Here is a 144,179-nt window from a genome sequence, read left to right on the forward strand (position 1 = left end):
TCGCTAACATCGAAGCACGCGGGCCGTTACGCACAACTACAGCAGCTCTGACCTGTCACAGAAATTGCAAGTCTCGTCGCACGCAGCAGGCTCTCAAGCTGCGTAGGCAATCACAGTGGCTAATTTATGCATGCCCATCCAACAGAGGGCCTGATTCAGACCTGCTCGCGAGAGCTGAGCGCTCGCAAGCGGGTCGATGGTGCCCTAGTGCATGTGCGAGACCCGCATAGCGACGGCCAGCCGTCGCTATGGGTCTCGCACCAAAGGGGGCGTGCTGTCGATGGTGAGTGACAGCACGCCCCCTTTGGGGGGCGTGCCGGGGGCATTGCTGCCCAGACGGAGGCGTTCCCATGGGAACGCCTACCATCTGGGTCCGGCCCCACTGACATCAATAGTGATGTCAGTGGGAGTGCTTTTAGCTCTGAAAGAGCCAAAAGCACTCCTGGGCTTGTGGCAGTGAGACCCTACCGCAGGGTCTCATCGCAAGCCCGATGGTCGCGATGGTCTTGACCATCGCGACCATCTTTTTGGCCGCTCGCATAAGCTGTGGGTGGTCACCCACAGCTATGCGAGTGGCCCGGAGGCCGCTCCAATTTTAGGTAGGAGGGACCTGATTCAGAGCGAGCGCTCTTGTCAGAGCGTCTGGCTCTGAATCAGGCCCAGAGTTCAAACGGACAGACACGCCTGCATTTCTCCAAGCACTTCCCTGTCACCACCCCCAAACGCTCACAGCCTGTCACTCACTCTGCAATGGATTCCTATCTGCGTTCATAATCGCACTGCAATTGCCAAGAACACGCAGTGTGGTGCATACGCATGCGCAATGGCTAGCAATCGCTCGCTCTGCATACGTAGTTGCAACAATTGTGATCACTGCTGAATCAGACCCCAGTTCTTTATCCTAGAGTAAAGACTCCTATTTCATAGACAAAGGTACAATTACCTGCATGTCATTCATATAAGAAAGATTTAAAAGAAACAATGTCATGTCTTGGGGAAATAATAACTCCTAGTAGCAGACATACAAAATAAGACGTCTTACTTTCTGATTATGCTGTAACAATAAAATTCTGAAAAGGAATCTAATATTATATAATGTCATGTAAAAACAAGTGAGACCACTCCAGTAAACATAACATACAGACTTTTAAAACACTTTAAAAACAGACATCAACTTAAAAATAGAAAGAAAAAAAAAGAAATCATAATGAAAGGTAAATACACAGGCAGAAGATCTTATTTATTTATATATAAACTAGCTGATGTACCCGTTTCACTCAGGTAGACCTTAAATATTTACTGTTTCCATTTCCATCTCTCCAGTAGCACATTAATCCTTCACCGCTATAATAACGCATCCTCTCCATCACTGCTATAGTAAGACATTACCCTCCCTCACCTCTGTGGTAACACATTATCCTCACTCACCTCTGTAGTAACACATTTCCCTCCCTCGCCTGTGTTGCAACACATTCAACATTCCCCTCCCTCACTCACACCTGTAGCAACTTATTCTCCTTCCTCACCTCTGGAGTAACACATCCATCTTACTCACCTTTGTAGTAAGACATTACCCCCGCTTACCCCTGTAGTAACACATTCCTCTTCCTTACCTCTGTAGTAACATATTACCCCACTCATCCCTGTAGTAACAAATTCCCCTCCCTTGTGCCTATTGTAACAAATTCCCTTCCCTCATCCTGTAGTAACACATTTGACATTCCCCTCCCTCACCTGTGTAGGGAGGGTAATGTGTAGCAACACATTACCCTCCCTTACCTCTGTAGTAACACATTCCCTTCACATACCTTTGTAGTAACACATTACCCTCCCTCACCTGTGTAGCAATACATTCACCTCTCATACCTGTGTAGTAACACATTCCCTTTCCTTGCTATTCACATAGGGGAGCTACACCAACTGCCAGTGATGTTTGGCAACACTTGGGTTGACAGTTGGTGTCTGAATAGATCTGTGTTGAAGCCACAATGAGACAATCATTCAGGACATTGCACAGGGGGAGGAAACATTTTGGCCCTTTTCACCCCCTTAGGAGTTGAAGTTTGGGCTGAGTGTTGATGAGTCATTGAGTCAGTCAAGACATATGATTTTATATATATATGTATATATTGTGATAGGATCACTGGTAAAGTGGTCTGTGGCAGGTACATTTGTCCCAGATTCCTGTCTTATGTGTTTTAAATCCCCAGGAGAAAGTCTGCAGTGTAGCAGGCTTGAGTCTCGGCTTTTTGAAAAGCAGGTTTGGGACCTGGGGGTTGTGGGTTAGAGGAGAGGGAGGGCTCCACCCACGGCCACTCCAGGTTTTGGTTCTCGCAGCCTGGTAACAGGCTTGTTAGGGTTTCCACCTGAGAGTGGCCAATATAAGCCTAGTGTGTTTAGGGCTGAGTGTCTCACCTGGGAGAGCAGACAGGGAGTTTGCTCAGAGACACTTGAAAACCTAACTGTAAGTGTTGTGCTGTGCTTTTGTTGCTGGTGAGGGCATTAGGCCCTGCCAGGTTCTGGTAGTGAGGGAACTACCTGTGAAGTTAGTGCCCCGACAGGGCTAGGATTTACGTTTATGTTTTCTTTGTGTTATTTCTGATATTGCACAATAAAGACTGGCGCCGACCAGCTTGTACTTGCATCCAGTCTGGCGTACTGTTTCCCAGCTGCTGTGTGTGAAAGGAAGGAGTCCTCTACCCAGGAGAGGGACCCCCTAACCTAACTGTGTCACAATATGGTGGAGAATGCGGGCAACCACACACACTGAAGTTGCAGCGAGAGGAAAACTTTCCGTTTAAAAATTAAAGGGACAGACACCCAATTTGTGAGTGTGGAAATAACACTGTGTCCTTCAAGTCCCATAGAGGAGGCGTCAGCCAATGCTCAGAGAGGCAAGGTTCAGCTTCCAACCTACACCCCAGAACAAAATGGAGGAAATTATTAAGGCCTTGCTCCAAGCTACAGGAGCTCAGCAGGAGACGAACAAACTTCAGCAGGAGACGAACCAACTTCAGCAGGAATCTACCAGAGCTCAGCAGGAAGCTACCAGAGCTCAACAGGAAACTAACAGACTTCAACAGGTCGCCATTGAGGAAACCCGCCAGGCCTTAGCGGAAAACAGCCAGGCCATAAGAGAGGTGGTACAGCACCTGGTCGCCCGGCCCAGAGATGTTAATACTGGTCCTCCCACCACCACTCACTCCGCACGAGCCAGTCACTTCCTCCAAAAGATGACTTTGGCCGATGATGTGGAGGCCTATCTCGCCGCATTTGAAAGAACGGCTGAAAGGGAGAGTTGGCCCCAGGAGCAGTGGGCAAGTCTGGTGGCACCTTTTTTGTCTGGGGAGCCACAAAAAGCATATTTCGACTTATGCCTGGCTGATGCCAAGGACTATAAAAAATTAAAACAGGAGATCCTAACTCGCTTGGGAGTCACCACCTTTGTTCGTGCCCAACGGGTCCACCGCTGGGAGTTCCATATGGACAAGCCTCCACGTTCACAGATGCATGACCTCGTCCATCTGTCCTCAAAATGGCTACAGCCCGAGATGCTGACGGGACCACAGATCGTGGAAAGGGTCGTGATGGACCGGTACCTGCGATCATTACCCGCGACTCTGCGCAAGTGGGTGAGCCAGGCAGACCCTAAGACCGTGGACCAGTTGGTTGAGCTAGTGGAGAGGTACATGGCGGCTGAGGAGCTGAGGAGTATGCCCCACCAAGCCCCGATGGCGCACCGGCGAACTCCCACAGACACTGGTAAGACTGTTCCAGGGGAGAAGGGTGCTGGGCGGTGGGATGTACCTAAGACTGATGGTGTAGAACCTGGAGACAGGCCTGCCAGGCCAGGAAGGTTCTTGCCCCGTAAACGACTAGACATTAATATGATTCAGTGTTTCCGGTGTGGTGACTTCGGCCATATTTCCGCTAATTGTTCACTTACAACTGAACCTATGCAATGTGATACTGCTCATGTCTACCGCAGGGGGTCTTTCTTTGCACAGACAGCCTGTATGGCTGACCGGCAGGCTGAGACTGATAAGCACATGTGTGTACCTACTGTAGATTGGCAACCGAGTAGAGGCACTGTTAGACTCTGGTAGCTTGGTGACACTTATAAAAGCTGAGCTGGTGAACCCCTTGAGGCATAAGGGGAAAACTGTTGATGTGACCTGCATACATGGGGATAATCGATATTATGTTACTGCCGAGGTGAACATCGAGACACCATGTGGCTCTGCTATAGTTTCTGTGGGTTTGGTGCCTGGTCTGATGTACGATGCAATATTGGGGAGAGACTATTATTGAAGAATCACATAGTGAATGGTCAAGTCCCATTGTGTTGATTCCAAAGCCCGACGGGAGTGTGCGTTTCTGCAATGACTTCCAAAAGTTGAACAGTGTTTCAAAATTCAATACCTACCCGATGCCACAGTGGAGAAGGAGGCGTTGGCCATAAAGTGGGCGTTAGAGGCTCTCAGGTACTACTTGGTTGGAAGAAAGTTCAAATTGATCACTGACCATGCCCCTTTGAAGTGGATGTCTGAAAATAAGGACAGTAGTGCGAGAATTACGAGATGGTTCTTGGCGTTACAAACTTTTAAATTTTCAGTCGAACACCGTCCAGGGGGCCTGTTGTCTAAAGAAGACGCGTTGTCATGCGTTCATTGTTTGGGGGCTTCAGTTGTTCCACCCCATAGGTCGAAACAAAGGGGGGGGATATGTGATAGGATCACTGGTAAAGTGGTCTGTGGCAGGTACATTTGTCCCAGATTCCTGTCTTATGTGTTTTAAATCCCCAGGAGAAAGTCTGCAGTGTAGCAGGCTTGAGTCTCGACTTTTTGAAAAGCCGTTTGGGACCTGGGGGTTGTGGGTGAGAGAAGAGGGAGGGCTCCACCCATGGCCACACCAGGTTTTGGTACTCGCAGCCTGGTAACAGGCTTGTTAGGGTTTCCACCTGAGAGTGGCCAATATAAGCCTAGTGTGTTTAGGGCTGAGTGTCTCACCTGGGAGAGCAGACAGGGAGTTTGCTCAGAGACACTTGAAAACCTAACTGTAAGTGTTGTGCTGTGCTTTTGTTGCTGGTGAGAGCATTAGGCCCTGCCAGGTTCTGGTAGTGAGGGAACTACCTGTGAAGTTAGTGCCCCGACAGGGCTAGGATTTACGTTTATGTTTTCTTTGTGTTATTTCTGATATTGCACAATAAAGACTGGCGCCGACCAGCTTGTACTTGCATCCAGTCTGGCGTACTGTTTCCCAGCTGCTGTGTGTGAAAGGAAGGAGTCCTCTACCCTGGAGAGGGACCCCCTAACCTAACTGTGTCACAATATATATATATACAGGTTGAGTCTCCCATATCCAAAATGCTCGGGACCAGGGGTATTTTGGATATCGGATTATTTCATATTTTGGAATATTTGCATACTATAATGAAATATCTTGGGTATAGGACCCAAAACTAAACACAGAATGCATTTATGTTCTATATACACCGTATACACACAGCCTGCAGCTAATTTTATACAATATTTTTTATAATTTTGAGCATCAAAAAAAGTTTGTGTACATTCATGAAATTCATTTATGTTTCATATACACCTTAAACACACAGCCTGAAGGTTATTGTATACTGTATTTTAATGAAATTGTGCTTTAAAACAAGTTTGTGTATATTGAACCATCAGAAAGCAAAGGTTTCACATTCTCAGTCATACCAAAAATATTCCGTAATTTGGAATATTCCGTATTTCTGAATATTTGGATATGGGAGACTCAACCTGTATATATATATATATATATATATATATATATATTGTATAGATATAGTTATAAAGATTATATATAAAATGAGTTATGAATTCTGATTATTTGTTGAATGTATGTGACTGCATCAAAACCATATGATTTATTACCACCCATACTTTAATTTATATGTAAACTACATCTTTAGCAGGAGAGAAATTTGGAATACATGTATTGATTAAACACTTTTTAGTGAGATCCAATAAACGGGTCTGGAATGTAGAGAGAAATGTTGGCTGGAGCAGAGAGCTACAGAGCTACAGTAGGGTTTCTGAAACTGAGTGTTTTTGCACATCTTAAATGTTTTTCCTTTAACAATGAGCAGTTTTATGCTTGTAGTATTTATTTTTCAAACACCTCGATGACTAGCGAGGGATGAAGCACAGCTGGTAGTAACGGGGAATATTCCCAAACCCACTCATTTGTGGGGTTAAATCTATTTCTTCTGTGTCCACTGTAGATTTGAGAGTGAAGTTCTGTAAAATATTGGTGAAGAACAGGAAGAGCTCCATTCTGGCCAGTCCTTCCCCAAGACAGATCCTCTTCCCTGTAGGACAAAAGAAAGAGAATGGGAAATTAGCATCTAATTGGTTACAGTCCCAGCAGGTGTAACAATAATGTGATGGCTGATTAGATGAAACTGGGCAGAGTAATGATGTAATGAACATAAGCAGGGTCATGCCAGAAATATGTGCATTTGTTGATAGAGGTCAATATTTAAATGAAGGTATAGGGGCTTCATGGCATTCACACATTATAGGTACAGTCAGGTGCATAAATATTGGGACATTGACAGAATTTTCATATTTTGGCCTCTATTCACCACCACAATGGCTTTGAAATGAAACAAACAAGATGTGCTTTAACTGCAGACTTTCAGATTTAATTTGAGGGTAATTACATCCAAATCAGGTGAACGGTGTAGGAATTACAACGGTTTCTATATTTGCCTCACACTTTTTAAGGGGCCAAAAGTAATGGGACTATCAACTCAAAAGCTATTTCATGGACAGGTGTGGGCTATTCCCTCATTATTTCATTATCAATTAAGTAGATAAAAGGTCTGGAGTTGATTCTAGGTGTGACATTTGCATTAGAAATCAGTCGCTCTCAATATGAGATCCAAAGAGCTGTCACTATCAGTGAAGCAAGCCATCATTAGGCTGAGAAATCAAAACAAACCCATCAGAGAGATAGCAGAAACATTAGGTGTGGCCAAATCAACTGTTTGGAACATTCTTAAAAAGAAAGAACGCATCAGAGAGCTCAGCAACACCACGAAAAACAACTGTGGTGGATGACAGAAAAATTTTTTCCCTGGTGAAGAAAAACCCCTTCACAACAGATGGCCAAATCAAGAACACTCTCCAGGAGGTAGGTGTATATGTGTCAAAGTCAACAATCAAGAGAAAACTTCACAAGAGTGAATATAGAGGGTTCACCACAAGATGTAAACCATTGGTGAGCCACAAAAACAGGAAGACCAGATTACAGTTTGCCAAACAACATCTAGAAAAGCCATTACAGTTCTGGAACAACATCCTATGGACAGATGAGACAAAGATCAACTTGTACCAGAGTGATGGGAAGAGAAGAGTATGGAGAAGGAAAGGAACTGCTCATGATCCAAAACATACCACCTCATCAGTGAAGCATGGTGGTGGTAGTGTCATGGCGTGGGCATGTATGGCTGCCAGTGGAACTGGTTCCCTTGTATTTATTGATGATGTGACTGCTGACAAAAGCAGCAGAATGAATTCTGAAGTGTTTCGGGCAATATTATATGCTCATATTCAGTCAAATGCTTCAGAACTCATTGGACGGCGCTTCACAGTGCAGATGGACAATGACCCGAAGCATACTGCAAAAGCAACCAAAGAGTTTTTTAAGGCTAAAAAGTGGAATGTTATGCAATGGCTATGTCAATCCCCTGACCTGAATCTGATTGAGCATGCATTTCACTTGATGAAGACAAAACTGAAGGGAAAATGCCCCAAGAACAAGCAGGAACTGAAGACATTTGCAGTAGATGCCTGGCAGAGCATCACCAGGGATGAAACACAGCGTCTGGTGATGTCTATGTGTTCCAGATTTCAGGCTGTAATTGCCTGCAAAGGATTTTCAACAAAGTATTAAAAAGTGAAAGTTAGATTTAGGATTGTTTAGTTTGTCCCATTACTTTTGGTCCCTTAAAACGTGGGAGGCACATATAGAAACTGTTATAATTCCTACACCGTTCACCTGATTTGAATGTAATTACTCTCAAATTAAATCTGAAAGTCTGCAGTTAAAACACATCTTGTTTGTTTCATTTCAAAGCCATTGTTGTGGAGAATAGAGGTCAAAATATGAAAATTCTGTCAATGTCCCAATATTTATGCACCTGACTGTATATTATAGTGTGTCGTTTTGTATTACATTTACCTGTAGTTTTTACTTTTGGATGAAACAGGACTCATATGTTTGTGATATAGACATTTTTATGACAACATTTAAAATTGATGTTGATAGTTCTACTTTTTACAAATAATTTTACACATACAGTAGTATATTACAAGTGTTTTTGTCGTATGACAGAAGACTGTCTTGTGCTCTGTTTATCAAATTCTATGGAACAGAACTACAGAAATGCCCAGTGGTAAAGTAAGTTTTGTACATTCATAAGTGTGGGTGATGATGCACTTCAGTGTGAGTACAATCTGCCCAAGCAACGTTTAGTTTTGTGGGACACAATGTTGAGTAAAGCTAAGAGAGGTGGAGATTTTTTTTTTTTTAAAAGTGAGATTTTGGGCTTGATGTAGTTGATCATGTATAGGGCAGATGTTTCCCCAATATGTTTAAATCAGTGATGGGATGGCCCCAAATGTGTGGTGTGATCTGAGGTAACATTTTCATGCAAAACATGGTTTAAGGAATCCCATCTTCTAAATCAAAATGGTCATAAGGATACACATGCTCTACCAGTATATGTTCTTTTGTGGTTACTGGTGGGAATGTTCATACAAGTACACTTTCCTAGTAAGTGTAATGACAGGGACAAAATGCAACCCATTGTAACGGGTACATTTACTAAAGTGAGAGTCTTTAGAAGTGAGTTTTAGAAGAGATGTTGCCCATAGCAACCAACCAGATTCTAGCTATTATCTTCTAGAAGGTGCTAGTTAAATGTTAAGTAGAATCTGATTGGTTGCTATGGGCAACATCTCTTTTAAAACTAACTTCTAAAAACTCTCACTTTAGTAAATTTACCCCTCGGTCTACAATTATATCTGATATCTTAGAGGTGGAGGAAGAATAAAATCCTCTTTTAGAGAATATGGTACCTTCTTTCTTTATGTAAAAGTTTACAGATTAATATTTTGCCTTCATACTGATATGATATTCTACAACAATGATCATATTGCCTTAATACTGTCATTAGTTACACAGTGTTTGCTACTGATTGCCATTGGTGAAGTTTTATATGATTATACTGTAACTTTGTCATTGTTACTTGAGGTTGTCACAAAATATACATACCTGCTGAGAAAGGCATGAATGCATCATTCCGACAGAACTTCCCTTTGTTATCCAAAAAATGTCCAGGGTTGAACTGATTGGGGTGTTTAAACTGCTTGGGATCACATAGAGCAGAACCCAGCATTGGAAAGACAGTGGTGTCCTGGGAACACAGTCAAAGAGAGATGTATATAACAAGGTCACCCATTTCCTCACCAATTATTTGTTTTGCAAGCTAATGGTGATTTTGGTGTAGCATGAAAGTGTGATGTTGTTTATTCCATTACATTTGTTTATTTCTTTATAATATTATTTGGACTCACATCTGATCTGGTTTAATTTTAATTTCTGTTCTTGTTCTTAGTAAAACTACTTAAATATGTCCTACAATATTTACAGCATTTAAGTGAATCTATATGTATGAATACCTTTACACTGGAAAATGATAAACTGGTCAGATTCTTACCTGTCTCCTTTACTGCAGGAGCTTTTCCCAGTTGCCAACCATTAACATACTTCCCAGGCACACTGTGAAACTAAGCTGGTGGAACTTAGCACATCACATTTGGTGATAGTGTCTGGCATATCCTTGATATACTATAATCTTCATGAAGGCTCAGTATACTATGTCAACATGTATTGAATCATGTCAGCATTGACCATGTCAACATTCAGCATGCCAATACCGATGAAATTGAAAACAGGAGAGTATGTCTGGCACTGAGTAGGGTACTTTATATATCAAAACTTCATTGTGACACTTCGGCTATGCAAAACTAGTCTCTTGAATTATTCATTCAACACTGCCTGAGGAAGTGGCTAGGTGCCATGAAACGCGTTGCAATTTTAAGTGAGTATTGCATTTTCCTTTTATGCTTTATTTTTTAAGCCAGATTTTTAACTAGTGATACTGTTTTTCATACATTTTTAAATGATATAAATTTTTAAGTATTCCTTTAACTATTGTTGCATACAATGGTAAAAAGGATTTTGTTATTCTTAAATCTCATTTATCAATGACAATAGGCAGTTGTAATATGATACCATTAAACTAACTAATACATCATTTGACTATTGTTTATCAATTTTTTGTTGGGTCATCCGTATTTGCCAATTGCAGCCCATATTTCATATTTGGGTAAGAGGCTGTTTGACCACTTATATCTTATGTGTTGACACTACCTTTAACAGTCCTATTGCTTGGCTATCATTTATGGAGAGTAAGGGACTAGACAATACTGATGAAATGTTTACAAGTCAGACTGTTGACAATGTGGTTTAAAGTAACTCTGGGCCTGATTCAGAGCCGGATGCTCTGACAGAGTTGTAGGGTCTTGTTCCCACAAGCCCTAGAGTGCTTTCGGCTCTAAAAGAGCCGAAAGCACTCCCACTGACATCACTTGTGATGTCAGTGGGGCCGGCTCCAGACGGTAGGCATTCCCATGGGAACGCCTCCATCTGGGCAGCCACGCCCCTTGGCCCACCCACCAAAGGGGGCGTGCTGTCACTCAACATCGACAGCATGCCCGGAGCGATGGATTGCCCGTCGCTATCCGGTTCTCGCGCATGCGCATGACGGAGCCGGCTCCATCGTGCGCATATGCACTGGGCCACCATCGACCCGCTTGTGAGTGCATAGCACTCACGAGCGGGTCTGAATCAGGCCCTCTGTCTCTAACCTTAATACTAAACCTAACCCTAACTCTATCTTTAACACCTAATCCACAACCCCTAAACCTAACATTAACCCTAATTTTGACAGTGGGCCAGATACAGAGATGGACGCTGTAGCATAGCTGTTGCATTTTTGTACACAATATGCAAAAGCTGCATGATAAATATAAAGACACCCATTGCCGGCTTATCTTATCTGATGCTGCACCTGAAGACACAGACATCGGTTCAATTGCATTACCATCGGACATCGGAGTAGTCATCAGGTCACTCAGTATGTTCCGGTAAATCATGCCACCGGGGCCAGTGAAACTGCATTGAAGGACACAGCCACTGGCTTCGACACACCCAGATCATGTGGCTGACAAGCCCCCATTTTCTGGAACACACCCAAATGCCAGTAGCATGGCGATCATGCTGTGGCTTTGGGGCATTGCATTCGATGTTACTGAAGCATATCTGTACATAAATATCAGATTTACGTATATCACTGAATTAGGCCCAATGACGTTTCATATGTTGACAATCTGTACAAGTCAACATTTTCAGGTGTGAACATTATGATGTCAACATTTTAACCTAGTCAAAATCATAATTGTCGACATTCTGGTGTCGACATTATTAATATCAGAATCGTTAGCGTCGTCAATCAGACTGCATAGCCTCCATTATGCCATACTTTCTTACTTTCATTACAAAATACCATTTGACATTTTAAAATACTCTCCTCCAAAAAATATCTGTGTATTAATCCATAAAAAAATGAATAGATGGTAAGAATATAATGTAAGGGGCAGTTGGACAAACCTCCATGTTCAATAAAGATGAGTCACACCTGAAACATTCCATGTAAATTAGGTATATTTGGCAACTATATCCTCCTTATAATTTCAAACTGCCATAGGCGATGTATTGGTATACTGGGATGTGGTTATGAGATCAGCGGCAACTCAATCCCAATAGGGGAAGCCCGACAAGGGATTTAAGATAGGCATTGAAATACCGACACCTATCTTAATCGTGACACCAGAACACAGAACGACGGCTGCCCGAATGAGGTAAGATCGGGGCGCCCTTATAGCTAGCTGCGGGGGGGAGGGTTAGGTTTAGGCAGCGTAGCAGAGTTAGCGTTAGGTTTTGGGGGGGGAGGCAAGGGTTATGCACCACTGAAGAGGGGTTAGGTTTAGGCACGAAGGGTGGAGGGTTAGGTTTAGGTACGAAGGGGGGAGGGTTAGGTTTAGGCACTCAAGGGGAGGGTTAGGCTACAAGAAGGAAGGGTTAGGGGGAAAAGGGGGAGGGTAAGTGTACTTACCTGACCCCTTTCGGGATACCAACCATCGGGATGCCGCTGTCTGTATTCTGACAGGAGGCATTCCGACAGCCGGCTTTACATACCGATTCCAGTATACTGTTATTGAACTACATGTACACTCAGTTTTCAGCCTGACTCAGAGATGGACGCTGGCCGATGTTCCCAAAGTTTAGCGATGTGTGAAGATTCCCAAAACCCTTCCTGCACACACATCAAACTAAAAGTCCTATGACATTCGCAATTGCATACAGCATCACTAACACTTAAGAAAGCGGTTTTCGATTCCTGGGTGTAACAGGGTGGAGCATGGTAGGTGACCTCAAGTGACCGCAAAAAGGGGCCATTTTTTGGCCATGTCTGGGAACGCTGCCACATTCCCAATTGCAAATCTACGGTTTCAGAGGCCATGTGTAGTTGAATTTGAGGAGAGTAGCTAGAGTAGTCCCTAGGCTACCACAATTGTCGATGGTGTGACCAGTGTCGCGTTGATGTGGGATTTACAATCTCCATTGCAAAGAGCACGGAGACTGAAAGTGGGCGCCTTACCACTACTACACTCCATTGCACTGTTGAGCACATAGAGAAGGCTGAGATTAGCATTTGCATATTTCTGCCACCGCTATTGTGAGAGTGGCTGCATCATGGCTGCAAACATGGCTGAATTACCAACCATCTCTTAATCAGGCCCTTTGTTAGGATGCTGACATGGGAGACGTGTTACAGTTAATTTACAGTTCAAGTTAAAACAGTATGTTTCTTCTTTCTCTTCTCTTTTTGCCTAAACACAATGTAATGTACCAATGTCACATACTGTAGTATGATTTGTGATACCCTGCAGGTGCGTGGTATCACCTATAGACCTGTCCCAGCCACAGATAATACCCAGCCATTATAGACTATTATTTTACAGGTGTTTCTGACAACGGCCATCTCATAAGAGATGAAATTTCATTGGCCATTTTGGAAACCTGTGACATTTTTAATAAAGTTGATTTAAAAAGAAAAACAACAGTTGGAGAGAGCAGAGTGATGGGCAGCAGGCTGAAATGGCAGTTGGAGGAGGAACTGGGAGAGGCGGCCATTACACATGAGGGGGCGTGTGCTCAGAGTGTGGCTCCTGCACGGAAGCAGAGAAAACAAGCTATAGAAAAAGAGTGGCTGGGACTTGTAGTGCCACAGTCTGTTTTTCGTGTTATTAACACAAAGCAAACATGTTCCAGTAATCTGTGCATACCTTCCGGAGGGGAAGCTGCATCCTAAGATCCTGCCTCAGATTTTGTGACAGAAATACATTTAGTACATATACAAGCAGTCATTTTGTGGCATGGATTTATCTCATCAACAGCGCTGCAACGATACTGTTTAAGTAAAAACTAATTTTTTGCATGCATGGAATTACGGGCCCCAAGGTCCACACACAGGAACTCAAATGTGACCTAGAACTGCAGGTATTATAGTCAGTGTTAGTTGAGTCTGTAGTAATTAGGGGTGTGCACCGGCCACTTTTCGTGTTTTGTGTTTTGGTTTTGGATCTTTCTTCGTGTTTTGGATCTGGATTGGTTTTGCCAAAACCACCCTTCCGTGTTTTGGGTTCTGGGTTTTGTGTTTTGGATCTGTATTTTTTTTTAAAAAAGCATAAAAACTGCTAAAATCACAGAATTTGTGTGTTTTTCTGCTCCTATGCTATTATTAACCTCAATAACCTTAATTTCCACTCATTTCCAGTCTATTCTGAACACCTCACACCTCACAATAGTGTTTTTATATCCAAAAGGTTGCACCGAGGTAGCTGGATGACTATGCTAAGAGATACGAGTGGGCGGCACAAACACGTGGTCCATCTAGGAGTGACACTGCAGTGGCAGACAGGATGGCAGTTTGAAAAACTAGGCCCCAAACAGTACATAATTCAAAGAAAAAAAAGAGGTGCAAGATGGAATTGTCCTTGGGCCCTCCCACCCACCCTTATGTTGTATAAACAGGACATGCACACTTTAACAAACCAAACATTTCAGCGCCAGGGTCTGCCACATGACTGTGGCTGAAATGATTGGTTCGTTTGGGCCCCCACAAAACAAGCTGGCAATTAATCTGTCCCTGCACAAACTGACTCTACGGAGGCAAGATGTCGTCATCCTCCTCATCCACCGATTCCTCACCCTCTTCAGTGTTGTGTACATCCTCATCCTCACAGAATATTAATTCGTCCCCGCTGGAATCCACAACCACAGGTCCCTCTGTACGTTCTGGAGGCTGGTCTCCCTGGAAGAGTTGATAATTCATTTTATGAACATCATCTTCTCCACATTTTGTGGAAGCAACCTCCTACGCCTTTCGCTGACAAGGTTCCCGGCTGCACTAAACACTCTTTCGGAGTACACACTGGAGGGGGGGCAACTCAGGTAAAACAGAGCCAGTTTGTACAGGGACCTCCAAATTGCTTCTTTTTCCTGCCAGTACAGGTACGGACTGTCTGACATGCCTACTTGGATGCGGTCACCGATGTAATCCTTTAACAGACAGACACACGCTTGTCGCTGCTGCTTTAAGGATGCAGGTGCGGCTACAGCCCACACATTTCACAAAGACAGAAAAAAAAAGAAGAATTTTTTTATTGTTTGTGGAGCGCACTTTGAGGGTTACATCACCCTTTAATAGACAGACGCACGCTTGTCGCTGCTGCTTTGAGGATGCAAGTGCGGCTACAGCCCACACAATTCACAAAGACAGAAAAAAAAAAGAATTTTTTTATTGTTTGTGAAGCGCACTTTGAGGGTGTCACCACCCTTTAACAGACAGATGCACGCTTGTCGCTGCTGCTGTAAGGATGCAGGTGCGGCTACAGCCCACACATTTCACAAAGACAGAAAAAAAAAGAAGACATTTTTTATTGTTTGTGGAGCGCACTTTGAGGGTTACACCACCCTTTAACAGACAGACGCACACTTGTCGCTGCTGCTTTAAGGATGCAGGTGCGGCTACAGCCCACACATTTCACAAAGACAGAAAAAAAAAGAAGAATATTTTTATTGTTTGTGGAGCACACTTTGAGGGTTACACCACCCTTTAACAGACAGACGCACGCTTGTCGCTGCTGCTTTGAGGATGCAGGTGGAATCTAGATGGGATTTGGAACCGGGGACACACTACCTCCATCAATTGTCTAAATCCCACTGCACTAATGGCGGATACCGGACGCACGTCTAACACCAACAGTCAAGGCCTCAGTTATACGTTTTGCTTCAGGATGACTGCTGTCGTACTTCATCCTCATCGCTAGGGACTGTTGGAGGGTCAATTGTTTAGTAAAAGTAGTGGTGTTCCTACTTCCTCTCTGGGATGATGAACAACTCCCAGCAGCAGCAACAGCACTAGGAGGAAGTGGTTCTTGATCTTTCCCTATTTTATTTTTATCAGAGAAAGTTTGGTCCTCCATTTATGTTATATTGATATATACGTGCGGCTAAGGCGCACACAAACACAGAAAATATTTTTTTATTTTTGCTGGAGAGTTGTGCACTTTGTGGGTTTTACCACCCTTTAAGAAATGAGCCAGCCGGCTGTTTACTTATGGGACACAGGCGCACGCTTGGCGCTGCTCCTTTGTTGATGCACGTGCAGCCACAGTGCACACAATTCACAAACACAGAAAATATTTTTTTATTTGGTTTGGAGTGTACTTTGGGGGTTACAGCACCCTTTAACGGTCAAGCCAGCCGGCCCTTTACTTATGACACAGGCGCACGCTTAGCACTACTTTGTTGATGCACGTGCGGCTACTGCGCACACAATTCACAAACACAGAAAAAAATTTTTTATTTGGTTTGGAGTGTACTTTGGGGGTTACAGCACCCTTTAACGGTCAAGCCAGCCGGCCCTTTACTTATGACACAGGCGCACGCTTGGCACTACTTTGTTGATGCACGTGCGGCTACTGCGCACACAATTCACAAACACAGAATTTTTTTTTTTTTTTAGCACTTGGGGGGAGCACCCCTGACGGACAGAGCACCCCCTGGACAACACTACAGCACCCCTTTAGGACTGGGACACTGCACAGGACTTTGGAGTGGACACAGCCCCTAAGGACAACTGACTGCACAACACAGTCCAGCCAGCCCCTATGGACTTTGAAGTAGTGGACACAGCCCCTATTGACAACAGCAGCACAGCACAACACAGCCAGCCCCTATGGACTTTGAAGTAGTGGACACAGCCCCTATGGACAACAGCAGCACAGCGCAGCACAGCACAACACTACTCTGCACTACACTACACTACACAGCCCAGCCAGCCCTAACTCCCACCCTCCCTCTTCACTGTCCACAGCCGAGTGAGAAAATGGCGCCGACGCGGGTACCTTATATAGGATCCAAAACCCGCGAGACCCGGAAGGCGGGATGATGACGTTTTGCCTCGATTTCATATCCGAGTCAGGCGGGAAAAGTCGAGCGTGACTCGGATCGGCCTCGGATCGGGGGGGGTTCGGATTTCAGAAATCCAAACCCGCTCACCCCTAGTAGTAATATTGTTATTTTAGACTCATTGTGCAAAACCAGATAATTCATTATTAAAGTGAGGTTGTGCGTATTGATACTTGTATTGAACGTTATGTGGGGACTACTTCATTGATTAATTTAAGTCAAACTGACCCATTCCAGTCACCGTTTGGTGTTGTTATTAATAAATGCAAGAATTATTAGAATACATTTTTGCTGCAATTCTGTTTGTGTCTGTGATATGAGTTGAGAGTTGCACCAAAGGAATAACTAAGAAGACTGATCCACCACTGAGGTAACTCCAGCTTTCTCCCGCACTTTAATATTTCTCTTTTGTAAAAAATTATAAGATAAGTGTTCTCACCTTTGGTATGAAAAAATCTCTGAAATGCAGATCCCGAGTCACTTTGTGTGGCAGGCTCATTGGGAAGAGGTTGATGAATCTTTGAATCTCATGGATAACAGCGTCCATATACGGCATATGAGAGCGATCTTCAATACATGGGGCCCGGTTTCTACCAATGACTTGGTCGATCTCTTTATGGATGCATTCTGCAGAGATGTAAAACAGGTAAAGATTCATGAATCTTTAGAAATTGAAATGGAACGTCATTTTTGTTTACTGTTAATTAAGAAACATGAGACAGATATACTGTAAATGGAAGGGAAGGATTTGCAGTATCACTGATATATTTAGTCCATGGCCATAGTGCACACCTGGAATTTATACTATGACAAATACCGCAAGCAAACAGCATTCAAAAAGTCCAAAAAGAAATTATATGTATTCTTCTACTACAGTGTGAAATGAGGGCCTGATTCAGAGCCGCTCGCTAGATGCGATCGCTCACACAATGTGTATGCAAATTGTGTAGGCAGTGCTACCGCACAGCAATGCATTAGCAACCCCTGTATTTCTTAGAGCGCGATCAAATAGTGTATGCAGACACCCACCAGCCTGTCTTAAGACGCCCACTTGTGCACGTCATGTCCAGGAAGTGTATGCAGCCATCGGTACATCGGATGCTATCGCAGCCCTTGAGGTTCACCACACCCTGCCGCAAGCACTTCAGTGTAAAAACAAGCCAGGTGACATGTACTATGATGCTGTCTTTTAATTATGCACACCTCTAAAACGCCGTTGAGATGCTCAGGCATGCCTGCATTTGCACCTCCAATCCCCTGTTTTTAATGGCCAGCCCGTTACCACCTATGCATGCATACACACAACGCATACACACTGCATACCATTGGCAGCAGCGAGAGTCTGCATCTTAGCGAGCAGGTCTGAATTAGGCCCTGAGTCTATTACTTAAAGATATAGGCCCTCATTCAGAGCCGTACGCTCTGAGCAGAGCGCACGCTCTGAGCAGAGCGCACGCTCTGAATGAGGGCCGGGCTCCATTTTCATGGAGCGTCCTCCTGGACGCTCGTATAGCTGTGGGTCACCACCCACAGGCTATACGAGCGTGCATTTTGATGGCCGCGATGGTCATGACCATCGCGACCATCGAAATTGCGAGCCGGAGCCTGCGGTTGAGGTTTTCAACCGCAAACTCCGGAGTGATTTTGGCTCTATCAGAGCCAAAATCACTCCCACTGACATCACTAGTGATGTCAGTGATGTCCCGTGGGAACGCCCCCGTCAGGGAGGCACGCCCCCGGCACGCCCACCAAAGGGGGCGTGCTGTCAATCAACATTGACAGCACGCCCCCTTTGATCGGACACAACGAGCGAAGGAAAGTCCTTCGCTCGTCGTGTCTGGCGCATGCGCACGACGGAGCTCCCTCCGTCGTGCGCATGCTCAGTGCAGACCATCAACCCACTTGCGAGCGGACAGCCGCTCGCGAGTGGGTCTGAATCAGGCCCATAATTTGGTAAGTACAGTAATGCTGCTGGTGGTCCTGTCCTTGGAATGATGTCCTCCTACCACTCTCATGGATCTTTAATCATCCTGGTGATGCTGCATTATGACACTTTCACAGCTTTAGCTCCCTTGTTGTGGTATAATGGAGCTTCATATTTGGTTTCTCATTAGATACAGGACCAATGCATTTCACTCATCTTGCTTGTTTTGTCAGGGATACCCTAAAGATAGCACTGCACTCTATATAATATTAATATTTTTGAGCCTTTTTGTTCCCCTTTTTTGCAGGTTGCTGAAGAGGTCAGTACTGGAATGGTCATTAAAGTATTTTCCCCAATCTTACTCTCCTTTGGATTTCCCCACTTGTACAGTATGTATCTACTTGTATGTCTTATACATGAGGTGTGTTTAACTGTAATTCATACTTGCCATTAGACCTGATTCCCCTGAGAAAAAGCAAGACACATTCTATTAGGCTCAATTCCTTTAGATCCATTGTGTAAATAGAGTATGTTATCTACAGACATCATGGAACTGGCACAAGGTATCAGATGGAGATGGGCAGTGTCTGTGTCATGATCCAGGACAAGGAGACAAAAATCTATGCAGAACAGGAAAAAGCTACACTTAAGAAAGGTGACCAAAGACTAAAATTCTGTCCAGAGACCCCAGGGAGATATTGAAGAACTGGTGTCTACACTGCCATTGAAGGGGTGTTATGGCTGATAGAAGCATTATAGGCAACAGTGATGAACTCAGAGCATACACTAATGTGCATTTAATACAGGGCCAGCTTTTCTTACATATTGGTTGAATATGATTGAACAGTGAGGAACTGCATTGTAGTAATCTATCTTCCCCTGGATTTACAGTAGGTTTGGTAGATTTATGGGCCCACTGAAAGCAGGATGACAGTTCTAGTTTGGCTGCATCAGGAGAGAAGTCTCTGCAGCATTGAAGCAAGCCTGTAGCAGAGATCCCCAGGTAGCTACTACATGACCAGTATTGTTATTCTTCTGACCCTTGAATGTTATATGGAATCCACTGTAGTGTCAATGTTTTTATCCATTCTTAAAAGTGCTCTAGTTTTTGAATATGTGATGATATATTCCATGCATACATTTAACCAAATATTTGCCTGTAAAATCTGACCATGCTTCCACGGTACTGCCTATTTGATGCAGTAGCCTTTACTGGAGTAATGCCTGCAGCACTCTCATGAATGCCAAGGCTAATAGACTTAGGTCCTGATTCAGACCTGCTCACTGCCGCTGGCGACTCGCTGGGTTTGTGGGCGTTTTTTTAATTTTATTTTTTTTCTCTGGCCACTCACAAAGCAAGACCACCCACAGCTTGTGCGAGCGGCCAGGAGACCATCACGATAATCGCGACCATCGGCCTTGTGACGAGACCCTACAGCAGGGTCTAGGCTGCCGCAAGGCCGAGTGGACTTCCTGCTCTAACAGAGCAGGAAGTCCACTGCTGACATCAGTAGTGATGTCAGTAATACCTCTCTACAAATGGCAGGCGTTCCTAAGGGAATGCCTGCGTTTGTCCAGCCACCCGCTCTACCCGCCCACAAAACGGGGTGAGCTGTCACTCTCATCGACAGCCGCCCCGTCTTGTTGCGAGCCCCGTAGTGGCAGAACTTCAGTCGTAGTGGCAGAACTTCAGTCACACCGGACGTGGTGCATACGCTGTCAATAAACACTTGGGCTGCTTGCGAGCTCTGTGTTCTCGCAAACAGCTCTGGATCAGGGCCTTAGTGTGTCTTGATATTGTGAAAGGCACTGATTCCTGGATTTTAATTTTTTTGCCTCCCCTCATATTCATGTTATTGTCTTTTCATCTCTATACTAACCCATTTTCATTAAACTAATTGAAATAAATAAAGCTAACCCTTTTTACTCGCCAATACTTGTCTGTGTCATCATTTAAAAAAAGTTATGTTTTGTTAACTGTCTGGGAAGAATGACAGCCAATAAGTAGTTTAGAATGTTTTAATATACTGAGTCTAACCGAAAAATCCATTAAAATCCTTAAATCAAAAGAAAGCAAACAATGTGTCTGTCGACTCTCTAAGCTTGGATACAGTATATGTGTCTACTGACCTTCTACATCGGGATGTTTGAGGAGAATCAGCAGCCCATAACGTAATGTTGTGCTCACAGTTTCAGTACCAGCAGCAAACATATCAAACGTGGTACTGACAATTGCCTCCTTGTGAAACTCAGTCTGTGGTATATCTTCTTCCTGTGAAATTAGGATACAAGACTATATTTGTCAGTTTATGCAGAAATAGCAAAGTGTAGGGGGGCAAGATATGTGATCAAAGATTAAATTAGCTGGGATATTGGGAACAGCTATTACCTGAGGAGTCAAGCCTCAAATACGTCCGTAGATACATGTATATGGAGAGGATTGTGAGAGCATTGCAGCTATGTGTCTGGTGACTGACTTGTGTCTGTGTCTCTGGTGCTGGACCTCAGGATTGTAATTGTGTAGGATCAAAGTTTGATCTGAATATGACAAAATGTGGGAAAAATGTGAACAAATATAAACAGACAGTTATGTTTCCAAATAACTTTGTTAGGAGCTACGATGGCCATTGCAGAATTTCAGTACCTCCTTCGGTGTCACTGGTTGTTAGGAGAGATTAAAGACTTCAAATACTTAATTAAGTTTGAGGAAAAATAAGCATCCCTGTTTTGTTATAGGTTTTGCTGGATCCTGTTAGTTAGGGGGTTAAGGATTTAGAGGGCGTAGCTAAGGTCTGTCAGTCAAGAATAAACCAATGATAGCACAGCAAGGGGCGAGGCATCTCCCAATTCATATAAAAGGCCAAACTGGTGCAGCCATCTTCCTCTTGGCAGTTTTGATTTCAAGGCTGGCTAAGTACCACACCAATCTAAATACACTACTTTCTTTAACTTTCTATTTTCTTCTTTCAATTTTCTTTCTCTAATTCTCCCATTCTACCAGCAGCGCTCCTATCCCTCATTATCCCCTCCTAGCAGGTTTCCTTGCTACCTTTACTTTACCCTAATTGTATCCAAACCCCCCTCCTCCTTCCTTCCCAATTCTACCTCTATTCATTGCCGCTTATTCACTGCTCCATAATGCCCTGTCCCCGCAGAGCTGCACCCCCCCGCCGCTTGATTGAGGCGTCTAGGCCTCTCTCAACTGCCGCCCCAGTGCCATCCAGGTGCGGCTCGCGGCAGCACGATGTCACGCCCGGGACATCATGTGCACGCGCCAGTGGCCCCGGCACTAGTGCTCCTTCGCCCGCACCCTCAGCACTAACTGCGTGGTTGGCTGGGGGCGCCACCGGCGGACAAGCTTCCTCCCACTCGGCCGCTACACAGGCATCAGCGGCAGCGCTGCTGCACGCTGGTCCCTCCCACCAGGCCCCGGCGGCCATTTCACAGACCGGGCAGCACGCCAGCGTTACTGGCACAATGCGCAGCAGCCCATCCCCAGCACTTCAGGTCTTAGGAGCAGGGGGAATCAGTTCCCCCCTGCTTTTTAGCAACAGGGGGTCACCTTCCCCAGTACATTTTAGGGCACCCAGTACACCCATAGCAGTATATGCTGCCCCTCCCTCTCCAGCCAATTCACAGGTGGGCTCTTTTTACCCGCACAGCGCAATTGCCCAGGGGCTCCAGAACCCACCCCCTTTACTACAGACTGGATGGTCCCCTTATTTTGCCAGCACAGGGCAACACTACAATTTCCCCGTAATGGCTTCCCCTTACGCCCCCGCTCCATTGATGTTCCAGCAAGCACCCCTGCAGTATGTTTTAAATGCCAGTTTGCCAGCACATGACCCCAGGGTGCAGTGGGCTGCAGGAATTTTGCAGCCCTATCAACAATTCCCCCACACCCCTGCGGTTTTACCGACTATGGTCTCACCTATGCCAGCGGGCCCAGCACCAACACCACCCCCTCCATCACCCCCCCTCCGCCTCCGCCCAGCGCACAGTTGTCCCAACCCCCACCCATTACTTCTGGCCCACACCCGGCGGTCGACGCACCTCCACCTCCTTCTCACACTGCTGTTTTGAGCCCTCAGATTTCAGTTCCAGTGATTTCTGTGTCTCAGCAAGTCGAGGCGGTACCAGTCAGCATGGAAGTAACGTCGAGTCAAGCCGTGGTGGCCGCACCGCGCAACGAGGGACAGGTCTTATCCGGGCAATTGGCAGAGGCGGGACCGTCTTCAGCTGGAACTGGTGAGCAGGCTGTTCTCCCACGGCGCAGCGCCCCCTCCACATTTTCTGATTCTTCCAATAGTTCTTCTAGTTCAGCGGGCAGGCTGCGTAAATTTATGAAATATTTAGCTCAGAAGTTTAAAGGGAAAAAGGGTAGCCCAAAGAGAGCTAAGGTGGTGTCCGCCTCTAAAGTGTCATACGCAGCTGGGGACATGGTCCATTGAGCAAATTCGGCTATTCTTAGAGGCCTGCGGTCAAAGGTACAGGAAAGTATTAAAAGAGGCAAGTTTGTGGACATGTTTGCCATTACGGCAGAAGATTAAAAGGCGTTGGATCAGGCGAAGTCAGCAGGGGCAGGGGCCGATGAGGCTAGAAGATCTTATACGAACTGGTTAACGGGCATGTACATTTTTGCGGCATGTTATTTAGAAACCAGGCCAGGCGAGTACATGAACGTATTAAAGTACATGCAGTTAGTACATGCAATGAATAACTCAGCTAAAGGAAACGCATGGCGGCACTATGACGAGAGCTTTAGGAAAAAGCAGGAAGGTCAGGATGTATTTCAATTTGGATTCAAAGATGTTGAAGTCTGGCTGGAAGTTACCTAGCAAAATAAAGTCCCCACGGATACAAACACAGCCAGGAAGCATCCTTTTCCAGGGCCTTCTGTCTCGGCAGGGGTCGGTCGCAGAAAATGCTATGCATTCAATAATGCGTAATGCAGCAGAGGCGCAGGGTGTAAACATAGGCACATCTGCTTGCTGTGCGGTAGTGGTCACCCGGCCAAGGATTGTCACCGCATTGGAAGTACCGGGGCAGGTAGGGGCGAACAGCGCGAGGAACCACGCGGGGGTCCTAAGTAAGGCATTATCAAATATCAATTTAGTTGAGTTGGAGAAGTGGTTAGGCAGCTATCTTCTCACGGTACAGGTGGTTTTCTTGAGCGATGGGTTTAGGAGCGGTTTTCGCCTGCAGTTAACTCGCAAAGTCTGTGTGGTTTCCAAGAGAAACTTGCGGTCCGTACGGGAGCACCTGGACGTAGCCTTGAGTAAAGTGACTGCTGAGGTACAGTTGGGCCGCATGTGTGGGCCCTTTCCCTCTCCACCTATGACGGAGCTATCCATATCACCATTAGGGGTGGTTCCAAAGAAAGAGCAAGGCAAATTTTGTTTAATCCAACATCTTTCTTACACGAAGGTTAACGATGCTTTAGATGCGGAAGATTGCAGCGTGAGTTATCAGTCATTCGAACAAGCCCGAGATAGTGCAAGGTTTTGGCAGGCGGACACTTCTGGCAAAGGTAGATATTGAATCTGCCTTCAGACTGCTGCCCCTTCACCCCGATTCCTTTCAATATATGGGTTTTAAACTGGAGGGACAGTATTACATCGACAAATGTCTCCCAATGGGCTGTTCTATTCCATGTGCTTTTTTCAAGCGTTTTAGTTCCTTTTTGCAATGGTGCGTTCAGACGGGTATGGGTCAAGGAGGTGTCGCCCATTACCTGGATGATTTTTTGTTAGTAGGCCCGGAACGTAGTTCGGTTTGTGAGGAATTACTATTTTCATTGCAGGCATTGTTTACTGTAATAGGGGTTCCTATAGCTAAGGATAAAACAGAGAGCCCAACCACTCGTTTATCTTACCTCGGGATTGAGATCGATACAGCACGGGGTCTCTGCAGGTTGCTATTAGAGAAGGTTAGGAAGTTAGGAGGGCTTTTACAGGTTTTTGTGCTGGCGAAAAAGGTTTTGCTCAAGCAGATGCAATCTCTTCTGGGCCTTTTGAATTTCACTTGCAGGGTAATACCTACGGGCAGGGTTTTTTGTCGTCATTTGGAGCGTTCCATAGCGGGGGTTACAAAATCTCACCACTTGGTGCGCATTTCACAAGACAAGCGAGAGGACCTTCGAGTATGGCTTATTTTCCTGTGGGAATTTAACGGGGTGAGAATATGGCTACCAGCGATGGTGGATAATTACGATCTACAGTTATTTACTGATGCGTCGAGTTCGTTAGGATTTGGTGCATTCTTAGAGGGGGAATGGTATGCAGAGCCTTGGCCAGAATCGTGGATAAGACTTGGTTTAACCACGAGCATGCTGCTATTGGAAATTTTTCCAATCATGGTCTCTGTCGAGCTATGGTGCAGGAAACTTACGAATAGAAGTATTGTTTTCTGGTGCAACAACTTAGGAGTGGTACATGCCATCAATAATCAGAGATCAGAATCGCCTCTTGTGTTGTGTTTGTTGAGACATTTGACCCTCTTGTGTTTGTGCAAGAATATCGAATTCCGAGCTCGCCATGTATCAGGCGTGGAAAACAACTTTGCAGACACTTTGTCTCGCTTTCAGTGGGATAGGTTTAAGTCTTGCTCCAGGCACTAGTGAGTTTGGACTAACGTGTCCTTTGCATGTCTATCAGATTGTCGAGCCGGCATCGAAGGCCTTGCATTGATGTCACTGGCTCCAAGCACGCTGAAGACTTATTCAGCAGCTTGGAAAGATTGGCAGGGTTTTCTGGCATCCGAGGGACAGGGAGGTAAGCAGATTCATGATTATATGTTGCAATTCGTATGGAATTGGCATGAGCAGGGTCGTTCCAAAGCTGCCATGTCGGCCGCTCTGTCAGGCATCGCATATTTCTCTAAATTACATGGCGAAGCAGATCCCACAAAGTCATTTCACTAATAAAAGCGATGAGGGGTTGGGCAAAGGAAAAATTGGTGCCAGGCGACGTGAAAAGACCTATCGATCCCACCCTTTTGCAGGAGCTCATAATAGCAGTTTCAGGGGTAGCGTCAAACCAATACGAGACCATTCTTTTTAGTTTAGCTTTTTCGTTAGCTTATTTTGTCACTTTTAAAATTGGGGAATTAGTGGCGACGAATAAGACATCTATATCGTCAGGACTGCTTTTTAGCAACATTGTGGTTAAAAAGGACCATATTTTATGCCGCATCCACAAATCTAAGACCGATCAATTAACTAAAGGGAAATGGGTTTCTATCACAGCACACGTAGATCCCACCCTAAATCCAGTTAATTGGGATGAGTGCTTTGGCAGCATGCGCCCCTCCGGTGGCGTCCAATGGCTAGTACACGCGGATCGGACCCCACTTTCCAAGTTTCAATTTACAAATGTTTTTCAGAATTGTTTGATTACTTTAGATTTGCCTTTAGACCAGTTTGGAATGCACTCATTTAGGATTGGGGCAGTGACTTGTGCACCAGCGGCGGGTGCTTCCGTCGACTCGTTAAGGCAATTGGGTTGGTTGGGGGATCAGCTGCATGCCTAACCACGCTTACAGCGAGTTTGTTGGGAAACCCAGAGGCCTTATGACTACTACTGCTAACGAGCTTGAGGGGGTTTTCAGATTTACCCTCACAGAGGTTTGCTGTTTTTCCCCCTGAAGATGGGTCACCCAACTATTTATTTCCTTCCTTGGCTAGGTTGTTCATAATGCTTACTGACTCTGACGGGATTAACCCTTCTTGCAGGTACTTCCGGGATGGCTAAATGGCGGGTGTGGTTTATAGGCCATTCATACATTCACTGGGCTAGCAAGCACCCTTTAGCAATTCAGGCCCGAAAAAATTAGGTGTCGGCAAGGTGCAGTGGTTAGGAGTTAGTGGTATGCGATGGTCCGACCTGTTAAGTGAGCTATGGTCAGCGGAAGCTAGGTTTGGAACCCCGGATTGGGTGGTAGTTCATTTAGGACGTAACGATCTGGGTAATTGTAAGGGCATTGAGCTCATTCACGCAATAAGGAACGATAGGCAGACAATAATGGAGAGGTGGCCAAAGGTGGTTTTGATGTGGTCAGAAATGGTGCCGAGAAGGTTTTGGAGAGGCCCTCATGGAGGCGTGGTTTTAGACAGGGTGAGAAGGAAGGTCAACACAGCAATATCCAAGTTTATCATCAAGAATGGGGGACGTGTGATTAAACATCCATGTTTGCGTTTTGAAGAGAGTTTTTACAGGTCAGATGGAGTGCACCTCACAGGTTTGGGCATGGAATGGTTCCTTAAGGACCTTTTTATAGTTGGGTGGCGGGGCTCGGCCGAGTTTGACTGAGCTTTGGCGGAAAGCGGTGCTTCTGGGCAGCCTATTTTAGTGTTAAGAGTGCCTGAATGGCATTTTCCTCTTGATAGTGGCAGGTTAGTCATTCCCCTAAAGGGGGGGCTAGGCCATCATCATAAGGTGGGGTCAAGGCTGAGTCAATTAGAGGGGAGTGGTACCATTTCAGGCCAGTTTATGCAGGGGCCGGGATCCGCCCACATTAATTAATTTAGTCAGAGTTTTAACGGGCCGTGGCCCAGGAGCAGCGCTTTTGCTGCCACCGAGCTTTCAATTTATAATTCCAATCCGATTTAATACATTTTTGGCTGTGACCTCTTTAAATCCATATATGCCTCTGAGTGTTTATTTCTAGTTATTGGTTAAGTGTAGAGCAAAACATATGGCTAAAATAATGGGTGACTTAAAGACTCCGAATACTTTATTAAGTTTGAGGAAAAATAAGCATCCCTGTTTTGTTATAGGTTTTGCTGGATCTTGTTAGTTAGGGGGTTAAGGATTTAGAGGGCGTAGCTAAGGTCTGTCAGTCAAGAATAAACCAATGATAGCACAGCAAGGGGCGAGGCATCTCCCAATTCACATAAAAGGTCAAGCTGGAGCAGCCATCTTTCTCTTGGCAGTTTTGATTTCAAGCCCACCATCCCGACATACCGTATGTGGTTTGTATAATGTTTTTTTGGTAGGACTGTATATTTCCATGTATTTATTTTTTTCTTCTTCTCTTTTTCTCTCTTTCTTTCTCCTTCCAACAGGTGGAGGTACAGCCTGGCGGAAAGCGGTGCTCCTGGACAGCCAATTTTAGCGTTAAGAGTGCCTGAATGTCATTTTCCTCTTGATAGCGGCAAGTTAGTCATTCCCCTAAAGGGGAGGGCTAGGCCATCATCATAAGGTGGGGGTCAAGGCTGAGCCAATTAGAGGGGAGTGGTACCATTTCAGGCCAGTTTACGCAGGGGTGGGGATCCGCCCATATTAATTAATTTAGTCAGACTTTTAACGGGCCGTGGCCCAGGAGCAGCACTTTTTGCCACCGAGTTTTCAATTTACAATTCCAATCTGATTTAATACATTTTCCTCTGTGACCTCTTTAAATCCATATATGCCTCCGAGTGTTTATTTCTAGTTATTGGTAAAGTGTAAAGCAAAACATATGGCTAAAATAATGGGTGACTTAATGCCAGCATCAGTAGCCACTGTGCATGCTGATCATAGTCATTGCTAGGTGACTGGATGCCAGTGTATGTGATTAAAGGATGCACAAGAATGTCTGCAGCTGGTGTTTAATTGCTGAGATTCTCACTACTTGCAGTAGCATACCTGTAACTGATTTCTCTTGCAGGGGGTTAAGGCCCCCATACATCAGCAATCGAGTGTGGCAATTCTGCAATTAACAATCGATTGTGTATAAAAATCTGCAATGTATGGGCTTCACAGATCGCAGATTGCAACCAATAAGTGATTGGAATTGTTAAATCAGATTGTCCATGTTGGATTTCACAGATCAATTGGGGCTGTAAATTGCTAGTGTATGGACACGATCAGCAGATTTGCAGACCGTTACTATTAAATGATGGTCCTTTCAAGATTGACAGATCTGTGTTTGCTGCAATCGATCTGCAAATCACTGAAAAAGATGTATGGGCGCAGATTGCTAGATTGGGAAATCCTAAAATCGGGCAAATTGTTCAGTTGTGGTTTTCAGCTGATGTATATATATATAATCCATCATAAATAGAATCTCATGCATAAACACCGCACATTACGCACAGTTGTGCTGTTAACATGACGCACATTAGCGAATGCACAATATCCTGCATGCGAACGCTGTTTATTAGCTGCATGCGTGCACATCTGCCCCAAATCAGATAAACCTAACTAGTGTCTTTTCCCAAACCCCTAAAACTTACATAATGCACACTCACATAAATGTTCCATAGCTTTAAAGTATAAGATCCAAGTTTTCTTAATTTATTACAAATGCTGTGAAATAAAAGCTATGTTGGTATCTAAGGTTTTATACGTGATAAGTAAGCCTTGTTTGGTATTATATTGATCTGCACTCTCAACAGCTTTCCGGTATCATCGGTGTGAAGATCGCAACATGCATTCTCAACTTATGGACCGTAGAGATATAAAGCACCAAAATGTATTTTGTGAAGCTAACAGCTTAAATTTGCATGCAGGGGGAATAGAGGAGGCAATAGGCTGTCGGAGGCTGACCTGTGACCATTTGAATCAACCTGTTAAATATTATGCACCCGCACTGGGAACCAATGGGATCAGCAACAAACCTCTCTATTATGTTGTCTGTTTCTGTGAGGGTATAAATTAGGGGTGAGCGGGTTCGGATTTCTGAAATCCGAACCCCCCCCGATACGAGTCAGATCAGAGTCAGGCTCGACTTTTCCCGTCTGACTCAGATCTGTTTTGGATCCTATATAAGGTACCCGCGTTGGCGCCATTTTGTCACTCGGCTGTGGACAGTGAAGAGGGAGGATGGGAGTTAGGGCTGGCTGGGCTGTGTAGTGTAGTGTAGTGCAGAGTAGTGTTGTGCTGTGCTGTGCTGCGCTGTGCTGCTGTTGTCCACTACTTCAAAGTCCATAGGGGCTGGCTGGACTGTGTTGTGCAGTCAGTTCTCCATAGGGGCTGTGTCCACTCCAAAGTCCTGTGCAGTGTCCCAGTCCTAAAGGGGTGCTGTAGTGTTGTCCAGGGGGTGCTCTGTCCATCAGGGGTGCTCCCCCCAAGTGCTAAATAAATAATATTTTTTGTGTGTTTGTGAATTGTGTGCGCAGTAGCCGCACGTGCATCAACAAAGTAGTGCCAAGCGTGCGCCTGTGTCATAAGTAAAGGGCCGGCTGGCTTGACCGTTAAAGGGTGCTGTAACCCCCAAAGTACACTCCAGTCCAAACCAAAAAAAAAATTATTTTCTGTGTTTGTGAATTGTGTGCGCAGTAGCCGCACGTGCATCAACAAAGTAGTGCCAAGCATGCGCCTGTGTCATAAGTAAAGGGCCGGCTGGCTTGACCATTAAAGGGTGCTGTAACCCCCAAAGTACACTCCAAACCAAATAACAAAATATTTTTTCTGTGTTTGTGAATTGTGTGCGCAGTAGCCGCACGTGCATCAACAAAGTAGTGCCAAGCGTGCGCCTGTGTCATAAGTAAAGGGCCGGCTGGCTTGACCGTTAAAGGGTGCTGTAACCCCCAAAGTACACTCCAGTCCAAACCAAAAAAAAAAATATTTTCTGTGTTTGTGAATTGTGTGCGCAGTAGCCGCACGTGCATCAACAAAGTAGTGCCAAGCATGCGCCTGTGTCATAAGTAAAGGGCCGGCTGGCTTGACCATTAAAGGGTGCTGTAACCCCCAAAGTACACTCCAAACCAAATAACAAAATATTTTTTCTGTGTTTGTGAATTGTGTGCGCAGTAGCCGCACGTGCATCAACAAAGTAGTGCCAAGCGTGCGCCTGTGTCATAAGTAAAGGGCCAGCTGGCTTGACCGTTAAAGGGTGCTGTAACCCCCAAAGTACACTCCAAACCAAAAAAATATATATTTTCTGTGTTTGTGAATTGTGTGCGCAGTAGCCGCATGTGCATCAACAAAGTAGTGCCAAGCGTGCGCCTGTGTCATAAGTAAAGGGCCGGCTGGCTTGACCGTTAAAGGGTGCTGTAACCCCCAAAGTACACTCCAAACCAAACCAAAAAAATATATATTTTCTGTGTTTGTGAACTGTGTGCGCAGTAGCCGCACGTGCATCAACAAAGTAGTGCCAAGCGTGCGCCTGTGTCATAAGTAAAGGGCCAGCTGGCTTGACCGTTAAAGGGTGCTGTAACCCCCAAAGTACACTCCAAACCAAAAAAATATATATTTTCTGTGTTTGTGAATTGTGTGAGCAGTAGCCGCACGTGCATCAACAAAGTAGTGCCAAGCGTGCGCCTGTGTCATAAGTAAAGGGCCGGCTGGCTTGACCATTAAAGGGTGCTGTAACCCCCAAAGTACACTCCAGTCCAAACCAAAAAAAAAATTATTTTCTGTGTTTGTGAATTGTGTGCGCAGTAGCCGCACGTGCATCAACAAAGTAGTGCCAAGCGTGCGCCTGTATCATAAGAAAAGGGCCGGCTGGCTTGACCGTTAAAGGGTGCTGTAACACCCAACGTACACTGCAAACCAAAAAAATATATATTTTCTGTGTTTGTGAATTGTGTGCGCAGTAGCCGCACGTGCATCAACAAAGTAGTGCCAAGCGTGCGCCTGTATCATAAGTAAAGGGCCAGCTGGCTTGACCGTTAAAGGGTGCTGTAACCCCCAAAGTACACTCCAAACCAAAAAAATATATATTTTCTGTGTTTGTGAATTGTGTGCGCAGTAGCCGCATGTGCATCAACAAAGTAGTGCCAAGCGTGCGCCTGTGTCATAAGTAAAGGGCCGGCTGGCTTGACCGTTAAAGGGTGCTGTAACCCCCAAAGTACACTCCAAACCAAACCAAAAAAAATATTTTCTGTGTTTGTGAACTGTGTGCGCAGTAGCCGTACGTGCATCAACAAATTAGTGCCAAGCGTGCGCCTGTGTCATAAGTAAAGGGCCAGCTGGCTTGACCGTTAAAGGGTGCTGTAACCCCCAAAGTACACTCCAAACCAAAAAAATATATATTTTCTGTGTTTGTGAATTGTGTGTGCAGTAGCCGCACGTGCATCAACAAAGTAGTGCCAAGCGTGAGCCTGTGTCATAAGTAAAGGGCCGGCTGGCTTGACCGTTAAAGGGTGCTGTAACTCCCAAAGTACACTCCAGTCCAAACCAAAAGAAAATTTTTTTTTCTGTGTTTGTGAATTGTGTGCGCAGTAGCCGCACGTGCATCAACAAAGTAGTGCCAAGCGGGCGCCTGTGTCATAAGTAAAGGGCCAGCTGGCTTGACCGTTAAAGGTTGCTGTAACCCCCAAAGTACACTCCAAACAAAAAAAATATATATTTTCTGTGTTTGTGAATTGTGTGCGCAGTAGCCGCACGTGCATCAACAAAGGAGCAGCGCCAAGCGTGCGCCTGTGTCCCATAAGTAAAGAGCTGGCTGGCTCATTTCTTAAAGGCTGGTGTAACCCACAAAGTGCACTACTCTCCAGCAAAAATAAAAAAAATATTTTCTGTGTTTAGCCGCACGTATATATCAAATCGATATAACATAAATGGAGGACCAAACTTTCTACGATAAAAATAAAATAGAGAAAGATCAAGAACCACTTCCTCCTAGTGCTGAAGCTGCTGCCACTAGACATGACATAGACGATAACATGCCATCAACATCGTCTGCCAAGGCCGATGCCCAATGTCATAATAGAGGGCACATACAATCCCAAATGACAAAGTTCAGGAAAATGACCTTGAAAAAAACATTTAAATCAGCTGAAGAGAAACGTAAACTTGCCAATATGCCATTTACGACACGGAGTGGCAAGGAACGGCTAAGGTCGATCCCTAGTATGTTCATGACTAGTGGTTCAGCTTCACATGACGATGGAAGCCCTCCTCCCACTAAAAAAATCAAAAGAGTTAAGCTGGCAAAAGCACAGCGAAGAACTGTGCTTTCTAAGAAGATATCACAAATCCCCAAGGAGAGTCCAAGTGTGGTGGTGGTTGCGATGCCTGACCTTCCCAGCACTGGACGGGAAGAGGTGGCTCTTTCCACCATTTGCACGCCCCCTGCAAGTGCTGAAAGGAGCACCCACAGTCCACTTGCTGATATGCAAATTGAAGATGTCACTGTTGAAGTACAACAGGATGAGGATACTGGTGTAGCTGGCGCTGAGGAGGAAGTTGGCAAGGAGGATTCTGATGGTGATGTGGTTTGTTTAAATCAGGCTCCGGGGGAGACAGTTGTTGTCCGTGGGATGAAAAAGCCCATCACGGTCATGCCTGGGCAGAAAACCAAACATTCCACCTCTTTGGTCTGGCAATATTTCTATCCAAATCCGGACAACAACTGTCTTGCCATATGTACCATATGTAAAGGTGAAATAAGTAGGGGTAGGGACGTCAACCACCTAGGAACATCCTCCCTTATACGGCACCTGCAGCGCGTTCATAAAAAGTTACTGTCAAGTTCAGAAACTTTGGCTAAGACCGGAAGCAGTCCAGGGACACCTAAATCCCGTTGTCCTGTTGTATCCAAGCGCCTGCAAACCACACCGTCAACTCCCTCCTCGTCAATTTCCTCCTTAGTCAGGATCGGAAGTAGTCCTGCAGGCCATGTCACTGGCATGACTGACTCTCCTATCCGGGATTCCTCCGGAGGATCCTGCAGTGCTACGCCTACTGCTGCCTGCTGCTGTTGCTGCTGCTGGGAGTCGTTCATCATCCCAGAGAGGAAGTAGGAACACCACTACTTTTACTAAACAATTGACCCTCCAACAGTCCTTAGCGAGGAGGATGAAGTACGACAGCAGTCATCCTAAAGCAAAACGTATAACTGAGGCCTTGACTGCTATGTTGGTGTTAGACGTGCGTCCGGTATCCGCCATTAGTGCAGTGGGATTTAGACAATTGATGGAGGTAGTGTGTCCCGGGTTCCAAATCCCGTCTAGATTCCACTTCACTATTCAGGCGATACCGAGACTGTACAGAAACGTCAGAAAAAGTGTCCTCAGTGTCCTGAAAAATGCCGTTGTACACAATGTCCACTTAACCACGGACATGTGGACAAGTGGAACAGGGCAGACTAAGGACTATATGACTGTGACAGCCCACTGGGTTGATGTATCACCCTACGCAGCAACAGCAGCAGTGTCACCAGAAGCAGCATCTCAGAAACGCCAGCTCGTTCCAAGGCAGGCTACGCTGTGTATCACCGGTTTCAGTAAGAGGCACACCGCCGACAACCTCTTAGAGAAACTGAGGGAAATCATCGCCCAGTGGCTTACCCCACTTAGACTCTCCTGGGGATTTGTGATATCTGACAACGCCACCAATATTGTGCGGGCATTACATCTGGGCAAATTCCAGCACGTCCCATGTTTTGCTCACACAATAAACTTGGTGGTGCAGAATTTTCTGAAAAGCGATAGGGGCATGCAGGAGACGCTTTGGGTGGTCCGAAAAATTTCTGGCCACTTTCGCCATTCAGCGACTGCGTGCCGAAGACTGGAGCGCCAGCAAACACTCTTGAACCTTCCCCGCCATCACCTGAAGCAAGAGGTTGTGACGCGGTGGAACTCAACCCTCTATATGCTTCAGAGGATGGAGGAGCAGCAAAAGGCCATACAAGCCTATACATCCACCTATGACATCGGCAAAGGAGGGGGTATGCACCTGACTCAAGCGCAGTGGAGAATGATTTCCGTGTTGTGCAAGGTTCTCCAGCCCTTCGAACTTGCCACACGTGAAGTCAGTTCAGACACTGCCAGCTTGAGTCAGGTCATTCCCCTCATCAGGCTTTTGCAGAAGCAGCTGGAGAAAGTGAAGGAGGAGCTAAGATGGAGCGATTCCGCTCGGCATGTGGGACTTGTGGATGAAGCCCTTCATTCGCTTTGCCAGGATTCCAGGGTGGTCAATCTGTTGAAATCAGACCACTACATTTTGGCCACCGTGCTCGATCCTAGGTTTAAAGCCTATGTGGTGTCTCTCTTTCCGGCCGACACAAGCCTGCAGAGGTGCAAAGACCTGCTGGTGAACACACTGTCAGCTGAAGCGGAACGTGACACGTCAACAGCTCCTTCTTCATTTTCTCCCGCAACTGGGGCTGCCAGGAAAAAACTTAGGTATCCTAAGCAACCCGCTGGCGGTGATGCAGGGCAGGCAGGACCAAGTGTGGACATCTGGTCCGGACTGAAGGACCTGGCAACAATTTCTGACATGTCTACTGTCACTGCATATGATACTGTCACCATTGACAGAATGGTGGAGGATTACATCGGTGACAGCATCCAAGTAGGCATGTCAGATAGTCCATACCTGTACTGGCAGGAAAAAGAGGCAATTTGGAGGCCCCTGTACAAACTGGCTCTATTTTACCTGAGTTGCCCCCCCTCCAGTGTGTACTCCGAAAGAGTGTTTAGTTCAGCCGGGAACCTTGTCAGCGAAAGGCGTAGGAGGTTGCTTCCACAGAATGTGGAGAAGATGATGTTCATCAAAATGAATTATCAGCTCTTCCAGGGAGACCAGCCTCCAGAACGTACAGAGGGACCTGTGGTGGTGGATTCAAGTGGGGACGAGTTAATACTTTGTGAGGATGAGGATGTACACACTGAAGAGGGTGAGGAATCGGTGGATGAGGAGGATGAGGATGACATCTTGCCTCCGTAGAGCCAGTTTGTGCAGGGACAGATTAATTGCCAGCTTATTTTGTGGGGGCCCAAACGAACCAATCATTTCAGCCACAGTTGTGTGGCAGACCCTGGCGCTGAAATGATTGGTTTGTTAAAGTGTGCATGTCCTGTTTATACAACATAATGGTGGGTGGGAGGGCCCAAGGACAATTCCATCTTGCACCTCTTTATTTTCTTTGCATTATGTACAGTTTGGGGCCTAGTTTTTGCGGCCTAGTTTTTCAAACCGCCATCCTGTCTGCCACTGCAGTATCACGCCTAGATGGGTCACGTGTTTGTGCCGCCCACTCGTGTCGCTTAGCATAGTCATCCAGCTACCTCGGTGCAACCTTTTGGACATAAAAACACTATTGTGAGGTGTGAGGTGTTCAGAATAGACTGGAAATGAGTGGAAATTAAGGTTATTGAGGTTAATAATAGCATAGGAGCAGAAAAACCTACAAATTCTGTGATTTTAGCTGGTTTTATGCTTTTTTTCAAAAAAATACAGATCCAAAACACAAAACCCAGAACCCAAAACACGGAAGGGTGGTTTTGGCAAAACCAATCCAGATCCAAAACACGAAGATAGATCCAGATCCAAAACCAAAACACAAAACGTGGCCGGTGCACACCCCTAGTATAAATGTGTGTTGTGACCCCAGCCTGGAGTCTTCTTGCTGATTGCTGATTGATGGAGGTTTCTTGCTGATGCCGGTGTCTGGTCCAGAGGGCGTGAGTATGTATAACTATATCTTGGGTCTGTTTAATTCTTTGCGCTAAATTGTACTTATATCACAACGTGTAACAGACTGTACTTTACTTGAATAATAATTTGTGCTTTGGAAACACATGTTCAAGGTCTAAAGTCTTTATTTTACTGTATGACTGCGTATGCAAATAGCGTCAATTTTAAAGGTTTATAGGCAGGTTTAGAAGGTATAGGTAGGAGCGTATAGAGGTTCAAATCCAGAATCCTTAGGGGCTGCGAGGAAAATTTGGTGAATCCGGGCTGTCGTAAAGTACAGCCACTGCCGAGATGACCCGTACTGGCGAGATCATCGTACGGAATAGGATTGACCCCATTGTCTTCCTGCATCACCTGTTGTTAAGTTTTATCATATGCAACAAGTTTTAAAACTTGTTTCATATGATAACTAGTGCTCAAGCCAATAAGCTTCCAACTGTCATTTTTCAAACAGATGACAGTTAGGAGCTGATTGGCTGGAACACCATTATCATACGCAACAAGTTTTAAAACTTGTTGCCTATGATAAAACTTGTTGATAAATGGGCCCCATAATATTGGAATAGTGTCATTTGTTTTCAGTTACCATTATCAAGCTACCTGTTGTTACAGCTCCTGCTGTTATGATCAAAAACCATGAGTTATATTATACAGTCTCATTGTACTCATATGTGTCCCTGTGATACTTGTAGTGTGACAACTCAGAAACAGTATTCATGGTTAAAAGTCAGCACTTTGAGGGGACCCCTTTCTGTATGGTCAGTACTGTATGTCTCCTTAACCAAACAGTTAGACAGCTGTGTGTTTTAATGGAATCTGTAGCAGCCTGTACTCTTAATGTGTGTACACGCTAAGCGATATATTGGACGATTTATCATTCCAATGCGGATTGGAACAATATATCGGCCACATAGCTCAATGTGTATTGGTGATTGCACGCTCCCGCATGTTGTTCCTTGCATCTTCTGATCTACTGTGCATGCATGGCAGATAAAAAGATCCAGCGGCCTATACCATGCCTCTGGGTGCGGTGGTGGAACGATATATCAAGCAGCCATACACCAGATTGTGCTGTGTGTATGGCCCACCTGATTTCTTATGCCATCGCATCTGTCATTGTTGGGTACACACATTGTGTACTCAGCATAAATGGGAAGTTACAAGTCCCTGTGCTGGTCATGGCGTGTCGGTGGCCTGATGCCGGAGTTTGCTGTTATACTTCAGCATGGGTGTCCCCACTACAACTCGGTGGTCCTGGCAGGTACAGGAGTGAATGGCTGATATGATCTAAGGGCCTGATTCTGTGCGCTCACAACCGGGTCGATGGTGGTCCAGGGCGCATGCGCCCGACGGAGCCGGCTCCATCGTGCGCATGCGCGAGACCCGGATAGCGATGGGCAATCCGTCGCTCCGGGTCTTGTACCAAAGGGGGCGTGCTGTCGATGTTGGGTGACAGCACGCTTCCTTTGGTGGGCGGGCCGGGGGAGTGGCTACCCAAACGGAGGCGTTCCCATGTGAACGCCTCCGTTTGGGGCCAGCCCCACTGACATCACAAGTGATGTCAGTGGGAGAGATTTCGGCTCTGTTAGAGCCGAAATCTCTCTGGGGCTTGCGGCAACGAGACCCTACCACAAGGGTCTCGTCGCAAGCACGATGGTCACGATGGTCTTTACCATCGCGACCATCTTCCTGGCCGCTCGCTATAGCTGTGGGTGGTCACCCACAGCTATGCCAGCAGCCAGGAGGCCATTCTAAAAAAAAAATAGCCCAGCCTTGATTCAGAGCGAGCGCTCTGTCAGAGTGTCCAGCTCTGAATCAGGGCCTAAATTCTCCAACTTCTGCTGTTAGTGCAGATGGGGATAAAGTAATAAAGTGGTTCAGCATGTGTGCAGTCAGCGTGGTTTCTGGAACGTGTCTCCCAATGCATTTCAGTCAATTATGGCCTTACTCAGGGATGGGTGTGTTCTTTATTGCAGATGTCTATGTAGTTGCTCTGTCCAATTGGGTGTGGGTTCTGCCACTTTGCTGTAGTGATGGTTGGTCAGACTTGTGACTTGTGAGCAGTGTTGTGTGTTGACTGGTTGATGGGAAGACTGGTGGGTGGGTGTTATGAGTCCTATTGTGATTTGGCGCTTTGATACAGTGGGCATGTTGGTTTGCCGCATTGCCAGAGTGATGGCCTAGCATACTGGGGAGTGACATGTGGAGTACACTTAGGGCCCGTTTCAGACCCGCTCGCTAGGATGCATTCGCAAGCAGCCATGCCGATGTTAGCATTCTGCGCATGCGCAAACCAGTCAGTACGATCGCCTCGCTAGCTTGAGTGACAGGACGAGACATTTGTAGGTTGTGACAAGGGAAGGCCAATGAAAACGTGGGAGTTGTGGTTCGAACGCAGGCATGCTGAGCGTCTTAACGCCATTTCAGAGGCGTGCATTATTAAGATAGAGCATCATAGTACACGTCTTTTGGCTGATTTTTACACTAAAGCACTTGCAGTGCTTGCTGTAGGTTATGATCTATGACAAGTACTGCGCATAAATCCGATGGTACTCAATATTACCGATGGTTGCATACACTTCCTGGAGATGACGTGCACAAATGGGCGTCTTAAGACAGGCTGGTGGGCGCCTGCATACACAGCGCGATTGCACACCATCACATAGTGGGTGTCCTCATATATTGCTGTGCGACTGCGGATTTGCATACTTTGGCAGTGTGTGAACGCATTTAGCGAGTGGGTCTGAATCTGGCCTTTGGTATATTGGAATGTAAGTGAACTCATGAGTAGGAATAATTTTGTAGAGGACATTTTTTAGTGGGTGTTGACGCTACATCATGCTTTTGTGGTGATTCTAGGTGACGTGTATTGTTATGGATAGTCTGTATAGGGAATTGGTATGTTATACCGCTTGACCTAAGCCCGGCGGATGAAATACTGATGCCGGAAGGCCGTCAGATGGAGATCCCGACTAGGGTAAGTATTAAACCTAACCTTGCCCCTCTCCCCCCCTAACCCTAACAATTCCTTAGTGGTGCCTAACCCTAACCTCCCCCCTAGTGCCTAACCCTAACCTCCCCCCAGGAGTGCCTAACCCGAACCCCCCTCCCTGCACCCTAAACCTATATCTCCCGGGAGAGGGGGCTGCCTTACCCTAACCTCCCACGAGGGGTGCCTGTCCCTAACCCCTCCTTCCCTTAGACTAGGCCTCACCCTCATGGAGGGGAGCCAAACCCTAAGTCCCCCCGGAAGTCCTTGAACCTAACCCCTCCCGCATGGATAACAGTTCTCGATGCCCATCTTAACTACATTCGGTATTGCCGTGTGTCGGGATTTTGGCATGGTGCTAATGATAGGTGTCAATATTTAGACACCTTTCATTAGTCCCATGCCGGGTTTTCACTGTCGGGAAGCTGGCGGTCAGACCGCCGGCTTCCTGACTACATCCCCTGTACACATTGTGCTGTTGGCTAATGTGAGTTACATGGTGCAGGGTATGTGTGATTTTGGCGTTGAGGTGTGTAGTGATGTACAATATGAATCCAAGAATAGTACATTTTGCTGTGGGACATTTATTGTTGTATTAGGTTCAGCACTGTAACAACCCTCTGCATACATCTATGTACAGTAGAAATAACAAAGATTCCTCTAATAAATTGCCTGATTGAGCAAGGATCGCAACTGCGATTACGCACGTAATCGGCCGATTGTTGTGTTCTGTACATGCGTATGCATCACAGTGCGTGTGCGCGAACCAGTCACTGCGATCGGGACTGTGATCGCAAAGACTACACAGACCCATTGCAGATGATTGACAGGAAGAATGGTTTAGGGGAGGTGATGGGGGGTGTATAGAAAATGCAGGCGTGCCAGTGCATTTGAATGCCGTTGCAGGGGCATGCATAAATTATCCACTGTAATGCCATATGCAGCTTGGGCTTTCACTGCATGTGATGAGGTTAGCAATTCCTGAGTAAGGTCAGAACTTTTGCAAGTGTGCATGAGGCTGCGATTGTACTCGATGTTACCGATTGTTTCGCTGTCTTGCTGAGTGTTACGGATGTGTGTAAGGTAAGATGGGTGTCTTTATGTTGTGTTGCAATGACATAGTGATCGCAATGGATTAGCATATCATCGCAGTGAGACTGCGTGCGTAATCACAGCCGCAATCGCAGTTGCGACCCGAACTGAATCAGGTCCAAGGCACATAATAGATAAAAATCCCAATTTTTTTTATTAATTTACACATTTCACATAAAATGTCACCCGCTACATGAACCATCTTATTGGCAATAAAACTGTATTTATGTTTATTAAAGGTCAGGTATTATTTTTTGGGCAATTTACCGTCAGTTTTGAAAACCGAACATTTACTAAAGTCATACCAACCAAAAACTTGATTTTAAAACACTTTAGAACATCAGACCAACAATCAACATAAAGATAGACCAGAATAGGATCCGCAGATTCACTAATGGTTGGTTTTACAACTGACCAAAAACTGACTGTAAAACAATGGCAAACCCACCCAACCAATAGACCTGCCTGAAGCAGGTAAGTTTGGGAGAAGCACTGCACAGATCACTGGGATATGTGCAGGCTTTGTTAGATTACAAAGTTGATAAAGTGTTGAAATTAAAATAAAAAAAATAAATGGGTCTGTACCCTGGCCTGGGTGACAGGGGGAGACTAGGGGGACACTAGGCCCAAGGCCCTGAGATACCCATGGTCCCAAAACACCCAGTGGTAACCAGTGGCAGGGTATTTTTAGTGAACCGGCATCAGCCAGGAACAATATAATGATGACAGACTGTGACATGCTGACAGTGGGTTTATCCACCCTGCATAGAGCAGTGTGCAATGCATCTGTGCGACTTGGCATGATGACATCACCTGCAGAGCGGTGCTTCAGTTGGGATGCAGGAGCATGATAATGCAGCGGATCCAATCAGTGTTTCCCTAGTCATTTCAGTGACAGTGTCTGTGAGTGACCTGTGTACAGCGCGGGCCTGTGGGGTTTCCGCTCACTTTTTTATTTTCTGAAGACCCTTGAATGGTTTCATGTCCCGAAGAGGAGCCCATCCAAGGATCTGGTAATTATGTCATTGTTTTTTTTACTTTTTTTGTAAAATATTTTTAAACTTAGATTGTTTTTATGCAAAAAAGTGAGTGTAAAAATCATTGCCTAAAAGAAAATATCCTAGATAAAGAATCTTTCAATTTTCTAATGGCTCTGTGAAACGGATTGAACTCACTTTGACTTCCAACCATCGCTAAACTTACTTGCACTTTAGAAAAGTCACTTGTTAGTGAGAGAAAAAAGACCAGTAAAAAAAAAAAATACTTATGTCTGATTTAGTTCATGGGCAAAATTTCAGCTGAAACTTTAAAGCTGCACTAACATTAACTGTAAAGCATGTCAGGCTTTAGACTTGATGTTAGTGCCACTTTAAATTCACAGCTGCAACCCGCCGAGAAGCAGTTTCATAAATATAGCCTGATGAGTTCCAGCATATTAGAGTTCCTGTATTGGTTTGTTTATTACTACTGCTTTCAATTCTTTAAACATTTAAGAATTACATAATAGTGTCAGCAAAATTGTTTCTCAGAGTTTTTTTTCAAAACGTTGTTATAAAAAATGTTTTCAAGGGTTGACAAACTTGGAACTTACCTGCTCCATTTTAATTAGGAAGCAGTCAATAAAGTCTCGAGGAGATCTGCGATCCAACGTCTCCACGTGCATTTTCACCATTTCTGCAACAAATTCTTTGATGTCATCAACAACTTTTATATATTCCTTGTGAGGTCCTGGCATGTTTTCAATAACTTTAGGAAAGATATTGTACATCTGAGAAGACATTTGTGCAATACCGTCAAGCATGTGGGCATTATGTACAGTACTTGGCTCATGTAAAAAGAAAAAACATGAGTAAATTTAATAAACATTTATGTAAATGTAAACCATATGATTTACTAAAGGCCAAACTGTACTTCACTGTACATTAATTAATTTAAAACTTCAAATGTTTTAAACATGTGGTTCTCAAACTCGGTCCTTATAACCCCAGTTCACGTTTTGCATGTGACCCAGCTGGTACACAAGTATATTCATTACTCACTGACACATTTTAAAAGATCCAAACGTGGAGCGAATATCTCACTTGTGATTCTGTGAGGAGACCTGGAAAACATGCAATGTTTGGGGTCATGAGGACATAGGCCCTGATTCAGAGCCAGACGCTCTGACAGAGCGCTCGCTCTGAATCAGGTCCGTCCTATCTAATTTTAGAGCGGCCTCCTGGCCGCTCGCATAGCTGTGGGTGACCACCCATAGCTATAGCGAGCGGCCAAAAAGATGGTCGCGATGGTCAAGACCATTGTGACCATCGGGCTTGCGACGAGACCCAGGGGGTCTGAATCAGACCCAGAGTTTGAGAACCTGTGTTTTAAACCAATAACTATTCTGGTATTCAAATCATCCCATATACAGGTTGAGTATCCCATATCCAAATATTCCAAAATACAAAATATTCCGAAATACAGAATTTATTTTGGCATGACTGAGATAATGAAACCTTTAATTTTTGATGGTTCAATGTACAACAAACTTTGTCTAAGGCACAAAATATTAAAAATATTGTATAAATTACCTTCAGGCTATGTGTATAAGGTGTATATTAAACATAAATTAATTTCATTTCTGTACACAACCTTTGCTTGAGCCACAAAATTATTGAAAATATTGTATAAAATTACCTGCAGGCTGTGTCTATAAGGTGTATATAACACATAAATGCATTCTGTATGTATATTTGGCTCCCATTCACAAGATATTTCATAATGATATGCAAATATTCCAAATTACGGAATATTCCATTATCCAAAATACTCCTGGTCGCAAGCATTTTGGATATGGGAGACTCAACCTGTATTAAGTAGCAGCTTACCATGCAGCATAAAAACTCATCACTTTCTCATATGAATAACCATCTTCTCACTGGAGTATATCAGACTAAGACAGAATGAAGATGTTAGATACAGTAAGTATTTATTATGGGTACAGTATTTTATTTTAATGGTGACAAAAATGAATTGTTACTTCTGGGAGCATGACTTATTTAATTATTAGGGGAAGCACAGATGGTGCATTGGTTAGCATTACTGCATCACAGCATTGAGGTCACAAGTTCAAATCCCACTCATAGCCAACCTGTGTGGAGTTTGTATGTACTCATCTTGCTTACATGGGTTTCCTTCCACACTCCAAAAACATACTAGTAGGTTAATTGGATTGTGACAGAAAATAACCCTAGTATATACAGTGCATCCGGAAAGTATTCACAACGCTTCACTTTTTCCACATTTTGTTATGTTACAGCCTTATTCCAAAATGGAATAAATTCATTTTTGTCCTCAAAATTCTACACACAATACCCCATAATGACAACGTGTAAAAAGTTTTTATTGTGAATCACATGTACATAAGTATTCACAACCTTTGCTCAATACTTTGGCAGCAATTACAGCCTCAAGTCTTTTTGAATATGATGACACAAGCTTGGCACACCTATCTTTGAGCAGTTTCATTCTTTCCTCTATGCAGCAGCTCTCAAGCTCCATCAGGTTGGATGGGAAGCATTGGTGCACAGCCATTTTCAGATCTCTCCAGTGATGTTCAATCGGATTCAAGTCTGGGCTCTGGCTAGGCCACTCAAGGACATTCACAGAGTTGTCCTGAAGCCACTCCTTTGATATCTTGGCTGTGTGCTTAGGGTCGTTGTTCTGCTGAAAGATGAACCGTCGCCCCAGTCTGAGGTCAAGAGCGCTCTGGAGCAGGTTTTCATCCAGGATGTCTCTGTACATTGCTGCATTCATCTTTCCCTCTATCTTGACTAGTCTCCCAGTTCCTGCCACTGAAAAACATCCCCACAGCATGATGCTGCCACCACCATGCTTCACTGTAGGGATGGTATTGGCCTGGTGAGGAGCGGTGCCTGGTTTCCTCCAAACCTAAAACCTGGCATTCATGCCAAATAGTTCAGTCTTTGTCTCTCATGGTCTGAGAGTCCTTCAGGTGAATTTCGACAAACTCCAGGTGGGCTGCCATGTGCTTTTTACTAAGGAGTGGCCTCCGTCTTGCCACTCTACCATACAGGCCTGATTGGTGGATTGCTGCAGATATGGTTGTCCTTCTGGAAGGTTCTCTCTCCACAGAGGAATGCTGTAGCTCTAATAGAGTGACCATCGGGTTCTTGGTCACCTCCCTGACTAGGGCCGTTCTCTCCCGATCGCTCAGTTTAGACAGCCGGCCAACTCTAGGAAGAGTCCTGGTGGTTCTGAACTTCTTCAATTTACAGATGATGGAGGCCACTGTGCTCATTGGGATCTTCAAAGCTGCAGATATTTTTCAGTACCCTTCCCCAGATTTGTGCCTTGAGACAATCCTCTCACGGAGGTCTACAGACAATTCCTTGAACTTCATGCTTGGTTTGTGCTCTGACATGCACTGTCAAGTGTGGGACCTTATATAGACAGGTGTATGCCTTTCAAAATCATGTCCAATCAACTGAATTTACCACAGGTGGACTCCAATTAAGCTGTAGGAACATCTCAAGGATGATCAGTGGAAACAGGATGCACCTGAGTTCAATTTTGAGTTTCATGGCAAAAGCTGTGAATACTTATGTACATGTGATTTCTTAGTGTTTTTTTATTATTGCATTTGCAAAAATCTAAAAAAAAACATTTTACACGTTGTCATTATGGGGTATTGTGTGTAGAATTTTGAGGACAAAAATGAATTTATTCCATTTTGGAATAAGGCTGTAACATAACAAAATGTGGAAAAAGTGACGCGTTGTAAATACTTTCCGGATGCACTGTATATATGTGTACTTACCTCCATTAAAAAGTCTGGGTCTGATTTTGAGTAGGCTTGGCAGTTACAGAATTTAAGGGGAACATTTGGCTTGGGAAAACTTCATATGGTTTAGGAGTTTGCAAACCACTACACATCCCATGCAATTTGAGTTGTCACCCTGATGAGTAATGGTTAGTAAAATGCACACCAAGGGACATAGGCCCTGATTCAGACCCACTCGCAAGCGGGCGAACGTACGTTAGGCGTACGTACAAAAATATTTAAATTCAAGGGCTCGCTCGTATTTTCGAATGCATCTAAAAATCCTCCCCAAACTCAGACGACCCCTCCTCTAACTAAAGAGCGTGCGAAATAGCGAGCGTACATCCCCAAAATGGCTTGAAGGGAACGCACGCACAAGTATAAACCGGAAGTGGCCTTGTCAGATGTCGATTACCTGCTCCTTTATTCTGCCTACCTCCATCAATCGTATCATGCCAATCAATGTATCAATTAGCTTAATTGTTTTTTTTTTATCAACACAATGCAAGAAACTTTACTCTTGTCCGTGTTTGTGTTTTCCCGCAGAATACGTACGGCTTAAACATTCGCTTTTATTGCTCAAAAAACATGTTACCCACAATTAAACAATTGTATTATTGCTTTGGATCCCCGCATATTTCCCGGGGTTCATTTCTTTATTTAAATTTGCTTACGCATGTCACTGCATCAAGCCTATCATAACTCTCCAGAGATTTCTGGCCCTGTCGAACACATGACTCATACACTAACCAATAGAATTGCTCCTGTTAATTTCTCAAATACATTAGCCAATCAGAATTTTTTTGGCCACTTTATCAAAAATGATTTTTAAGAAAAACACCATTGCCATCATGAGAGCCTCCGCATTCACCAGGCGCGAGCTGCTGGTGCTAACGGAGGTGATGGATAGGCGTATCACCAGCCAGCCTCCATCCATCACCAACCTGCAGAAGCGTTACGCATATGCGGAGGCATGGGCCCGCCTGCGCTCCTTCGGCTCACGCCGCAACATCGGCCAGCTGGAGCGCAGGTGGTTGGACCTGCAACGGCGAACGCCCCGCTTGCTGGCATGCTTTCGCATGCAGATCTCAGAAAGTAAGTTTTATGTATTGTGGTTTTCATGTTTGTCTTTGTGGCCCAAACTGCGTGTGCATGTTTTCATGTCTGTCCTATTTATTCATTCTACTCATATCTGCATGGCCAGGTTTTCCCTCTATTTCATAATTATTCATTCTACTCATATTTGCATGGCCATGTTTTCCCTCTATTTCATATTTATTCATTCTCCTCATATTTGCATGTTTTTTGTTGGTGAGGGGTGATTTTAAAATGTTTTTTGGCCACGATTTGTGCTGAAACTAACCACAATTTGTTTTACATCTTTTAGGGGGACAGCAAAGACTACGCCGTCACCGTCCGGCCAGACGGCGGTCACGCCCACTCTCCCCAACCCCCAGCCAACACTCCACCCCCAATAATTCCCCTATTCCCCACTCCTCCCCAGCCTTCCAAGACCCTCTCCCGGAAATGTCGGGCCTCCATCCCCTCCGTCCCACTTCCCCCTCTCCTCCAACCACCCCTCTTCCAATTACCCCCTCCCTGGAGTCCGTAATAACCCCGCCCCGATCTTTGGGGAATGGAGGCTCCTCCGAGGAGGATGGTGGGACTTCCGGAGCTGCCGTTTTGTCTACCGGTATGTTTTTCTTTAGCCTTTTTTTTAACCACAAACTGTTTGTATGTAATCATGTGTCGTTCCTTTATTCGGGGTTTTTGGGTAGACTTTTGGTGATTTAGCAGATTGCCTTTACCTGTTCCTGCTGATTTCAACATACACATATCACACCTGTGGGAATTTGTACATAGGCCTTGTATTTTTTGCAGCCCCCATTTCAGTGTTTATTTTTTTTTTTTTTGGAATTTTTTTTTTTGGAGTGATTTCGTTGTGTTTTAGAAATTTTAATGTGGTTTCCCTATTGTTGTATTCATCCACACACTTTTCTCACCCACAGAGGAACAGAGGCGTCGGCAAGAAGTCCAAGACTGTGTGGCCCAGATGCGCCAACATATAATTGGGGTGCTCGTAGCCCTTGACCGTCTGTCTGGCATCCTTCGTCAGTAGTTTTATTTTTTGTTTTTCTTTTTCAAAATAAATTGTTTTTTTCGAACATACGTTCTGGCTCATTCGTTTTTTCTAAACCAAAGATTGTTTACCCTGACATAAGTAGACTGTTCCTGCAAGGATTTCCATTTTTTTAAAGTAAGATTGTGTTTTGTATTTGTATGTAAAACAGCCACAAGAAACACATAACAGTCACAATGTCATTTCCCTTTTTGGGTGTAGTGTCAATTAGATATTTCTACATTTTACAGGTTCCTAGTTGGTGTGCAAGCTGCTTAGGCCAATCTTACAAAGCCAAATGATTGTACAGGCTTCCTTTTGGTGTGGGTTTGGAACCTGAAAACATATTTCATTTTAGCTCAACTGGCGTCAGTACTGGATTACCCCTTAGTCAAATGTAACGTGTGTGAACCTGGTTACACTTGCTGGTAACGTCCAAAAAAAGGAAGAACATTTCACTCTACAAACATTTATTCACAACATAACTGATAAATCAAAGTGGTCACTCACAAAAAAAACACACAGTGAAAATCTCAAATTCAACACATACCAAACAAAAACAAACCAAAAACAACAAATCAAGAACTGGTTGACGAAGGACCATGCCAACATGATTCCACAAACATGGCGTTGCGATATGGGTTCCAGAATATATTCCCAAAATGTCCAGATCCAGGTTTGGTAAGGGTAGCAGGAAGTAGTGAGCGTTGGAGTGCCAAAGATTATGTGAACAAACAGAAGATGGTGGAAAAAACAACAAAAAATTAGATGTTCGCAAACAAACCCAAACACATTAGGTATAAACACTGTTGTTTTGGTAAAACTTACCTAAAAAATCTGGCCACCACATCATCGCGTATGGCCCCCCCACATACTGACCTCCGACCAACCTCGGGGGGGCCATCCTCAGGTAAGGCATCCTCTGGCTGCATTGGGACACCACTCCTTATGGCGATGTTGTGAAATATCCCACACAGGACCACAATTTTCAACACCATATCCGGCAAATACATGAGCTCGCCACCAGAGCGGTGGAGGCATCGGTATCGGCCTTTTAAAAGGCCGATACAGCGCTCCACCACTTGCCTGGTGGCTGTAAGTGCGGAATTATACGCACTTTGTGGGCCTGGTGTGGGAGCCAAATAAGGAGTGAGCAGCCAGGACATGCAAGGATATCCACTGTCTCCTGTGAAAAAGAATAGACAACATCAGGAACACTGTGTATCAAGCTTAACATTGTTATGTACTAAAGGTCTCCACTTACCCAGAAGCCACGCATCACCAGCTTGTAGGTTGTTTAATTTGTGCCATATCCCTGATTGCCGGGTGACGAAGGAGTCACGTGCACTTCCGGGTAATTTAGCATTCAGGGACAGGATCTGGAGGGAGGCATCACATACCACCATTACATTCAGGGAGTGATAGTGTTTCCTGTTTTGAAATATGGCCTCCAGCCGTGCTGGAGGCTGAAGTGGTATGTGAGTACCATCCACAACCCCTATGATGTGTGGGAAGCCAGCTATTTGGTAAAAATTGGCCTTGGCCACACTAAGGGCACCCATATCCAAAGGCATTTGAATAAAATGATGGAGGTGCTTGAAAAGTGCCTCCATCACTGCCCTCAGGATCCGGGAAAAGGAGGATTGGGAGATGCCCGCCACTATTCCCACCGTTGTTTGAAACGATCCTGAGGCACAGAAATGTAACACCGCCATAAATTGCGTAAGTGGTGGTATTGCTGTTGGACTGTCAATTTGCCGCTCAAGATCACTTTCTATTAATGAGAGAGTGTCTATGATGATTTTGGGAGGTAGACGGTAGCGTCTTAAAACCTCATCATCGGGCATTCCAAAAAGGGTGACACGTGTTCGAAATATCTGGGGCCTTGCATGCCTACGATGCCTACGCCTGGGACGTGATTGAGGTTGGTCGGCTTCCGGGAGCATGGCCAGAACAATCCGCCCCAGATCTACCTGAAATTCAAAGATTTCAATGTAAGGCTTTTGACCCACCCCAAAAGTAAATTAAAACAACTTAGCTTGATGATACCATCCATTGCTGCTTACATGCCGGGGTATTGTCATGATACGTCCAAACTGAAATTAATCCCAAAAATTATTGGACACATTTCACTCTGTGCATTTTTGTTTCTAAATTTTGTGCTAGACCAAACTTAAAATATGCGAAACACACATTTGGCAAAACAGCAAAACGACATTGCACACAGTACATCAAAATGGGTTGAAAAAAGCGAAAGGGCAACCTCAAAAAAGTTAAAATGATTAATAAGCATTTTAAAATGCGCTAATTAGTTTGCAAATACAAGTCACAAAAGTAGTAAAAATGCGCTAATTAGTTCGCAAATACAAGTCACAAGAGTAAGTAGTAAAAATGCGCTAATTAGTTCGCAAATACAAGTCACAAGAGTAAGTAGTAAAAATGCACTAATTAGTTCGCAAAGACAAGATAAAAAATGGACTTACCAAGAGCAAATATATAAGAGTCCAAATCAAAAGGTCTTTTGGTCCGAAAATAATCAAAAGCTAAAATAGATGAAATTAAGGTTCCAAAAATTAAAAAAAAGAAGAAATACAATGAAACAACAATTGATCAAAAGTTAGACTTCACAAAACTTACCAAATCAAGAAACGAGGTCCAAAAAATATAAAACAACAAAGAGAACGGAAAATAAAAACGCAAATCTACCCAACAAAAGAATCTCCAACCGCCAACTCCTTTATACGCAATCAATAAACTCCAGCCAAGGTAACCTCCAACAATCCAAAAACGCCACCTCGACTCGAGACACACCAAGCCATAAATAGTGTTTCGTTTCCTGCACAAATTAAGGAGGGATCATAGGGACGCCCAATCAATGATGCGGGCGCAAAATAAGGACGCATGTATAAATACGTCACGAAAACACATTAAAATTCTGGTGTATTTCTTGTTTGGACCTCAGACATGGCGACAGACCAGGGAAACAATGCCCAAGAGTCAGGCGGTAAGTCTTTCATGCATTTTGTATCAATGATTAATTTGAAACATAAGATTGGGCAAGTTGTGATTTTGTGAAATCTGAATATTTACACAAATAGGTGAGGAGGATGACATGGAAGAGGCTGCTGGGCCGAGTATTCCGGCCAAAGCTGCCAAAAAAAAAAGGCAGCCACATTTCACAAGAAAGGAGATGGAGGTTTTGATACAGAAGTGTGTGGACATCCTGCCACAGGCAGACAGGAATATGAGTCTAAGCCAGAAGGGGAGAATGTGGGAAGAGGTAGCCGTTGCTGTCAATAGGGTGGGTGATTATGTCCGTCTAGCCCGGGATGTCAAACGGCGGTAAGTAAACACTTGCCCCCCCTAAAAACAAACACCATTTTAAACCAAAGGATAATGGCTTCCATTTTTTCCCACAGATGGGGCGACTTCAAATATCGCCTAAAGCAAAAACTCGCGGACAGGGCTAGGCATGCAAGGGGGACAGGTGGGGGTCCCACCCCTGTGTCATTGGAGTTGACGGATTTAGAAGAGCTGGCACAGGGGTGTGTGCAGCCTGTGGAGGTGTTTGGCGTGTCCAACATGGATACGGATTGCCAGACTTTGCGGCTCCTCATGTTGTCCCAGGTAAATCTTTTGATGTCACCAACTCTGAAATGTTAGTGGGCCAATATGTAGATTCTAATGTGAGTCTTTTCTAATTTTTCCTAACAGAGACACAGGCGGATGAGTCTGCTCCAGAGGGGAGCCTTGGCCGCCAAATTTCTGCTGGCTCGGCAGGGGAGGAACCAGTACATCCGGCTGAGGACCCTGCAGAAGCCAGTCCAGGGCAATCCTCCTCGCAGGCAGTGTCCCTCCTCACAGAACTCAATTTCAAATCGGATTTCCATATGGAGATTCTGCAGAGGATGGACGCCAGTCTGCTACGGGTGGCTGAGGCCCTGGAGCAAAATGCTGCGGCCAACGTGACCATTGGTCAGGCCCTGGCGGAAAATACCAGGGCCAACATCCGCATCGCCAATGCCCTGGAGCAGCTCGTTCGCCAGCACATGGTGGAGCCGACCTCCCTTCCTGCCGGAACATCAGGATCCTCCACCTCTGGCACAACATCAGCCAATCCTCCAAATGTGCCTAGCCCTGTGCCTAGTCCAGAGGCCACAACATCTGCCTCTGGACAGGCCAGCCCGATGACATCCCGGACGCGGTCTGGCGCCCTCCCTCCCCCATCCAAACGGGTGAAAAAACGGTGACAGCAATGGTGACTTTTCCCACAATCCTTCTGTGCTTGGCTCATATTCCTTTCTGGTCAAAACTTCCCTCTCCTTTCTTGTGAAATGTTTTTATTTTTTTGTTGTATGTTTATGTCAACAGTTATGTTGGGCCAATTTGTTTTATTTTGGAACATATCTTTGGCCAAAAAAGATGTCCCCAATATTTTAATTATTTTTTTTTTTGTTTGAGCAATAAATTGAAACAAAAAATCTGACATTGGATTGTGAAATTATTGTACAAATGGGTTACATTTAATCCTGGACCAAAAGGCACAAAGTGGCCCAAAAAAAAAAAAATTTACTAATACTTAAAAAAATTGTCTATAAATGTGTGATTTAGCCCCAGAAACACAACATCGATGTTCATCAATTTTCATCGATTTTAATTTATTTTAAATCAGCCAAAATCGGTTAAAATTGATCTTTAGTAAATACACCCTTAAGACTGAATTGTTTTCTTACCTGTCCTGAAACAGAGCTAAACCATTGAATGAGTTTATTTAAGAGATTTAGCAGCTGGAGGAAAGTTTTGTCTTCATAGTCAAACCGGTCTCCAAATACCACAGAGCAGATGACATTTGAAACAGCTTTGCTTAAATAGAATGTTGGATCCAGTGGCTGGCCTGTCATTAGAGAAGATACAGTAGTGATTACCATCATCTGTATTTTATGCAGTACATATCATTTTACAAAAATTGCACACAGCATTCAGCACCATTTGCTTGTCCATCTGATATCTAAGATTGGTTTGACTGGTGCCAATATGGTACAATGCTAAAAAAAAAAAAAAAATTAGTCTGGCCAAACCACGGTCAATGTAAAAACAAACCCTCCAAATGGGTTTCATAATGGGTTATGTGGGCAAAGAGAATGTAGGGGGAGATTTATCAAAGTTTGGAGAGAGATAAATTGGAGTGAGGTAAAGCACAACCAATCAGACTGTAACTGTAATTTCATAGGCTGTGTTTGAAAAATGACAGGAGCTGATTGGTTGGTCCTTTATCTCACTCCATTTTAGTCTCTGTGAGCTTTGATAAATCTCCCCCTTATTCTCCGGTGCTAGATATCAAGGACCTGTTTTAATGTCCACTACTTATGGCAGCTAAGGGGAGATACTGATGTCAGTAATCTCAATACTTCAAGCCCTACCCAATTCTGGGCTCTAATTCTGGTCAGCAGGGTGAAGTTACACCAATGAAGTCAAATTTGAACTTTGAGTTTTGATTGACCTTTTTACTTGTAATCTATAACACAAAAAAGGATCATCCAAGGTATTTCTTAAACATAAATACATTTTTAAGTATTTGGGGGTCTATTTACTAAGCCTTGGATGGAGATAAAGTGAATGGAGATAAAGGGGGTCATTCAGACCCACTCGCGAGCGGCAGTACGCTCGTAAGTGGGTCGATGTTCCCCACTGCGCATGCGCACGACGGAGGGAGCTCCGTCGTGGGCATGCGCAAGACCCGGCGATCAACGGGCTTTCCATCGCTCGGGGTCTCGCACCAAAGGGGGCGTGCTGTCGATGTTGATTGACAGCACGTCCCCTTTGGAGGGCGTGCCGGGGGCGTGCCTGCCAGATGGAGGCGTTCCCATGGGAATTGACCTCCCACTTCAATCACATCAGTGGCCATTTGGCCACACCTATCAAAGTGTGCCAAAACAGGTTTAACTTCCAAAAGCTGGATCTGCCAAATCCACAGATGACAAACCAAATAAGTAGTTGTATATTTGATTGTATGGGCATATGTAATACTATTTTTTTAATTTGGTCTTTTACTTTTATTCTTATTGTTTGGTATATACTTTTACTGCAGTGTATGCATTGGTTATTACAATAATAAGAAGTATCTTTGTTTTTATGTTAAAATAATCATATTAAACTAACTACTATACGGTACCTGAGCCAGCACAGTAAAATTATTTAATTTGACTATGTTCTATAATTAAGCACTTATCATATGTTGGAGCTGATGCAGAGTTGAATATTTATCATTTGCAGAGCATATCTTGTGCATTTCCTCTCTGTCTCTGCAGTGCTATAATTACTGCTCCTGGCGCCCTGTGCAGGCCACGCACCCACCACGTGATGTCATGCTGAGAGGGCAGGCCCACAATCGCCAGTGATTACAGCAATGCCTGGAGCATCCTCAAGATGTGACGGTTGGCTGTAAAGGAGGGGTGTAACCATCTGAAGTGTCCTAAGGATGCTACACTGCTGCAGAGATTCTGGCTGCAGGGTGCCATGCTAGACACCATGCTAAACAGATGCAGGAGCTGTGGGTAAGTGGCGGTGCTGTGCTCTGGTCCTGATTCAGAGCCGAACGCTCTGACAGAGCGCTCACTCTGAATCAGGGCCGGGCTATTTTCTTTTTTGAACGGCCTCCTGGCCGCTCGCATAGCTGTGGGCAGGCAGATGGTCAAGACCATCTTGACCATCGGGCTTGCGACGAGACCCTTGTGGTAGGGTCTCATTGCCGCAAGCCCCAGAGTGCTTTCGGCTCGAACGTGTCTATTATTTTTTGATTTAAAGTGCACAATTCAGACCCGTTTTGCCATTTTTGTTTTTAACTTAGGACAACACATGAAATCAGTGTTCATTTTCTAATAACACTACACTAGATTTGATACTTCACACCCCACTCTGGCTTGTGCTTGTTTTGATTGGCCAAAATGTTAAAGTAGGTGTCTCACGTGTGTCAAATTTGAGTTTCATCACCTACCTGCTCAAGTATTACTCATATATTGGAATGTGTGCTCTATAGACTAATGTTAAGATTCTGTGCTTGGTGTGTGTTTTTTTTTTGGTCTATGGGCCTGATTCAGAGCTGAACGCTCTGACCAGAGCGCTCGCTCTGAATCAGGGCCCTCCTACCTTTTTTTGGAGCATCCTCATGGACACTCGCATAGCTGTGGGTTACCACCCACAGCTATAGCGAGCGTCCATGATGATGGTCGCGATGGTCTTGACCATCGTGACCATCGGGCTTGCGACGGAGACCCTGCAGTAGGGTCTCGCTGCCGCAAACCCTGGAGTGATTTTGGCTCTATCAGGGCCAAAATCACTCCCACTGACATCACTAGTCAGTGGGGCCGGCTTGAGACGGTAGGCGTTCCCATGGGAACGCCTCCGTCTGGCAGGCATGCCCCCGGCACGCCCACCAAAGGGGGCATGCTGTCAATCAACATTGACAGCACGCCCCCTTTGGTGCGAGACCCGGAGTGAAGGAGAGCCCGATGCTCGCCGGGTCTCGCGCATGCGCACGACGGAGCTCCCTCCGTCGTGCGCATGCACAGTGGGGGAACATCGATCGGCTTGCGAGCGTACTGCCGCTCACGAGCGGGTCTGACAAAAGTCCAGGAATGATGATGTTCGTCCATGTAAGATGACGTTTTGCCTCGTTCTGAGTTCCGTTTTTTTGGAGGGAAAAATCCGAACTCCACGTGCAAACTCGAACCTATCCGAGCCTGCACATCCCTACTTCAAACATGTATTTATGTTTGGATGCTATAAGATATGTCTTAAATTCTTATGTTTACTATCCAAATATGTGTGTTCCTAAATAATCTTATCACAAAATCTTTTGAAGGCTTGCATGACACACCAGTGGATGTGCAGGGAGACCTCAGCAATTTGGAACCTGCAGAAGAAGATGATGATCACGTTACTCTAACAATGTTACCGATGTCTCCAGCCATGACAACCCAGCATACAGAACATCAGACAACACCAGAACAACAGGCAACCCCTATTCCTCCTCCTCCTCCTGGTCAGCCTGACATGTCCTATTACCAAGCTATGTTAGAGTATCAAAAGCAGCAGCTCAATCTGTAATTAATCTGTTAAACAAACATTCACACAGGCGTAATAGGTCCATGTCGGGACAAACAGTACAACACACACATTTGGCCAACTGCCTTGAACAAATTAGAGAGGGCAATAGTAGGTTCCAAAATAAATTTTTATTGATGCAGGAAAATCACGAAAGATATCATGAAGCTAATAACCACTTTCATGCAACTTTCTTGCATCTAATTGAGAACCAGAACACTGCTCTACATGACATAAATGCCACAATGGTTCATTTTGGAACCCAGATCTTAGGGCGCTTACCTGACCCAAGCATCAGCACTTCTGGAGCCATCACTTACTGAATATGCTTTAAATTTTAAAGAAACCCCATTTCACTGTTTTTTTGCAAAACTTTACCAACGTTATGGAAAGTAAAGGTTGTGTGGGTATACAGTGTGTGTTTTACATACCGTCAACGAATATGCAAGTGTTTTCATGTATGTTTTAAAGAATATTCATTTTTTGGAATAAGAAACAAATGTAAAATATGTGTACATTTAAATTAAATTATATTGATTAAACCCAATGTTGATTGCTGAACACATTTGAGCCACAAAGGGGACTGTTCATGTTGCCTTAGTAAACAATACACACTGTTTTAGGTTTGAACAGTTAATTTTAAATGGCAAAAAAGTGTAACAAAAACAAAATAAAACTTACCTTATTGCCACAATCAGATTTCTGAGGATTAGAAGAAAAGCAAAGAATGGTTAATAATACATTAATAACAAAAAAAAACAGTACTTCAATAATATTAATCTATATTAGATTGTAAGTGAACATTTCACTAATGGATAATACATCTGCCAAAAAAAATTTAAAATAAAGAAAAAAAAGTAGTTTGTCTTTTCCTTATTTGAATTTAAACATAAATATTTGGGTATCACAAGTCTAAAATATTGTGGTAGGTTAGTTTATAATGACCACACTAAAAATTACTTCTACAGAAAAATTGTAGTTATCCAAACTATTGCACCATAGCAGAGGAATATTATAATGCTGATATATCAAATGAGGTTGCTTGACAAGGAGAAGTCCTCCACAACTAAGTAAGGCAAAAAGAAATTATGCTGACACACTTAGGCCCTCATTCAGAGGCGGTCGGAGGATGCAAGCGGTCGCTCAGAAACTGGACGGCCGCTTGCATCCTGACTGGCCGCCTCTGTTTCGGTCGTTAGGCTGTGGGTTTACACCCACAGCTCTAACGACCTCTAGGGTGATGGTTACGATGGTCATAGACCATCGCGACCATCGGGGCTTACGACGAGACCCTAGGGTAGGGTCTCACTTGTCGTAAGCCCCGAAGAGCTTCAGGCTCTGTCAGAGCCAGAAGCTCTCCACTGACATCACTAGTAATGTCAGTGGGGCCTCCCCCAAATGGCAGGCATTCCCATGGGAACGCCTCCGTTTGGCCTGCCACCCACCCGCCCGCTGTCCAAACGGGGCAAGCTGTCAGTCAACATCGACAGCTCGCCCCCTTTGGAAAGAGACCCGCTACGACCGGCACTGTCGGTCGTAGCGGATCTCACGCATGCGCACGAAGGAGCCGGCTCCCTCGTGCGCATGCGCACTGGACAAACATCGAGGCGGCCGTGCGGTCGTAGACCGTACGACAGCCTCTGAATGAAGCCCTTAATGTGGCACACATGGATAAGACCTTACATTTCACATGTTGGACTTTAAATTTCAAACATGTGTCCACTACTAACAACATTAAATGGCAAATTACAAAGGTGAAATGATCTTTTAAAGTATAAAATAGGGGTAGGTAACTACACACAAACAAAACAAAAAACTTACCCTGGAAATGCTGTGTGATGAGCTCGAGCATGATCTGCCTCCCACTGTCTGTGCTCAAATTGTCACCAGATACAACCGAGTCCCCTGCCTGCTCACTGTGTAAAGCATAATCAGCCGGAAGCAGCTGCTGCAAACACAAATTACGCAGAAGACAGCAGCTGAGCACAATATCAGATACTTTTAAACAAGAATATAACAAAAGGCCACCCGATTTATCAAGATATCGGAAACAAGATTTCATCAGCCCAAATGTCCGCTCTATCACAGATCGAGTGGACTTATGTGCACCATTATAATTATGCTCAGGAGAATCTGGAAGTGACAATGGAGTCAGAAGCCAACTCAAACACTCATACCCAGCATCACCTGAAAGTAAAAAAGAGTATACAGGTTATTTTGACAAAAAACATAGACATATCCCGAAAAGTAACACTGACAAAGGTACTGACCCAGCAACCATCCCTCCGGCATTTGTCCGGCCTCAAAACATGCGTGATGCCTATTAAGGTAAATGTGCGCATGCCCTCTAGGCGGTCTCAGCTCAATGTGTGTGCAGTCAATAGCGCCCAAGACATTTGGCATGCCTGCCATGTTCTAAAAAGCTACCCTGACTGCATGCCACTGTGCCTTGTGGCTAGGGAAGCAGATGCAGGAATCAATTTGTGGTTGAAATGTCACCAGCACCTGGTTGAGGTATCTTGAAAATGTGGACTGGGATATACCGAGAACTCTACCAGTGACAGACTGAAAATTCCCAGTAGCCAAAAGTGCAGCACAGCCAGAAGCTTATGCAGGCCTGAGACAGAGTGTGAACGTGCTGTGTCAGGGTCTAGGTCCTGTTTGAATCGGTTATACAGATGGAATATGTTGTTAAGATTCAGCCGGAACATCTGTATGACCTCAACATCGGCCAATGCATTCAGGGTCAAACACTTCCTAAAAAAACGTGGCCTTCGCAGCCTTTCTGGTACCTGCATTACCTCCTGAGCCTGCTCAGTTTCTTGCTCCTGGTTGTTTTCAGCCTGCTGGTAGAGCCTCTGATATCCCAGCCACATGAAGTTGCAGGCAGTGGAACGAAACATTTCTGCTGCACACAAAGAAAGGCAGCAATTTGGGAGCCTTTTATATGCATCATCAATGTGTGGCCAGTGATTGCTAGTTGAAACACATGTGAACAGTTTCAAACACATCCAAACTCAGGCAAACATTCACCTCAGGAGGTCGTCTATTGGAAAAGTCTGTTTTGGAGCGAGTATGAGAATTTCCCGTATGAGTTCAAAACTCGAATCTTGGTAAATTTGCGAGTTGTATTAGTTTCTATGGGAAGTACTTGCGAGTTTTGACGATGGTGTATTTTGGTGAGTTTAGAAAATTCATGCGAGTTTTTATGTCTGTTTAGTGCGAGTTCACTTGTGTTTGCCCTTAGTAAAAAAATTTAAACTCGCGTGAGATTGCAAATGCACGTAAACTCACACAAACTCAATTCTTAGTAAATTTACCCCCTAGACTAGTACAAGTAGGCACTGATTATGGTGATTAGTAGTAAACCAAGTGTAGGGAACAAGCACTCAGCAAGATGTAATATAATTAGAGATGTGCGCCGACCTCGGTGTTTGGTCTTGGTTTTGGATCTGTCTCTCCCCTGGTTTTGGATCTGGATTGGTTTTGCCAAAACCTCACCTCCGTGTTTTGTTTTCGTGTTTTGGCTTTGGTTTTGGATCTGGATTTTTTCTTTAAAAATCAAAAAAACAGCTAAAATCACATAAAATTGGCCTTTTTTTGTTCCTACAGTATTACTAACCTCAATAACATTGATTTCCCTCGTTTCCAGTCAATTTTTCACCACCTCACAGCTCACAAGGGGACCAGGAAGTGTGCTTTCCAAAAATAAATAAACAAATGACTTAAATAATGCTTTGCAAATCTTCTATAAACTGGTATTTCCGAGCCTGTAGAGGGACATTAAAAAAACATAGTTAGCTCAAACTGCCATTGTTCCCACTGTCCACTTAACCATATGAGATATATTGTGAACAAGCGGAACTGAGCAGCAAATGCAAAAGTATTACGTTGTGCGGCTGCGCCATGCTTGCTTGCTGGCATTTTTTTTTCATCCCAGAAGGGGACCAGGAAGCGTGCTATCCAAAAATAAAGCTTCTGTTCTATTTCCCAACCTGTAAAGGGACATTACAAAAAACAGAGTTGTTTAGTGGCCTTCAAATTCCCATTGTTCCCACTGTCTTGGACTGGAGCAACCATGGCGACTGAATTAGTGTCATAAGGAAGAGGAGGCTGCAAACTGGGTGTCATGTTATGAGTTGGCCATATGGGGTTTGTTGCTGTTTAGGGATCAGGCTGGTTATCAGTGGACACATTATTATTATTATAGTTGTTGTTATTCTGGGTTGCCATCTCCTGAAGGGTGTTTACCAACAGACAGAGACTACCTACCTATCAGCTCAGGCATAGACAGTTCTTGAGGAACAGAGCTCTGTTCTCTGGACAGAAGCCAAATAGGTGGGAGCCCCTATTCCAAGTCAAACATTTGAAGCTCTTATTCTCTCCACATCATCTATGATAGAAGAAAAAAAAATGTCATTGGGGACATCTAGCTCCTCTTTCTGTACCCTGCTTACCCTTTTTGGACAGTAAGTCCAGCATGGATGGTCTGGAAGAAGGCCTAGCAACAGATGGGGATGGTCATTATCAAGACCTGGTCCCCCCAGTGGGTGTAGTCTGGGAGGTATTGGTTGGCATGCAGGCAGCGGAATAACAAAGGCCTCCATGTTGTCTGTGCTTACTATTCTGTATTTCAGTTTGCGATTCAGGTAGGAATAAAGTCGGCTACAGAACACAGTGACAGAATCACTGGATGTCTTAGTGCATTCAGGCCAAATACAGTCAATGAATTCCCAGACAGATGCCGGACAGATTAATCCTTTGCTTGTAATAATCTTTGGCTATCTATAACACCCACCTTTGCCAGGAATTACCAGACACTTTGCGGGCTGTAACTTTAAACTGCTTTATAGAAAACATGTGAATGAAACTTTCCATACTGCAGAACATGATGGAGAAATCCCTTGAAGTTCAGCACCTAGAGCATCTTTTTTCATGTTCTCTGAGACCTCTCCTGACTGTGAAGAAAGATTATCCACACTGTAGTCTTCCATTGTGACTTTTTAATGGTGATTTCAATGTTGTCCACTGGCTGAGATCCATCTCATCTGAGGGTTGTGTTTTCCCCATGCAAATGAGACAATTCACATCCACAAGGTGACTCTTTATGTTTAGCCGTGGTGTCAGTCTCTCTTTTGGCAAAATTAGGCTTTAGTTTTTTACAAATATTATAAATATAGGCTTTAGATTTTTAGAGCATATAACTTATATGCTGTTAGGATAACATTTCTGCTATGTTTAAGATTAAATCAAAAAAACTTTTTGTAACCCAATAACTTGAAAAAAGTTTTTTTGCAATATTCATGCAGCTCCTTGCCAGAGAGCAGCACAGCACCCCTGCGCAACTATGCCGATGACTGGTGTGGCTGACAATCACATAAAAAAATTGTTTATTTATTATTTTGGGCAGAAGCCCCTCGACAGACAGGAGCACAGCACCCCTGTGCAGCTACACCGATGACAGTGACAGCCAGGTGTAAAATTAATAATAAATTAATTAAAAAACAATTCATTGGTTGCAGCCCCTGGCTGTTAAATTGATCATAAATTAATTTAAAAACAATTCATTTGGTGCAGCCCTTGGCTGTTAAATTGATCACTAATTAATTTAAAAATAAATCATTGGTACCTAAACCAACCATAACATTAATTTAAAATGTCAGGCAGCAATGCCCCAACCAGCACATAATGGAAAGGAAAAAGGTGCAAGATGGAATAGTCCTTGGGCCCTCTCACCCACCCTTATGTTGAATACGAAACATGACAGTTTAACAAACCAATCATTTCAGCGACAAGGACTGCCAATTGTGGCTGAAATGATTGGTTTGTTTGGACCCCCATAAAACAAGCTGCCAATGTGCTTTGGACATGGAAAAGAAAATAATCCCATACAAAAACTGGCTTTACATTACAAATTATCCTCATCCTCGTCATCCCCATCAGTGTGTACATCCTCTTCTTCACACAATATTAATTCATCCCCGCTGGATTCCATCATAGGCGCCTCTGTAATTTTTTGATGTAATTGTTGGTCGAGGTCTTCCATGTGGAATTTGTAATTCATGTTAATGAACATCATCTTTTCCACATTGTGAGGGAGTAACCTCCTACGCCAATCACTGACAAGGTTGCCAGCTGCAGTGAAAACTCTTTCAGAGTACACACTGGAGGGTGGGCAACTTAAGTAATGCAAAGCCAGTTTGTGTATGGGACTCCAAATTGCCTCTTTTTCCTGCCAGTACTGAAAGGGACTTTCTGACATATCTATTAGGATGTTATCTCTGAAATAGTCCACCATTCTGTGAATTGGAGAACGTATCACACATAGTCACAGTAGAAGACATGTCACTAGTAGGCAGTTCTCTCAGGCCTGACCAGATGTCATTTTTTGGTGGCTAATCTGCATGACCAGCAGGCATTCTGAGTTTTTTCCTGGCAGCTGTTGAAACTGAAGGAGGAGATGAAGACGTTTCACATGCGGCTGCAGCTGACAATTTTTTGACCAACAGTTCTTTGCGTAGTTTTAGATGTTGGTCTTTTGGAAAAAAACTCAAAAGGTAGGACTTAAACATAGGATCCAGAATGGTGGCCAAAATATATTTTTCAGATTTCAATAGATTGATGACCCTTGGATCCTGGTGAAGTGAATCAAGGGCTTGATCCACCAGTCCAACATACTTTGCGCAATCGCTCCATTTTAGCTCCTCCTTCAGTTTCTCCAGCTGTTTTTGAAAAAGTCTGATGAGGGGAATGACCTGTCTCAAGCTGGCAGAGTCTGAACTAACTTCTCGTGTGGAAAGTTCAAAGGGTTTGAGAACCTTGCACAACATGGAAATTATTCTCCACTGCGCTTGAGTAAGGTGCATTCCCCCTCCACGACCTATATCATAGTCTGCTGTATAGGCCTGGATGGCTTTTGCTGTTCCTCTATCCGCTGAAGCATATAGAGGGTAGAATTCCACCGAGTTACTACCTCTTGTTTCAGCTGATGGAAGGGCAAATTTAACTGTACCTGCTGGTCATGCAATCTTTGACAAGCGGTCGCTGAATGTCTAAAATGTCCGGATATTTTGCGTGCCACTGAGTGCATCTCCTGCACGCCCCTGTCATTTTTGAAAAAAATGTTATACCACCAAATTAATTGTGTGAGCAAGACATGAGACGTGTTGGAATTCGCCCATATATAATGCTCTCACAATATTGGTGGCATTGTCCGAAATCACAAATCCCAAGGAGAGTCCAAGTGAGGTAAGCCATTTAGCAATGATTTCCCTGAGTTTTTCTAAGAGGTTCTCAGCAGTATGCCTCTTAGTGAAACCAGTTATACAAAGAGTAGCCTGCCTCTGTATCAGCTGTCTTTTGGGAGATGTTGCTGCTGCTGCTGTTGCTGTTGTAGGGAATACACCTACCCAGTGGGCTGTCACAGTCATGTAATCCTTAGTTTGCCCTGTACCAATTGTCCACATATCAGTGGTCAAGTGGACAGTGGGTACAACGGCATTTCTGAGGACATTAATAAGGTTTTTTTTAATGTCCATGTACAGATTTTGAGTGCTGTTCTAGCGAAATGGAATCTAGAAGGGATCTGGTAGCGAGGACACAGGACCTGAATTAACTGTTGAAAACCCACTGCAGTAATGGCGGATACTGGATGCACATCTAACACCAGCATAGGTGTTATGGCGTCAGTAATCTGCTGTGCAACTGTGTGATTGCTGTCATACTTGTTTGCCCTTGCAAACGATTTAACAGTTAATTGCTTTTTGGAGGATATGCTTCAAGTAGTCTTCCTCCTGGTCCCCTTCTGGGATGAAGATCCACTGACAGCAACAGCAGCAGCAGCAACAGGCGTAGTCATCAAGAATCCTTCAGAGGAATCACGGATAGGAGTCAATCATGTTTGGAATGCCAACATTGGATGCAGCAGGACTGCTCCTGATGAATAATGAGGATGTTCATGATGCAGGTGTTGGTGTTGGAGATCGAAGGTGCTTGGATCTCACAGAGAGGGAGCAGGTAGGTGACACTGGACTTGTTACATTTTGAGTTTTGGAACTTGGCGATGTACACTTTGATATTTGATGAATGCACTCCAACTGACGTAACAAGGAGGAGGTTCCTAGGTGGTTTAGGTCCCTCCCTCTACTCACTCTTGCATGCACATATGGCTTGACAACTGTTGTCCGGATCGGGATGGAAATAATTCCACACGTGAGAAGTAGATTTTTTTGTCTTTTGTCCCGACATGACAACAATGGGCTTTGGCTTTTTCAAACCATGGGCAACAGCTGTTGCCTTATTTACACAAAAAACATCCTCAGCATCAACATCCTCATCACTAACACCAACATCCTCATCATCCTTTCCACCTTCATCCACCAAAATATCCTCCTCCATGTGCAATTCCACAGAAGCATCCTCAAAGACTACATGTGCAAGATGTTGACTGCCCTTCCCCACATTTACAGAGGGCACACAAATGTTGGAACTTGGAGGATCCTCCAGTAGTCTAGTATTTCGGTCGGGCTCACACATGGCAACAGCGGACACACTTGCACTCTCCTCAGGGATTCGTGATTTTCGATTTCTCAGGGCACACAGTTGGTTTTTCCGGAGCTGTCTTAACAACTTTCACATTTTTAATTGGACCACCACAACTACTACTACAAGCAGAAGGCCTATCAGGATCAGCAGTCTTCTTCATAATATAAGAAGGCCAAGGCCTTATCCTTTCATTGCCACTTCGTGTAGTGAATGGCATATTCACAATTTTTTGTTTATCTAAAGTCAAATATCCTTTCAATTTTTTTTCTTAATTTCAGTAAAACCTGCTTAACTATTACTTCCATATCGATGGCATGACTTAAGCCTTGGGGCATGGGCCTTCCAAGAGGTCGAGGAAGTTGACGGCCTTGCACTGCTGCCGGCAGCTACAACATGTGGTTCTTGGCCTTGCTCTCCTGTCATGTGACAGCCCTCCATATTTTTTCTGCAGTCTCGAAGCAGTGTCACAATCACCAATAGTGTAGCCAAGGTGCGATTACAAAATTAACACACGTGCAGTCGTGCGCACACACAAAAATATTAGAAAAAATGACAAATGATGATTTATATTTTTTGTCAGCTCCAGTAGAACATGACCCCAGAGTAACGTTTGATCACGACTGGAGTCGGGCAGCACAAGGTTGCAACTTGCGTTGCTGGCTGGATCTTGTCCACTAATGCGGTTAAGCCAAAAACCCACTCACACAAACAAGAAAAAAATATGACACTTTAATTGTATTTTTTTTTAAAAAACTATTGGAGTCTGTCAAGACAAGTTTGCAACATGCATTACTTTGTGGATCTTGTCCACTACTACAGATAAGCCGAAAACCCACCCACACAAACAAGAAAAAAATATGACACTTTAATTGTATTTTTTTGACTGAACATGACTGTAGTCGCTTGATCTTGTGCACTAATGTGGTTAAGCCTAACACCCACGCACACACGGAAGAAAAAAATATATAAGCCAGTGAAACTTGTATTGGTTTTTTTTAATTGAACACAACCTAAGTCGCTTGATCTTGTGCGCTAATGTGGTTAAACCTAACACCCACGCACACACAGAAGAAAAAAAATTATAAGACAGTGACACTTGTATTGTTTCTTTTATTATTGAACACGATTGCAGTCGCTGGATCTTGTGCACTAATGTGGTTAAGTCTAACACCCATGCACACACAGAAGAAAAAAATATATAAGACAGTGACACTTGTATTGTTTTTTTTTAATTGAACACGACTGTAGTCGCTGGATCTTGTGCGCTAATGTGGTTAAGCCTAACACCCACGAACTCACAGAAGAAAAAAATATATAAGACAGTGACACTTGTATTGTTTTTTTTTTTATTGAACACGACTGTAGTCGCTGGATCATGTGCGCTAATGTGGTTAAGCCTAACACCCACGCACTCACAGAAGAAAAAAATATATAAGCCAGTGACACTTGTATTGTTTTTTTTTAATTGAACATGACTGCAGTCGCTGGATCTTGTGCGCTAATGTGGTTAAGCCTAACACCCACGCACACACAGAAGAAAAAAATATATAAGACAGTGACACTTGTATTGTTTTTTTTTTATTTGAACACGACTGTAGTCGCTGGATCTTGTGCGCTAATGTGGTTAAGCCTAACACCCATGCACACACAGAAGAAAAATATATATAAGACAGTGACACTTGTATTGTTTTTCTTTTATTGAACACGACTGTAGTTGCTGGATCTTGTGCGCTAATGTGGTTAAGCCTAACACCCACGCACACACAGAAGAAAAAAATATATAAGACAGTGACACTTGTATTGTTTTTTTCTTGATTGAACATGACTGTAGTCGCTGGATCATCTGCGCTAATGTGGTTAAGCCTAACACCCACGCACTCACAGAAGAAAAAAATTTATAAGCCAGTGACACTTGAATTGGTTTTTTTTAATTGAACACGACTGCAGTCGCTGGATCTTGTGCGCTAATGCGGTTAAGCCTAACACCCACACTGTTTCAAGTCCAGTCCAGGACTTGTCTCCTGCCAGTATTCCTCCTGCTCCTGACCATGCTTCTAGGTTGCCGGTTGCTAGGAGACCCAGACGTCAGAGGATTTCACATGTTTCCTCCTAGTGTGGCCTGATTGGCTGCTGATCCTATTTGAACTACCTGGACTGTCGCCGCCCTGTCGGCTATAGAGTTTTCATGTGGAACTTTTGGTTATGCAAGCTGCTCTCTTTGCATCCAGACTTCCAGCTATATTTTCTACATGCTGCATGTATTCTGCTCACCGGCTATTAAGTGACCCAAGTACCCTGGGTCCAAGCAACGCTGTCTCCAGGGCCTTCCAGGCCTTACAGCTATCCTGCTTCTATACCATGGTGCAAGCATCGCTGTCTACAGAGCCTCCAGGCCATACAGCTATCCTGCTTCTATACCACGGTTCAAGCATCGCTGTCTGCAGAGCCTCCAGGCCATACAGCTATCCTGCTTCTATACCACGGTTCAAGCATCGCTGTCTACAGAGCCCTCCAGGCCATACAGCTATCCTGCTTCTATACCATGGTTCAAGCATCGCTGTCTACAGAGCCTCCAGGTCATACAGCTATCCTGCTTCTATACCACGGTTCAAGCATCGCTATCTACTAAGCCCTCCATGCCATACAGCTATCCTGCTTCTATATCACGGTTTAAGCATCACTGTCTACAGAGCCCTGCAGGCTATAGAGCTATCCTTACAGCTATCCTGCTTCTATACCACGATTCAAGCATCGCTGTCTACAGAGCCTCCAGGCCATACAGCTATCCTGCTTCTATACCACGGTTCAAGCATCGCTGTCTACTGAGCCCTCTAGGCCAAACAGCTATCCTGCTTCTAAACCACGTTTCTAGCTACGCTGTCTACTAGGCCCTTCAGGCCATACAGCAATCCTGCTTCAACACCACGTTTCAAGCATCGCTGTCTGCTAGGCCCTTCAGGCCAAACAGAAATCCTGCTTCAACACCACGTTTCAAGCATCGCTGTCTGCTAGGCCCTCCAGGCCATACTGCAATCCTGCTTCTATACCAGGTTTCAAGCATCGCTGTCTGCTAGGCCCTCCAGGCCATCCAGCAATCCTGCTTCTTCACCACGTTTCAAGCATTGCTGTCTACTAGGCCTCCTGGCAATTTAACAACTTTAGTTTGGACTGTAAACCTACAGTATATTCTATTCACTGTCCTATGGTTTCAGATACTTATTGCACCATTGACATGTTGTGTTTTCACTGGTCTATCTTATCATTTATTTAGTAAACTGCCATGATTTAACTATACTTCTTGTGTTTGTTCTTCGATGTGCCACGTATCTCCAACACCTCCATCTCGGTCCAAGCAATTGCTAGAGGATCGTAACACATGCACACACAGAAGAAAAAAATATATAAGACAGTGACACTTGTATTGTTGTTTCTTTTTATTGAACACGACCGTAGTCGCTTGATCTTGTGCGCTACTGTGGTAAGACCCACACACACACAGAAGAAAAAAATATATAAGACAGTGACACTTTAACTGTTTTTTTTTTTTACTAAGAACGACTGGAGTCGGGCAGCACAAGGTTGCAAGTGCAACGTGCGTTGCTGGATGGCTCCTGTGCACTACTGTGGTTAAGCCTAACATGCATGCACACACAGAAAAATATAAAAAGACACTTGGTTTTTTTTGGAGTCCAGAACTTGGGCCCAGAGATGGACACAGCACAAGCCCAGGACACAGCAGACAGCCCAGATGGATCACCAGACAGCACCGTGACCAGAGGGCCTGATTCAGACCCGCTCGCGAGCGAAGGACGCTCGCAAGCGGGTCGATGTTGGCCGAATGCGCATACGCACGACGGAGGGAGCTCCGTCGTGCGCATGCGCGAGACCCGAATAACGACGGCAAAGCCGTCGTTATGGGTCTCGCACCAAAGGGGGCCTGCTGTCGATAGTGACTGACAGCACGCCCCCTTTGATGGGCGTGCCGGGGGCGTGGCTGCCAGACGGAGGCGTTACCATGGGAACGCCTACCGTCTGAGTCCGGCCCCACTGACATCAGTAATGATGTCAGTGGGAGTGATTTTGGTTCTGATAGAGCCAAAATCACTCCTTGGCTTGCGGCAGCGAGACCCTACCGCAGGGTCTCGTCGCAAGCCCGATGGTCGCGGTGGTCTTGACCATCGCGACCATCAACATGGACACTCGCTATAGCTGTGGGTGGTTACCCACAGCTATGCGAGCGTCCATGAGGCCGCTCCAAAAACAGGTAGTAGGGCCCTGATTCAGAGCGAGCGCTCTGGTCAGAGCGTTCGGCTCTGAATCAGGCCCAGGGACCAGAATGGATCAGCACAGACAGCACAGTGATAGTGATTAGTGACAGCACCGTGACCAGAGACCAGAATGGATTAGCAGACAGAACAATGACAGTTACAGCACCGTGACCAGAGACCAGAATGGATCAGCAGTCACCAGCCCAGGACACAGCAGATAGCACCAGTACCTCTCCCAGCCCTACACTACCAACCCTCCCTGTTCACTTTACACAGCCGGAGTGGAAATGGCGTCTGTCGCGTGGTCCCTTATATACTACATTGATCATAGAGACGAAAGCTTGTGAACCATGAGATCTCCGTCTCTATGGTTTTGCCTCGGTTTCGAGAACCGAGTAAGGCGGGAACCTCCGAGCCTGCTTGGATTCGACTCGGTTATGCTAAATTCGGGTGTCCTCGGTTCTCTGAGAACCGAACCCGCTCATCTCTAATCGATTATAAGCCATTTTGACCTCTTTATCTCATTTCAATAATTTCACTCTGCAAAACTAGGTGCCCATATCCTATACTTCTCATAGGATGGCCTCTGTATGCCCAACTCCTCCCCACTGCTTGTTCAAGCAAAATATCCTTGGAGTTAGATTTATTAACCTATAGTAGCAGATCTAACAGGTGGGTTTAGCATTTATTTCTGTTGCTGCTATAAATCCATTGGTCAAAGCTACTGTATATATCATCGGTGTCTTTGACAAAATGTGCAATAGTAAATTTAAACCTCTTTCCACACTGCAGTGACAGCGTAAGGCCCCCATACATCAGCAATTGATAGCAGCAATCGTGCAATTTGCAATCGATTGTATATAAAAATCTTTCCCTTTTTCAATCGATTGCAGATTGTAGAATTGCCACAATCGATTGAAAAAGGGAAAGATTTTTATACACAATCGATTGCAAATTGCATGATTGCTGCAATCAATCTCTGATGTATGGGGGCCTTAAGGCACACTTGCGCAAATTGAGACACCTGGAGGAGTTTGGGCCTGATTCAGTATGGATCGCAATTGCCATCACAGCTGCAAATTCTTATGGAACGCAGCTGCCAAAATATGCTAATGCCTGCCAAAGCTCAGCTGGTCTAAACACGCCCACTACTGCTTTCTCACATCCGTCCAATGCCGTTCTTCTGCGTAAACACCGGTACAATCGACGCACATTGGCCACTCACGCAGCATTAATGCAGGTCTGATCAGAGCAGACTCTGCAAGTCTCCCTGTACACAGAGGACTCTGATGCTGCAATTGCAAACACAGTGGCTAATTTATGCTCGCCTAGGAAATGGCATTCAAATGGACAGACATGCCTGTGTTCTTCTGACCACTCCCTCGTCACCACCTCCAAACGCTGACAGCCTGTCACTCACTTAGCGTTGGATTTCTTTGTGCATCCATAATCACAGTGCAATCGCAGCGCAAGCACAGTGTGGCTTATACGCATGCACGATGGCAAACAATTGCTCGATCTGCGTCCTTTTTTGCAATTGAGATCAGTCCTAAATCAGACCCTTACTGCTGCTTTGCAGCGTTCTACAGTTTGCACTTTGTAAATTATCTCTTAAGTGTAGTATGTGTTCTGTGATTAGATGTGGGGGCTTTAGTAGAAACACATTAGCTCAGAGGTTCCCAAATGCGGTACTCAAAGCTCCCCAGCACTTCAGGTTTCTAGAGCTATCCATGGTTGAGCACAGGTGGTTAACTCAGATTGACTGAGGTACTAATTAAGCCACCTGTGCTCAACCATGGATATCTCTAAAACTGAACTGTTGGGGAGCCTTTAGGACCACATTTGGGAACCTCTGCATTAGCTACAGAAAGAGCTTGATTCAGAGTTAATAACACATAAAAAAATGGAGCAAATTAAGGACCAATTCGCTCATAACAAAACCCTGTTGGGGCAGATTTCTATCTTAATTCTAAATTTCAGTGTAAAATCAAAATTGCCCAGTATTTCTTGGAAAAATGCAAAAGCAGTCAATATTTTCGCTGCAAGCTAAGAATAAATGCATTTGCACTCCTCCTCGCACATGGATTTCAACTAGGGATGTGCAGGCTCGGATAGGTTCGAGTTTGCACGTTGAGTTCAAAAGTCCAGGAATGATGATGTTCGTCCATGTAAGATGACGTTTAGCCTCTTTCTGAGTTCCGTTTTTTTGGAGGGAAAAATCCGAACTCAACGTGCAAACTCGAACCTATCCGAGCCTGCACATCCCTAATTTCAACATGGTTTGTTCCAGGAGCAAATAATCTGTTTGCTACTTTTTTTTAATTGTCTCATAACTCTGATTTAGGCCCAAAGTGTCTCCACAACAAAAAGACTCACCATTGCTTTTCAGGAATTCTTCAGTAAGGAACTGGGCCTCTTCCTGGATCCTTTCTTCAATGCTTCTTTTACCCATCCCAAAATTTCTTAAGGTCATCAGAGAGAAACGTCGCAACTGTTTCCAGCGCTCGCCATTACTGCATATCACTCCTGAAAATAATGTAATAAAACATGAACACTGAATCATACTTATGGGAAGAGTCCAATTGACTGGTAATATTAACCTAAAGTAGTGACCAATGTGAGACAGTATCAAGTACTTGGGGATAATTTTACTAAGGGTCAGCTTCAGCAGGCTAATGTTTAACCCCCAAAAATTAAAATGACAATCATACTAGTGGCAAAATATGCCGTGTCTTGCCTTTAATATGATTGCCGTCTTACATTCAGAGTACAGCAAACTGAAAAGTCGCAGCTTGAAAAAGCAGCTGCTTACAAAATGTACCCCTTGGTAATTGTAGACAAATTTTAGCATTGATTTCACAGAGATTATGGAGAACATATACGTGATTCATCCAGTACACAATAGATACAATGGTAGTGATAAAGAAGGGAAAAAAACATAATTATTACAGCAAAATGCTATTTGAATTTGGTGAATGTAAATAAAATCTGACATTGGCATCATTCAATTAATTATCAATTAAGTTTGTGAGATTAGTGCAAGACTAATTACAAAAATGCTACATTTTACTGTTATTTTCTTTTTAATTCTGTAGTTGTTGCCCTTTAAGCAACAGAGTTCTATTGGACGCAGTAGTGAAAGAAAGTGAAAGCTGCACAGTGGTTAGCATTGCTGCCACAGAGCACTGAGGTCACGAGTTAATTTCCAACCAGGGTCATATCTACGTTGAATTTATATGTTCTCCATGTGTTTATGTGAGCTTTTTCTGGGAACAACAGGTTCCTCCAACAATCCAAAGGATAGGATAGTTGGCTTCTGATAGAAAAAAGAGAGTTCTCTTGGGGGAACTAAGGACCACTTAGCAGTTAAATGATACATTTATGTATACATTCATTACGACACTTTATTTTGAAGCAACATATTAAAAAACAGAGATAGAAGTGAAAATACAGTAAGAAAAATATAGTATGAAAAGTGTAATGGTGCGTACACACTGGGCGATTAAAGTGGACGACTGAACGATAACGATATCGTTATCGTTCAATCGTCCACTTTATCGTCCATTTTTAACACAAAAAAAGATGAACGATGACGACGACGCGCGTTCCCGCGGGTCGTTCGTCATCATCGTTCATCGCGCTGACATGGAGGCCAACCTGACGACCTCGTCAGGTTGCTGCATGTCAGGGAATGGGTGAGAGAGCCCGGCGCTGAACGATATCGCTAATGATATCGTTCAGCGTCTGTGCTCAATGTCATGAACGACATTGAGCACAGCCTGCCGGGGACACACTAGACGATATCGCTCAGGGAGCATATCGTCTAGTGTGTATGCACCTTAAGGGTATGTTTACTAAAATGCAGGTTTTTAGAATTGGAGATGTTCAGATTCTACTTAACATTTCTCTAGCACCTTCTAGAAGAAAATAGCTAGAATCTGATTGGTTGATCTGGGCAACATCGTAACTTTGAAAAACCCTCACTTTAGTAAATATATCATGATAAAATGATGCTGCACTACAGGTGGTGCAGATGTAAAATTTGTAGAGAGATTTAGATGTTGGAGGAGCGTGTCCAAACTGAAGTTTACATTGCAGTGTAAAAATAAAGTTGACCAGCATTTATGACCTACAGTGTATGTACAAACGTAGCCAGTATTTACACCACACGCCAAAAAAATAGGTATTTTCACCCATTGTATTGCAATATTGTTTGTCCAGATTCAGTTATTTGCTATGGGGCCTATTCATCAAACGATAAATGGCCCGGTAAATCATGCGGAAACGCAATTAAACAAAGATCTGATGCATCTTAGAGCACATCATGAGGCAGGTCTATGCTAAGCTTACTAAGCCTTGGAGAGAGATAATGTGGATGGAGATAAAGTACCAACCAATCAGCTCCTAACTGTTATTATTCAAACAGCCTTTAAAGTGACAGGAGCTGGTTGTTTACTACTTTATCTTCATCCACTTTATCTCTCTCCAAGGCAGGGGTGGATTGGGATGGAAAACCAGCCCGGGAAATTTTTGGAAGCAGCCCTAATGGGACAGGCTCAGTTGAGAGGACGGGGTATGGTGAGGGGACAGGGTACTCCCTCATTATAGTACCTGATTCTAAATTGGATGCAGTCGCGGCTACTACTAACCCCTTGCATGATGCACAGCGATAAATACAGCGAAACACCAATACAGATACAGTCAAAAGTGCCACACCATTTTTAGGTTTAGGGGGAGGGTTAGGGCCTAGGTACTAGGGGGAGGGTTAGGGGCTAGGCACTAAGGCACTAGGGGGAGGGTTAGGGGCTAGGCACTAAGGGGAGGGTTAGGGCCTAGGCACTAGGGGGAGGGTTAGGGCCTAGGCACTAGGGGGAGGGCTAGGCACGAGGGGGAGGGTTAGGTGCTAGGCACCAGGAGGAGGGTTAGGTACTGAGGGAAAAGGGTTAGGGCACAGGGATGGGGAGGTTAGCTTTAAGAACCAGGAGCGGAGTCTGGATTTTGACTGCCGGGATCCCGAGTGGTGGCATTCCATATATATATATCTAGATATATATAAGCAAATGGATGAGTGGCACTCTAAACGTAGTAAAGTCCCCGTAGTACTTCCCCTGTAGTAGTCCCCATATGGAAATGACCCCATAGTAATGCCCCTGCAGCGCCCATATGGTAATACCCCATTAGTAATGCCTCTGTAGCACCCATATGGTAATACCCTATTAATAATGCCCCCTGGAGTGCCCTTATAGCGATGCCCCCTGGAGTGCCCTCATAACAATGCCCCCTGGAGTGCCCTTATAGCTGCTGACACACACAAAAAAACTGCCCCTGTAGTAGTCCCCATATGGAAATGACCCCATAGTAATGCCCCTGCAGCGCCCATATGGTAATACCCCATTAGTAATGCCTCTGTAGCACCCATATTGTAATACCCTATTAATAATGCCCCTGTAGTGCCCTTATAGTAATGCCCCCTGTAGTGCCCATATGGTAATACCCTATTAATAATGCCCCTGTAGTGCCCTTATAGTAATGCCCCCTTTAGTCCCCTTATTGTAATGCCCCCTGGAGTGCCCTTATAGTGATGCCCCCTGAAGTGCCCATATAGTAATGCCCACTGGAGTGCCCTTATTGTAATGCCCCTGGAGTGCCCTTATTGTAATGCCCCCTGGAGTGCCCTTGTAGTAATGCCCCCTGGAGTGCCCTTGTAGTAATGCACCCTGGAGTGCCCTTATTGTAATGCCCCTGGAGTGCCCTTATAGTGATGCCCCCTGGAGTGCCCTTATAGTAATGCCCCCTGGAGTGCCCTTATAGTGATGCCCCCTGGAGTGCCCTTATAGTGATGCCCCCTGGAGTGCCCTTATAGCGATGCCCCCTGGAGTGCCCTTATAGCTGCTGACACACACAAAAAAAAAAACTTACCTTAAACCCGCTCCTGCGTCCTCCGCCCTCTGGTCCGCCAGGCTGCTCCTCGGAACCATGGGAGAGACGGTCATGACGTCTCTCCCATTGTGCCTGTGGGTAGAGCCGGAAGTTGGATTTCAGAGTAGAACTCCAGCCTCCGGCTACCGCACAGTCCGCATCGTGCACTGAGCAGAGCAGTCTGTGTTCAGCCTGTGCTGTGATCGGAGCCTGTGTAATGGAGCGCATTACACAGGCTCCGATCACAGCACAGGCTGAACACACACTGCTCAGCTCAGTGCATGATGCGGACTGTCTGTGCTACGGGGACCAATCCGCTACTGCCCCCGGCGGCCATTTTACATTAGATATAGGGAGCAGCCTGTAACGCTGCGCGATCGGAGCTGAGCCCCGTTCGCGGCAGCCAGGCTTCCGGGGTGAGGGAGGTGCAGCCGCCGGCCCCTAAAGGCAGCTAAGGGACCGGCCAAGCGGGAACCAGCCCGGCTTCCCGGCGGCCCAATCCGCCCCTGCTCCAAGGCTTAGTATATAGAACTGCAGTTGCTGGCAGCCAAATTTGTCTTAGCACAAAACTTTATGCACGGCCAGAATAACAATGGGTTGATGGGTCTACAGTTCCAGGCCTCCATATAAAAACAGGGTCAGAGTTTGCAGGTTAGTCCATTAAATGAACAGTCCTGGTGTAATTTTCTGCTTACCATGACCTCCAGAACTGATCTTGTCCAGCATAGGAGTGCACCCTCTGGCACCAAACTCCTCCCCATAGTCAATGAGGGCCTCTTTTACTACATCATAGCTAAAGAGCAGCACAACAGGTTCCTTCCCCATGTAGATGGTACATACTGGACCATACTTTTCCTTGAGCTGCATGGGAGAAAAACCAATACAGGTCACTCTCATCAGATCAGTTGTACATGGGACTAAACTTTAAACACATATTGTATTGCATACACATATGATAAATGGTTGATTGAATCTAATGACTGAGATAGGTACTGCTGTTTGGTACCATATAAAAGTATCAAGGCTTTTGTATTAAAATATATAAATGCAATGTGATAAAATTCTGATGAGTTAAGGCAGTATAACAACTAAGGTAAATCATATCCAAGGAAAAATATCTACAGTAGCTTTGTTGTTTAACTCCTTTAACTCTCCATAATTTGGTGAGTATATTACCTTAAGGTGCTTATTCTTATTTAAGAAATGTGCAGCAACGCAGAAAAGAAGATTTGGGAAGGACTTGCCCATGTTGCTTTTTGGACTCACACCACCCTCATCATTGTATTTCATGTGATTTAGTCTGAGTGTTTGAAATGGCCCTTACTGAGAGTGAGGCTGCTGGTTTCTCTTGGGAGCACCCCCAACTCAATACAATTTTGTTTAAGCTTGACTTTTTATACAGTACTGTCTGTACCTGACACAAGAAGGACTAGAAATCAAGGAGTATATAAAAATATAGGCCCTCATTCAGACCCACTCGCGAGCGGCTGTCCGCTCGCAAGTGGGTCGATGGTCTGCACTGCGCATGCGCACGACGGAGGGAGCTCCGTCGTGCGCATGCGCGAGACGCGCCGAGCGAAGGACTTTCCTTCGCTCGGAGTGTCTCATGAAAGGGGGCGTGCTGTCGATGTTGACTGACAGCACGCCCCCTTTGGTGGGCGTGCCGGGGGCATGCCTGCCAGATGGAGGCGTTCCCAAGGGAACGCCTACCGTCTGAAGCCGGCCCCACTGACATCACTAGTGATGTCAGTGGGAGTGATTTTGGCTCTGATAGAGCCAAAATCACTCCTGGCCTTGCGGTTGAAAACCTCAACCGCAGGCTGTTGCTCGCAGTGGCGATGGTCAAGACCATCGCGACCATCATCCTGTACGCTCGTATATGCTGTGGGTGGTGACCCACAGCTATACGAGCGTCCAGGAGGACGCTCCATATTAATGGAGGTGGGCCCTGATTCAGAGCGTGCGCTCTGGTCAGAGCATCCAGCTCTGAATCAGGGCCATAGTCAGATACAGACTTAAGAAGAAAAATGGCAACCCAGGTATCAAAATCCATTGCACCACAACAAGTATTTTTCCTTATCCAATCATCATGTCTTCAGACTTTGTATATCTGATAATCGGGACAGATGGCTATGACTGATTAATGTTTAATGTAAATACTTTTGGGCTGCAAGTCAGTTTAATATTTTTGTTTGGCTTATTCCATCTGACTAATATCATCAGAATCCAAACATTGTTTTACTGAATTGCATTTCCCATTTAATTAGAGGATAAAAGGTCATAGGATAGAAAATATAAAAAAAACTATTGTCTGATTGTCTGCTGTAATGCTTGTGTGTTACTAAATGGAATAGTGCTCGTGAATTCTGTAAAATATGTTAATGACCTGCAATGTTGCAATGTTACTGAATGGGATACATGTTAAATGTATGTGTCATCTGTTCATTCATAACTAACCCTCCTTATACTGTATGTATATTTAAAAGTCCTTTACTAATATAGCATTTAGGTCCACAATTTACACTAAACAAAAGTAACCAATTTGATTGGAGCATTAATTGATTAAGTTACATATGTGAAATAAAATGTAATTGTTGTCATGGAATGCAATTAGAGAGCAAATTGTCCTACAACTCCTAAATGTATATATTTTTTACTAAACCATTTTGATATTGACACCATCAGTTGCCACAGGATACACTTACCTTATTAAGTGATTTAAAAAGCTCTCTGCCATTAAGTTGTAGAATGTTGCCTACAATGGGCAGTGGCGTTGGACCTGGAGGAAGTCTGCCATTGTTCTTCTGTTTCCTAGCTATAGTTAAAATCAAGAAGATCAAACAGCCTATAAGTAACACAACGGTTGTTCCATAGATCTCCATTCTGATTGTGACGGTGCTCAGCTACATTGAAGTTAACAAAATGCAAACCAATCTTATTTATACAGTCAATCATTAAAAAGGGATGAATTTGGCTCGCACTATGCACAGTTACGTAATAGTCGGTTTGCTGTTTACCTCCCTAACCGCTCTTTGTCTAACGAGAGCCAACATCTAATCTCTTTTGAACTGAAATGAGAAGAGTGACACATGCATGATTCAGCCTCAGAAGAGATCAATGAAAAGTTAATCAACATGTTTGTATCTGCAAAATTAAAACATATATTAAATCCCCTTGTTTTGACATAATGCTCTCTATTATAAAGTGCCTTAAAAACTATTATTACAGATATATCCACTATCATCTTGCTGCAGCTGCAACTTGCCACTGCATGTATCCTGCAAGTAACATGCCTGCGAATGGGCACGAGAGTCTTTTTAGCTCTTGTGATCCATAGGATTGCATGGTGCAAATGCTGCCACGGCCTGGCTTATGCATGCATGGCACATCACATGCTGTGATGCATGTGCACATTTGCCGCATCGCCGGCAAAGATGAGCGTGGACATATCTCAATTTCTATGCAAATAATGTTTAGCTATTGAGAAGATGGGAAGGTGTTGTACTATGACACCCGTATCATATGATGTTTGCTTATGTTTTAAAAAGTATCCAAATACTTTGGATGTCAAACGGTCAAAAATTTCTAGGACACCTCAACCACTAATCCTTCTAATTTATCAGGTCACAAAAAAGCTGGAACTGAACTATCCCGTGAAGTCAACAGTCAGGGTACAATATGGACATCTATGTGTCTAGCCAAGTTGTACCGTGGTAATTTTTCTTGACTGTTGGGTTGAGAAGTAGGACTAGCTAATTTGTGATCACATTTAGGTGTGACCCACAAACATAAGAATATGAATCTAATTTAGACGCTCAACTTTAGACAATGAAGCACATTAGGTACATTTTATATGGAGGTGATATGAGCTTTAGCCTGGTGTGTCACCAGGGACCACTGTATGGTATTGGATTTGTACTGTCTCATTGTAAAATGGATATTTTAGCTACTATGATCCTCTGCCGCTGTCTTAATAAAAGTTATTGGGTGCCTACCAAATAAAAAATAATCAGGCTGAACAATTTAATGGAAGAAATAATTCATTGTTGACTTAGTGTCAAGTGATCATAATGTACTGCCAATTATCCAAATGCTCTCTCTTTATTTATACAAAGAATACAAGTATGTAATGAGTTCAGAAGCAAAAAATGCCCAATCACCACCACCCCCTTCCTTTTTCTTTGTTAGTACACATCCTTTATTCTTTCCCTGCCACCGTTCAGGGTAAAGTCACAAACTTATTTGCAGCATCATTGAATGCAAACTAATACAGACTATTCTGTCTGACTATTTTCAAGATAGCTCTAATACTAAATTTTCCCTTCTGATTCTATGGGCAATATTGTCTTTAGACATTCTCTTATAACCATGGCCTATAGATTTAAGATACTGTAGACTTGCCAAACTACTGTAATTGAGCTAATTCTCTTCAAAATCTTGAATCCCACCACAACAAATTAAGAATGTCAGTGGTTAACTTAATATCCAATTGCCAAACTAGCTTAAATGGTTTAATCAATGCTGTTATGAGAAAAGCCAAAACAATTTATGGGGTAACCTGATGTATAAACTCCTATCAATCAGACCTAAATTTCAAATACAGTATGGTTCCAAAAATTGAATAATTTCCCTTAGTCAAAAAAACATTTTGGTTAAACACAGCCAATCACTTTTAATTAACATTTTTTTGTCTGTAGGCACCATTTTGAACCGTTGAATCCTAAATGAAACCTTGATGGTGCTCTTTGGTCTTTGAAATCCCTTGAGGCCAGGATATCTATAATCAACATGGAAGGCAAGGATACCTATTCCTGTACTAGCTACCTCCCTATTTCCCTGCTGAACAATGACATTAAGTTCAATGCCGATGCCAGCATATAACCCAATCTGGTTTACTAGAAAAACATTGGCTTCATACCTGGCATCGAGTCTTGGGACAATACGAAATGTACCACTGGCCTGATCGCCAATAATAAACTCTAGAAATCCCTTGCAATTATACTATTCCATGATGCTGTAAAGACTTTTAACAGAAGCCCAAGGCGATTTATGTCCCACAAATAATTACATTTTTATTTAAATGGAAGCTTCCTACAGGGGTTGAAGCTCTCCACACTTTCCCCTTTGCCAGGATTATGGTCAGTGGTACTCTCTAGGACCTTATTTATAATTCTATTGCCACTGGTCAGGGTTGCCCCTTGTCCCCCAAATATTTGCCCTTGTGATTGAACAACTAGATGACAACTATAAGTCTAAAGAAATACTTAGGCCGGTATCTTTTTAGCAGAGAAATATTTTTGGGTGCAAAAAACGGGTGTTTTTCGCCAAGTTATGATTTTTTTTGACTATTTTTTTTCATGGTATCTAATTAAACTCCATTTTTTACATCCGAAAACTTTGTTTTTCTAATGAAAACACATAGGTCCGTGACTTTTTGAAGATCCTATGTATTTTCACTGCCGTGATCACCGAAAAATTACTTCTTATCAATGATTTGGTTTTGCCTGCCTGAGGCAGGTGAAACAAAATCCCTAATAAGTGCCAGCATCAGTGCTAACTGGATAGCCCTGAGCGAGGTAATTAGCCGTGGTAATTTACCGTGGCTAATAGGATATCAGCCTTAGAATGAGGAGGTGGGAAAGCTACAGAACAAAATATTTCGCTGTTTGCCAATGATATATTACTAACCATACTATAGCCTAGGATATCCTCTTCATATATTATTTAAAATGATAGAATCCTATGGCAATGTATCAGGCTGCAAAATAAATGTTAAAAAATATGATGCTCTGCTACTTATTCCCCTCTCCCTAGAGAAGATTCCATATTTTTCTATTTAAAATCAAATGGCAAATAAATAAATACTCTGGGGTTACATGACAGCCTCCTATTAACCTTTGTACTGTATGCTGAAAACTTTCCTAGACTTTTCATGAAGAATAAATCAAACACTTACTCGTGGAGATCTCTGATGATGTTGTGGCTGGGCAGGAGCATTGACGTTAAAATTAATTGATTCCTCCATACACCTATATCTGTTCCTAATCCTCCCCATGTGATATTTCAGATCTTGACATCTCTCCCAATCTATGTTTGGCCTAGCAGCACCTTGTGGGACAATCACAATTTCCCACCAGTTCTCCCTGATGACATGGTACATAGACTCCCTAATTTTCACCCCTATTTTTTTTATTTTCTCCAAATCCAGGTGTTTCCGAATGCCAGAATCTTGTACTACCTTATCTCTGTTTGAAAGTCTCTGCCTTTCCTCTCTCTTGCAGAAAGGTCTGATCTCTGGTTTTGCAAAGATTTCATAATATATCTGAATGGCTTTGTACATAGTCAAAAGACACACCAGAAGGGATTAACAACTATGTGTTTATGGACTACTAATTCACACTGCATTGACCTCTGTACTAACATAAGTGGAGCCAAACCAGTGCCTTGTTTTTCTTCATTAACTTCAACTAAGAGGTTAACTGGGTCTTTTTTATGCTATATTGTATATTATTTTACTGTATTGATGATGTTGATGATGATGATAATAAACTATTTGTGATTATTTTTCCTTAATTAATCTACATTAGAAGACTATTTACCTTTGTGTTTTGAGCAGCAGAATGATTGTCTGTCATTATTTTTGTATGATAACTTTTTTCTGCTGTAAAAAGTTCATCCACATACAGATGAAATGTACTTTTGGAGTTTATTCCATTATAATCTAAGCACAGTGTTAAAGCATCTTCATTCGACTTTGATCAAAATTTTATGTTAAAGTACAGTATAACAAATGGTTCTTATCTGACATACCATTCCATTGTCTTATTTGTTTAAACAATTATTGATAAAAACACAAGGAAATATTAATCAATTCCCATAATAGTAGGAGCAGTTGTAAAGAGTCCTTGTCTGCATTATAAGAAGTTTCAGCCCACTATACAAATTTTTGCAAGACTCCTAGCACAGGTTCAGATTTTCTGTCCATATTGCTTTTAATGTATAAGCTTCTTTGAGGGTTTTGTGAATGATAGTTGCTGTAGAGCCAATGATTGCTTTTAGAGTTTTTAAGGGGGGCAGGTTTTAGTGGTTGATTTAGGGCAGACTTGATAGTTTCCACGCTACTTTGTTCCTGATCTTCTTCTGCCCTACAGTATATCATCATTTAACATACCTCTGTGGCTCCTACTATGACATTTCCTATGGGAAAGGGGAGGCCCCTCAAAGGATATCCTTGCATTATTATTTTTTTTCCATTACTTTCAGTTATTTGTAGAGATGTGCACAAACCCTAATTTTTTTTGTTTTGGTCTTAGCAAAACCACTCTCAAATGTTATTGTTTTGGCAAAACCACCTTCAAGTGTTTTTGTTCCGATTTGGTTTTGAATCTCTTTAAAATGTAAAAAAAAATATAGAAACAGCTAAAGTCATGTAAGTTAGACCTGTTTATATGCAATCCAAATCAGAGATTCGGTTTTGATACCTGATTTCCGAATTAATTCAACTCAGAAACCCATCTCTAGTTATTTGTAATCTTGATTTTAAACTTAAAGAGTGTATGCCACTATCTGTAAAAGCACCTACTGAGTAATTATATCAGTGTAAAAAAGACATTGATAAGACAAGTATTTTCAGGCTCTACAAGAAAAACGTGGATTTAAATGGTTTTTAAAGACATCTAATACAATAATGTCAGTGAAATACAAGTACAGTAACTGAAAATTGGTGTGACCTAAAATACTCAACTACGTTTCATAAACTGGTGTCATTGGTATAATGTAAATCCTATTTACAAAGTAATGCACTGCAATATACCTATAAGGGTAATTATTACTTGAGATGTGTGGTTTGCATATGGATAAATCCTGCTCAATTGAGTTCTAGTGACCTGAGTCAAAAGGAATACAGATATGTCCTTTTGCAACTTTGCCGCTTGTGAGAAAATCGCTCCAGTGAATAGTAACATGTGTAATATCCCATCAAATGTATGTGTCCCCGCCCTCTGCAATGTAAAGGTATAATGGAGTGCTTGGTGCCTATCCAAATATATGTAAGAGATTTCATTGGTGGCAGTGGAGACTGGAGCAGTGGCTGCAGGAGCCAGCGCATGAGTGAAAAGTTCTGGCAGTCCATGTGCTGGCTGAACATTGTCCCACGGCCTCCAGCAGGAGACATCTGGGCACTGGGGCAAAGGTGATAAATAGGGGCTGCCTGACTGACCGTTGGGCAGTCCTGAGGCACAGAGAATAGGAAGCAGAGCTATGCCGGAGCTTTTAGCTGAAGGACCGCGGTCATCGGGAATCAGAGCTGCGCCTGCCATGTGATAGTATCACCGGAACCTCTGGGTCTTCCTGTGAGAGCTGGGGAAGAGGCAGAGTTGGCTGGAAGCAGGCTAGGGGCAATATCCAAGTCTGGAACAAGAGTCAGTGATGGAAGGAGAAGATTGGAAGGGGGCAGTGATTCCTCTGCTATGAGAGCCTACTAGTGCTGGACAGTGAATCACAGGAGAGGTCTGTAAGTACAGCCTTCATTATTGTAGTCACCAAGCTGCCCGAGTACAATAGACTATACAATGCTATATCCAAGGGACTTAGCAAACTCTGCACACCAATAGAATTGTTATTGCCAGCTGCACCCACAGTTAAGGAAATTAATAAATAAAAACTGCCTGAGCCCAGCTATCACTCTCACTTCAGTTAAGTGCCTCCTTCAGCAGCCAGATTCAACTAGAGACAGCCGGCAGGTGACCCTGCAGTTAGACTCAACCACCTGCATACAAGGCATCCACTTTCTGGATACTTCAGATCCTTCTGAGAGCAGCATTATTTATTGTACAGTAAAAACAGTTTTGACTACTATTTAAAGTTAATTACCCGAGGAGATCATCTTTAACAGTTATATAAAATTAGACTCATCTCTTGTACAAAAAGGGAGCTGTAATTGTAACTGTTGGAAACACTTAGCAACTAATTTACTCCTTTTGGAATACTTATTTTTCTAATGTTACAGATGTTTCCAGACTCCTTCAATATTGCAGTCAGTGCAGAACAGGACTAAACTATGCATCACTTATAAGTGAGTCAGGAAACCATGCTAGAGAGTACAACAAGGTTTAACAGTCCCAACCAATGTTATCTACATTTCTCAGGAGAGCATAGGATCACTCAGTCGACCACCGTGCACCATCTATACAGAAATAACTGGCCAGCAACTTGTAAAATAGTAAAGACTTGAATAAGTGTAGTCAGTTCCATTGTTTATGTAGGTCATATGTTACTCAAAATAGTGTCTTTTGTAGAATGTTCAGATCTTTACTGCTTGTCTCAATCTAACCCGCCTTATTCATAAACGAACAGCTCAGAAGCAGAGCAGTTCCAGGAAAATAAAATAGCAATGGTTCATATGTAATTCCTCTATGTTAAATTGTTCTCTTGCATGCATATTTGAATGTAATGAATGTAATGTACGGAGGGAAATATCGCTATCACTACTTTGGTTTATTCTCAATCTAAGTATTACTGTTAATAAATCCAACAGTTTCTGGTACCAATTGGCCTGATATATATTTCTTGGCAATCAGAGTGCTTTCTGTTCTGTTACAAGAGAATCAGCTGGAGGAGTGTTCCTGAAAGGGATCTGAATTTGTGATGTAAGACGCCTGCCAGATATCAGCATTGAAATAATGGTGTTACATATGCACTGCATTTACACCCGCGACTCCATAGGATTGCATGGTGCGAACGCAGCATGTGGCATGGCGTACTTTGGTGCATGCAGCCGTTGCTAATCGCATGGTGCGATGCGTGCAGCGTGAGCAGCAAGGATGCAAGAGGACACATCTGTATAAACTCAGGGCCTGATTCAGACCCGCTCGCGAAGCAGGTCGATGGTGGGGCACTGCACACGCCACATGCAAGCACCATAGCGAGTGAGAAATTCACTCGCTCCGGGGCTCACTACGAACGGGGCGGCTGTTGATGTTGATCAACAGCTCGCCCCGTTTTGTAGGTGGGGGGGTGGCTGGAAAATCGGAGGCATTCCTAAAGAAGCTCACTGGGGCTTGCGAGATCGAGACCCTACCACAAGGGTCTCGTCGCAAGCCCGATGGTCGCAACCATCGCGACCATCAACTGTCCACATGCTAAAGCTGCGGGTGGTCACCCACAGCCTAGCGTGCGGCCAAATAAATAAAAAAGGCCACCCTGATTCAGAGCGAGCACTCACAAAGAGCGTCCGGCTCTAAATCAGAGCCTCAGTTTTAATGCCAAAATTAAAACTCAAAATGAGGAACAATGTCACTTTCCCAGAAATATTGAATTTTGCATGTTTTTGATTGCAGTTAAACCATTCCATCTTGGTGTTAAGTTCCTCTTTACAATCATGGGGAAGGGGTGTTTTGGTTGTGCTGTGGATGGGTGAGTGTGAAACATTATGAGACAGTGGGTGTTATTATTCTACATAACCCCCAGAGACAGGGTTGGACAGAGTAAACAGGCAGAGTGAGAAATAGACAGACTGAGCGAGAGACAAAATGTATGTGTGCTAAAACCTCATTGTATTACTGTTTTGTTCCCATTTGTAAAGCTCAATGGAACATGCCGATGCTATATAAATAACTTTTAATAAATAAATACAATTATGCAGAGCCTCAGGAATCAGTTTAGGAACACAAGTCAAGTGTAACATGTTCATTCACAGTGATCATGTGGTTTCTGTCAGCTTCCATAGTGGCTGGTGAGGTAATCAAGTGTGTGAGTTTTTGCTTGAATGAGAGCTCTCCTGCCCTTATAGTCATTCAGAGCTGACTGCCATTTTAGCACTTTAATTAATTTCATCAGTCAGCAACACAATAGACTGTCTATAAACAAAGTTTTCATGTTGAAGTCTTAAAGTTCATAACCCCTATCTTCGACTGCAATGTGCTAGAGTGGTGAAACTGCTCTTAGCAAAATAAGTCCATTACCATGTTCTGATAATGGGTGGAAGTTCATCAGGAAGTGCCACCACTGATTGTTGAGCATATCTTGGGTTATGCTTCTTCCCTTGGCCAAGCTTCAATATTTCAGAAGTACATCTCCAGGGTGACAACCAAACAGCTTGCACAGACACCTGGAATCAATGAATGAGAGGCCTCCAGGGCTCATCCTTGTACTGCGGGGAACAAATATTTCACCTACCAAGTCAACAGTTTTCTCAAATACCTGCAAATGTCTATCAATGTTCTCAGCATTGCTCTTAAATTTTAGTAAAATCCAAGGACTCCAATATGGGTACCGACATTATTAACTGGGTGCTGCAAGTTAATTTGCCCCCTCACCTTTATATGTCTATAAAGAACAAATTTGTCTCATACATACTTCCAGATACATTGTCTCCTAAGTCTGACATCTGCATCCTTGGTACAGTGTAATGGATATCATTAGGCACTTGAATGGTTTCTTCTTGCAGTTTCAAATGGGCTTGGGACCAATTGCTAGAATGATTTTGACTCTAGGAGGTCCTTGCAAGTTCTGCTACAGGTACTTGTTCTGCTCTTCTCTGCTACCAATCTCCTTAAGTCCCCCAATGTTTGTGCCTATTTCCCAGCAAATGGGTTTTAGTGACCAATGTTTTCATACACTTCCTTGAGATGGCATCTAAAAGTGGGGCATCTTTACTCCAGGCTGCTGGGCGTCTAACTTCACCTGGCGATCGCACGTTCAGACATAGGAGGAGTCCTCATACCTTAGTGTGTGATTGCATCATTTGCATATTTTCATTCATTAAGGCAGCGATCAAGCGCAGCCTAGCGAACGGGTCTGAATGAACTCCTCTGTTCGACACGGATCCCCTAAATTTGGTTGTTGTCGGTTCTCTGGGAACCGGACCCGAACTTTTCTAATAGAAAGTGTATGTTTATAATGACATGGGAATGAAATAAAATGTAATTGTATGTAGATTGATGTTTACTCAACATAAATAATATAAATAAATCAACAGCACCAAAATATCTCACATGCAATAAAATCCAATCATAGGTGAAACAGACACTACATGGAATGTAAATGTTCTTTATGTACAAAAAACACAGCCAAACAGCAAAAATAAAAGAGTCTCAGCGGTTCCTCCTGTAGACAACAACATTCATTACAAATTTACTACACAGGTAGTTAAACTAAAAAAACAGTACATAAGCTTCCCTTAGGATCAAGTGTCAATATTTACACATTCAAAAATGTCTACCAGCCAGCTCTAGTAAATAAACATAAATCCAACATCTGTAATTAGTTTTTACTAGACTAACCGCTCCTTAGACCATGTAATATAAAAGGACAGTATATACCACATAAAATGTATTGTAAATTTTAAAATAAACCACACACTAGGTAAGTTTCATTTTCTATGTCTCTATATTATATAGCATAATAAAAGGTTAGTTTTCGTTTGGTTTTTCCTATGTTTTTCATTGTCTACCTGGTTAAATGAATACAGTACATCACATTCCTTAGACATATTTCCCTATACAGTTTGGTAGAGTATGGAGTGGTGCTGGATGCACATTGGGTGTGTGAATAGAGATTAGTTCCCACAGTCCACTACCTGGTTTATTAATCAGGTAGTGACAGGCAGCATGGCAACACAGGGTGTAATAGCAGATACAGGTTATAGAATTAAATCAATTGCAGCCTGGAGCATACAGGGAATGCTGGGTGTTGTAGTGCGCCAGGTGCAGTATGCACTCTATGTGCCACTTGTATGATGGTAGCAGCAGCAGTGCTTGTACTTTACACTGCATTGGTGGTATAATGCTATAGGGACTCTGTGGCTCCTCTGTAATGGAGCTAGTATCTTGGAGACTTAGGGGCACATCCACTGTGCTATGTCTGCTTAGTAGAGAGAATGAGCGGCATAGCCACGCATGCACAGTATTAAATGTCAGTGGTCAGATCTCCGGAGAGAGACACACAGTGTCCTAGTGCCCATCGACTTTGTGGCCAGGAACAGGGGCAACGCAGAACGGTCCTCACTAACATTGCCCTATTTCTCTTGAACTGAAAACTGGATAACTTTGCTGCTGTCCCGTGAACTGTGCAGTCATTTGCATGTGCCACCTGACACATCATATGAATATTTCTGGATAAATATTGTAATTAATTAAATAAGATATATTTTGTTTAAAGTGTGAGGGATTATGGTTTACATATCTATTATCTATAACTATGCTGAATCCAGTTGTTCTTTATTATAATCTTTATACAATACAGGCTGAGTCTCCCATATCCAAATATTCCGAAATACGGAATATTCCCAAAATATGGAATTTTTCTGGCATGACTGAGATAAGGAAACCTTTCATTGTTGATGGTTCAATGTACACAAAATTTGTCTAAGGCACAAATTATTTAAAATATTGCATAAAATTACCTGCATGCTGTGTGTATAAGGTGTATATAAAATATAAATGCATTCTGTGTGTATATTTGGTCCCATTCCCAAGATGTTTCATTATTAAATGCAAATATTCCAAAATACGGAATATTCCGTTATCCAAAATACTCCTGGTCCCAAGCATTTTGGATATGGGAGACTCAACCTGTATAACATATCTAGTCATGTATTGTTGTATTTTAGAATACACACACTTATACTATAGTATTTTTTCAGTACCTCCTATAGCATTTGACCAGCTGTTAGTAATATAGTGTTTTTCCTTCTGTCTTACAGTACATATATGTAAAAATAAAATAAATGCAACAAAGAGCAGCTCCATGCTTACAGAACTTAAAATAAACACCTAAAATATCAACTAATTTCAAAACATTTGTAAATGATCAATGGTTAGCGAGGTATGAAGCACAGCTGGTAATATCGGGGGAAATTCCCAAATCCACTCATCAGTGGTGTTAAGTCTATTTCTTCTCTGTCCACAGGAGATACAAAGTTAAAGTTCTGTAAAATGGTGGTAAAAAACAGGAAGAGTTCCATTCTTGCCAGACCTTCCCCGAGACAGATCCTCTTTCCTAAGGGATAAAATATGTATTTTTTAAGAATCAACACCTAATTGTACACAATTCCAGGTATCAACAATTGATAAATAGAGACCAAAAAGTAAGGAGAAGACAGGGTTATGCCAGAAGCTGGTGTCTTTAGTTACAATGACCAATATTTAAATGACAGAGACAGGGAATTAATGGCATTAACACATTTTGGGTATATAGTAGAATATAATTTGGGTTACCAATACCTGTAGTTTTCACTGATAGATGTAGCTGTCTGAAATAAGACTCAATGATTTGCGATAGGGTTGTAGTTATAACAACATGTAAAATTCATAATGCTGAATGCTGATATGAATAGGAGGAATACCTCACATTTTACTTCTGGCACCTTATGTTCCCCCAATGCTATGACATCTCCAGCTCCTCTAACTCAGTGATATCTCTCTCTCTCTCTCTTTCTCCAAGCAAATCTGCTTTGCCTTTATCTCCACTCTGCCCAACAACCCGTAACCTCTCTTTCTAGTAACTACCCCATCTATCTACCCTCTTTAAACTCCAAGGAACACAAATGGTAAGTCCACAATCAACTGATTCAATTTATCTACACGCACATTCTTTTTTACCCACTGTAATCTGGTTTTTACCCTCCACACTCCAACCACTGGTCTCACTAAAGTGATCAGTGAACTGGGTTACTTCTACTTCACTTCTCTGTGAGTTTCAACAAAGACAACCAATCTCTGGAACTCAACGCCCTACATTCCCTTGACCATCAAAGCCCTGATCTCTCCTGGATCACCTCTTACCTCTCTGTCCATTCATTCAGACTCATGCTGCCACCCCAATTCTTCCTTTGTTCTCTTAAATCTACTCTGCTCTCATTCCCTCTCTTCTGTCTGTGAGCTCATATGCCCCTCTGGCCTGCACTACCAGCTCTGTGCTAATAGCAAGCACATCAATTCTCCTTACCTGACATTTATCATTCTCTAATCACATGAGTTCAATTGCCTCTCTGCCATCCTGATGTCTATGCTTGATCTAACTTAAAACTTTAAATGTATAAAACAGGGTAGATAATCTCTCTCCCTCATGGTTGACAATATAATAATCTTCCCTGTCATCCATATCTGCTGCCTAATATATGCAGTCCTTTATCCTGTCTTGACATCACCTACTTCTATTCTTATATAATTTACTGTTTTGACTACTGCTTCCTCTTATCTGTCTTTCCCATCACTCATCGTCCCACTCTGGTTCTTCATGCCAATGTGAGACAAATCTTCCTCTCCATAATCTTCCTAATCTCCAGCTCCACTCTCTAAAAATCCATTTGCTGGATCCCAATTACTTTCAGAAGTCAAATCAAACTTCTCAAATGTACACCTACAAAGTTATCACCAGTGCACCTTCATACATCGTGAGATAAACTCATATTCAAAATGTTAATTTTGTCTCTGTCCAAAACCTCTTCCTGAACTCCCTGTCTCACCTGTAAAGACTCTTCCCCAACATTCAACATATGCTCTCTCATAATCCACTTTTTCACTATAGTATGAAAATACTCATTATATGTGCTCAGTCAGCCACATCCAATATTGTCCTCTTGCTCTAGACTATAATAACTCACCAGAAAGACCCTCTCTAACTATTTCCTCATGTTTGCAACTTTTCCATGGGTATGACACGTGATCCTGGTGCTGATAATGCCAGTGGTCCTAATCTCAGCAGTGGAATCTCAATGCATGCAGGTAAGTATTCTAACCCTTCCCCTAACCTTCCCCACCCCTTCCACAGCCTAACCCTAACCATTCCCCCTGCAGTAGTTCTCTAACCCTCTCCTCCCGGAGACTAACCTTAACTCTTCCCATAGTGCCTAACCCTAAACCTAACCCTAATACTCACGGTTGGGAACCCAGTCTCCAGGATTCTGACTGCTGTCAGAACTCTGGTACTGGGGTTCTGTCTGACAGCAATGTGTGCACCAGGATGCTGACTACATCCCCTTTTTCGTTGACTATATATATATATATATATATATACACACACTCTATACTGTATGTAGGTGAAATGTAATGCTTAATTTTTATATGTATTATTTGTCATGATGTACAAGGCTGCAGAGATTGTGACACCTTACAGATTGATGATGATGATGATAAAGATATTCTATTAAATGAGAGAAAACCTCCATTTCGAGTTTTTTTTTTATTTTATCTATTATTTACAATTGTATCAACTATTAAAAATATGAAAACACATTATTTGAAGAGAACAGAACAAGAGGGAAAAATATGCTTTAAAGTTCAAACTTATTGCCTGATTCAGAGACGTATGGTAATGCGATTACAGCTGCTATTTTGTATGGAACACAGCTGCGAAAAAATGAGCTAATAGTTTAAAAAAATCACCAGAACATAGGGATGCCCACTGCTGCCTTCTCATCTGCGTACAACATCACTTACCTGTGTAAATATCGAGCAGCCATCATGCCCTTGTGGTAGGTCTGACCAGCCGCAAACTAGGCAGCTCTCCTGACATGCAGAGGGCTCTCATGCTCCGCAAGTGCTAATTTGTGCACAACGATTTAACAGCATTTAAATGGCCAGACACGCCTGCGTTTTTCTGACCACCCCCCGTTACCGCCTCTAAATGCTGACCACCTGTCAATCACTTTGCGAGTGGAATCTCTGTGTGAATGTAATCGTAAAGCAATTGCAGCACATGTGCATTGCGACTTATATGCATGCGCACTGGCAAACAATCGCTCGATCTGCGTAAATATCGGCATTGTGAACTTCCCTGAATCAGGTCCTTACTATGGCTTCATAGTGCATTTAGTGTATCCATGCAGGTATAGGATTTGGAAAATAATAAGGATACAAATGTATATATAATTAAGGCTAATATGCTAGATTGTTAGATAAACTATTTAGTATTCTGTCCTATTGGGGGAGGAAGAGATATTGCTTTGAGACCAAATCATGTATAGTTATTTCCCTGTATTAAGTTATATAGTTTATGCTAATAATTGCCTTTTGTTATGTTTACTGTGATATAATACAGCTTTCTCATTGATAACTTCAATTGTCAAGTACATACCTAAAGAGAAAGGCACAAATCCATCATTGCGACAGAACTTCCCTTTATCATCCAAGAAATGTTCTGGATTAAACTGATTGGGGTCTTTAAACTGTTTGGAGTCAGTTAAAACAGAACTCAGCATTGCATAGACAGTGGTGTCCTAGGAATACAGAGAATGAGAAAAGTATTATGTCATATTTCCCCTAATTTCCCCACTGATTATACATTTTGTGAGCTTGTGATACAGTAATTTGACATTTTAGACTGGAATGAGACTATGAAGATGTCCCTGTCTATTAGACTTTTTACTTAAATAGTCAAAAAGAGGAGTTGGAGAATTATAGGTGCTTCACAAAGGTTGCAGCCTCTCAACCACAGCTTGGATCAATCCTTCTGATCCTAACAGGAATGTGTATGTGGGTGTGTGGTGTGGGAGGTGGCACTACATAAAAAGTCATCATCTTGGGGTCAAGGTTAAAGGTGCATTCAAAAAATACTTATCCCAATTAGTTTTTTTCTCTTTTCTTTCTTTAAGAATTTTTCAAAAATTATTTTAGTTGTCAGTCATCCTCATACTGTATGTATATGAAAGACGGGACGATCGTCAATGATAACGATATCATTGAATGATCTCCCATGTGTACTGGATGATTGATATCGATTATCCAGCACACCACCAACTTACCAATGATGGCCAATGACCTGCAATTGTTGATTGCAGGTCCCTATAGTAACGTGGTCAATATCGACGAGGTTGGCTTGCATGCACAGTCGATGGTCATGTGCTCATGCCGTATTGCCGTGTTCATGTGTTTTCAAGCAGCTCAATTAAATATAATATTAAGAAGTTCAAATGGTATGGAGCGCTATAGGGAGGTAGATACGTTGATGGACGTTATCGTCCATGTGTGCACGCACATTGCAGGTCATTGGTGGGTTGGAGGCACAGAAAAATGCACAATATGAATGATAACGATATGATCGATATCGTTATCGTTCATATTGTGCATTTTAATCGTACCATGTGTACACACCATTAGACATGCAGAGATCTGGGAGCATACCAAAAACTCACTTGTATTTCATGAGCACGACTCCTATAAAGGTATCTTTAATATTTAGGTGATATGTGTAGGTGGTGTACCTCACTTCCAATGTAAAATGAGAGTGTCAGATGCAATAAGGTATCTTTATAGCTGTATTGTGGTTTATCTGAGTACTTGTACTCACGATAAGAAGCGTGTTGCCATTCATATAATGGTTTCTTTAACCAGGCGATGAAGAATTCTTCTTGGTGTAAGATATTTATTTATATAAAATACAGTTAAAAGGTATAAATTAGGGATGTGCAGGCTCGGTTTTACTCGGATTTACTCGGTTCTTATCGCCACTTTACCGCAAATTAGGATTTATTATATTGACTATCCAAAACACATGATAGGCGATAGCCAATAAAATGCCGTTTAAAGATCCGAGTAAATCCGAGCCTGCACATCCCTAGTATAAATAAAATGGTAACTGAACCATGTATATATCCAGTGGATGCTGCAACACCTAAGGATTGAGGAGGCCTTTAGGTGGTATTAGATTGAACAATGGTCAAATTTACACACTAGTATAGTGAAAAAACAAGCAGAAAATAAGAGTCCCACCTCTCCCTTGAAATTACCGGTAGTTGGAAACTATCATCTTGCAAAATCTTTCTATCTTTCTATCTATCTATCTATCTATCATCCCCACTGCCTGTTGTGAGTTTGCATAAACAGCAATGAGATCAATGACAGGACTTATAGTTGTGGGTGTATTCACCTCATTCAGCAGCAGGAACTTATGAACATTCAAACCCCATGCCCACATGAACCCAGGAAAGTATGGAACAATGGGAAAGTAAGCAAGCTAATGATTAAACTACATGGAAGAGTCAGTGGGGCAAGTCCGAGTCAGTCCATCAGTGTGTGAGAGTGGTATCGGATCAGTCACTGTGATAGTGGCATTAGATCAGTCACTGTGATAGTGGCATTAGATCAGCCACTGTGAGAGTGGCATTTGATCAGTCAATGTGAGAGTGACATTAGATCAGTCACTGTGAGAGTGGCATTAGATCAGTCACTGTGAGAGTGGCATTAGATCAGTCACTGTAAGAGTGGCATTAGATCAATCACTGTGAGAGTGGCATTAGATCAGTCACTGAGAGTGGCATTAGATCAGTCACTGTGAGAGTGGCATTGGATCAGTCACTGTGAGAGTGGCATTGGATCAGTCACTGTGAGAGTGTCTTCGGATCAATCAGAGTGAGAGTGTCTTCGGATCAGTCAGAGTGAGAGTGGCATGGGATCAGTCAGTGTGAGAGTGGCATGGGATCAGTCAGTGTGAGAGAGGCATCGGATCAGTCAGTGTGAGTGGCATTGGATCAGTCAGTCTGAGAGTGGCATCTGATCAGTCAGTGTGAGAGTGGCATCTGATCAGTCAGTGTGAGAGAGGCATCGGATCAGTCAGTGTGAGAGTGGCATCGGATCAGTCAGTGTGAGAGTGGCATCTGATCAGTCAGTGTGAGAGTGGCATCTGATCAGTCAGTGTGAGAAAGGCATCGGATCAGTCAGTGTGAGAGTGGCATCGGATCAGTCAGTGTGAGAGTGGAATCGGATCAGTCAGTGTGAGAGTGGAATCGGATCAGTCAGTGTGAGAGTGCCATCTGATCAGTCAGTGTGAGAGTGGCATCTGATCAGTCAGTGTGAGAGAGGCATCGGATCAGTCAGTGTGAGAGTGGAATCGGATCAGTCACTGTGAGGGTGGCATCGGATCAGTCAGTGTGAGGGTGGCATCAGATCAGTCAGTGTGAGAGTGTCTTCAGATCAGTCAGTGTGAGAGTGGCATTGGATCAGTGAGTCACTGTAAGAGTGTTAGCTATTGTTAGCTAATGGCAGTGGCACAGACAGCAGAGGTGTTGGTCATTGCAGTGACTGAAACAAACCAGGTGTCCATGAGTCAAGTATTTAGGGATAGACCAGGGAAATATACCTCCAATGAATATAGACAGTAACACAGAAGCCGTGGTTCTAAGCTTTGAGTAGAGTACTTGTTGAGTGTGATGTATTTGACCTACAGATGTGTCCTCATACACCTAACATCTATATGCCATATGTTGCTACTGAGTGGCTCCAAGAAATGTAGCATCTTCTTTTTTATTAAAATGGTGCATCTTGTTACACCACTCAGTGTGCTAGAGATGTTGAGCTGCAACTTAAACCACACAAAAATTAGTTTTAAAGACGTACAAAGTAGAGATGTGCGCCAACCCGGTGTTTTGGTTTTGTTCAAAATGTATTTTATTATTATTAATAGAATTGCTCGGAAACAATAAAATAACAGTACAAATATTTAGAAACAATATCAGGGTCATCTTCAAAAGACATAACTCAAAAAAAATAATACACTTTAAAAAGGCAAAACCCTATAATAAAAATTGCCAGTGACATCAGAACACATCAAAAAAGACCCGCAAATATAGAAAGAAAAATAAAACACACACAAAAGAAAAACAAAGGAATCAACCAGATAATAGGGTGAGAAGGAGGGGGAAAGAAGGGAAAGGGAGAAAGAGTACAGAAAAAGAGAAAGCAGGTGCTTCAGATTAATTGGTATAGACTCGCATCTATCAGTACCCATTAGAAAGGCTATGAAGAAAAATAATAAAATAAAGCTACAACACAACCTATTAACCAGATACTAGAGCTTGGGTTCTAATACAGATTTGGTCAGACCTAGGAAATTGAAGGGTGGGAAGAGGAAAGGATATTTTTCAAGGTCACAGAGTCTAGGAAATCCATCCAACGGAACCAGGTATCCTAAAGGACTCATAACCACCATCAGCAGAAGTCAGTATATCAACCATTTCCATATATAAGTCTATCCTAGTAAACCATTCCATTACCGTTGAGAGAAGAGTAGTGCCACTTCACCGGAATGACTGCTTTAACTGCATTGTTCAAATGACATAACAAATAATTCTTATATTTCAAGAGTGTTCTGGATGATTAGTGAAACAGCCAAAACGTTGGATCTGTAGGGACAGGTTCATCTGAAATTTTTGCAGAAAGGCTGAGGACTTCGTTCCAAAAGGGCTGGAGGATAGGGCATTGCCACCAGATATGGAATGGGTTGCCTGGAGACCCAGAGCACCACCAGCAAATGTTCGGAACCCCAATCCCCATCTTAGAGAGGGTATCTGGACATCTATACCAACGAGAAAGCAATTTATTTTTGGGTCTTTATGAAACCAACACCGGAAGAGCAGGCATGGGCTAATTTAAATATTTTCCCCCACTGATCACCAGTTTGGCCAACCCCAAGCTCATGGTCCCAAACTTTAGTAAAATTATGGAGAGGCTAGCATCTGCCGACAGAAAATTATAAATCAGCAATATAGTATGGGTCGAGGGAGTCGAGCTAGCACATTATTGTTCAAAGGGAGTAGTAGGCAAACAAATAGTTTTAGGGGGGCCGAGAGACTGCAGGAAATGGCGTAACTGAAGGTAGTGCCAATATTTCCGTGAGGGTAGATTCCCATTTCTCACGCACCTCCGCAAAGGGCATAAAGCTACCATCACTCATCAGCTGTCCAACTCTAAAAAGTCCCACTGCATACCAGGAATGGAAAGTCTTAGTATCCATAGCCGGAAGAAATTGTTCATTAAAGAGGAATGACATAAGAGAGGAATTAGGTGAAGATATCAAAGCTTTAAGGTGGGCCCAATGATATTATGAGAAATATTAGGAAGGGTGGGGAGCCATGGGACTATTGATAAAAGTTTTTCAACGCCTACTGTAAGTCTCAATTTGCACCCATTGTTTAGGAGTGTCTGGTCTGGACCAGGCCACAATTCTATGGAGGATACAAGCCTGGTAGTAAAATTTAATATTCAGGAGGCACAAACCACCTCTTTGTGGCAAAACATAAGGTCTAACTGCAGATGGGGTCTACCACCTCCCCATACAAATTCTCTAATTAGAGCCTGGACTTCTAGAAACCATCTAAGATGTAATTTAATTGGTAGAGTCTGCAACAATTAGAGAATTTTGGGGAGATAATTCATTTTGAGAATGCCCAGCCTCCCAAACCATGAGAAGGGTCCTGACTTCCCCAACCGCAAATCAGAGCGTAACTTGTCTAAGAGGGGAGTGAAATTGGTCTCAAACAGGCAGTCTCTAGTAAGAGTGACCCCCAGATATTTTAGCTAAGAGGAGTGCCTAGTAATGGAGAACGCTGATTTAAGGCCTGCAACCATCTGAGGAGGTGCCCTATTATTCAAGGCAACTGACTTTGAGTAATTCACTTTAAAAATTGGAGAGGTCCCCATAAATCTTGAATATCTCGAACAGGTTCGGTAATGAAATAACAGGATTTGCAGTCGTGGCCAATAAATCATCGACAAAAAGGGTCAATTTATATTTATCACTATGGAACCTAAAACCCGATCTATTCCGATTCAGTTTAATCGACCTTGCCAGAGCTTCCATACAAATAATAAAAATCAGTGGGGACAAAGGACAACCCTGTCTAGTCCCATTGTTGATTAGGAAGAAGTCAGAGAGGGAACCGTTGACTCTGATGTGGGTAGAGGGGTAATTTTAAAGAGCAAGGACATGGTGAAAGTAAACAGGACCTAGTCCCTGGTGTCTCAGTACCCCAGACATAAGACTCCAATCTACCGTGTTGAATGCCTTCTCAGCATAAGTAGACAAAAAAAATAGCTGGGGAGTCCGTAGACGTAATATAGTGAATAAGAGCTATAATTTTGGAGGTATTGTCCCTAGCTTCACAGCCCTACCTGGTCACTATGAATCACAGAGGGTAGGAAATGTTTTAATCTATTTGCAAGAAGTTTTGCACACAGTTTAACATCTACATTGAGAAGGGAGTTTGGATGGTAGCCTGGACAGAGGGAGGGATCTTTGCCTTATTGGGAATAACCGTTATATGGGCTTCACAGGATTGGCCGGAGAAGGGGGTCTTATCGGAAACCGAATTAAAGGCCTATAAGAGTAGAGGGGCTAGTTTATCCCTGAAGTTTATGTAATAATTAATAGTGAAGCCATCAGGGCCAGGGCTTTTTCCATAAGGGGTGGATTTAATGGCCGCCTCTAGTCCAGGTAAAGTAAAGGATTTTTCTAAATCCTCGCTGGCAAGGTCGTCAAGCTTGGGGAACCCAATTCTAGAGAGGTAGGACTCAATAGCCTGTTGTTTCCCAAAAACATCAGGAAAGGCAGAAGGAGCAGGTAGATTATACAGTGATGAATAATAGGAACAAAAAGCTTCTGCAATCTAACGAGTGTCGTGAAAAACCTGACCCTTCCCATCCTTAATAGAGGGGATAAAGGAACAAGCTTTTTGAGTTCGCAAAGCCCTTGCCAGCATTTGACTGGGTTTTTTACCCCAGCGATAGTATCGACTATGACATTTCCTAAAATAATATTTGGCCTTTTCCAGAAAAAGCTTATTTGAGGCTGATCGAGTCTGGACTAAATCCACATAAACATCAGAGAAAAGGGAAGCTTTATGGGTAGTCTCCAAAACCTGTAACTTCTGCAGTAAGTCTTCTATCTATCCAACCCTTTGTTTCTTTTAATTGGAACTTAGTTGGATGCATGTTTCTTTTATAACACAATTATGGGCTTCCCATATACTGTAGTAAGGTTAAATACATCCAGAGTGGAGTTACTTTCTAGATAGATATCAATAGCCTCCCCCACCTGAGCTCTACAATAAGAGTCAAACAAAAGGGAGAGGTCTACACTTACTGGGGCATGATCAGACCAGGTTGTTACTCCTATAGAAGTTGCCTGTACCAGGTGGAGAAATCTATGGCCAATTAGTACATAATCTATCCGGGAATAGGACTGGCAGGAACTAGAGTAGTATGAATAATCTCTCTCTGAGGGATGAAGTATACACCAGACATTGGACAGCTGATGAGTATAAAGTAACTGTTTTACCTTATTCAGTATATGACAAGGGACCAATAAAGAGCCCGTTGAGGTATCCAGGAGATGATCCAGAGCCCAGTTGAAGTCCCCACCTACTATCAAGATCCCCTGTTGGAGCATAGCAATTTTATCCAGAACCCTCTCAAAAAAGATTGGCTGACCCTGGTTTGGGGCATAAATATTAAAAATTTGAAAATCCTATTAAAAATAGAGCATTTGACTTCTCCAAAATATGCACTTCAGGGTTCACAGCTGGCAGAATTTTAGTGGATAAAATAGCAACTCCCTTAGATTTTGATGGGAATAGTTAGAATAAAAAGCTATGGGATATAATTGATTGCAAAGCTGTGGGGCAGAAGGGGAATTGTGAAAATGAGTTTCCAGTATGAGGACGACGTCTGCTCCATCTACATGAAAAGAGCAGAGGGCCTGGGCTCTATTCTCAGGGACATTCAAGCCCCTAGCATTAATAGAGACTATACAGAGTAGAGCAGCCATGGATGAAGGGAAAAAACATAGCTACATAGCAATAAAAAATGCAACTAGAAGAGCAGCAAAAATAGTAGAGGCACGAAGCAGAGGAAGAAAGGGAAAAAGGCTAGGAAGAAAAAACAAGAGGGGGGGAAAGACACACACACAAAAAAAACATTAAATACAGCAATAGGTTAATGAAAAAAAGTAAAAACTGCTGCCGGACAATGGTGGAACCACCAGGGTACCCATGTCAAGGGAAAAATTAGCAGTAGGGGGCACACAGGGGTGTAATGACCTCAGCATCCAGTAAAAATATAACAGTAGAGTAGAAAACACAAAATATCAGTACAGAATGTTAGAAACAGAATCATATTCAAATGACTCCTCAGGAAAACTTGAACATAATTAAGATATCTATAAAAGCAGACAATGAGAAAAATAGTATATAATAACAATGTAGGCAAGAAGAAAATACATAGAAAAATGACTTGTTTTATTTAATATGTCTATCCATAAATTAACCTTGGACAGACCGACAAAACACCAAATCCTGGTAAACGGTAATGAAAGAGGCCAAAAAAAACCAACTCCAAATATTCCTGTAATCAATCAGGGGTAACATCAAACAGCAATTCCAATCTCAACCAGGGATAACCCTGGAACAAACTGAAGATATTTCAAGAGGGGTGAGATGCTAATGGAGAGTCAGCTCCCTTAGACTTCTTTTTATGGTGCTGTACTTGTTGCCATTGGTCTCTTTGGATGGCCAGGAGGCACAGAGGGCCTGATTCAGACCCGGTCGCAAGTGCTGAGTGCTCGCAACCGGGTCGATGGTGGCCCACAGCGCATGCGCACGATGGAGCCGGCTCCGTCGCGCGCATGCGCGAGACCCAGCTAGCGACGGGCAATCCGTTGCTCTGGGTCTTGCACCAAAGGGGGCGAGCTGTCGATGTTGAGTGACAGCTCGCCCCCTTTGGTGGGCGGGCCGGGGGAGTGGCTACCCAAACTGAGACGTTCCCATGAGAACGCCTGCCATTTGGGGGCGGCCCCACTGACATCACAAATGATGTCAGTGGAGAGCTTTCAGCTCTGTTGGAGCCGAAAGCTCTCTGGGGCTTGCAATGAATGAGACCCTACCACAAGGGTATCGTTGCAAGCCCGATGATCACGATGGTCTTGACCATCGCGACCATCATCATGGCCGCTCGCTATAGCTGTGGGTGGTCAAAAAAAAAAGCCCGGCCCTGATTCAGAGCAAGCGCCTCTGAAACAGGTCCAGAGAGTGGGAGTAAGAAGGCCTGCCAATCAGGAAGTGTAATAAGCTCCAAACCTAGTGTAGAACAGAAGACAGGTGTCCGTGGGAGACTGGAGTACCAGATGTTTACCGGCATGGGTGACATGAAGAGAGAACAGGAAACCCCATCTATATTTAAGATCTTGTTTGCGCAAAGAATCTGTTAAGGATTTCAATAATCTCCGCTGTTGGAGAGTCTGCCAAGAGAGGTCTTGGAAGATCTGCAGATGAGTGCCATTGAACTCCAAGCCCTCCAAGTTGCAAATTTTAGGGAGAATCTCCTCCTTCTGCGAGAAGTAATGGACCCGGTATATAATGTCCTTTGGATGATCAGTCCCTAGCCCCTTCGGACGAAGAGCTCTATGAGTGCGGTCAAACTCAATGGGATCGTTGGAGTCTAGTTCCAGGATTTCATCGAAGGTTTTGTAGAGGGCGTAATTCAAGCAGCATCTTCTGGAAGTCCCGAACCCGAATATTGTTCCTGCAGCCTCTGTTGTCCAGGTCATCCAATTTATTTTGCATTGCCTTCATGTCCAATCATTGTTGAGAGATTAGCTCACGAAGTTGGGATAACTGGTCATCAGCAGACTGTTTCTCTTCCACAAGGGTTTCAATGCAGGAACCAAAGTGTTTAACATCAGCTGGAACCAGAGAAATCTGCGTCTGCAAAGAATCCTGGATCCGCAAATCCAGAGCTTGCATGTCCTGTTTGGAGGGGAGAGAACGAACATGAGTCAGGACTTCTGTAATTTCACCCGCAGTTGAGACATTTCAGCATGAAGATCTCTGCATGAGGGTGAGAGGGCCATGAAGGAAGAGATGATTGGAAAAGGCTCAAACGTAGTCACAGGGGAGTCCGCAGAGTATGAGATGTATAGGTATGAATGAAGGTTTGGTTGAAAAGAATTGATCTTTGGCATCCAAGGATCCTTTTTCTGCATACTGTATATCTCTTGTTCTTGCCCATTAGGAATAAACTCGGAGAGGAGTCATATGGTTAGACAGTGTAGTAGATAAATGGATGGCCAGGAGGCACAGAGAGTGGGAGTGAGAAGGCCTGCCAATCATGAAGTGTAATAAGCTCCAAATCTAGCATAGAATCCTGAAGATCTGCAGAGGAGTGCCATTGAACTCCACGCCCTCCAAGTTGCAAATTCTAGGGAGAATCTCCACCTTCTGAGAGAAGTAATGGACCGGGCAGATAATGTCCTTTGGATGATCAGTCCCTAGCCCCTTCGGATGAAGAGCTCTTTAAATGTGGTCGTACTCAATGGGATCATTGGGGTCTAGTTCCAGGATTTAATTGAAGATTTTGTAGAGGGCGTCAATCAAGCAACAACTTCTGGAAGCCCCGAACCCGAATATTGTTCCTGCAGCCTCTGTTGTCCATGTCATCCAATCTATCTGTCTTGTTCTTGCCCATTAGGAATAAACTCAGAGAGGAGTCATATGGTTAGACAGTGTAGTAGATAAATGGATGGTGGAGGACACATTGCCCCATTAATAGATCTACAAAGCAAGCATGGAATGTGCTTAGAGAGCTCACAGCTTTACATTATTACCCCTCTTATAAGGGGGGTAGGGGGTCACAGTTTGTCCTTAGTGAGTAGGTAGAATCAGGGAAAAGCAGAGTAGGAAGGAAGGCTACTATATATAAGGCACAATTACACTCTACTATACAGATATTACAATATATAGTTACAGGAATATGCCACAGAGGGGAGCCAAACCCACATAAATACAAATTTTATATCTGTTAATCTAGGGCTATGACGCAGCTATGTAAAATAGCAAGTTAACGACACTTCGACCACCCAAACACCACATAAAAGGGCAAGGTATGGCAATCCTTAATCATAGTGGCCAGTGTAATACTCCAGAATCAGCAAGCTGGGGTAAGGGGGAGGGAGACAAAACAGAGGGGAGCTGTGGGGTCACATCAGCTCACCACCTCCAAGCTAGCTGAATGGTATCACCGGGTCCCAGCAGAACTGCAGCCATGATAGCTAGGACAGGAGGCAGCAGGTATAGATCATCCGGCATCTGTAAGACTGAATGTAAGCCAGATGTCTTCGACTGCACAGCCGCAGGAGCAAGGCGCGGAGTTCCCACCGGCCACCAAGGCCACAACCGCAGTCAGCAGCAGAAGCAGGAAAGTCTCCAGGGTGTTTGAAGGCTAAGGGAGGCTCGGCAACTATCATTTGGAGCTAGAGGACCGGACACCCTGGTTTGAAGGTGCCATCCCGAGCGCATCCAGAAAACCAGCCCCCGGCTTCGGAAGGGTGGGCAAGCAACAACCAACAAAGGCATAAAGGACACCTCCCCATTCCATGGACCATGCACCCGTTGTTGACAGGTAGAATGCCGGTATTTAGAATAGGCGGGAGGGATAGGTAGGCTACAGGAAGTGCAATAAAGGTCAGTTTAATAGCAGCCAGCTTGGTTTTGGTTTGGGATATGTATCATCTTGTGTTTTGGATCTGGATTTGGTTTTGCCAAAACCGCACCTTGCATGTTTTGGTTTTGGACCTGTATTTTTTTTCAAAAATTTATAAAATCTGCTAAAATCAAATAATTTGTTTTGTTTTTTTGCTCTTGCAGTATTATTAACCTCAATAACATTAATTTCTACTCGTTTCCAGTAAATTTTGATCACCTCACAGCTCACAATATTGTTTTCATTCAGTTTAGGCCCAAAATTTGCACCAAGCTAGCTGGCTGACTAAGAAAAGCAGCAGCAGTGGGCAGCACAAACACGTGGCAGTTCAACTTCCAACATTGCACATCTGAAAACAAATGTTTTTTATTATTCAAGAGGTCTGAGGGAGTTGTAGCATGTACTGTATGTAGTTGAAGGCAGGGACAGGAAGAGTTGATTGGTAGTAAATATAATAAACAATTTTGATTCTGAAGTAAATTTATGAGTGAGAAAGGGAGGGGTGGAGGGGAGGCATTTACAAAAAATATTCTACTCATTCACATCAGTCCTTGCCCCCAGAAGAATCCTTTAGTGTCATGCCTGCTGCTGCTGGGAGTGGATTTTCATCCCAGAAGGGGACAAGGAAGACTACTAGTAGTGCTTTCCAAAACTATTGACTGATAAATAATTCTTTGCAGAGATTCCACTTGAAAAGCATTTCCCAACCTGTACAGGGACATTAAAAAAAATAGTTAGTGGCCTCCAAACTGCCAGTTTACCCACTGTCCACTTAGCCACAAATATGTGGAAAAGCCGAACAGAGCAAATGCAAGATTTAAGATTTAATGTTTAAGTCTTACATTTTGTCTTTCTTGAAAATCCTTGAGTGCCATGCCTGATGGTGGGAGTGGATTTTTATCCTAGAAGGGATGAAGACGTTGTGTCTTTCCTCCAAATGGACACAGATCTGAATACATGTAAAGAGCTGTTGGTAAGCAAATTGTCAGCTCAAGTGGCACATGATGCAGCAATGGCTTCTCCTTCAGTTTCTCCAGCAAGTGCATCTGCCGAGAAAAAAATAAACTTTCAAAACACCCACTGGTGATGTAATGAGTCAACACAACCAAGTTTTAACTTTTGCCATATGGTCGGGTCATAATTACCTATAATTAATGACACCTCTACCGTGACTCCATCTTTGATGGTCATCATTCAAAGAATGGTTGAGGCCTGTTTAAAAATATTTAATGATAGCATCCAAATAGGCATGTCAGGCAGTCTGTTTGATTACTGGCAGGAAAAAAAGGTAATTTGGAGGCCTTTGCACAAAATGGTTTTGCTTAATTTGAGCTGCCCAGCCTCCAGTGTGTACTCAGAAAGAGTTTTCAGCACAGCCGGAAACCTTGTCAGTGATCGGCCTATGAGGCTACTTCCCCAAAATGTGGAAAAGATGATGTCCATCAAAATGAACTACAAATTCCATAAGAAAGACCTTTACCGTTGATGCGCACCTGTGATGGTGGATTCCAGCGGGGACAAATTAATATTGTGTGAAGATGATGTATACACTTCTGAGGATGAGGAATCAAATGATAATGATGGTGACAACATCTTGCCTCTGTAAAGCCAGTTTGTGCACGTAGAGATCATTGCCAGCAATGTCTGCTGCCCATTGGTAGCTTGTTTTGTGGTGGCACAAACAAACCAATCGCTTCATGATTGAGGATATTGTTGATGAAGGTGTTGGCAGTGAAGATGGCAGGTGCTTGTATCTAGCAGAGAGAAGGAGATAGCTGACGCTGGACTGCTTGTTGTTACTTTTTAAGCCAAAGTTTCCAAATTTTGCAAAAACATTTTAGATGGATGCGCTGCAGATGACGCAACAGGTTGGAGGTTCCTAGATGGTTAAGGTCCATATCTGTACAGTTTTGGCTTTAAAAATGGTACAGATGCCTTCACAACAGTTAACCCAGGATTTGGGTTCAAATAAATCCACACCCAAGATGTGGCTTTTCTGGTTGTATGCCCAGGCATCACCCCAGCCTATAACCCCAGTTTATATCATTATCCCAGCCTATACCATCACCCCAGATTATATGAGCACCCAAGCCTATATCGTCATCCCATCCTGTGTTGTGTATAAATTACAGCTGTGCTCCCTATTAGATTAGGGATTCATAGTCCACTTTAGTGGATGTGAGCTCCATTTTAGTCTATATCACCACATCACCTACACATCTTCTGACCTCGGCTACAGGAGAAGCAGCTGCCTTCTGGAATATGCTTGCATGGAGTTGCCCCTCTGACTCGCTGAAATTCAAGTAGAGGGGCCATTGGTAGGTGTAGCGACACAGGCCCTGATTCAGAGCTGGACGCTCTGACAGAGCGCTCGCTCTGAATCAGGGCCGGCCTTCTTGTTTTTTAGAGCGGCCTCCTGGCCCCTCGCATAACTATGGGTGACCACCCACAGCTATAGCGAGCGGCCAGGAAGATGGTCGCGATGGTCAAGACCATCGCGACCATCGGGCTTGCGACAAGACCCTTGTGGTAGGGTCTCATTGCCGCAAGCCCCAGAGAGATTTTGGCTCTGACAGAGCCGAAATCTCTCCCACTGACATCGTGAAGTCAGTGGGGCCGGCCCCAAACAGAGGCGTTCACATGGGAACGCCTCTGTTTGGGCAGCCACTCCCTCGGTCCGCCCACCAAAGGGGGCGTGCTGTCACTCAACATTGACAGCACGCCCCCTTTGGTACGAGACCCGGAGTGACGGTTTGCCCGTCGCTATCCGGGTCTCGCGCATGTGCACGACAGAGCCGGCTCCATTGTGCGCATGCGCACTGGGCCACCATCGACCTGCTTGCAAGCGCATAGCGCTCGCGAGTGGGTCTGAATCAGGCCCACTATACTAAAGAACGCAGTTCCATTTTTTAAACCATATCCTCTATTTTCACCTTTAGAAAATATGTTTATGTGAATCTCAGCTGAGACATTTGTGATGTTATTATGTTTAATATATTATGCATGTTATTTAGCACTTTGTTGTGGTCTTGTAGTTGGCATATAGACTAATAATTTATTAATGATTGAGGAAAGAAGTGAAAAGTTAATAACTTTGTGTTATTAAATTTTAAAATTGTGAAGTTCCACTTACAGTGAAGTTCCACTTACAGTGTCACAAATTAATTTAATATGTGTTGAATATTAAGCTGTGGTTCCACTTACAGTTTCACAAGATTTTTTTATGAACACACTGCATTTCCACTAACTGTCAATTTTTTTTACGAATACACTGCGTTTTACACTTAGTGTCACAATATTTTTTACAAATACACTGAATTTTCATTAACAGTGTCAATATTTTTTTTGAATACACTGCGTTTTCCACTTACAGTGTCACAATATTTATCATACACAGCACTACCATTTAGTGTCACAAACAACAGGTGTATGAATATTAAAGTCTGACAGGCAGCGTCACAGTAAAAAAAGATAATAATAAAATAGTACATTGCGGTACAGCACAAAAAAAATATATATAATTTTTTTAATAATTATATTATTATTAGCTTTTATTTTTTTTATACACTGGGCACTCTTGCATGGACAGAGAACCCCTGGTTGGACACAGCAGCCCCTGCCCCTGGATGGACACAGAAACCCCTGGATGTACACAGCAGCCCCTGCCCTGGATGGACACAGCAGCCCCTGCCCTGGATGAACACAGCAGACCCTGCCCTGGATGAACACAGCAGCCTCTGCCCTGGATGGGAACAGCAGCCTCTGGATGGACACAGTAGCCCCTGCCCTAGATGGACACAACAATCCCTGGATGGACACAGCAGCCCCTGGTTGGACACAGCAGTCCTTGCCCCTGGATGGAACCAGCAGCCCCTGCCCTGGATGGACACAGTAGCCCCAGGATGGACACAGCAGCCCCTGGATGGACACAGCAGCCCCTGCCTTAGATGGACTCAACAACCCCTGGATGAACACAGTAGCCCCTGGATGGACACAGCAACCCCACCCCTGGATAGACACAGCAGCCCCTGCCCTGGACAGATACAGCCAGGCCCGCAAAGAGCCATGCCGGGTCCTGGTAAAAGGGGGCATGACCTAATAGCGGGAGGTGTGGCCATGCCCCCTTAGGTAAAATAAAAATTTTGCGCGCTGGCGTGGGGGGCGCAGTGAGCCACCTCAACCCGGCACATAGCCAGTGGTGGGTGCAATCAGCTTGAACGCTCTCCCCACAGGCATAGGAGACTGCCTTGGCTGCTTCTTAGTGCAGCCCAGAGGGGGGGGAGTGGTGCCGGACCCGGGCCTGCGCCAGGCCTCTTTAGCAAGCCCGGGCCATTAGTACCTGATTCCCCCCCCCTTTCGGCGCCCCTGGATACAGCAGCTCTTGGATAGACACAGCACATCCATTCACTACACTCTCCACAGCCGGAGTGAAAATGGCGCTGATCGTGGGGACTTTTATATAATCCAAAACCCGTGACAATCCGACAACAGGAGGATGATGTTTTGCTTCATTTTGAGATCTGAGTCAGGTGGGAAAACCCGAGCTGGACTCAGTTCTCACCTCGGATCTGCAAGTTCGGGTGGGTCCAGTTCTCTGAGAACCAGACCCGCTCATCTCTAGTACAAAGTTGTAGATGAAGAACAATGGAACTTGGTGTGAGAAAAAGCCACAGTGGCTGCAAGTTAAGTAGCACTTTGTATACAGAATGAAACTCATTCGCACACAGATGTGAAACTGTCACACATGAAATTGATTTGTATATCTAGCAAAGTAGTTTTGTCACTTCACTTTGTTTTACTTATGTAAATAAAATGCTTATTTTGAATGAGAAAGATGCTAAATATAGCTGAGATGCCCAGGACCTGGAGCTCTGTGAGGGACTGTTTGGAGCATCTGAAGTCACAGTGTATGATGACATACATATATCACCTGTGTCACCACACATTAACCCTGTGGTTCCCAAACAGTGCGCCGTGGCACCCTGGGTTGCCTCAGGACACTTGCAGGGGTGCCCCAGGTTGGTGATCCAGCACCAAATCAAATTCTTTATGGTCAATGTAATGTAAACATGTGGACAACAGAAGCTAAAACCTGTCCACAACCACATAACTGAACCTAAGGATGACAGGTCAGCACAATTTACTTCACTTTACTACTTCATTAAATTTTTTCTGAATTTCTCAGTAACTAATGTTTGGCATAGGGGTACCGTGAAAACAATGCTGTTACTCTACGGCACCATTAACCAAAAAAGTTTGGGAACCGCTGCAATAACCCATGAGAGACTCACAGGGGTAAATAAACTAAGATTCATGTTGTTCCCGAATTTGTTCCATATTTAAACATGGATAGGATCTCTCAAAAACTGACTTTTTTCACAATAAAAATTGGAAATTTACCAATCTCCTGCGTTGGTCAGGATAGTTTTGTCTGATGGTGAATTTGATCAATCCTGTCCATGTTAAAGACCCGAGCTTACTGCCCGAGTTTCCCTCCTGAACAAGCAGCCTGCACATATCAGTGAAATCTGTGTAGGCTGCTTGTGTGTGTTAGTGTAATGTAATGTGATACATTTTTTAAAAAGATGATGTAGGGACCCCGCCAAAAGGCATAACCTGCTCCGGGCTGCTTAGACAGTCCTCGTTCCTAAAAATACAGGGACAAGAATGAATAGGGTCCCCCAATATTTTAGGAACCAGCAGTTGGCTGCTGAGCCAGTCCTGGTTTTAAATATAGGGGGAAAACAATTGTGTAGGGGTTCCCCTATATTTAAAACCAGCACCAGGCTCAAATCCAGCTGGGTTGTAATGCCACAGCCAGGGGACCACATCACCGGGTCACCCCAGCCAAAGCATTCGCACCCCAAGCTGGTCAGCCAAAGCTTGGGATCTCAATAAAGGGGTCCCCCCTCCCAACACCCAAGGCTATTTCTGAAGTATGGGGGTAATAATGGTGTAAAAATAGAGAAACTATTGTATTTTACAGTGGAACTACAGGTGCCAGCATGCCTTCCCTTTGGCACTTGTGGAACTACAAGTACCTGCAGGTGGCTGGCACCTATACCCCTGCTTTAAAATAAATAGTTAAATAATCACAACATTATTACATACCCCTACCTACCTCAATCACACATACTTAACTGTTGCCAGCTGTTCTGTCCCCTTCTCCAGTAGAATTTGAATGGGGATACCTGGAAAAAAGATCCCATACTCACCTCTTCCTTGTGCGGCTCATTGTAGCATCCCTGTACAAAATAAAAAATGACTGAGCCGATCCATCCCAGACATGTAAGTATATGTTGTCACATATACTTACACTATGTGAAATGACAGATGATTGCTGTCATCTGTATTTCCCATGGACCGCTAGCCAATCAGCGGCCACTTTACATGTAGCATCCGCTCATTGGCTGGGACCCAAGTGTCGGAGATCCGCGCCATGACTGAGGTGAGTGTGGGATCTTTTTTCCATGTACCCTCATTGGAATTATACTTGAGAAGGAGACAGAACAGCTGGCGACAGGTAAGTATGTGCGAGAGAGAGAGGTAGGTAGGTGTATGTAATAAAGTTGTACTTTACACAGTGTGTCAACTATTTATTTTACAGTGGGGTTATGGGTGACAGCCACCTTCAGGCACTTGTGGTTCCACAAGTGCAAAAGGGCAGGCATGCTGGCACCTCTAGGTCCACTGTAAAATATAATAATTTCTCTATTTTTAAACCATTATTACACCCGTACTCACTGCTCCAGGGGTGTGGAGAAGAGCCCTGGGCTTCAGACTAAGCCTGGGGTTTAAGGAGAGGGGGCCCCTTTATTGGGGGGTCCCTAGCTCCCCTGAGATCCCCAGCTTGGACTGACTGGCTTGGGGTGCGAATGCTTTGGCTGGGGTGACCCGGTGATAGGGTCCCATGGCTGTGGCATTACACCCCAGACGGATTTGAGCCTGGTTCTGGTTTTAGATAAAGGGGGACCCCTATATTTTAAACCAGGACTGGCTCAGCAGCCAGGTGCTGGTTCCTAAATTATGGGGGGATCCTATTCATTTTTATCCCCGTATTTTTAGGAACCAGGACTGGCTAAGCAGCCTGGGGCTGGTTATGCCTTTTGGGGGGACCCTATGTAATTTTTTTTTTCACTTTAACCATTTATACACTATTTCCATGCTGAAACATAGACAAATCACACTGATCTATGTAGGTTTCAGGGACACTCGCAGCTCAGGAGGTGGTGTATTTAAAACTTCTTTTAACTCCCCGATTTGGCTGCAAAAATGGCCAAATAGAACAAAACGAATAATGGTAAATTCCCATATTATGCTGAAGTGAATGAAAAGTACTTCCGATTTGAGTCAATGGTGTATTCATTTCTAGTGAAAAAAATAGAAGATTTTGTGGAATTAATACGGCCGAGTATAAGAGAGACTTTTAGTGATGCTTTAGTTAGGCACAAATCTTGACTGTGCATAAACCAAGTCAAGGCTTGTTGTGCTTGTAGCATCTGAGTATAAGAGACTTTTAGTGATGCTTTAGAGAGATTCTTATCTATGTTTTACAGATGCAAGTGTATTACAGATGTGCCACAAATCCTCAATATGCCATGCAGCACGAGGTGCCCAACGCGAGGACACAGTGCCAAGTGATGTAGCCCAGCAACTTTTTTATTTGCCTTTTTTTGCGCTGCAGAAAACAAGGGACTGTGACTTTAACCGCACAGGAATTCATTTTAAATATGTACAAAGTTTCAGATAAGGCACAACGGAACTTGGGGCCTGATTCAGAGCTGCTCGTAAGCGGCCGCTCGTTCGCTCCGAGCGATGTTTGCCCAACTGCGCATGCGTACGGATCGTAATACGCATGCGCGAACCAGTCAGTGCGGGCGAAAATCGTTTGTTCGCTAAATAGCGAATGCCTGCTATTTTGAGTGACAGAATGAGGCGTATGTGGGTGGTAACAGGGGAAGGTGCTTGAAAACGGGGAGTGGAGATCCGAACGCAGGCGTGCTTAAAGGTCAAAACGGGCGTTTTAAGGGTGTGCATAATTAATACAGCAGCGTCATTGACCACGTCACTGGGTTATTTTATAGCCAGAACTGCTCGCAAGATTGTGGTAGCAAAAACCAACCACAAGAATAGCGAGCAGTTCATACGCTGGTCGATGTTCTCGATTAATCTAATAAATAGCGGACATGACGTAGGATGCGAGCGGCCAGGGGGCATATTTTTTCAAATAACGACAGCAAGTTTTGTTCGCTCGTTCAGACATAGAGGCGTGAACAGACCGCAAAGAGCGAACGGTTCATTTGAATAGCCACCCATATTTTCTGGACCAACGACCGCAAATAGCGTCCGGCTCTGAATCAGGCCCTTGGTTTCATAAAAAGGCCACAGCTGCTGCTTGATTACCCTTTGTATATAGATTGAGACTTACTCGCAGACAGACGTACAAGTGTCACATATCAAATTTATCAGTGAAGTTTCATTAAGTTGTTTTGTTGTATCCAATTGTTTAATTTGTACAACCAAGATGCAAATTAATGTTAAAAAGGTGCTCAGTGTAAGCTCAGTTGCAAAGGACCTGGCTTGCTGAATAGAGCTGTTTGGCATGACTGCAGCAAAGGTGTACGATGACACATCTGTATTGTGCAAATATGAAGTGCCTAATAAGATAGAAAGAGGTTGATGTATCAATCAGTGAAAAAAGTGGAGAAGTGTACAAGTGGAGATATTGCCCATAGCAACCAATCAGCTTTGAGGTAACATTTATTTACTACAGTCTATAAAATTATAGGTAGAAGCTGATTGGTCGCTATTGGCAAATTTTCCACTGGTCTACTGTACTTCTCTACTCTTTTCACTGCTTGATACATCAATCCAAAAGACTTTTACATATGTACTATATTCTTCACTCTTCAGTCACTAAGTTAATCTGATTGAGGGGTCTATTCATCATTAAATAACCATTCGGAGGCATTTATCATACCTATTTAACAAAAGTAACACTTCTGAAAAGCTGCTCTTTTTGCAGAGTTAGCTTTTTGGAAATTGTGATCCTTTTCCCTTACATCAAAGCTGTCTCCCTCCCAGCCCACAGCCTCTGCCCCATGTCACCCCTCTGCCTGTATCCTCTCCTCTGTTTTCTCCTCTCCTGCTGCCTTTCCCTGGTGTGACCTCTCACTGTGCTTCCCTTCCCGCAGCCTGTTTCTAGTGACCCCACTCCCTGCTCTATCCTGCCAGCACCGGAGCCTGTCTCTGGTGTCAGGGGAGATCTGCCAGCAGTGTTATAGGTAGATAAGAGAGCAGTGGCTTGGCTGTGGGTGCTGTGGAGGGGAGGAGGGAGCTGTAGCTCCAAGCTCATAGTCTGCCTCTATCCTCTGCCTGTATTCTCTCCTCTGTTTTCTTTTCTCCCGCTGACTGGTGTTACCTTTCCCTGTGTTCTCCTACCCACAGCTAGTCGCCAGTGGCCCCTCTCCCTGCACTCTCCTACCCACAGCCAGTCCCCCACTGGCCTCTCTACCTGCTCTTTCCTACCCGCAGCCAGTCCCCAGTGGCCCCTCTCCCGGCACTCTCCTACCCACAGCCAGTTGCCAGTGGCCCCTCTCCCTGCACTCTCCTACCCACAGCCAGTCCCCCACTGGCCTCTCTACCTGCTCTTTCCTACCCGCAGCCAGTCCCCAGTGTTCCCTCTCCCTGTGCTCCTCTGCCAGCACCATTTCTGTCTCTGGTGTAAATGGAGAGCTGCCAGTAGTATTGCAGAAGGAGGCAGGGAGTAGTTACAAGCCACCAGAGGTAGGAAGATAGACTGCAGGTGCTGTGGAGAGGAGAAGGGAGGGAGCTGTAGCTCCCAGCCTGCAGTCTGTCTCTATCCTCCCCTCTCTCTGCGCTTTGCTACCCGCAGCCAGTCCCTGTAGCTCTTCTCCCTGTACTCCCCTAACCACAGCCTGCTCCTTGTGTCCCCTCTCCCTGTGCTCCACTAGCAGAGCCGGACCTGTCTCTGGTGTCAAGGGAGATCTGCCAGCAGTGTTGTAGATCAGATGCTGTGGTGGGGGGAGGGAGCTGTAGTGGTGGCCGCCAGAGACAGTGGGGAATGAGCAGTTAGGGATCTGAAATGATCCCTCTCTGCACTTGTGAAAGCTTTCAGGAGGCTTGTACGCCATCTCTGGGTGGTGTAGAGTTACACACAATCAAGTTCCGAAAAAAATGCTCAGGACATTATAAATGGCATAATTTACATCTCCATATTAAAGTACAGTATGAAGACTGTGGAAATTATAGGGGGAGAATTGTAACCAGGAGATATCAAAGATATCTACTGCGTTACATGTCTGACCCATTCATCAGTCAATTAATTTATACAAAAGTATAAGAAAATATTAATTTGCACCTGCTTTTGTAGAAATTAGGTGATGACGAATAGACAAAAAAGGGTAAATTTTAACATTTTTAATCAATTTTAATCATTTTCAAAAATGATTTAAATCAATCTAAATTGATGTTGTGTTTTGGGTCTAAAGTACACATTTACTAACAGATGCTTTTTCATATTGATTTTTTAGTGTTAATAGATATGAGATTTAGCACCTAATACACAACATCATTTTAGATTGATTTCGATTGTTTTCAGGTCGATTAAAGTAACTCGACCTTTAGTAAATTTACCCCTGAGGGTATTTTCACCAGTATAAAATAGGTTATGCATATATAAATTGGCACATGTGTCCTCACCTTTGGAATTATAAAATCTCTGAACTGCAGATCTTGAGTCACTTTGTGTGGAAGACCCATAGGGATAAGGTCAATGAATCTTTGAATCTCATGGATAACAGCATCCATGTATGGCATTTGAGAGCGATCATCAATACATGGGGCCCGGTTTCTGCCAATGACTTGGTCAATTTCTTGATGGATGTGTTCTAAAGTAATGACGAGTAATGGATATGCTTAGCATTGACAATTTTAAAAACATACAGAAGGAGACATTTTTCTAAAGAGCTGTTTTAATAAACTGCACATTTTTAGTTGATTATTCTGTAAATTACCATCTTCCTCCTCCTCCTTCGCCTGTATTTTTTGGGGTTCTTAGGGATTTCAGCCCTTGGCTGAGCAGTCTAGGGATGTTTTACATATTTCCTCTAATGGCATGTAGGACCCCATCTGCTATAGTGTCACCAGCCACTTGCTGTTTGAGCCTAGTGCTAGAGAGTGAAAAATAGAGGGGGACCCATGCAATTTGTCCACCTTATTGTTCAATAGCAGTCAAGGCTAAATAACAAATGGCTGGTTATGGAAAAGGGGGTTTATTTTATACCTTATGATCTTATGGTCCCAGGCTAGCTTGCAAACCATGGTGGGATTGTGGTGGGTTTGCAGTGGGATTGTGATGGGATAGAGGTTTAGAAACCACCAGGGATTAATAGCAGATTCTATTTAAATAGTCACAATGACCTCTAGTAAATACTGTATTTTCAAGTACCACTTGTTGCCACTTTATGTTCCAAACCATACCCAATCCCTTCTCTGAATCTCACTATGGTTTCAAATTGCATCTCAGTAGTAGAAAAACTGCTCCCTCCAAATATCATGAGCTAAAAACACTGGCACAAACTAGTATAGTGGTGTTGGTGGTGCTATTATAAAGAGGGTGATTTAATTGAATTCATGCATTTAGTTCATGGACTTTTTTATCAAGTTAAAATATAATTTGCGGGGGGTTGGGGGTTGTCATTTACAGTGGCATAAAGAAAAAGAAAAAACACCATAAATGGCAATGATTCCACCCTAATTATACAATCCTATGTTTAAATGCTTATAATTTGTAAATATAATGTAATTATACTCACCAAAACACATAAAATAGCTACAATACAATGCAAATTGCCTAGTCTACTGAATATACTAGTCTATGCCTAGTCTACTGTAGACTATGTAGACAGTAGACAGTAGAATATGCCTAGTCTACTGAGTCTTCTAGACTTAGGTCTATGTCACTTTTCCACAAACCCATACTTTGATGTGACCATGGCTAATACTATCAATGTTATGTATTATTAGTATTTCCAGCACAGTACAAACCTACAACATCTGGATGTTTGAGGAGAATCATCAGTCCATAACGTAAAGTTGTGCTAACAGTTTCTGTACCAGCAGCAAATATATCGAATGCTGTACCAACAATCGCCTTCACATTAAATTCACTATGAGGTAAATGTTTTTCCTGTGAAGATGGTAAACAGAACTATCCTTAAAAATATGTAAATACATGTTGTTACCTTTCTAATAGTTCTAAATTTTACATGACACTCACCACACCAATTATTTGGGTGTGACTACTATAAGTCAATACAATTTATTTTTTACTTCAATTTTATTTTTTGGGTCCCAATTTTACCACTAGATACTACTTTTCACTTTAGAATCACATAAATAATGTGTCAGCAGGAAATGTCTGTAAATGTTATACATCATAGTTAGCAAAGATATTTAAGGACTGGCAACCTTGGAAGTTACCTTCTCTATTTGAATGAAGAAACAGTCAATTAAGTCTCGTGGAAAACTGGGATCAAATGTCTCCTTGTGCTCCTTCACCCTTTCCTCAATAATCTCATGAATGTCATCAACAGCATTGAAGAGTTTCTGGTGAGGTCCCGGCATCTTTTCAAAGACATTGGGAAAGAGATTGTACATCTGAAGAGACAATTGTGTAGTAATGTCATGCCATGAGTAAAATGGGTATTTGTCTCTTTTTAAAATAACATGGACTAATTGTGAGGTCGCAAATCCTTACCTGTCCCCAAACAGAGCTAAAATATTTAAAGAGAATATTCATGAGATGTAGAAGATGGAGAAAAGTTTTGTCTTCGTACTCAAACCGTTCTCCGAATACCACAGAACATATAACATTTGCAACAGCTTTGCTTAAATAGAATGTTGGGTCCACAGGCTGGCCTGTCATTAGAGGAGATGCAATAATGATTATCATGTAAGTAAACAATAAAATAATTATAGAATTTGTTAAAAGTCATGAAGAAATCTTGGAATCTTCATGTAACACATCCTAAATGCTACTAAATATTTAATAGTTGTTTTAAATGATTACATTAAACACAAACATATTAACCAACATTATGAGCAACAAATATTTTCTAACTGAAACTCTCAAGTATCTAACATCGGGTACACACTGGGACAGAGGGCCTGATTCAGACCCGGTCACAAGCGCTGTGCACTCGCAACCGGGTCGATGGTGGGCCAGTGCGCTGCACATGCGTGAGCCCCGGAGCGAGTGCAAAAAGCGCTCGCTCCAGGACTCACTACAAAAGGGGCGTCTGCCGATGTTGATTGACAGCTTGACCCCTTTTGTAGGCGTGGCCTGGGGGTGGCTTCACAAACGGAGGTGTTCCCAAGCGAACGCCTGCCGTTTGTGGGCAGCCTCACTGACATCACCAGTGATGTCAGTGAGAGAGCTTCCAACTCTGTTAGAGCCGAAAGCTCTCTGGGGCTTGCGGCCACGAGACCCTACCACAAGGGTCTCGATGCAAGCCCGATGGTCTTGACCATCGTGACAATCAGCATGGCCGCTCGCATAAACTGTGGGTGGTAACCAACAGCTATGCGAGCGGCCAAGAGGCCGCAACTTAAAAACCAAGCGCCTGCCCTGATTCAGAGCGAGCGCTCACTTTTTGCGAGCGCCTCTGAATCAGGCCCAAAGTCATTTCGATTTGGACAAATCAGAACATCATATCATGCAGTGTGCACGATATGCGTAATCCCATGGTTGCATGTGACGTTGTCAGGTTTGATGTGCTGCACATCAATCCTGACGATATTGAATGTAGTCCTATTCATGTCAATGAAGGACGGAACGAGTGATCATTCCGTCCTTCAATAGTTACTGCAGTGTGTACTGGCAAGCATGTGAATATATATTCAAGATGAGCGGATTTGGTTTTCAAAAACTAGATAAAATGTCATCATTCTGACATCAGATATCGCATGTTTTGGATTAGATAAAAGTCCCTGTCTTGTGATCGTGGGTGCCATTTCACACAGGACACCGAAGAACAAGAGGGGATGAAACTTTCATCACGAATGATAAAGAAATACATGAGGCACTTTAAGGTAAGTTTTATTTTACTCATTGTTTGCAAACTTTACTTTGGTATGTGCAGCAAACATATTTTCTACAGTTGAGGCAGGTATCCAGGTGTCTTTGGTTACATTTTGGTTACAGAATTCTATTTGGCAGAGTCTGCATTTTGCTGGTCTTCCTGAGAGAGGATCATAAGCTGGCCCTTGCATCCCAGGAGCGTGCGGCCAAGAAGAACGGTAAGGTTCTGCTAATTCCGCAATGACAGCATGGATGAATTTATGCCTTGATAGCTTAGAGTTTATCACTAGCTTGTAGATTGCATGGGTATTAGTTATAGCTAAATCTAAGACTTTATAAAAAACAGTGCCTTGAAGAAGCATGTACACTGTACTTTTGTGTCATCTGGTCTTGAAGAAGCATGTACACTGTACTTTTGTGTCATCTGGTCTTGAAGAAGCATGTACACTGTACTTTTGTGTCATCTGGTCTTGAATAAGCATGTATACTGTACTTTTGTGTCATCTGGTCTACAACATCTGCACCACATTTTGGGTTGTTGCAAAAATGCACAATTTGAGGAGACTTTCTCCTTTGCTTCATCAATGAGGACTCCCATATAAAGAGTGCTGAAGATGAACACATTCTTGATGACCTTGCCCTGATGAGACATCTGTGTGGTACCATCTGTTTTATAGGGCACAGTGATGTGAAGAGTATCTCAAGCATTTTTTACAGAGGGGGTTCCCTTATCTATATAGGGCTCTAGTAAGTGCAGAACAACATGTCATCAAGCCTTCTGTCAGTTGGTCTAGTTTAGTCTTTGCCGAGATACGGAAAGCCATTTAAATGAATCTGTTATTGGTAACAATTGTGGTAGCCAGCTCCTGCTTTGCAACGGTATGCAGGTGAAGCAGGAGTGGCTTTTAGACCATGGTAAGTGCCCCCTTAGTGGTTGTAAACAACCACAGCATGCCAAACTTAGCAAGTTGTAAATTGCACACAGCTGCTTTGTTGCGGCTCAGCCCTACCAGTGTGAATTATGCACATTCAAGGAAAAATGCTTAGTGCAACAAAGTGGAAATTGCACTTGTCAGCTCCACGGATTCCAATTTTTCGAAAGCCAGCTAGTGAGTTATTCTCCTCCAGACAAAATATATGGAACTGGAAACCAAAAATGTACAGCAGGTGCAAGCAAGTCACTTCTTGTGGTAATGTATAAATGCAGAGTAATTGCATATGAAAGGTCTCTTTTACCAAAAATATATGCTTTATCAGGAGCAGACACTGTATTAGGTTACAAAAAAAAATGACAAACAAAATCATCAAATTGTTTCATTGTTATTGCAAGAAAAACATAGGAGCTCATTCAGAGCCACTCGATAGATGCGATTGCTCGCATCCAGCGTATGGAAATTCGGCAAAGTGACGCCATGGCAGGCGCTTGCTCGGAAAGGCATTAGCACGCCCACTTTGGATTTGCGAGCGACCGCTCTGTGTATGCAGACACCCATAAGTGTATGTTGAGACGCCCACTGGCACTCGTCATCTCCAGGTAGTGTTTTAAAACATTGGTACATTGAGGACCATCAGAAGCTAATGCAGCGCTTGTGGTTGCCTTACCCTGCCGCAAGCACTGCGAGGACATCAGTGTAAAAAACAGACATGTGACATGTACTATGATGCTGCCTGTTAATTATGCACGCCTTTGAAACGGCGTTGGAACAGTCAGGCACGCCTGCTTTCGCACCTCCACTCCCCCGTTATTAGTGTCCTGCCCCTGTTACCACCCACAAACGGCCTCTCCTGTCACTCATTTCACTGGGCTGTCTTTGCTTGGCGAGCAAACGGTTTGCGATTACACAGAGTAGTTCGCGCCCGCGCAAAATTAAGCGTGTGCATGCGTGTTCGTATACCATCGGGCCACTTGCGAGCGCACGGCGCTTGTGAGCAGCTCTGAATCAGGTCCATAGAGCGCCATATGACCACTCCTGGCAAAGACAGGTAAAAAAAGCTGAAATTTGATTTTTCAAAAAAAAATAATTATAAAACTTTTTTATACAATTGCACAAATTATTAAAAGCCATCAAGTTTCGTAGCCGTAAGTACCTAAACAACAGAGCAGCGACGTGTCAAAATTTGAAAAGGGTCAATTGATCACCTTTGGTAAACCTAGTGTTAAGGGCTGTGGGCTACTGTGTGTCAGTGAAGGTCTGTGGGCTGCAGTATTGTGACTGTGAGCCTGAATAGCATGGACTGCAAATGCAACAGCGTACGCAGATCGGCCATGGTGCATACAGTGCGCATGCTTAGGTTAGCATTGTGATCACAGTTCGATCATGCATGCAGATAGAAAGCCATAACAGAGTAAGTGATGGAACGTCAGCATTTGGGGGTGGTGATGGGGGAGTGGTTGCAGAAATACTGGCGTGCCTATCTGTCTGAATGGCGTTGCATGGACAGAGCCATAACTAGACTTTTTGGTGCCCTGTGCCAGAAAGAACATTGGCGCCCCTCCCCCATTTTTAAAATAGAGACATAAGACACACACCCAAAAAAGGGCCATGGCCTCATGGGAAAGGGCCAGGGAAGATATAGGAGAGGCCAGGAGATGCTGATGACCAGGGGCATTTCTACAGAGGAGGGGGCCCGTGTGCAGTCTCTGACACTGGCCCCCTCCTCCCCCTCCGGCGGCCAGCAGCGCACTAAGCTGTGCACGGCCAGTGCCGCACTTATAGACTCTGAGCACTAGAGAGTGCCTGGAGTTTATAGCGCATGAGCAAGTCACTGGGAAAATGGCCACCGCAGCCACTTTCTAACTGTTTTTACAGCGCCGGCCCCCTGCGCCGACGTGGGACTCCAGAGAGGTAAGTATACCATGGGTGTAGGGTGTGCAGTGCGGGGCCCATGTGCCCTGCACACCCTGCACCCATTACCGATATGCCCCTGCTGGCATTAAAAGAAGTTACAAGCGAGAATGACAGCACACAGAAAATTGACAGGCCCAAACAGCACGCCCTGCCCTGCGGTGCCATGTGCCATGCCACAGGTTTCATTACCCTAGTTACGGCACTGTGCATGGACATGCATAAATTAGCCACTGCAACGGCATACGCAGCTTGAGTACTCACTGCATGCGACAGGACTTGCAATTTCCATGCAAGGGCATTCAAACAGGTCAGACCTGCTGTAATTCTGCATGACGGACTGATGTTACTCGATGTTACCAATATACTGTATACGCATGACTGCGGGGTCTTACGGATGTGAGAAAGTGGTAGTGGGCAGCGGGACTGCATGCACAATCGCAGCAGCGATCGCAATAGCGATCCATGCTGAATTAGGCCTTTTATCAGTGTTAGGCAAACCATCATTATAAAAATAAAATAAAATGTGTGTTCAGGACAGCTTCAATATAGCTATCCGTTAATCCACTACTAAAAGCGCTGTGAATCACAGTGTTTAAAAAAATAAAAGTGTATGTTTTTAAGGTACTGTCTTTAAAAAATAATGTTTAGTAGGTGCCACCATTACCAATAGCGCTGTAAATTGCAGTGTTTAAATAAATAAGTGTGTGCTGTTTAGGCACTGTACTTAAAAAAAATAATGTTCAATAAGTGTCACTGTTATACTATAGCACTGTGAATCGCTGTGTGAAGTTGTCATTTGTTAAAAAGCAATAACACTTTTTTCTAAAATATTTGTGTGTTCACGGCCAGGCAGTGGCACTGTGATAAACAATAATAGATGCATTCTCACCATTACTAGAAGCAATGTGAGTCAATATGGACCATGATCAGTCAATAGAATAGCAAGAGCAGAAACTACTAGTACTGCAGCTGCTGCTAGTAATGATGATACTAGTACTGCAACATCTACTAAAGTAGGTGCTCAAGGGCATAGAGGGTTTAAAACAGGGTACCTGAAATCAAAGCAATATTTCACAATGTTTAGGAAAAATACATCACCTCTAATAATAAAAGCAAATTTTCTTGTAATTTATTACAATATACTTTATTTTATACCATGTAGAGATTGATAAATATTATCTGTTTCCAGAAAATTTGCTGTAATCCTTGCTTACATGATACCACATTTCATTTTTTGCCGTTTTTTTATTGTTGCTATTTCATTCATTTAAAAAACGATTTTTTAATTTCAAACAACTCCAATTCCTGGTAAGAGTTTGCTTTGGCATGAAAATAAATAAAGCACAGGGGCAGACATTTAACGTGGCTGGAGTTGACCTAAGTGGAGACTGTTTTTGCCCATGGGCAACTTTACGTGGCCCTTTTGCGTGTCACTAAAAAAAGTTAAAAAAATTTGTGTTGACATCAGGAGGAAGGCAGTTCGGTTAAAAAAAGACTTTTGCTGTAAATTGAAAATTGCTCCCATGCAAAGCTGGGAGGAAGGTTGCTACTAAATTATATATATATATATATATATATATATATAGTGTTAAGAGGGGTTGTCTCTCAACTGAATTACCCACGTTCTGGTGGAATCAGATCCCTCCACGGGGGTCTGGAGTGAAACGTCCTTTCTGCATTAGCAGTAGAGGTGTGGAATTCCAGGTTTTCACATTTACAGCTACCCAGCTTAAATACTCACTGGAGCACAGGAAGGGTTTAAAACGCCCACATACCTGATGCTCCTGGCTCCTGATGCTGGATAAGCTAGCCAGGTGATAGGCGGGGGGTGGAGGTTAGCATTAGGGTGCTAGGACCTGGAGGGTCCACAGATATTGTGACTGCTGACTGTTAAGCATAGGGAGTACTGGAACATTTACTTTTGTGTTATTTGCTTATTTTCTGTTATGTGCCTGTGTGTGTGCAGGCCTATGCTCACGTGCACTAAGGTGCATTGTCTGCTACCATTAAAAGACACTGCTTCACCATGTACCTGCCTGTCTGGACTCCTCATTTCAATACCCCATATTACATGTATGGGGAGCTGCACTGCTTTGTCGCAGTGCAGACGCCAGCCGCTTCTAGCATGGCAAAGGAGTTGACATGGCAGAACTTTCGGTATACATGTGTATGGTTGATGAACCAGAAAGAAATGCAGTTATATTAAAAACACTATAACGCTATGCATTGTGCAAAAGCTGTTTGTGTGTACTGAGAAAAAAAGTTACTTTGATTTGTTTTTACTAAGGTGCATGAAATGTAACAAATGCTGATTAGTTTCTTTACCAGCTAGTTTGCTGTCTAATTAAGTTCACCTGTTGACTGAACAAGAGCAAGACACACATATTACTGAGGTCTAATTAAGTACTGCAGTGCTGAAAGAGAAAAGGACAGTTTTTTCCCTGTGTTCTATTTAACCCCTGCATTGTTGGAGAAAAAAATAAAAGCATTGTTTTTCTTACCTGTGTTAAATGTGAATTACAATTGCTTTGCTGAAAGAGATATATGTATTTGTGTAAACTGGCTTGTCATTGCTCTTATATAGAAGCACCTACACTTGTACATACCCCTCCCACTGTAAAAATGGAGGTAGTTTTTCACACTATAGTAAATTTGATGGCATCTCACCAAAAGACAGAGGAACAAATGTTACAGTTAGTGACCCAGTCAATAGGTAGAACAGGTGCTTGGCATCTGAAGAAAATGTCTGTCTAAGATGATCCAGAGGTGTAGTTGCTGATATTTGAGTGGGTGGCACAGCATTTAAAATACCAGCAGATACTTGGGCTGATAGACTTGCCCCCTATCTCACTGGTGAGGCTCAGAAAGCATATGCAAAATTTTTTCTTTGCTGATGCAGAGAAATATGACCTAGTCAAAAGTGCCATTCTGGCCAGGTTAGTCTCACTCCTTCTGGGAAAGTGCAGCGCTTCCACGAATGGGCCCTACTACAAGGAGTCCATATTAAGAAGCAGATTGCAGAACTCACCAGACTGGGGCGGGGTTGGCTCCAGCAAGTAGACAGCACTGCCACTCAGTTTGTAGAGACAGTGGTTGTTGACCAGTTTATTAGAACCCTAGGGCGGAATATGCAGCACTGGGTCATACATGCTGATCCTCAGAATTTAGAAGAATTAAGTACAGTATTGGAGCAGTATGAGTCCACAGGAAATATGACAAGATTCACAGAAAAGAAACCAGGGAATGAGCGACTCATTAAGATGAAACCCCATTTACCTGTGACCCCAACATTCTCAAGGAAACACAGCTGAAGATGCCAGGGTCATTTGCTATGAGTGCAAAGGACCAGTTCATATAAGATGACACTGTCCCAGAAAAAAAGAGACTATGGAGTGTGGGGTCACTAGTATGGGCACTATGTACCCCACTTTTTATATGATGGTTCTCCTGGATTCCAGACCCCCATTAATGTGGGAAACTGTGCTGCTAAATGGCCAAGAACTTCCAGTTATCATAGACTCAGGGAGTGAGCCAACTCTGATCTCAGAGGCTGTCCTTCCCAGGCCAGTCGAAAAGGTGACAGGATTAGTCGAATTACTCTGCGTTCCTGGGTCCACAAAAAAATTCTCCCGGGTATGAGTGAGCCTCACCATAATGGGGTGCGCTTATGAGGTGGTCGCCGCAGTTGGTTCTAAGCTCCCCTATCCTATCATATTGGGACATAATTTCCCAGGATTTGTTGAGCTCTTAAAGGAACCAGAGAGACAACACCAATGTAAAGTCTCCAAGACCCTACCTCCGAAAAGGGAGAAGAGTGGAAAAGCATGGCAAGTCCTCTTTGGAGAGGGAATTGTCTGAGGAAAGTAATCAGCAACACTTTTCCTGATTGTGGTCAGACAAAAATATTTGCAGAGATGTTATACCCAATTTAGATATTGCCATGGATGTGCTGGAGGCTGCCACCCCTCAAGTTTCTAGGGGCCGCTCTAGTTTGCCTGGTCCTGCAGAAGTTCCACTGGCAGACACCTTATCAACAAAACAGTGAAAAGAAGCAGAAGCCTTAGTTCGCAATAATCAAGAAGACAAGCTGTCTGGCCAGCAAAAAGTTCAGTCCCTGCACTTCTCACTAAACCACTCAGATGTTGCACTGGCTCTTTGAGAGATACATTGTCTGCAGGGTTTACAGAAAAGAGCAGAACCCGTTGTCCGCAAGAAAAGGATGGTTACTCCTCTGCCAAAACTAACCATTTTCAGGGGTTATGAAGAAGACATGCCTAGAAAGGTGGTTCGGAAGGCTGAAGGGTCTTGGCCATCACCAATGAATAAGGTAGCTTCACCAAGCTTGGAAAAGTGAAAGGGGGTATGTGTGGTGAGAGGGGTTGTCTGTAACCTGAATTACCCACATTCTGGTGGAATCAGCTCCCTCTAAGGGAGGCTGGAGTGAAACCTGTTTGTTCTGCATTAGCAGTGAAGGTGTGGAATTCCAGGTTTTCACATTTACACAGACCCAGCTGGAATAATCACTGGAGCACAGGAAGGATTTAAAACTCCAACACACCTGATGCTCCTGGTTCCTGATGTTTGCTAAGCTATCCAAGTGATAGGCTGGGGGTGGTGGTTAGCATTAGGGTGCCAGGACCAGGAGGGTCCACAGATATTGTGACTGCTGACTGTTAAGCACCGGGAGTGCTGGAACATTTACTTTTATTATTATTATTATCATTACATTTTATTTATAGGGATGCCACAAGTGGTCCACAGTGCCATACATACAGTAAAGGATACACAGAACATTACATTACAATACAGTAACCAAAATATAAACAGAACCCAAGCAACAATTAGCAACACAATTCTCCATACACAGTACAGCTCTGAAGGTGAAGGCTGTCATTGAAGTGCTAGAGAAGAAGGCTGTGAGACAATGGGGAGGATGACCCTGCTCCTAGGACCTTACAATCTTTTATGTTGTTTGCTTATGTGCAGGCCAATGCTCATGTGCAGTGTTTGCTATCATTAAAAGACACTGCTTCACTGTGTACATGCCTGTCTGGACTCCTCATTTCAATACCCCGTGTTATAATATATATATAAAATATAAGGGAGAGGAGGGTAAATTGGATGACACTGGCTTCCCTAAACTGTAGGAACTACATACCCCAGCATGCTGACTAAAGGTAACGGAGGTGAAGATGGAGCCCACCCCCTAGTTTTCCGAAGCACAGGGGAAAGAAGGGAAAGGTAGAGGGAAGAGATCTGAAGGATATTGCAGTATGACAGGAAAGTAGAGCAAAGTGACTGAGCTCCAGCAGACAGAGGTTACTGGCATATTTGTTGGTGTTCTGATTGTGATTGTGTAAGGAAATCAGTGATCTGCAGTGGCTAGGTGTCCTGATGTTGTCCCATTCCAGTGTCAGTAGGAATTAAAGTGGAAAAAGGAAGCCTGTTGTTCATACTAACTATCCTGGACACAGCCTGAAATTCTAGCTGAAGAGGAGCTTGGAAGTCCAAGAAAGCCATCAGCATCCAGAGTATCATCTTTTGCAAGCCCCCCATGACAGCAAGATTGGCATTTACCATGGGACTGCATGACTAAACCTGCAAACCAGTCATTATAGGGCACATGTTTTGTTATTTGTGACTGTCTGCTCACTATAAACATTAACTGTATTCATGAGTGATCAATAATCTTGCAAAGTTGCATGCAATCAGCTTTGCAATTCCATCCATTAAAGTCATGTCTGAAAATTGTCCTGATAATTGCAATTTCTTATCTCTGCTATTTTCAGCCGTAGGAAATAAAATTTCACCCAAATGTATGTATAAACAGCTAAAGGGACAAGGGTTCTGAAAGGAGCCAGTGACTGTGAAGTGTTCAGAGTAAAGTGACTGCATCTGCGGTCTCTTTACTTCACTATCAGGACTCCTGTGGATGTGTGTTCCAACAATCATGCATGTACGGTGGCAATGCCAGGGGAGAGAACCCTTTCCCGGAAATTTTCTCTAACTAGTAGCCCATAGGCAACTACAGGATAACACCATCTGTGAAGCATTGCAGATCTTGGTAAATCTCAAAGCTTTGCAGCCCTCATAGAAATTTATGGAGGGACCTCAGCTGATATTGATAATCTTTACTGTGGTCCCTCCATGGTTTATTTGGTTATTTCGGGGGGACACTGAACATTTGCAGGTATCTTTCCAAAACATTTGTTTTTGGGGAATAACTTCCAATATTTGTATAATAAATGGTTAGAACAGGTCACATATTTTCTGCCAGTAGCATTTGCGGAGGAATCTGAAAAGGGGACATGCTATATGCTTCTCTTGTTATCTATGTTAGAAAGAAATAACTCATGCCTGAGATCAAGCATGTTTGCCAAAATGTAATGATCTATTTCGAAGATGCTGCAAACCCTTGACTACTGGTGGAGCAAATAAATAACTTGATCTACAAGGTTAACATACTTAGCAGACTCAGTTACTTTGTCTTTTATAATTTCCTCTTTCAGCTTTTTTAGCTGCTTAGTTTGATTATGGTATGACTTGACTAAGACTGGCAGTGTCTGAACTCACTTATTTTGTTACAATTTCAAATGGTTCAGTACCTTCTTTAAAACCAAAATGATTCTCTAGTGTGCTGCTATATAGAATTATCCCTATCTCATGATGTGTAATCCTGTTGCTGTTCCTCCTGTTACTCCTGTCTGAAGACGCAGCAATGGATCACAATCCCATCTGAGTAAATCTAAGCTTACTCAGAATGGGCGACGGAACACCTCTGTCGGAGTCAGGAAATGAGCATCAGAAGCTGCAGGCCCTTGCCTCGGCACTCCCACAAAATACAAGTGACACACCTCCATTTTGGGGAGCGGCCTCCATCACCACCCACTCCCCACCCTCAATTGCCACAGTCTTTCAATAAGGCTGTTGCAACCAGGGTACTGAGCCCAGGGTCTCAGAGGCATCACAGCACTGAAGCCCAATGCTGAATCAGGCCTCAGGTGTACAGACAATGAGATAGGGAAAGAATACCTTGAAATTCAGAGCAGACACTGACCCCAATATCATTCAAATACAATTTTTTTTCTTACAATTTTTTTTGGAGGGGTGATGGGGTGAGTTACTGTGTAGATTCAAATGCACAGAGTAAGTGTTTTCCTCTTGGTCTCTGATACTGCTCATCACAGAACAATACCAAACTGTTCACTTTGAAGTTTACAGCTTAAAAGATTTTTCTTTATTAATTTGGGTGAGGGGGACAGCTGTTCTCAGTCACCTACTGCAGTACACATTGTTTACCTTCACCATCTGTAACCTATATACAACTTGCTTTTAAAGCACATTATTAAAATTACTAACAAATTCTCCTCAGGATTTCAAGTGCAAAATGACTGCTACTCCAGGGCACATTGATTACTTTCAGTCTCTACAACACTTTAATTTAAACTGGATACTCACTTGCCCAATCCTCTGAGGATCCAACTCCCAACCAGACTGTTGACACAATCCTGCTGAAGACCTAGGTCATAGATACAACACACAATTCCTGCATACAAGCTATGCATACACACCTGCATCTGCTAAAGCAATCTGCTGAAATTGTATCACTATACACACTCTTACAAATTTTGGCAGATGGGCTGTCACTCACAGGAATGAATTGGGAGGGGAATTTGAGAAACCAATCTCAGGAGCATATACACTTCTGAATGGTCTGGTGATGGCGATTTGATCTCCTGTTTTTGACAAGACCAGATGACGTGGATTGGATAAAACCAGAGGTTATGTGTCCATACATATTTCCCAATGTCTGGCCAACTGGTACTGTAGGTTGGACGTTGGATTGGATGAGAATTGGACAAGTGTGTATTGGAATCACAAAAAATGTGGGCTCTGAGAATTTTAGGAAAATCTATATTTGCGTCTCTTTCAGATCAGGATTAGGCAGGAGAAACTGATCCTTGACACCAATAACTTTGATCAACGAATATTCTGTTCTGATGGATTCATCTACATGTGAACTGATCATCTGTACCAAAATTATTGACAGCTGTGAGGTATTCATTAGAAAATTGACTGTTTATGACTGTAAATGAATGCTGGTTATATAGATACTAATGTAAGAACAAAACAACACGAAGTTTCCAGATTTTTACCTGTTTTTGACCATTTTCAATTGAAATAAAAAAAAACAAAACCTGGGTGTTATTTTTAGTTTTACTGTTTTCAATGGAAACCACACAGTGACATTACCAGGGTGTGCGCTCCGTACCGGATGACACTATTCAAAGGGGTGACACCAAAATAGCAGAGCCGCTCTGCTATTTTGGTGTCTCCCCCTCAGATGGTGTCATCCAACAGTGCTGCAGCACTGATGTACAAATCGTCCACACCATGCTGGGAAAGGATGAGGACTTCCCAGAAGCTCCCAAAGCATTGGGCATGCTCTCCAGCATGATGAAGATGGAGGAGTAACATGCATTTGCCTCAAAATGGCTCATCAGGGGACATGGCCTCATAGACACGAGGCCATGCCCCCTTTTGCGCACGCCCAAACCTGAAAATGGTTTCTCTAAAGCTAAAACCAGAAGATGGTTTTGGAACCAAAACCAAAAGAAGGGGATCTGTACACATCTCTACAATTAACTTACCCACATTTAAAGACAAACACACTGGTATAAAGTCCCTGTCAGTACATGATTTTTTTAAGAATTGTGCATATGATATTTCTTTTATGAGGTATGAATGCTTGTGCATGTTTCCCTAAAAATGTCCCTAAAAGTACATCCACTTCCCCACCCGTTATCTCAAACCTTTCTCTGCAAAAGAAAATTTTAAATTTTGCACTTCTCCACCTAAACTAGGCATATTTGGTTCTACTAACCCATACTTTTCAAAAAAGTAGGGAATCAAGCGGAAAATCAAGATCCACTTACACACATCAAGGCACATGAGAGTTGCTTGCTTTTTTATATAGTGCACAGTGTAATGGACTAATGCACTTTGTAAATGACCCCCAATGTATATAGTGTGTGCTGTAATTCGGTGTAGTGGCATTAAGTTGGGAAGTATCTAAGAATGTTTTTGTCCATAACTGTATGTTATCTGTGTCTAAGGTTTTATTTTTATCAATACTGTATGATTTATTACCCAGTACTCACCATTGCTTTTCCTGAATTCTTCAGTAAGGAACTGGGCCTCTTCCTGGATTCTTTCTTCAATGCTTCTTTTACCCATCCCAAAATTTCTTAAGGTCATGAGAGAGAAACGTCGCAACTGTTTCCAGTGCTCACCATTACTAGCGGCCACCCCTGAAAATAATGTAATATAACATGGACGGTGAATCATAATTATGTGCAAGTCCATCTGACTGGCGAAATTAACCTGAAAGTAGTGGTCAGTCTAAGACAGTACCATCATAGAATGTAATTATAGAGTTTGACTAAAGAGTAGAATTTATCTATAGAGATCAAATACAAAGTATTTGGCGTCTATAGATACAACTGTTGCTATTCATTAAGGCTATTGAGAATAGACAAAATGGAAATGTGTCTTCAGGTATATGTGATCATTAGGAAAAAAAAACAATAGCATAAAATTATAAAAATACTAGATGGGATACCTGGCTTTGTCCAGGTTGAAGACGGGACCCTGAAATATACATGCAGCCTTCGTTTTTGTAAATTTTCCTCACATATAATAACCTGGATATAAATGCAAATTAGGAATAAGTGACAGTGCACACAGGTATATTCTCATACCATTTGGAATAAAGTATATCAGGAGCAGACTGACTTACAGAATAGAAATCATGCCTCCTGCATCAATTACTGATCTGAGTTGCATAAAAGGATGCAGCATTGGATCATCTGCGATCCTATTGGCCGGATGAATGATCATGGGGTAACACAAGTGGCTGTCATAGAGGAGCAAAAGAGGCCAGGAAATCTCATTCAGCTGACGGAGATCCTGGCCTCTCCACTCCCCCTAATGGCAGTGACATCGGAAACGAAGGCTGTTGCCAACCCCTCCCCACCCAGAGATGGCAGCAGACTGTCAATCATTGACAGTCAGCTGCTGGACTGCATGCGGTATATCAGACCCATGCTGCACAAGCACGGTACGGGTCAGGCACATGCACAGATTCATGATAATCAGGAATCTGTGAGATCCCTGTCACTGCATCCGCAGCTTAATCTCTCCCTGAAATCACTCTACAGACCAACATTGAAGACTATGTCTAGCTGGACTGCCATCAGGGAGGAATGCCAGGACGATACTTGCCGACTTTAAGTTTGTCCTCCCTGGGAGAAGCCCAGGGAAGAGAAGCAGGTGGGCAGTGATGGAGACGGGCCAGATGGCTTGCAATGCTAAGCCCCACCCCTTGCAGTAAATTACCATGAGTACCACACATTTAACTAGGGGGCTGGGCCTAATTATGCAATTCCCACAGAATTGCATTACTAATCTCCGCCCCCTATTGGCTCGACCGCCGATCCCCAGAAAAATTCTCCCCACTCTGCCAACTTCACTAAAAAGTGGGCAGAATGCGAGAGAGGTGGCTAATTTTCCGGGGGTGCGGGTTGTTACTTGAAAAATTGGGGGCCTCCCGCAGTCCCTTGGAAAGTAGGGAAGCATGGCTGGGACTGAAGTCCTGGTCTTCTACAGAAGAGGGCCCACCCGCAGTGGCACTGTGTGGATGTGATCATTCTCCCCTGCTGTTTGTAATCGCTATATGCTAAACTTTGCCAGAATAAAGGATTGATCATGCTGTCGTCAACAGTCTAAATGTATTGAGTACTGAGATGCTCATGAGCCTGCCAGAGTATGATACTGTGCTAATACCACCGGGATGGCTGCTGTAAGATGAGACAGTAAGTGAAATGCTAATAATTCACACTGTTTAATGTCAAAGTTTATCATGCAAACACAGAGGGTTGTCTAACTCCGTATTTCATGTATGCGGCTGTTGGAAAAGTGATATAACACAGCACTTTGAAGAGATGAGCAAGTGTGACAGTGTCTGTATGAAGCCAGCCCCAGAACCTGTGTATTTTCAGAGTGTCCTGGTTTTATGGGATTGTATGACAGTGTGTGGCCCTGACAAAGTTCAAACCTAGGCAAAAACCTAATCCTGGTCAATCTACACCCCCATGCCAAATTTGGTGTAGCTAGGTACAAAACTCTGGCCTTGCATAAAAGACAAACAAACACACACACACTTGCTTGCATATTATATATATTTATATATAGTTCCTCAGAATGGCTGTATGGCCATAGAAGCTGAGAAGCCAGAGCCATATTCATTGTATGTGGGGTTGCAGTCTTAGGGTGTGACACCCCCAAAATGGTTGTGATTTGCCTGGTTTTTTTTTGCTGCCACTCCATGTTACCTCCCACAAATGCTCCCTGACAGTCATCACACTGCAAGTAAATAGTCACTGCAAGCAACTGCGGTAATGGTCCTTGACGCATGCAAGGTTTAATGACAATAGCTCAGCTCTGTAAACATCCGCATTGTGTACAACTCTGATTCAGGTCCACAATCCACACATATTATAAAGAAACCCATGCACACATGGGGAAATACATGGGCAGATGCGTTAAGCTTTGGAGAGTGATGAAGTGGAGAGTGAACAAGTACCAACCAATCAGCTCCTGTCATTTTTCAAATACAGCCTGCAAGCTGACAGGAGCTGATTGGTTGGTACTTTATCACTATCCACTTTATGACTCTCCAAGGCTTAGTGCATCTGCCCCGTAAATTGCACACTGATCGTGCTTTGGTCAGAAATGGAACTCATGACTTCAATGCTATGCCAACCGTGCTGCCCAAGTTTCTAGTAAACAAGAGCCACTGTAAATATTAAATCATATTATAATTTGTAAAGTTACTTGTGACCACCAAAAAATTGTCAAGGCCAATGTTTGTAGGCTAGGCCAACAGATGAACAGTCCTGGTTCTATTTGTTTCCTTACCTTGCCCTCCAGCAGTTATCCTGTTCAGCAGTGGCATGTGCCCTCTGGCACCAAACTCCTCCCCATGGTCAATGAGAGCCTCCTTCACTGCGTCACAGCTGCAGAGCACCACAACTGGTTCCATACCCATGTAGATGGTATATACTGGACCATACTTTTCACTGAGCTACATGGGAGAAAACCACTACGGTCACTGCCATTAGGTCAATCTCATTGTACATGACACATTTTAAACACAGATTTGTTTAACTTAAACATGATAAAAGTCTAGATTAATTTACAGTTAGAATATTGAATCTCATTAATTTGATAGTTGGAGCTGTTCAGCTCCAAATGAGTCAAGACATTCAAATGAATAGATGGAATATGATGGAATAAGCATAACATGTTGCATTTGAGAGAGGTCAGACAATTTGGGAATGGATCCACTGTATTGCTGGAGATTAGCTGCTGTAAACTATGGTATCACTGTAATATAGTAAGCGAAACCAGTTAGCCAGACACTAGGTATCCACAAGCTAAATTACTGTGCAATGGTGAATTGTTTACAGTATATTCTATATTGTCATGCATGTAACTTGATGTTGATGTTATTAATTGCATAGGATTAATTCTGCCTACAGTATATAAATTCTGAGGACAATTCTTGTTGTCCCATCAGACAGGATGGCAGTTTGAAGAACTAGGGCCCAAACAGTACATAATGCAAAGAAAAAAAGAGGTGCAAGATGGAATTGTCCTTGGGCCCTCCCCCCACCCTTATGTTGTATAAACAGGACATGCACACTTTAACAAACCAATCATTTCAGCACCAGGGTCTGCCACACAACTGTGGCTGAGATGATTGGTTCGTTTGGGACAACCACAAAACAAGCTGGCAATTAATCTGTCCCTGCACAAACTGGCTCTATGGAGGTAAGATGTCAACCTCATCCACCGATTCCTCAACCTCTTCAGTGTTGTGTACATCCTCATCCTCACAGAGTATTAATTCGTCCCCGCTGGAATCCACCAGCACAGGTCCCTCTGTACGTTCTGGAGGCTGGTCTCCCTGGAAGAGTTGATAATTCATTTTATGAACATCATCTTCTCCACATTTTGTGGAAGCAACCTCCTACGCCTTTCGCTGACAAGGTTCCCGGCTGCACTAAACACTCTTTCGGAGTACACACTGGAGGGGGGGCAACTCAGGTAAAATAGAGCCAGTTTGTACAGGGGCCTCCAAATTGCCTCTTTTTCCTGCCAGTACAGGTATGGACTGTCTGACATCCCTACTTGGATGCTGTCACCAATGTAATACTCCACCATTCTGTCAGTGGTGACAGTATCATATGCAGTGACAGTAGACATGTCAGAAATTGTTGGCACGTCCTTCAGTCTGGACCAGATGTCCAAACCGACCCTTGACTTATGACACAGGCGCACGCTTGGCGCTGCTGCTGTGTTGATGCACGTGCGGCTACTGCGCATACATTTCACACACAAACACAGAAAAAAAAGAATTGTTAACTTTTTGTGGAGCGCACTTTGGAGGTTACACCACCCTTTAACAGACTTATGGGACACAGACGTATGCTTGGCGCTGCTCCTTTGTTGATGCACGTACAGTGCACACAATTCACAAACACAGAAGAAAATGTTTTATTTTTTGTGGAGCGCACTTTGGGGGTTACACCACCCTTTAACAGACCGATGCACGCTTGGTGCTGCTGCTTTGAAGATGCAGGTGCGACTACTGCGCATACATTTCACATACAAACACAGAAAAAAAGAAGATTATTTTATTTTTTGGAGTGCATTTTGGAGGTTACACCACCCTTTAACAGACAGATGCATGCTTGGCGCTGCTGCTTTGAGGATGCAGGTGCAGCTACTGCGCATACATTTCACACACAAACACAGAAAAAAAGCCCACACAATTCACAAAGACAGAAGAAAAGAAAATTATTTTATTTTGTTTGGAGTGCATTTTGGGGGTTACACCACCCTTTTACAGATGAGCCAGCCGGCCCTTTACTTATGACACAGGTGCACACTTGGCACTACATTGTTGATGCACATGCGGCTACTGCGCACGCAATTAACAAACAGAAAATATTTTTTTATTTTGTTTGGAGTGCACTCTGGGGGTTACAGCACCCTTTAACGGTCAAGCCAGCCAGCCCTTTACTTATGACACAGGCTCACGCTTGGCGCTACTTTGTTGATGCACGTGCGGCTACTGCGCACACAATTCACAAACACAGAAAAAAAAATATTTTTTTTTTGGAGTGCACTTTGGGGGAGCACCCCTGATGCACAGATCACCCCCTGGACAACACTACAGCACCCCTCTAGGACTACAGCCTTTATGGGACACTGCACAACACAGTCCAGCCAGCCCCTATGACAGCAACACAACACAGCCCAGCCAGCCCCTATGGACAACAGCAGCACAACACAGCCCAGTCAGCCCCTATGGACTGAGTGGTCACAGCCCCTATGGACAACAGCAGCACAACACAGCCCAGCCAGCCCTAGCTCCCACCCTCCCTCTTCACTGTTCACAGCCGGAGTGAGAAATGGCGCCGACGCGGGGACCTTTTATAGAATCCAAAACCCGCGAGATCCGGAAGGCGGGATGATGACGTTTTGCCTCGATTTCATATCCGGGTCAGGTGGGAAAGGTCGAGCCTGACTCGGATTGGGGAGGTTTGGATTTCAGAAATCCGAACCCGCTCATCCCTAATTATATATATATATATATATATATATATATATTTATATTTATGCAGTACTGTACATTCTGCTGTGATAAATTCTTAAGAAAAAAGTAAATGACCCCTCATGCAATGCTGTAGCTTGTTGAATTTTCAATATGTACCCCTATTTAGCTTACCCATATTACTTCATAACATTGTATGCACATCACTCAAGACGAATAAACTAGAAAAAATAAAAAGACGACTATTTTCTACGGCAGATTTGCTTTATAAACCCATGTGGATTTGTGCCAAAGAAAGAACCAAAAAGTTTGTCTTGAAATAAAAATATATATTTGCTTTTAGTTAAAAAAACAAATACTTTTTGTGCATACTGTATTTTTCTTATAATTCAAAGTATTCTGATACATACAGGATGTAATTTGTGTGGATGCTGTATAAACATAATACTAATAATGATTATGTAATGTGACTTGCCCAAAAAGTGCCTAATGGTCTTTACCTTGGGGTAAGAAAAGATGCAGTGGTTCAAAATGTTAAATTCATATAATTTTTAGTAACCCAACCTATTAATGACAGCATCAAAGCAATGGATTAACCTACCTTACGGAGTGACTTAAATACCTCTTTGCCATTGAGGTCCAGAATGTTGCCCAGGACGGGCAGTGGGGTAGGCCCCGGTGGAAGCCTGCTATTATTCTTCCTTTTCCTATCTCGCATTATATTGATCAGCAGAAAGACCACAAAGGATATAATTAATACAGTGGTTGTTACAAATATCTCCATCCTGGCTCTGTTGTCTGCAAATGTAAAACAAATTCAAGGCTTGACAGTCTTTTTTATAGGACTGAGTTTGGCACACTTCAATCACGGTTACGCAACAGCCAGTTAGCTTGTTCCCTGCCTCACAGGTTAATGAACTTCTTTGTCAGCTGAGAGCTTCACTGCATTCACTTTAGAATTACAATGACTGAGATAATTGGCATTATCTTGACTCACTGATTCATAATCCCATAGGTAAAAAGGATTACAGATATCTTATGTAAAATGTTTACATCTACAAATAATAAACATATTTATTGAACCACTTTATTATTTATTTTACCACTTCATGACAGAATGGTTTTCTCTTTTACATTTTGCTGATGTGCCATTTTTACAATGCATCGTTTTCTTACTTCTCAAACAGTCACTATCAATCCTTCAGTAAGCAGGATTCATAGTTTTATGTATTTTTTCCTCTTGTTTTACTATAGATTTCAGAATATTCTTACATTTGGTTTTCTTAAGTAAATTTACTAAGAATCGTGTTTGGATGAGATTAAACTCGAACAAACACGCATCAGTTTTCCCAGACCAAACTTGCAAATTTACCAAGAAGTGAGTTTTGCAAAATTGTGTTTTTGGATGGTAAATACAAACATGATTTGTCATGCAAGTTTTTGGCAAAAAAACATGAGAGAATGGATGGGTTTATAAAACACACACAAGATTGCATGCATCATCCTAGAAACATTTTCTGATTGAAGTAGTCATGTCATACTGTATACACACTTCCCAAGCATATAAAAATGCTACAAATAGCCCAACCTTTGAGGGTTTTGTTGGGAAGATGTTGCAGAGAGACAGTGAGGAGCGTGTTTAGTGGTGTAGGAGAGTTTTTGGCTAGTGGAAACGATTTCTTCTTGGTATGTGGAATTGTTTCATGCTTATATATTGTCTTGTCATATATCTGTTTGTCTCATTTTTCTGTCTTTCTTGATTGTAGTTTTCTTTTGTCCTATCAGTGTTTTTTTGTGTGTGGTGTGTGTGTGGGTAGCAGGAGAGGAGGGTTGTGTTAGTTTGTCTTTTTTTGTGTGTGTTTTGTGTTTGTATAGGGAGGGGGACAGGAATATGTCCAAGCAGGGGAGAAGCAGAGAAAGAGTGAGGTGGAGGAGGTTGCTGTTCTAGAAATCTAATTGAGCAGTACAGGCAGCAGTGATGAAACACCCAGGCAGAGGGGCAAGACCAAGACAGGGTGCAATGTGAAATTCTCTGTGGAGGAGAACATGGTTCTTGTGCAGAAAGTCATGAAATCCCACCACGTTGTGTTTGGACGAAAGTCTGCCAGCACATTGCCGCAGGAATCCCATATCACCCAGGACATTGATTAGGCATGCCGGCAATGCTAAAAAAAAAAAGCTACCCTGACTTCATGCCAATGTAACTCCTGGCTAGTGAAGCAGATGCAGGTATCCAATAGTGGCTGAAATGCCACCTTACCTGAGTTAGGTAACGTGAGAATGTTGACTGGGATATCTTGAGAACTCTACCGGTTACAGACTGAAAAGTGCAAGTAGCCAGAAAGTGTAACACAGCCAGAAGCTTATGTAGGCTTGAGACAGAGTGGGAACCTGCTGTGTCAGGGTCTAGATACAGTTTGACTATTTCAAATAAATAAAATATGTAGTTAGGGTTCATCTGGAACATCTGTATGACCTTGCCATCAGCGAATGTGTTCAAGGTCAAATGCTTCATAAAAAAGTGGCCTGAGCAGCTTTTGTGATACCTGCATTACCTCATGAGCCTGCTCAGTTTCTTGCTCCTGGGTACTTCCAGCCTGGTAGTAGAGCCTCAGGATCCCAACCACATGCATTGAATAGCAATGGTAGTATATTCTGCCATTTTGCTTCACACAAAGCAAGGCAGCTCATTTATCCCCTTTAATGGGATCATCATTGTGTTCCCACTAATTGCAACTTGAAACACCTGTGAAAACATACAAACACTCACCTCAGAAGGTAGCCTATTTGAAAAGTCTATTTTGGTGAGAGTTTGGTAATGTCTTGCGTGAGTTTCAAAACTCGATTCTTGGTAAATTTGCGGGTTGTATTGATTTCTATGAGTTTGGCCGATGGTGTATTTGGTCGTGTTTTGTAAATTTCTGCGAGTGTTGATGTTTGTTTCCTGCAAGTTCACACGTGTTTCACCTTCGGAAATTTGCGAGTTGGGAAAACAGACTAAACTCGCATGAGAATGCAATCTCACCTAAACAAGATTCTTAGAAAATATACCCCTTAGTCTCAACAAAGGATCAGGTAAATTTACTAAGAATCACGTTTGTGTTCTAAAGCAAAAATCGCTGAAAATGGCCAGTAGTTTGGAAGGTCTAAATGCAGTATTTACTAAGCATCGGTTTTGAGCGTCTATTGTCTTTTGGTTATACCCATATTTTTTTTATATCTTAAACACTGTCGGTCCCTCTCCCAAAACCATTACCAGCCCCAGACCTCTCAGCCATCTAGTGAAAACTTGCATGGGGTCCCCCTGATTTTCCAATAATTAGCACAAGGCTGATCCAGCAGGGAGGCTTATGCTATAGCAGGAAGACCCACAGCCAGTGCTTCCCGTGTAATTTTGTAAACCAGACAATCCTATGCTCTCAGTGTTTCCCCTATACATTCTAATGAGAGTAACCAGGAATGACCTACCAGTACATGCTAGTACTGTACTAAGTGTACAGTGGGATGCAAATAGGAGCGCTTGTAAAATGTGTAGTGTATAAAAACATAAATAACACCATAAAAAGCAAAAAAAGTTAATTAAAACCAATGCTGATACACTTAAAAATTAAAATCACAGTAAGTACAAAGAAAAATAATAAATGTATTGCACAGTAATGTATAAAAGCTCTTTAAGAGTAGGTGAGGGAGCCAGCCGCAGGGTTCTAGATAAGAGCTGGAAAGCAGTGCTGTGTGCATGATGTTGAAAGACACTAGTGGCGGCTGACTAAACTGTCCCTATGCTCACCTTAAGTCTTCTGGCAGTGGTCACCACTTCCCTTCTCCTGGAGGGATCCGGTCCTTCTTCCCCACCGATGCTGTTCGTGTAGCCAGAAGTACCGGTTAGGCAAATGCCGGGTAGCCCATTAACCAACGCGTTTCGTGTATTCAGACACTTTGTCAAGGATACTGCTTGGTGCTTGTGATCCCTTTTTATTCAGAAATGTTTGCTCCTAGTGTTCAGCATTGTTTAAAGAATAATGTGTAAAACTTGTGTTAAGATGTATTTAAAACGTGTTGAGGGCAATTTAGGCAGAGGCTGTACCTGATGAAATAATGATGAAAAATATGGTAAAGAAATTAGAGTAACCAATAAGTTATAAAGAGGATGAAGTTGATGAAAATGGATTTTATACAAAAGGAATTTATAAAAAAAATAAGAATATTATAAAAAGGCATTGAGCTCTATATTGATGTTGAGACCCTTTGGTCTTAAGGTGTTTAATGTATTGATCCATTTTGTCTCTGATTTTTTTAATTCCGTTACCAAATCTCCTCCTCTCCAAAGAGGGATTATTTTCTGGATGGTGGTATATGTCAATCCATGGGGGTTCTTTCCGTGGGCTTGAGAAAAATTTTGCAATATGATGTGTGTAGCCAATCCCCTTTAGATATTATAAATATGTTCGGCTATACATGTTTTCATTTTTCTTTTTGTTTGGCCCACGTACATTGAACCACAAGGGCATCCAATAAATATATCACCCATTCAGATTCGCACTTGAGGTGTTGGATTATCACATAGTCTTTATTGTTTTTTTGGATTCAAACTTTAGTGTTGGTTTTGTAGTTTTCTTATCCATTGTTTCTTCTTTGTTGTTCTACATGCCATGCAGTTTAGACAGGTGTAGAACCCTCTTATATCTCTTTCTGTACTTTCTTTGTGTGTCAATTCTATTTTAAGAGTTTTGGCTCATCTGTATATTATTTGTGGGTTTGGTGGGACTGATTTTTCAGAGGTCTTCACCCAGAAATAAGATTTGCCAGTTTTTCTTGAAAATCCTTTCTATTTTGGTGTGGCTATAGCTGAATTGTGTAATGAAGGCTGTAGATAATTTATCTTTGTTGGTGTTTTTCTCTGTATATTTTGTCATGTCTTTTCTATTGAGGTTTGTCACTCTTTCTATTTCTTTGTCCAGTAATTGATCCCCATAGCCTTTTTTTCAGAAATTTTTCTTTCATCTCTTAGCTTGGTTGTTTGAACATCTCTTCTTTGGTGCAGTTTATTTTGATTCTTCTTAGTTATCCTCCAGGGATGTTGTTTAACCACTCTCTGTGGTGGTTACTGCTGTAAGGAAGAAAGTTGTTTCCTTCAATCTCCTTTATGTTGTTTTTTGCGAAATCTTGTAGTTCTTTTTGTGATCCATGCCAAGTAAAGAACAAATATATATCTGTGCCAGAAGATTAGGTTATCACGAAATGTATTGTTGTGCCAGATGGCATCATCCTCCCATTTTGTGACAAACAAATTTGCATAAACAGAAGTGGATATGCCCATTGCAGTTCCCTTAGTTTTAGGAATAACTGTCCATCATTCCATAAATAGTTGTTGTTCAATATGTACTCTATTTGTTCCATAACGAAACTGACTTATTAATTCGGTATGTCTGTTTGTGTACAAAGGTAGTGTTTTGTGTGATCATCTCCTAGTGTGTGTTGTATGCAGCTGTAGAATGATTTAATGTCAATAGTACAAAGTGTGTATGAATCTTTCCATTCGATGGTGTCCAGTATTTGTCCTTTAAATAACTTTTTTGTTTTTGAATTAGTGGTAGCAGAAAATGTTCTATGTAATAAGATAGGTGTGAGGTAAAGAATCCACTTCCAGAAGTGATTGGTCAACCTAGTGGTTTTTATTTGTTTTTATGGATTTTTTGTAGAATTAGTGGTATCTTTGGGTTTTTTATTGTAATGTATTCATGTTATTTTTCTGCTAATGATTCCCATTAATAACCCCTCCCCTATAGGGGACTTACCTGTCCACGTCGGGATCCTGAACTGTTGGGCTTCCGGTGTCGAGGTTTCTGGTGTCGGGTGTCAGTACAGTACTGTCCACTGGGGCTTGGGATTTTTATTTTCTGAAGACCAGTGGAATACTACATGGACTGCAGAGAAGCCAATCCAATGGGTTTGATGAGTATGATTTTTTAATTTTTTAATAAAGGACTTCCCCCTTTGGTGTGTACTCTCATTATTTTAAAATGTCTTTATATGTGGACTACAGGTGCCAGCAGGTTCTTAATGTTCAGCATGCTATCAAGCCAGGGAAGGTTTGCTGGGCTTTTAAACCATTAACTACCAGGGGTGCAGGGAGGATACTCAGGCTTTCAGCCCAGGCCTGGGGTTTCCTCTAGAGGGGGACCCCATTTTTGGGGGAGTCCTGATTTTCCAAGTTTGGGTCTGGTTTATGGTATTGCAGTGTGACCCTATGCTGTGAGTCTCCCTGCTATACAGTGTAAGTCCAATGCTTGTTATTGGAAAATCAGGGATGCTACATGCTGATTTTTCCCCTTATTTTCCAGTACTAAAGCTGGCTGAGATGTCAGGGGCTATTTATGGTTTTGGGGGGGATTCAACACATTTTTTTTATAATCATGTATTTTTTATGAGATTTATGAGAAGAAAAAAAAACAAAACAGATATGCCCGAACAAAGAACCAGGCAATATGAGAGCAGATATGAGGAATAACATACACAGATGTAATAAAACAGTGATAAAAAAAATTAAAGGTTAGCCATTATGCTAACGGACATGAAAATCAATAACACAAAGGAAAAGAGGGAATAAAATGTCCAATAGTGGTGCACTAAATTAATATGTTAAAATATAACTTTTATTATTATATACCAGATAAAATAAATATCACTGGATTGTTACAGAGAAGGCAGCGAAATTAATTAAAATACAGATAAGTAGTGTCAAAAGATTGAAAAGATGTGATTAATAAAATGAATGTTCCAATGAGAACATAAATAGTGGCGCCTCTACACTCTCATACTTTTCCATATACGTACTGTAAGTGATTTATCTATGTGTGTGTATATATATATATATATATATATATATATATATATTAGTGTCCCCACAATAGTATATACAGTAGTATTACTTCAGTGAAGTAATCCTGCTTGTATTTGAGTGATAATAATTGCAATTGAGTGGACACTGAGCTTTTGTATAACTCAGTATGTCACACACCAGCATACAATGTAATTACCCTAGTCAGCATAACCATCTAATATATAACCAACATAATCATTCATGAAGTTTGCTGAAAGTATCTTGTCATATGTAATTATGACCAATTATGTCTGTTTTTAAGTACACCCAGTTGATAGTTCTCATCAACTGGGTAATTATCAGGGAGTGCTGGTATGATTATAGTCATTAATACAATTCACTTCATATGGTACTTAAATCCTCCCTGAGATATCCATGTGCATTGATGAGTGTGATTCAGATGGTGAAATAATAATATAACTTTATGTCAAATGTATTTTTTCACATATAACCTCATTCATTTATTAGAGTGCTCTTGGAAAATATGTAAATCAAATGATTAATCCACAGTAGTACAGCTCAACAGCCATATGCTGTGTAAATCAGTGTGGTCTCTATCTGTAATACAACTCGTCACTCTGATTCACACTGGTATGTACATGTCATATATTATATATCATTGGTTCGCTCTGCAGGCAGTCATAACAACATAATAATGAGTAGTAGAAGGTGCCGTGAGACCAACGCAGTGTTTTGCTATAAAGCTTTTTCAAGGTAACCTTTAAATCACTTACAGTACATATAAGGAACAGTATGGGAGTGTAGAGGCACCACTATTTATGTTCTTATTGGAAATTCATTTTATGAATCATGTCTTTTCAATCTTTTGACACTAATTATCTGTATTTTAATTCATTTTGCTGCTTTCACTGTTACAATCCAGGGATATATAGTTTATCTGGTATATAATAAAAGTTATATTTTAACATAGTAATTTGGTGCACCACTATTGGACATTTCATTCCCTCTTTTCCTTTGTGTTATTGTTGAATTCATATGTCCATGGTAGCACCCCCTTTGACTGTATGATTATTTAAATGGGTTACCACTGTCCCTGAATTTAGGAGACATGTATGTCCTGTGCGACTGATAAACCACAACATTCAATGGACATGAAAAAGCAGTAACAATGACATATAAAATACCCCACAACAGGCACGGATAACCTTGTCAACACCCAAAGGCACGATTCAGGTATGCACATAATAATACCAAAGTAAGAGAGGGGCAAACAGGATATCAAATCAAAACCCAGTAACCCCCCACCCCATATGTCCTATACTTAGTCTGCTAAATAATCAATAAAACAAAAAAGTAATTATGACACCCAAAACAAACCTTCCCATAACCCCCCACCCTGTATAGCCTAACCCCAACTTAGGTACACCTGGATCCCCATATCAACCCCATCCTATCTAGACTATATAAAACAAACCCCCTTCCCCAGAAATCCAAGTATAGGAACTAAATATCGGAAAAATTACTGGGACTATTAACTAAATGGCCAAATATAACATGGCTCAGCCCCAGCTCCCCCATGCACACCACCACAAGCTCACCAGCACAAGCCACAAAAGACAGACAAGTAAAAGTCACCAGGCTGCAGTAGTGCTCAGGGATCACTAGAAGTAAACACCAAATGGCCTCTGAATCAGGAGATATTGAAGCGGAATTGGTAGCCCGACATCAGCAGAGATCCTGGCAGCAGAAGCCCGACAGCGCTGGAAATCCTGATCGTGGATAGGTAAGTATTGTCTAACCTAACCCCCCTAACCCTAGCCCTTCTTAGGGGTGCCTAACCCTAACCCCACCCCCCAAGTGCCTAACCCTAACCACCCCCTTCCCCACTGCCTAAACCTAAGTCCCCCAGAGGGGTGCCTAACCCTAAGTCCCCCCCGGGGTGCCTAACCCTAACCCTCCCTCCCCTAGCCTAACCCTCCCGGGGGGGTGCCTAACCCTAAGTCCCCCCCGGGAGCCCTAAACCTAACCCTCCCCCCCCCCCGCGGCTGGCGGCGCCCGGCATCACTACGATCTGGATGCTGGGCGCCGGTCTCCCGGCATCGGGGAAATGCCGGGTGTCTACATCTAGACGCCCAGCAATTCACCCTTGCCGGGATATGACTGTCGGGAAGCCGGCTGCTGGTATTTAGGCAGTCGGCATCCCGATTGCATACCATTGAAGCAGTGCTGCCACAGCATCAGCATAGTTATGTAAGCAGTAAATCACAGGAAACAGGCACAAAGTAGACCCAAAATGGTGGCAGCAGACATCACTCTTATCCAACGCCACCCGGGCAATCCAATCAAGAGCAGAGGAGCAGGGGACATGAGGAAAGCGGCCCAACAAACGGAGATCACCACTGGGGACCAGCAGAGAGAAGTCAGCTGGAAACAACAGGGAAGGACAGCCACCGAAGCCACTAGCACCACAGAGCGGGACCCGGCCGGAGAGATCACCAGACAGCAGGTAAGCTCACAGAGGATGGGGAGCTCACTGGAGTACCTCAGGAAATGCAGGAGAGAATACCTCACTGATATACCAAAATTGGAGAGGGTACGTCCACGAATGCAGGAAGAATAACAAGGATTTAGCAGGAGAGCTGGCAAGAAGCATCCTATGCCATGGTACTCCAGGACACTCCCCCATTCAACAATTTTTTTTACATTAACCATTTATTTACTACATTACACACCAAAGTCTGCACAGATCATACTGATCTTTTCAGTGCTTCAGGTAAACACACCGCTCACAGCCAGATCTATTTTTTTTACTATTTTGCTGTGATGTTTCTTTGACTTCTATTGGGTTTACTAACATGTTGCTTAGTAAATCTGGGATCTGTATTTCTATCTATAGAAATTGTTGAATGTTTGCTCCAATGGTTTAATGCTGCCTTTTGCCACCTAAAGTTTGATTTTTCATGCGATTTGTCATTGGTTTTGCTTTTAGTAAATCTCCAATTTGCAAAATCTATGGAATATCACAGGAAACCACCAATTTACTAAAATTGTAAGTTAGTAAATACTCCCCTAGGAATCATATCCTCAATTAGGCTGTGATATTAGATATATAAGTTCTACTGTACTTCTGCACTTAGTTTTTAACACTAATTTACCCACTGTGGGCCACTGTTTGGACTAGACATCTAACAAAAGATAATGTAGCAGAAATTTTCAAAAGTTTTGAAGCAAAATATGCACCTGTGTCATGATTCCTTAAATTTTTTATGGAAAGTTGTATTTTTTAAATCTTCAAATACTGCCCCACCACTTCACACAGCAGAGTGAGCTATCCATTGACCATGAAAATAGCTTTGTTTGATGGTCAAGTGATAAGCCTCAGTTAACAATGAAACATGTTACTATCTTCTAGAACAGGACTTTCATTATCTTATTATCTTGTCCCCTTGTTTAAATTATAATCATATTTATATTATATATATATATATAGTACATATACAGTACATATATATATATATATATACAGTACATATATATATATATATATATATATATATATATATACTGGAAAAGCAGTTACAGAAGCTGAAGAATTAAATTAAATAAAGTTTATG

At 43.2% G+C, this 144,179-nt stretch overlaps 2 protein-coding genes across 7 annotated transcripts; both read right to left on the reverse strand.

Annotated features, from left to right (window-relative positions):
- Positions 1 to 5,895: 5,895 nt before the first annotated feature.
- LOC148502836 (cytochrome P450 2C11-like) lies at positions 5,896 to 76,729 on the reverse strand. Of its 5 annotated transcripts, none has more exons than XM_088449302.1 (9): positions 76,541 to 76,729; positions 74,537 to 74,696; positions 70,299 to 70,448; positions 51,741 to 51,901; positions 41,658 to 41,834; positions 20,768 to 20,909; positions 17,153 to 17,340; positions 9,325 to 9,466; positions 5,896 to 6,352 (listed from the first exon to the last, which is right to left on the reverse strand). In XM_088449302.1, exons 1-9 carry the CDS (start codon positions 76,721 to 76,723, stop codon positions 6,171 to 6,173), a joined length of 1,485 nt encoding a protein of 494 aa, XP_088305428.1. In that variant the 5' UTR covers positions 76,724 to 76,729; the 3' UTR covers positions 5,896 to 6,170. The 5 variants fall into 5 exon arrangements, with proteins under 5 accessions (XP_088305428.1, XP_088305424.1, XP_088305425.1 ...); XM_088449298.1 differs by having other exon boundaries at positions 74,537 to 74,702; positions 76,547 to 76,723; XM_088449299.1 differs by having other exon boundaries at positions 70,299 to 70,486; positions 74,578 to 74,696; positions 76,541 to 76,723.
- Positions 76,730 to 87,657: 10,928 nt separating this feature from the next.
- On the reverse strand, positions 87,658 to 134,508 carry LOC148502837 (cytochrome P450 2C11-like). Of its 2 annotated transcripts, XM_088449317.1 has the most exons (9): positions 134,326 to 134,508; positions 131,021 to 131,186; positions 128,203 to 128,352; positions 114,870 to 115,030; positions 114,593 to 114,769; positions 114,158 to 114,299; positions 112,811 to 112,998; positions 90,918 to 91,059; positions 87,658 to 87,839 (listed from the first exon to the last, which is right to left on the reverse strand). In XM_088449317.1, exons 1-9 carry the CDS (start codon positions 134,506 to 134,508, stop codon positions 87,658 to 87,660), a joined length of 1,491 nt encoding a protein of 496 aa, XP_088305443.1. The 2 variants fall into 2 exon arrangements, with proteins under 2 accessions (XP_088305443.1, XP_088305444.1); XM_088449318.1 differs by lacking the exon at positions 114,593 to 114,769 and having other exon boundaries at positions 134,326 to 134,409.
- Positions 134,509 to 144,179: the final 9,671 nt, after the last annotated feature.

Source organism: Taudactylus pleione, unplaced genomic scaffold (assembly GCF_031769625.1).
Source record: "Taudactylus pleione unplaced genomic scaffold, aTauple2 ptg000481l, whole genome shotgun sequence".
In the NCBI taxonomy this organism is placed as follows: Eukaryota; Metazoa; Chordata; class Amphibia; order Anura; family Myobatrachidae; genus Taudactylus; species Taudactylus pleione.

Coding starts and splice junctions, on each gene's coding strand:
- LOC148502836 (XM_088449302.1), bottom strand. CDS start 76,723: ATGGAGATCTATGGAACAACCGTTGTGTTACTTATAGGCTGTTTGATC. Junction 74,697..76,540: donor AATCACTTAATAAGGTAAGT/GTATCCTGTGGC, acceptor ATGCAGCTCAAG/GAAAAGTATGGTCCAGTATG. Junction 20,910..41,657: donor TCCTAATTAAAATGGAGCAG/GTAAGTTCCAAG, acceptor CTAATTTCACAG/GAAGAAGATATACCACAGAC.
- LOC148502837 (XM_088449317.1), bottom strand. CDS start 134,508: ATGGAGATATTTGTAACAACCACTGTATTAATTATATCCTTTGTGGTC. Junction 115,031..128,202: donor AGAATTCAGGAAAAGCAATG/GTGAGTACTGGG, acceptor CTCTAATGACAG/GCCAGCCTGTGGACCCAACA. Junction 114,770..114,869: donor TTAGCTCTGTTTGGGGACAG/GTAAGGATTTGC, acceptor TTGTCTCTTCAG/ATGTACAATCTCTTTCCCAA.